The sequence below is a fragment of the Marmota monax genome, unplaced genomic scaffold, assembly GCF_021218885.2.
Source record: "Marmota monax isolate L192 unplaced genomic scaffold, Marmota_monax_Labrador192_F-V1.1 WCK01_AAM20220418_F8-fsc00035, whole genome shotgun sequence".
Taxonomy (NCBI): Eukaryota; Metazoa; Chordata; class Mammalia; order Rodentia; family Sciuridae; genus Marmota; species Marmota monax.
In genome coordinates this window covers 10,904,863-11,013,705 of record NW_026691961.1, presented here as the reverse complement: position 1 = coordinate 11,013,705, position 108,843 = coordinate 10,904,863, and the positions used below count along the sequence as shown (strand labels likewise).

General features: G+C 44.9%; 4 protein-coding genes, 1 long non-coding RNA gene, 1 other non-coding gene and 1 pseudogene across 19 annotated transcripts; 2 read left to right on the top strand and 5 right to left on the bottom strand.

The window, feature by feature from the left end:
- Nucleotides 1–1,363: 1,363 nt before the first annotated feature.
- On the bottom strand, nucleotides 1,364–15,239 carry LOC131424196 (uncharacterized). The gene is made up of 3 exons (XR_009226860.1): nucleotides 15,122–15,239; nucleotides 6,958–7,113; nucleotides 1,364–5,735 (listed from the first exon to the last, which is right to left on the bottom strand). It is a non-coding gene; the product is annotated as an uncharacterized LOC131424196 (long non-coding RNA).
- LOC124093618 (palmitoyltransferase ZDHHC6-like) lies at nucleotides 7,975–15,066 on the bottom strand (annotated as a pseudogene).
- Nucleotides 15,069–35,396, top strand: Cdip1 (cell death inducing p53 target 1). Of its 4 annotated transcripts, none has more exons than XM_046444462.2 (7): nucleotides 15,411–15,501; nucleotides 22,742–22,818; nucleotides 31,455–31,527; nucleotides 32,027–32,128; nucleotides 32,268–32,423; nucleotides 33,136–33,409; nucleotides 33,512–35,396. In XM_046444462.2, exons 4-7 carry the CDS (start codon nucleotides 32,044–32,046, stop codon nucleotides 33,621–33,623), a joined length of 627 nt encoding a protein of 208 aa, XP_046300418.1. In that variant the 5' UTR covers nucleotides 15,411–15,501; nucleotides 22,742–22,818; nucleotides 31,455–31,527; nucleotides 32,027–32,043; the 3' UTR covers nucleotides 33,624–35,396. The 4 variants fall into 4 exon arrangements, with proteins under 4 accessions (XP_046300398.1, XP_046300392.1, XP_046300418.1 ...); XM_046444466.2 differs by lacking the exon at nucleotides 22,742–22,818 and adding an exon at nucleotides 31,163–31,222 and having other exon boundaries at nucleotides 15,427–15,501; XM_046444442.2 differs by lacking the exons at nucleotides 15,411–15,501; nucleotides 22,742–22,818 and adding an exon at nucleotides 15,069–15,209.
- Nucleotides 35,397–35,703: 307 nt separating this feature from the next.
- Hmox2 (heme oxygenase 2) lies at nucleotides 35,704–60,212 on the bottom strand. 7 transcript variants are annotated; one of them, XM_058579473.1, is made up of 8 exons: nucleotides 60,096–60,189; nucleotides 58,580–58,723; nucleotides 42,238–42,357; nucleotides 40,731–40,852; nucleotides 38,424–38,541; nucleotides 37,566–38,057; nucleotides 36,505–36,631; nucleotides 35,704–36,417 (listed from the first exon to the last, which is right to left on the bottom strand). In XM_058579473.1, the coding sequence occupies exons 4-8, from the start codon at nucleotides 40,814–40,816 to the stop codon at nucleotides 36,290–36,292; spliced, it is 951 nt and encodes a 316-aa protein (XP_058435456.1). In that variant the 5' UTR covers nucleotides 40,817–40,852; nucleotides 42,238–42,357; nucleotides 58,580–58,723; nucleotides 60,096–60,189; the 3' UTR covers nucleotides 35,704–36,289. The 7 variants fall into 7 exon arrangements, with proteins under 7 accessions (XP_058435456.1, XP_058435453.1, XP_058435461.1 ...); XM_058579470.1 differs by having other exon boundaries at nucleotides 60,077–60,184; XM_058579478.1 differs by lacking the exon at nucleotides 42,238–42,357 and having other exon boundaries at nucleotides 60,077–60,184.
- LOC124093671 (U6 spliceosomal RNA) lies at nucleotides 47,154–47,260 on the bottom strand. The gene has a single exon (XR_006852024.1). It is a non-coding gene; the product is annotated as a U6 spliceosomal RNA (small nuclear RNA).
- A 7,833-nt stretch (nucleotides 60,213–68,045) lies between the features above and the next one.
- Nmral1 (NmrA like redox sensor 1) lies at nucleotides 68,046–75,933 on the top strand. 4 transcript variants are annotated; one of them, XM_046444349.2, is made up of 6 exons: nucleotides 68,077–68,167; nucleotides 68,384–68,444; nucleotides 71,440–71,678; nucleotides 72,866–73,115; nucleotides 73,992–74,182; nucleotides 75,653–75,933. In XM_046444349.2, exons 2-6 carry the CDS (start codon nucleotides 68,405–68,407, stop codon nucleotides 75,830–75,832), a joined length of 900 nt encoding a protein of 299 aa, XP_046300305.1. In that variant the 5' UTR covers nucleotides 68,077–68,167; nucleotides 68,384–68,404; the 3' UTR covers nucleotides 75,833–75,933. The 4 variants fall into 4 exon arrangements, with proteins under 4 accessions (XP_046300313.1, XP_046300305.1, XP_058435450.1 ...); XM_058579467.1 differs by lacking the exon at nucleotides 68,384–68,444 and adding an exon at nucleotides 70,387–70,471 and having other exon boundaries at nucleotides 68,152–68,167; XM_058579465.1 differs by lacking the exon at nucleotides 68,077–68,167 and adding an exon at nucleotides 70,387–70,471 and having other exon boundaries at nucleotides 68,337–68,444.
- Nucleotides 75,934–79,205: 3,272 nt separating this feature from the next.
- Nucleotides 79,206–108,628, bottom strand: Dnaja3 (DnaJ heat shock protein family (Hsp40) member A3). 2 transcript variants are annotated; one of them, XM_046444327.2, is made up of 12 exons: nucleotides 108,403–108,628; nucleotides 104,770–104,903; nucleotides 103,359–103,442; nucleotides 101,906–102,106; nucleotides 99,799–99,951; nucleotides 96,306–96,453; nucleotides 95,882–95,946; nucleotides 92,441–92,569; nucleotides 91,377–91,492; nucleotides 90,667–90,764; nucleotides 80,959–81,072; nucleotides 79,206–80,328 (listed from the first exon to the last, which is right to left on the bottom strand). In XM_046444327.2, the coding sequence occupies exons 1-11, from the start codon at nucleotides 108,611–108,613 to the stop codon at nucleotides 80,972–80,974; spliced, it is 1,440 nt and encodes a 479-aa protein (XP_046300283.1). In that variant the 5' UTR covers nucleotides 108,614–108,628; the 3' UTR covers nucleotides 79,206–80,328; nucleotides 80,959–80,971. The 2 variants fall into 2 exon arrangements, with proteins under 2 accessions (XP_046300283.1, XP_046300292.1); XM_046444336.2 differs by lacking the exon at nucleotides 80,959–81,072.
- Between the last annotated feature and the right edge of the window lie 215 nt (nucleotides 108,629–108,843).

The following is a 108,843-nucleotide window of genomic DNA, read 5'->3' as shown; positions in this document are numbered from 1 at the left end:
GGGGAATCTCTGTTTCCTGGTCGCCATGTCACCCTTCCACCACCATGCTCTGCCTCACCCAGGCCCAGAACAACGAAGGTGGCCTTCTACAGAATGACACCTCTGAAACCATGAGCTCGAATAAGCTTTTCCTCCTCTATGTTGTCCTTGTCAGGTCCTTTGGTCACAGTGTTGAAAAAGCTGACTAAAACAAGCGGTCACAGAGGAGACTGAAGGGTGGGGGGTGGGGGGTCTGACTTGGTGCGGGGGCACCAGTGAGTGGGCTTGTGAAACTCACCAGACCTAACACTTGTGTGCACTTTTCCTTGTGGAGTCCCAGCATAACACTCAGGCTTAATTTTAACTTTAGACTAAAGAAGTAAATTAAGAGGGTACCTATCACCCCTGGGACTATTGGGCCAGGAAAGGCAAGGGGAGCCTTGCAGCCAGCAGAGGGCGCTAGTGTCAGGAAGACACAGGGCCTTACTTCCCCACTCCTGGGCCGCTTCTGCACAACCTAGGAGCAGACAGGCAAAGGTGTCTGGGATAGGGGAGGCCAGCCCTGCTGAGGGCAAGGGGCATTTGTCCAGTGGCACCAGGATGAGCTTCAGGTGGCAGGCTACTGAGTGCCAAGGCACCTGTCACTAAAGGTGTGCTGGGCCCTGGCATAATGCTGCCCCAGTTTTAGTACAATCTGGACTAAAAATAAAAGGCAGTTGGCTTTGCAGCACATGCCTGAGGATAGGGGCGAGGCTCCGGTGCCAGGGGAGAAGGCTGATGACGTAAAATAAGCTGTGTTCCGATGTTCTCCAGGAAAAGGTGAGACAAACAGATACATTTTGAGGCTGAAATGATCCCTCAGGGACAGTCATGGGCTCCTGATCTCAGGTACGCACAGGGAGGATTCCAGAGCAAGTGACACAAATACGTGGCCCTATCTTTGTAAGGATATGCTAGCCCTTCCTTTGTTATTTCATTGTGACTGAATTCTTCCTGAATTGTTTTTAGTATGGCTTCATCCCCCTCTTTCTGTTAACAGCTATATTACAACATAATTCACATTTCAGTTCACCTGTTTAGAATGTAGAATGAGATGGCTTTCAGGGTGTGCAGATATATGCACCACCATGACGATCAATTTAAAAAGTTTTTACCAATCTAAAAAGAAAGCCTGCACCTCTTAGACTTACCCCATTTCCCCTGAAGTTCCTGGCCCTAGGTAGCCACTGATCTTTTTGTCTCTATTCTGGACATATGATACAAATGGAATCCAATGACACGTGGCCTTTCTGACCAGCTCCTTGTGTTACCGCTGTTTACTGATGACAAGTCCCTGCTTCCCCGAATGTTGAAGTATAACACCAGAGAAGCATGCCAAGGCAAGTTTAAAGTGGAAAGTAAAAGCTTTATTAAAGCACAGCAGGAAGGGAAGTAGCTAAGGTCTACTTTCAGCTTTCCCACATTCCTGTGGCATTCCTGTCTTTGTTATGTTATCTTGCAGTGGTGGAATGAAGATGGGAAGGCCCAAAGAGTGGGGGACAGGTGGGCTGAAAGAGCATTCTGGGAAGGAAGGGCTTTTGGATTAGCATCTCCATGTTTGCTGGGAGCTGCTTCATTAACATTTCCTTGGGATGGACTCTGGGCCTTGGGGACATTTCAATTTCCCCAAGAGCTGCTCTGGTTTCCTGGACTCCATTTTCTATAATGGCCTCCATTCTTGATTTTACTTGATATTAGACCTGATTTACCTAACTACACTAACTACCTATCTGTAAATCTGGCTTCATTCCCCCCTCTAATTTTGGGAACTCCTTACTGCTGTAAGGAAAGGGGGCGATGACCGTTCTGGCTTCTTCAAGCTGAAAGCGGGCGGTGTTGAGCAGACAGTTTTGGAGGCCCCCTTTTTTAAAAATCGGGTCTATTGAGTGGTCCATGATAGAAGTCTGATTGAGAATAACAGGCTGGAGGGCCATTTGAGTGATGGGTGGTCTATAAGAGGAACAAGAAGTTATTAGTACTGGAACTAGATTAATGCAACAATAAATGCCACAGCATAGAAATATGCCAATGAATATAATGACAACGACAGAGACTAACAATGTTTTCCACCAGGAAATACCAGAAAACCAGGAGCTAAGATATTGTTCCCATGACAAGGTTGGCGAGGACATGGCTTCTATCTGAGCATGTAAATTTTTAAGGATATTTGTCACATTGCCAGAATTGTCAGGGATGTAAACACAACATTCAGATTTAATAATGGCACAAGTACCACCTTGAGCTGCAGTGAGGCCATCTACATCTTTTTTTTTTTTTAATATTTATTTATTTATTTTAATTATCGGCGGGCACAACATCTTTGTTTGTATGTGGTTCTGAGGATCGAACCCGGGCCGCACGCATGCCAGGCGAGCGCGCTACCGCTTGAGCCACATCCCCAGCCCCAGCAGTGAGGCCATCTAAAGCCATCCAGTTTTGTAAGATGGCCTTCCTCATAAGTGTTATTTCAGTGTTAAGGAGAGAGATACTTTCCTCAATATCATGGAGGGAAGTTTGAGTATAATTGTTTAAAGTCTCTACATGCCACATTACATCTTCTAAACCAATTTGTGGGATAAACAGTGAAGCTATATGATCATGCCAATGAAACACAGATCATCCCTATCTATGTTTAAGATTGGGGAGGTTTGCTGGCTGTTGAGCTGGTCCCTTCTTTTGTGTGACCACTCCCAGGGCTATTCCTCCTCTCTCAGTGACAAATAGGTTGAATTTTTGTTCAGTAGGTAAACTGAGGGCAGGGGCTTGGCATAAGGCCCCTTTCAATGCCTTAAAAAATTTAATGTGTTCTGGTTCCCATATCAGGGAAGTTGTTCCTTGGCGTAGTATCTCTCTGAGGAGGCTATCAAGAGGCTTAGCTAATTCCCCATATCCAGGGATCCAATGCCTACAGTATCCAGTTATCCCTAGGAAGCCTCTAAGTTGTCTTATGGTTTGAGGTAGAGGATACTGTCCTATAGGGGTTATTCTTTCTGGCCCTAGTTTGCGGGTTCCTTGAGACAGCTGTAATCCTAAATATTGAACTTGTTTTTGGCACAATTGAGCTTTTTTCTTTGAGACTTTATAACCCTTATCAGCTAAGAAGTTTAAAAGTTCTTTAGTGGCTTCCTGACATTCCTTTTGAGTAGAGGTACACAAAAGTATGTCATCTGCATATTGTAGGACAGTCAGAGATGTTTTATCTCTGAACTCTGTTAAATCCTTAGCTAGGGTTTGGCCAAACAAATGAGGGCTATCTCTGAACCCTTGGGACAATACTGTCCAAGTTAATTGAGATCTGCTTATCTGGTTCCTCAAAGGCAAACAGATATTGTGATTGGGAGTCTAAGGGTATACAGAAAAAGGCATCCTTTAAAAAAACAGTAAACCAAGCAGCAGCTGCTGGAATCTCAGATAACAGAGTGTATGGGTTAGGAACTATAGGGTGGAGAGGAACAACTGCTTTGTTAATTATTCTCAGGTCCTGAACTAGTCTCCATTCCTCATTTGGTTTTTGAATTCCTAAAAGGGATATGTTACATGGGCTTTGGCAGGGCACTAAAAGTTTCTGTCTTTTGAGGTTCTGAATGATCTTCAATAAGCCCTTTTTTGCCTCTGGGCGTAGGGGATATTGTCTCTGATGTGGAAAGACAGAAGGATCTTTTAAGACTATTTAGGTTGGAACTGCACTTTTTGCCCATCCAATTTTGCCTTCAGTAGCCCACACTACAGGGTTTATATTGCATTCTAATAAAGGCAAACATAATGATCCTCGCAGTCCCAAATTCATTGTAATAGATGTCTGAAGTTTTGAAAGTAAGTCTCTTCCTAATAAAGGGGTAGGACATTCTGGGACCATTGGAAATGCATGAGAAAACATCATCCAGTCCCACTCACAACTCAGTGTGTGGGGGGGTAAACTTTCTGGTAATAGGCCATCCAGACACTCCTTGTACCGTTACAGTATTAGAGGAAAGAGGTCCGGGGTAAGAGGTGAGCACTGAATAACTAGCGCCAGTGTCTAAGAGGAAATTGACCTCTGGCCTCCCTACAGAGAAGCGTACCCGGGGCTCACCTGCAGTGATAGGAGTTACGGGAGCCAGAATTGAGGCTGGGCCCCATCAGGCCTGTGTGAAGGAGTCTGGCTTCAAGGACCTACGCCCCTGAGGACAGTCACTCTTCCAGTGATTGCCTTGACATTTAGGGCAGGGCTTTTGGGGTGGCTGCTTGGCTATTGGGCAATCCCGTTTGAAATGTCCTTCCTCTCTGCAATGGAAACAAGTTCCTTTTGTGGATGAGGAGCATTTCATCTTCCTCCTTTTTCACTCTGGGAGCTTACTCCTCTAAGAGCGAACACCAGCGCTTCAGTCCTTTTTCTGTCTCTGCACTCTTTCTCCTTTTCCTCTTGGTCTCTATTATAAAAAATGGAAGTAGCAAGTCAGAGGATGTTATCTAAAGATTGATCAGGGCCATATGCCAATTTTTGTAACTTCCTCCTAATGTCTGGGGCTGACTGATAAATTTGTCCTTTAAAAGTAGTTGGCCCCAGGGCTGGGGATGTGGCTCAAGTGGTAGCGTGTTCAGCTAGTATGCATGAGGCACTGGGTTCGATTCTCAGCACCACATAAAAAATAAAATAAAGATATTATGTCCGCCTTAAAAAAAAAACTAAAAAATAAAACTATTTGGCCCTCTGTGGATTCAGGATCCATGGTGGTGTGTTTTCTCATTGCCTCCCTGAGTTTCTCCATGAAAATAGCAGGGCTTTCCTGGGGTCCCTGAATACTTTCTGAAACTTTAAAATAGTTAATGGGCTTTTTGCTTGATTCTCCTGAGGGCCTCAAGGGCCAACATTTGGAAATGTCTAATTTTCCAAGCATCCTGTTCAGCATTTGGGTCCCAGTCAGGATCATTTCTGGGAACTGCCTGTGCTCCGGATGGATAATTGGGTTTGCTCTTAGTCTTTTCTGCTGGGGCAAGAGCAAGGTGTACGTCATCCCTAAATTCTTCAGCTGCTCTTAGGGCTGCTTCCTTCTCATTGAAAGTCAAAATATGGTTGAGTAATAGCATAATATCTTTCCAGGTGAGGTCAAACACCTGGCATAAGATTTGAAATACCTCAATATATTTATCTGGGTCCTCCGAAAATCTCCCTAAGTCTGTTTTTATTTGCCTTAGGTCTTGAAGGGAGAAGGGGGTATGTACTATGATTAGTCCAAATTCTCCTCCTGGCATCTCCTAGAGAGGTAATATATTTGATCTGTCTATTGGGGCAGATGCAGAGAGGCCAGGATATGGAGGACAGGAGGGCCGCTGTTGCACACCAATATCTGATGGACATTTTGTGGGTCCTCTTGATTCTTTCTCCTCAGTAGGTGATTCTTTAAGATTTTCTCTCTTCATGGCAGATATCATAGCTAAGTCTACTTTACATTGTTGGCATAATTTGGGGTTTTCCCTTAGGGCAAAGAAACCTGGACATATGGCACCTCACACCATTTCCATTCCCTTTTGCAAATTTTTATCAAGCTGTAAAATTGTACTAAAATTGATACTTCCCTCTGGTGGCCAGGATTCTCCATCAGGGAGTTTGTATTGAGGCCAGGCCTGGCAGCAGAAGAAAATGAGGTGCTTTTTCTCGAGTGTCTGTGGGTCAAACTTATCACAATTTTTCAATATGTAGGTGGTGTACCTAGTATATTGGAGAGAGAAGCTCCCACCTGAGTGAGAAGAGAAAAAAAAACAGGACTCAGGTACATGCGCCGGAGAAAACTGTTCTCATTAGGGATGTCTCCCTAAGCTTGAGCTTCCTTATGGTCCAGAAAACCCTCTCTCACCTTGCTTTGCCAAGGGTGTTTCTGGGCCTCTTTGGCAAAGTGCTAGGGTCCCAGTTTGCCCTGTGCCAGAGACCCTGGGAGGATTCAGACTTAAGGGGCTTACTGCTTTCCTCCCTGCCACTAAAAACCCACAGCAAAAGAGAATTGCGCACTCTTCTTGTTGCCTTTTTGCTCTATAGACTAAAGGAATCTCCTGAGGTTAAGGGATATTTACTGGTTGTAAGGCATATAGTGCTTTCTATCGGAGAGACTATAGGAAGAGTTGATTCTAAAAATGCCTCCCTCTAGCAGCTTAAAGAGAACACAGCACATTCTAAACATCAGAGCAGAAATGGGAAATTTTAAAACAGACTAGTGAAAGTTACCTATGTGCATGAGGGGAACCTGGGCACCTTTTACTAATTATCTCATATCTTTCTCAGTCCTACAGTCTGAATTGCTAGCGTTTCTGACCAGGGAAGGAAGGGGAGCATCCAGGAGGGAATGGATGTGGGGTTGGGAGTACTGTGTAGCCCATGTGGAGGCAAACGTAATTGGGGCTTTCCCTCAGTGCCATTCATCTCCCGATCACCCTAGATACCCCTTAGAGCTGTCAGGAGCGGGTTCAAGAGAAAGGAACCCTAGGAATAAGTCTGCGTGTAGCCCAGACAAGAATTCTGCAGTTGTTCCAAACTCCTTCCTCCACCTCCACGCATCCAAGGCAGATGGGATTAGGGACAATTGTTCTCCGGGCCCAGACAGAAAAGTGGGAAGCGGCTTCGGCAGAAACCACCATGCCTGCTCTGTTTGGAACAGGTGATTGAGAGCTGCCTACGCCAGGAAACCTCTCACCTGAGTCTTGAAGAGTGGCGGCTGCACTAATTGTGTTTAAGTAGCCATCGGGTGCCCACATCACTCTCCAGAAAGAAAGAGAGAGGGGCTGAGGCTGTGGCTCAGTGGTAGAGCATTTGCCTAGCATGTGTGAAGCACTGGGTTCAATCCTCAGCACCACATATAAATGAATAAAATAAAGGTCCATATATATAAAAAATATTTTTAAAAAAAGAAAGAGAGAGAGAGAAAGATGCACCTCAGACAGAAGTGGGGAGCATGGAGAGGCACTTACCTTGGTAATAGATCTCGGTGGGATCTCCAATCTGTTACCGCTGTTTACCGGTGATGAGTCCTTGCTTCCCCGAATGTTGAAGTATAACACCAGAGAAGCAAGCCAAGGCAAGTGGAAAGTAGAAGCTTTATTAAAGGACAGCAGAGAAGACTTCTCCTGGAGGAAGAAGGGGACCCAAGAGGTGGAATCCGTGGAAGGGGGAAGTCTTCCCTCTTTTATAGCTAAGGTCTACTTTCGGCTTTCCCGCATTCCTGTCGCACTCTTGCCCTTTTTTCTGTTATCTTGCAGCGATGGAATGAAGATAGGAAGGCCAAAAGGGTAGGGGACAGGTGGGCCAAAGGAGTAATCTGGGCAGGAAGGGCTTTTGGATTAGCATCTCCATGTTTGCTGGGAGCTGCTTCATTAACATTTCCTTGGGATGGGCTCTGGGCCTTGGGGACATTTCAATTTCCCCAAGAGCTGCTCTGGTTTCCTGGACTCCATTTTCTATAATGGCCTCCATTCTTGATTTTACTCAATATTAGACCCGATTTACCTAACTACACTAACTACCTATCTGTAAATCTGGCTTCACTTGCACCTAGCATGATGTTCTCAAGGTCCATTTACAGTGTTGTACTTGTACTGGTGTTTTGTTCCTTCTTATGGCTTAACAACATTCCCTTGTATGGATGGAATACATTTTGTTTATCCATTCATCAAAGAAAACCAGAGCTGCACAATAGTTAAAATGTAAAAACAGATTCTATTCAGGAACTATTACAACAGGGAAAGAGGGAAATAGGTGAACTCTGAATACAACAAGGAAAAGTGGCGATTTATAGCCAAGCAATGGAAAGGGTGCTATTGGAGGACTTGGCTGAGGGAACACTGTTTAGAGGGTAGGTGACTCTCAGCTAACCTAACCTCACAGGAATCTTCTGGAGACAGGCCAGGGTGCTCAGACATCAGCTGGGGAGGGGAGGGTGAGGAGTTTGGCCAGATGGTGAGGGTCCGGGTGGGGGGTGGGGGGTGGGGGGGTGGGATTTACTCAGCAGGATTCTTGCTAAATCTAAAGGTCAAGATCTAGTTGGGAAGAGGATTCAGAGGAGACTGACCAAAGTTGGTCAAGGACACAGTCTGTCATTTGCTTCCACCTTTTTCTTAACAGGGCTGGGGTTGGGTACCAGGGTTTGAACTCAGGGGCACTCAACCACTGAGCCACATCCCCAGTCCTATTTTTTATTTTATTTAGAGATAGGGACTCACTGAGTTGCTTATCGCCTCGCTGTTGCTGAGGCTGGCTTTGAACTCATGATCCTCATGTCTTAACTTCCTGAGCTGCTGGGATTACAAGCATGCAGCCCTGTGCCTGGCTGCTTCCACCTTCTGGCCACTATGATCATGATCATTTGTGCTGTGGTCTCTGTGCACAGGTTTTGTGTGGATGCACGCTCTCGACTCTCACGGGCACGTTCCCAGGAATAGAACTGCTTGGCTGTGTGGTGCCCATGTAGCCTGTGGAGGAACACTGGCCTTTACTTCTGCATACACACTTCAATCATCTCATGTGCTCTTGAAGTTCTGTTAATGTCAGGTTGGAGGCCACAATTCTGCTTTAGGGGTGAAGGACCTGGGGCCCAAACTACTCACAGGATAACAAATAACAACTACCATTTGTACTGAGTGCCAGCTATGTGCCAGGTATCATGGAAAGTGACTTCCTTGCCATTCCTTGCTCAGAGTAGCCCTATGAAACAGGTGTTGTCTGTGCTCAACATACAGTTAGGAATACAGTTAGTGGGGGCTGTGGCTGTGGCTCAGTGGTAGCACACTTGCCTGGCATGTGTGAGGCAATGGATTAGATTCTCAGTACCACCTACAAATAAAGTAAATAAAGATTTATTAACAACTAAAAGAAAAAAAAAAAGAAATACAACTTAGCAAGACCCTGTGTCAAAAAAGGGGCAGGGCTGCAGACATAGCTCAGTAGTACAGCACCCACAAGCACATTAAAAAAAAAAAAATTAAACATCTTGAACAGTGCCATCCAGTGGCATGGACCAGCTCCATCTGACTAAATTTTGGGCTCTCTCTGGTTCTTCTACTTCTTTTTATATAGAACATTCATTGATCTGCAATGATAAAATCTACATTATTAAAAGATAGGTGAGGGCTGGGGCTGGGGCTGTAGCTCATTGGCAGAGTGCTTGCCTCACACGTGTGAGGCACTGGGCTCAATCCTCAGCACCATGTAAAAGTAAACAAATAAAGGCATGCTGTCCATCTACAACTACAAAAAAAAATAAATAATAAAAAGGTGATAAAATTTGAGCTTATATTGAATTTGACAAATTAAATTCTAAAGTATCTAGAATATCACCTAATACCCTACATCAACTGAGAGGGAAAATTATCACATGCTCTTGGCAAAACTATATCTGCAGATGAGGTACAGAGTGTGCAGCACATAGGGAAAAAACCATAGAGAAAATGCAGTTGACTCTCTTGGACGAAACGCTGCTCCTTTCAGTGGAAGAGGTGGTCAAAATCAGGGACTTCTATGCACGTGCAGAATGGCTTCTCCATTTCAAGATGGTGATAAAATACCTAAATCACAGCACCAGCACACCTTTGAGGAAAAGGACACCTTAACCAGAGTAGGTTTGTTGCTTAATCTTTTAGTAATATGTACAATTTTTTTAAGTAATAAAGCAGACTTAAAAGAATAATTTCACTCAAACAATGGCTGTTGTTTTTCTTCTCATCCTCTGGGGCTGGATCTGTTTCAGCATCATAGGGAGCCTTTTCTTTCCTTTTTTTTTTTTTTAATACCTTTATTTATTTATTTTTATGTGGTGCTGAGGATCGTACTCAGGGCCTCACACACGCTAGGCAAGCACTCTACCGCTGAGCCACAACCCCAGCCCCATAGGGACCTTTTCTGACACCATCCTTATTCTTTAAAAAACACACACACACACACACATACACACACACATTTAGTTGTAATTGGACACAATACCTTTATTTTATTTCTTTAGTTTTATGTGGTGCTGAGGATGGAACCCAGCGCCTTGTATGTGCTAAGAGAATGCTCTACTGCTGAGCCCCAGCCCCAGTCCTCCATCCTCTTATTCTTAAAACACCGTCTACAATCATCCAGAATTCTGTCTCCATACAATCAGCACCAGAACTCTTTTGTGGCTAAAATGAATCCCCCTTTTTATAGTCTCTCAGCACAAGGACTTGTGAAGAAGGCTTTGATTCATTTTGTTGAAGGACAGCAGGCACCGGTATAATCTTGTATGACTTTACAACCAACACTTCTGACTCTCACTTTTCATTTCAACTGCTCTATTGTTAAGTTGTACTGGTGACAGCATTCTCTTATTGGCCACTCCAATCCATCTCTTTCAGGGACCCTTAACAATGTAAATATCTATTTAAAGTTCTTTCATTTACTTCCCATATCATAAGGAAAAACAAAAATTTCATCTAGTTGGTAATATTGAATTCAATCTTTAGCCTTCTCTTCAATGATGATTCAATAGAAGTTTTGTTTCTAAGAATTATTTTTATCTGGATAGAAAACAACATCCTAGCAGTTATGGTTATTCCTAAACCTAATCCCAAGGCAGACAAGGTGGCAGCAAATGCAGCTAATCCAAAGGACACAAATGGAAGAAGACCTCTCTGGGCTGCATTCATGTCACTGTTCACGGTGTTCCACCCAAAGGAGTGACTGCACAGCTTTATATACAGTCACGATAAAAATGAGAGCAGCAAGAACACAGGCCAGGGGTGCTGAAAGGACAAAGAGTGTGAATGAAGCATAGATTACCCATTTTGGTGCAGAAGAATGTCTTCCTCCTTCTGAAGTCATGAATTTCCTTTGTCTGTGCACTTTCCATGTGCCATTCTCAGGCCTCCAAGTTTGGGGATGTCAGGGCAAATGATGCCATCTCCACTATGAAGCACTCAGTACATGCTGCTCAGCCACAGCATTTCTAAGACGGCCTGGGCTCACCCTGACAGACTTCCTCCTTCTTGGATACCTCACCACAGGCAACTGTGTCCAGAGCAAGCAGTAAGCAAGTCATGATCACCAGAGCTGGAATGTGGGACCTGCTCCAGCCTGTGTGTCCTTGACCCTACTTGCCAACTCTCACTGGTTTTTGAATCCCCAATACTCAGTGGACTTTGAAGGGTCAGTAAATTTTAATATAGCATCCAGTACAGTAAGTTAGGCGTGTCCCATTCTACTTGACCTCTACTACATGGGATGCTCTTGCCACCTGCTGGTCTACATACTCCCTTCCTTCCTCTGACCCTCTTCTTAGTCTCCATGGATCTTTTCTCTGGCTCTGTTTTAAGTCCTCCCCCCCCCCCAAGAGGTCTTTCTGCCTCAAATTTCTACTCCCTCCACACTGCCTGAATGGCCTGTCAAAAACACAAATCTTGCCACATCACTCTGCCCAAAATTGTCAACATTCCCCATTACCTATTGAATTGGATCAATTCTAAATTCCATAGACTAGTCTACAAGACCCTCATCTTTCCTCACCCTCTTCCCTTCCATTTCACACCCTCCCATCCAGCCAAACAGAGCAGCTTGCCCTTTGCCAGGAACACTGCATTGCATTTCTCTATGACTCTGCATAACAGCTGTCACTGCCCTGAGTGCCCTTCACCACTTCTTACACCTGGGGAACTTCTACCTGTCCTTAAATTCCCAGCTTAAATGTCCACTTCCTCTACAAAGCCTTGTCTGGGTACTCCTTCCCCTAAGCTCTCAAGCACTTCAATGTCTTCAACATAAGCTACTATATCAGTTTTCCTAGCTGGACTGTGTGCACTTTGGGAAGAAATTGGGCTTCATTCCATTTTGTATATTTCCAGGCCAAAAACAAGACCTTGCTTAGTCAAATAAATAAATGAACATTCTAGGTTTGTGCTGTCCAGCACAGTAGCACACATCATATATTGCCACTGAGCTCTTCAACGAGGCTGGCCTACATTAAGAAATGTTGTAAATATAAAACACACAAAGGGTTTCAAAGTCAGTGTGGGGGAAAAGTAAAATATATCATTGGTATATTTATATAATGATTTAATATTGAAACAGTATTTTGCATATATTTGATTACATTAAACAGTACTGCTCAAATTAATTTCACTTCTCTTTTTTATGCTTTCTAACATGGTTAGTAGCAAAATTTAAAACTACATACATGCTGGCCTCTCAGCTTCCTAATTGCCACTCATAGTTACAGTCGTCAGAATGATCCTTTAAAACGTCACTCAACTCATACATGGAGCCTTACTGAGGTAGTTACATTCTTTAAAGCTGCCACAAGCACTGAAATCAGTGAATACTGAATCACTGTTTCTACAGCAAATACATGGTCAGGCTCCTGAGAGTTCCCTATTCACAACATTTTTGTCAACCAATCAACATGTAACTTTGTATTACGAGTGTCTTTGTTTAAAGACACCTTACTTAATATATATTGTTGAATCAGTGCAGTTGAACACAAGGCCAAGGCTGAACAAAGCTCATGTAACATACATTTTTCTCAGGCACAGCACAACTGTTATGATTGGGATGTGAGGTGTCCCCCAAAAGCTCCTGTGTTAATGCAAGACTGTCTACAGGGAAAGTGGATTTTGAGAGCTGTAACATAATCAGTCCATCCTCGTTTGAATGGACTCAGTGGTTAACTGTGGGCAGGTGGGGCATGGCTGGAGGAGGACCGTCATTCGGGGTCCACCCTAGAAAGGTACATCTTCTCGAAGCTCTTTCGCTCTTCTTTCTGCTTCCTTGCTGCTAGGAGGGGAGCAGATTCCCTCTGACACGCCCTTTCCCTATGATGTGTTGGGCAATGGAGTTGGCTGGCCATGGACTGAAACTTCTGATACATGACCCAAATCTACTTTTCCTTCTCTAAGCTGTTTTAGTTGGGTGTTTTGATCACAGCAACACAAAGCTGACTAAAACAACTACCTTCTTGTACATAGGGATACTAGATAGCATTTCAGCCCTACACTCGGGGGCATTTAAGCAGCAAAATCACCAACAAAAGGCACAAAAATAAGAAAAACATGGCATTAAATATACCTCCAAAAGAACATTTTTAGACGGTGTACCCTTATTTTTTTAAAGAGAGAGAGAGATTTTAATATTTATTTTTCAGTTTTTGACGGACACAACATCTTTCTTTGTATGTGGTGTTGAGGATCAAATCCGGGCCACACGCATGCCAGGCCAGCATGCTACCGCTTGAGCCATATCCCCAGCCCCCTTATTTTTTATAAAAAAAAAATTTATTTGCTCTTTTTAGTTGTACATGACAGTACAATGTATTTTGACATATTATATATACCTTGAGTATAGCTTCCCATTCTTGTGATTATACACTATGTGCAGTTATATTGGTCATGTATTCATAAATGAACATAGGAAAGTATGTCTGATTCATAACTTATACCTGGGGAACTTCTACCTGTCCTTAAACCCCCAGCTTAAATATCCACTGCCTATCCTATTTCCATCCCCTTTCTGGAGTATGTACCCTTACTTGACTTCAGCTGAGAATAAATGAGAAAGCACCACAAGTATTGATTTTGGGGTGTGCAGGGGAATTTGCAAATATGAAATCTGTGAATAATGAAGCATGACTAATTCTACTGCTTACAGCTCTTCAAGGGCTTTAGATTCCATTTATAAAATCCAAACTCCTGGGGTTGGGGATGTGGCTCAAGGGGTAGCGCACTGGCCTGGCATGCTCGCGGCCAGGGTATGTTGTGTCTGCGGAAAACTAAAAAATAAATACTAAAAAATTCTCTCTCTCTTCTCTCTCTCAAAAAAAAAAAATCCAAACTCCTTACAATGGCCTACAAGGCTGTTTTGTCCACAGCCCAGCAGTGCCGGGGTGGTGGGATAGATTTTGGAAAGGTCAAAGAAAGTGCCCAGACACAACATGGGAGACAGACGATTTATTAAGGAAAATTTATAAGAGCTCCATGACTGCCCCAGAAGAGCTCAGTGGCCAGGCTGACAGCATGCCAGTCCCTCATAGTATTTCCTCTCCTTCAGTGTTTTGTCCAACGGCAATTGGCTAGAGAAGTCACACATATCCTTTATATAGTACCCTGGGTCCTACCCACCCACTCAGAAAGGGGTTTTATAAAAGGCTGCAGAATCAATGACATCTTTATTATTTTTTATTGTTATTTTAAAATATTTATTTTAATTGTCAGTGGACCTTTATTTACTTTTTATTTATATGTGGTGCTGAAAATTGGACCCAGTGCCTCATACATGGTAAGCAAGCGCTCTACCACTAAGCTATAACACCAGCCCAGCAGTGACATCTTTAGCATTAGTTTGTTTAGTCTGCTTACATCCCAAGGAGCAGCTGCCCTGGTGTACATGTAAGAAAGTGGCTTTCTAATGATAACACTAACTTGCCCTAGTTCCCTGTATGCATGAGGGAAAGCCAGTGTCCTTCAAGATAATGTGTATCTGGACACGGTGGCCCAGTCTTGTTCTCACTGTTCCCTTAAGTTGGTGGTTTTGGGGAACAGAAAGGCATTCAGGGACACAGTGTTTTCTATCCCCCTTTGCTTTAGGGACGACGGAAAGGCCCAACAGGGTGCGGGTGCAGTTTACCTTCCTACATCCTCACACCGCGGACAACAGTGGCTTCCTGCCTTCCCATTCCAGCCTGTCCCCACCCCGCAATGGCCCTGCCCTTTCACTTCTGCCTCCTCCTCACCATCACCTCCTTTTCTGAGCTCCCCTCCAGAGGACCACCCATAATCCTGCGGGGGCCGCCCACTGGGCTTTCCTTCGCGGCCTTGGGGTTGGGGTTGACTTCTGTCACAGTGTTTCACGGCGCCTAACCGGACAAGAGTGCGCGGAACCAGGGCTCCACCACGCCGGGGTGCGAGGGCGGCGCGCACTCTTTCCCGCCGCGGGCGGGGCAGCAGCGAGCGCCAACTGCGAGGTCCCGCGACTCTCCCGCCTCCTGAGCGGCTGACAAACAGGCCCGAGGTCCTCCCACGAGTCCAGTCCCACGCCGTGCTGCGCTCCGCCCTCTGACGTCACCAAGGCGCGTCACGTGCCTCGCGAGGCCCCGAGCCGCGACGCTTCGGGCCCTGGGCCCATCTCCAAACCTACCTGCCTCCTCTGACGGGGCGCGTCAGGCAGCTGTTGAGGCGGCCATTCCTGCTGCTGCGCTCGCCGCCGCTGTGGGGCCGCGGGGACGGTGAGTCGCCTCTGCGCATCCGGGGACGGCTTCCGGCGGGAATCCCTCTCCGCCAGAGCGGGGGCTGGCCTCCCGCCCCGGTTTGTGGTATGAGCTCGCCGCGGAGCCCCGCCCCGCCGCGGTGCCTGCCGGGTGCTGTAGGCCCCGCTTCAGGACTACAGGTCCCACAGGTCCCAGGGCGCACGGGGGCGGTGTGCGCGCAGAGCCCGCGGGCCGAGGGGCTCCTCCGAGCGCCAGGCCGGACCCGGGCCCTTCTTCGCGTCCCGCCGGCCTCGGGCGCCAGGTGTCGGAGGTAAAGGTGGCGGGGTGGGGGCGGCGGCCAGACTGGGGCTGTTCTCCTTGGGGCGCTGTCGAGACCCAAGGCGTTTTGGTGTCGTTACGGCCGCGGAGCTGCGGCGACAGCTTCCCGGGGCCGAGAGCCCGGGGTTACCGGCCCTGCGGCCGCTCGCGTGAGCCCTCGTCACGCCTCCCCTTTTTCTGTAAGAGAGGGTTGTGCCATTTTTCTGCGGGAGACCGGGAAGAGAGGGCAGGGGAGAGGAGGGGAGGGCAGCCTCACTGGAGGCCTCAAGGAACGGGGGTCGGGAGGGTCCCCGCGCGTGACCTTGGCGGTCCCGCGGGAGCCCGCCGCGTTTGCCCTCCCCCGCCGGGCAGGCGCCTGCGGGTCGGGACCTGGCTCTGCGCCGCGCTCCCGCAGGCGGATTGGGGAGGCGGCAGGTGGCCTGGCCTTGGGCCGTTCAGCACCTTGGTGGAGGTGGGTTCCCAGGGGCCTTTCCACAGGTGTCAAGGAAGAGAGCGGCTGAAAATCCTGCGTCAGCAGGACCGGTGGCCGTTGTTAAAAGGACGGGGTCCTGGGGCTTGTCCCAGCCCCAGATTCTCGTTCTGTAGTTATGGGGTGTATCCCAGGGAATCTGTAAATAATGTGCTCCCAGATAATTCTCAGGCACATGGGACTGAGAATCTCTGTCCCAGAGTGGGGATCGAGGACCTTCGGGGGGGGGGGGCGATTCATAGCGTTTTTATCACTTTTGTATGCATTCTGGGGATGTGGGCTGGGGAGTGCCTAGGAAATTAGGACGGCTATCCTTGGTACTTTGCTTCTTACTTTGTTTGGGGCTGACACAAGTTGAGTGGGGAAAGGCCTGCCAGCTCTTATTGTCCTGCTCTTAACAGGAAAGAGCCATTCAGAAGACCACCTCAACCTCCCCTGCATTAGGAAAAAATTAGAACGCAGAAAAGTCGAAGGAATTTTACAGAGTATGCTAATGAACTCCATGTAGAATGTACAGTTAACATTTTCTACTTTTTCATCAATCTATCCACCCAGCAGTCCCATCTTTTGTTTATGCATATCGAAGTAAGTTGTAGATCACCAGTGTGTTTTCTTTTCAAATAGTTAAGCATGCATATCATTAACTAGACTCTTAGGATTCTTGCTTATTGATTTTTAACCAACAGAACCTCTCAATCCTGAGGACCCGAAGGAGTGTGTAGGTTTGTTCTTCACATGAGGAAAGACCTTTACATATTGCTCTTACAGAATTTAAGAACAGCTAGCCATGGTTCTAGACTCATCCTAAGAGCAGAAACATGAAATATATGAAGAATACTTAAGGGAACAAAATTGTTTTGAGAAGAAGAGAATAGAATGTGTCCCAAAGGACAGTGCCCCAGCAGTTCATTCTGGCAATAACTGAAGTGAGTTGTCAGCTTGTGTGTTTTTTTGGCTCTTTCTGTACACTATAAGCTTGCTGTTTAAAGCTGCAGGTGTGTGTTTTTTAAACTGTAGGGGAACAGGGCTGGGTAACACATTTGGCAGGCACATGGTGCTGATGAATTAGAGGTCATGACTTTGACTCCCTTAGGCCCAGATACTTGGTTCCATAGCCACAACTACCAATCCCTCACCCTATTCCTTTAAGGGGGAGAGAAAAGTCAAGCCTCATGAAAATTCGTTTCTGCTTTCAGAAACACAATACTAAGCATGATGACATATTTTAACTCAGAGAGGACGCAGTTCAGGATGTGTAGCAGTTAAAGTCATGTCATTTTATGTTAAGGTCCTGTCCTGTATGTGGAAGATATGCTGATAAGAAGGTAGCATGCAGGGAGAACTTGGGCCCTTAGTGGGGAGAAGAGCTATTTTGGCAGTGATGATGGGGGGTTTCTTGTCCCACAAAGGGACTTGGAAATAGATTGCATAAAATGGAAGCATATCCATTTTTAGGACCCCATAAAAGCCTTCTGTGTTTACCTCCACCCTGTCAAGATTTCCCAAATCCTATCTCTTAGAGGCAGTAGAGGCTGCATTGTAATAGAGTGCTACAGAGGGGAGTCGGAGTCAGGCCAGGGGCCTGCTAAAGAGCTCCCACAGAGGGCCAGAGAGACACTGGTCTGACTGGCTCCTTAGCCTATGGGTCCACTAGGTCTGCTCACCACCTCTTCTGTACTATGAGTCATCAGGCAGTGCTCTGGTGATAATGATGGATTCTGGGACCAGTACTGCCTAGACTCAGTTAGCAAACCACATTGGAGGCCCCTATATGTGACTTTGAAGCTTTGTGACAAGCTAGTTGTCTTCCCAGAGCCTCGTTCATTACACCTGTGGTAGGTGAAGAGACCTTGATCTGGTCAGAAGACCTATATCCACAGTAAGCACTGAAAAGATTAGGGTTTCCTAATGTTGACAAAGTATAAACAATTCAAAGCCATGCAGTAAAGGGTAAAGAGGTCCAACAACACTGGGTGCAGGGGTGCACACCTAATCCCAGTGGCTCAGGAGGCTGAGGCAGGAGGATTGCAAGTTCAAAGCCTGTCTCAACAACTTAGTGAGGTCCTAAGCAACATGATGAGACCTTGTCTCAAAATTTTTAAAAAAGGCTGGGGATGTGGGTCAGTGGTTAAGCACCCTTGGGTTAATCTCTGGGACCAAAAATGGGGGAGAGTTTCCAACATTCTGGTACTTTCCATGAAAGCAACTGTGTGCATTTTTGCTAATATTGGATCATTTTTCCAGAAAACATTTCTTGTCAACTTTCTAGTGTTCCTGATTTTGTGGGTGCTGTGAGCCCCTGCTTGGTCTGTCCATTGGGTGATCCAACACCATCAGTTCGTACTGCAAAGAAGTGTCTCATGGTTCAGTAAAACCTCTGTGTGTGATATATATCGTGTACAATAAATTTAATTTGGCCTGAATTCAGATCTAGTTACAGTGTCCGAGTTTTTCCTTCAAGAAGAAAAGGGTATGGTGGCGCACACCTGTAATCCCAGTGGTTTGAGAGGCTGAAGCAGGAGGATCAAAGCCAGCCTCAGTAATTTAGCGAGGCCCTAAGAAATTCAGTTAGACCCTGTCTCTAATAAAACACAAAAAGGGCTGGGGATGTGGCTTAGTGGTTAAGTGCCCCTGGGTTCAATCCCTGGTACCAAAAAGAAAAAAAAGGAAGAAAAGGAGTCCACAGCAGGTGGGAGTAGGTAGGGAAGGGTACAGGAGTTGCTTTGGGTGCATTTAAGGAGAATTTAACCCTATTCAAGAAAACATGAACAGTTGTCACAGTTTCAACTGACATTAAGTAGGAATATAGGGCATGCGATTTCTGTGCAAGGTGGGCCCTTTCTAAGTGTGTTGTTCCTACTTGGCAGGTTCTCACCTCTTATCCAGGGAAATAGTTACACAAGCATGCCTCAGCTAAGGAAGCAGCCAGACTAAGTGACTTGCACATGGTTGCCAAATAATGGCAGAGCAGGGCTACACACACAGCTCTCTTGAAACAATGGCATGAAGGGGGTGGCGGGAACACGGGCTTCCCCAGCCCTGCTATGATTACTGCTTCATGGAGTTGATTGTCATTCAAAAAAATGGCATTTTTTCCTGTTTTGATTTTGACCATAAACAAAGGCATTTTTATGAGGAAGCATGTGGAATCCATCTGAGCTGTGGCTGTGCTCTGGTCCTAGGGCACGGGTAGTGGGCATTAGGATTAGGAAAAGTACAGAAGTCCACTATGGTTAACCCCACACTCATAGGCTCATTTATTTAGCAAACATTCCAATGGTTTAGAGAAGTCCAAAGTACAGTGGAGTAGAGCTGGAGTAGATTACTGTAGGTCTGGGACATGGGCTAAGCCCAGACTTTTCCCTTTCAACCTTGACCATCTGATGAGATAATGTGGGTCTGAGTGCTGTTTGAACTATGGAATCCGTAGGATTTGCCAGCTGGTCAAGGTTTCAGAGAAATAGTTTAGAACTCCTTTAAGCCTGTCCAGTTTTCCAGTGAACTGAAATAGGACTTGAGGCTGAGGAGCCCCATCCCAGCAGTGGTCAGCCTGGATGTGCTCTCCACCTGCTCAACGCATATTTCACGTGTTTCTGGTACTGTAGAGAAGTGGCCCCAAGTTCCATCTTCACCCCCAGGAGCTGTGGGTCTGATGGACAAACTGGACCCTTGAGCACAACTTTCAGGTTCTCCTGATGTGAGTGACTAATGCCCCATGCCTGGGATTGCTTGAGTTCTTTCCACAAGGACCGGAAGCCTCCCCAGTCTCAGCCCTTCTCACAAAATCTCATCTGCTGATTTTGCTGAGTATCTTTTGTAAATTCTTCTTGAAGGTGACTTAGCTTCCTAGGTAGATCTGTGGCTCCTTGAGGGCAGGAACCATAAAGTAAGTACTATCTAGCAAGGATCCAGTGACTTGTTGACTCAATTTAGAAGTCAAAAGTCTTAACTCTGAGGGATGGGGTTGTGGCTCAGCGGTAGAGCGCTTGCCTAGCATGTGCGAGGCCCTGGGTTCAATCCTCAGCACCATATAAAAACAAATAAATAAAAATAAAGGTATTGGGCTGGGGATGTGGCTCAAGCGGTAGCGCGCTCGCCTGGCATGCGTGCGGCCCGGGTTCGATCCTCAGCACCACATACAAAGATGTTGTGTCTGCCGAAAACCAAAAAATAAAACATTAAAATTCTCTCTCTCTCTCTTTCTCTCTCTCTCTCAAAAAAATAAAAATAAAAGTATTGTGTCCAACTACAACTAAAAAAAAAAAAAAAGTCAACTCTCAATAAGTAGTGATTTAGAAAAACAGGGCTAGAATGTAGCTCAATGGTAGAGTGCTTGCCTAACCTGTGGGAAGCCCTGGCACTGACCCCCAGTGCAACAAAAAAACAAAAAAGAAAACTTGGGTGGTGATTTCTTTGCTGAATAAAACTGCTTTTGCTTAAACCTACCCTGCTCAGGGGAGAAGGCCTCAAGTGGCCACTTCTCAGCCCTTGGAGTCCCCAGGCATTCTCCATCCCTGAAGGCTCAGGCTCCACATATGTGTGTTTACCAGCTTTGCTGGAGAGTAGCCACACTGTGACCCGTTACTCTGTGATCCCGAACAGGCCAGAAAGTAACTGTACCAGTTGGAGGTGGTGGCCAAGTGCTCTAGGGTTCTCCACCTCTAGCACTTACCAGTTTGATAGCAGGGCTTTGAAGGACTCATATTAATGTATCAGGCAGTGTGTAGGAAGTGGAGACTCATGGGATAGCCTGATTTTTTAAGCTCTACAAAAGCCTCGCAGCTTACTTAAAAAGTGGGGTCCTGCAGTAAGTAGCCAGAGGACCTAGCCCAGCTCCTCCCCCCACCACCTCCCTACTTCACCTTCCCTGCTCTCAGTACCTGCTGTACTCAGCTGCTACTCCTGGGTCATTGCCTGTGCCTCCTTCCTACACTGCATACATGGCTCACCTCATCTTCAACCTGGGCTGGAATATTCCCTGCACAGTGAAGCTTTCCCTGTTTAGGACACAGCTCTGAAGCATTCCATTCCCAAGTTTTTATTCCTCTATACAACTCACTATATAACAAGCTTTACATTCTGTGTCTCACAGTCCCTAGTCCCCACTCTGCAACATAAAAGTAAGTTCTATTAAGACAGGTACTCCTTCATCTTCACTGCCTAGGAAAGTGTTGACACCTACTGAATGGTCACAGTTTATTAGTTGGATAAAGTCATATACCATTCCTGCATTTCAGTTGTGTTCCTAATAGCTGTTCATCTTGCAATGTCCATGTGCTGTGTCCTTCCCTGTGGAGTCCTGGGCATACACTTTGTTTGTTTGTTACCAGGGATTGAACCCAGTGGTGCTTAACCAGTGAGCCACATTCCCAGCCCTTTTTGATATTTTATTTAGAAATCGGGTCTCACTGACTTGCTTTAGGGCCTTGCTAAATTGTGAGGCTGGCTTTGAACTCCTAATCCTCCTGCCTCAATCTCCTGAGCTGCTGGGATTACAGGTGTGTGCCTGGCAAGGGCATCTCATTTTGAATGCAGAATTGAGTTCTCACATACATGGTTATTGGGTTAGATTCTGAAGTTGCTGGTAGAGCAAAAACCTCATTTGGTCACACTGTCCTTTAAAATCCTTGAATGGCCTCTAAGCTGTGAGCATATGGAAGGACTGTGGCCCTGAGGAGATAGCATGAGCCATGTTTCATTTCCCTCCCAGCCCTATTCTCACCAATGGGTAAGGCTGGGGGGCCCAGCAGCATTACTTCAGCTTTTTGTTTGGGTGCCATGAAGTCCACATAAACTAAATGAGTGGGATGGAATTCCACTGCATGAAGCAATTTGGTCCCTAAGACCCCACATTTGAGAATGTGGGACAAGAGACAAGGCTGATGGTACTATAGAAAAGAGTGTTGGGCATGATCAGGACAGTAGAGGTCCTGTCTCAGATCATTGTCTCTGAGCAACTGGGATAGCCACAGCCACCCTTAGAGCCCGCTCCCCGTTCATTGGCACTGCTTATTGTTCCTTTTGCCCACTGTAGTCTCCAGCACTTCACACATACCTGCCTTTGGTGGGGGCTTGATTAATATATAACACTTATACGAATGTCAGCTGAAACTTCAGATGTAGTCATCTCAGGTGGCTTTTCCAGCCCTGAAAGGTGGTCTCTAGATATCTTTTTTCTTTTTCTTTTTCTTTTTTTTAAGAGAGAGAGAGAGAGAGAATTTTAATATTCACCTTTCAGCCTTCGGTGGACACAACATCTTTGTTTGTATGTGGTGCTGAGGATCGAACCCGGGCGGCACGCATGCCAGGCGAGCACGCCACCGCTTGAGCCACATCCCCAGCCCTAGATATCTTTTTTAAAAAAATATATTTTTAGTTGTAGTTGGACACAATATCTTTATTTATTTTTATGTGGTGCTGAGGATCAAAACTCAGCGTCTCACACATGCTAGATGAGCGCTCTACCGCTGAGCCACAACCCCAGCCCCTTTCTAGATGTCTTGAGTCATAGAGAAATACACATGGGCAAACATAGCAGCCCCAACATGACACACACTCTCACTTCTGCAAGGAAAAAAATCCCAGTTTTGTCTGAGCCTGTGTTAGTTTCAGGTTACAGGAATTTAGTGAAGCTTGCATATACTACATATAACATGAAACTGTGTTCTTTTGCTTCCCACTCACAGTTCCCCAAGAACTGCCATTCCTACTCCTCCTGTGCAACTCCACTGACCTCTATGTCCCTGTTTCTGTGACCCCACAGAGCAGGTGCAAGTAGTCTTGAGTGCCACAAGAGCAGGATGGCTCTGCTGTGCCCCAGAACTGATTACATTCTCTCAGGTATTCTTTTTTCTTGTTGTTGGGGACTGGGAATTGAACTCTGGGGCACTTGACCACTGAGCCACATCCCCAGCCCTTTTTGCATTTTATTTAGAGACAGGGTCTCTCTGAATTGCTTAGCACCTCGCTTTTGCTGAGTCTGGCTTTGAATTCATGATCCTCACACGCTGCTGGGATTACAGGTGTGCACCTCTGTGCCTGGCTCTCAGGCATTCTTTTTTTTTTTTTTTTTTTTTTAGTTGTAGATGGACATGATGCCTTTATTTTATTTATTTATTTTTATGTAGTGCTGAGGGTCAAACCCCAGTGCCTCACATGTGCTAGGCAGGTGCTCTACCACTAAGCCACAACCCCAGCCCCCCTCAGGTATTCTTATCAGCCCTGCAGCATAGCTGTTTCCTGCCTGTTTAAAGGCACTCTTGAAAAAGCTGTTTATAGCAACATTGAACAAGTGTCATTTTGAGGCCTGGCCCAGGAACAGTTACAGATCTCCATGTCTGCAGTGTTTTGTGTTTATTTACCAATTCCACCTACAACTTGAGTGTCTCACTAGTGCTGACAGGTCACTGCAGTTCATGTTCTTCCCCCAGCAGAGTTTTCTTCAAAATGATTGAAGGAATACTGTCATATGAGAGATCTGAGTGTTGCAAAGCCACCTCTGTTCTGAGGGAAAGCTGAGGGGTGGGAGTACGCTATAGTTTTCAGGTATATTTGATGACTGAAGTATATGGAGAAAGAAAGGGGATCCCAGGGATTGCTTCTTCCTGCAGCATGGGGAGACTTGGGTGAGGCCTAACTAGAGGCTCGGAGCCCCTCCCCTGTGCTCAAAGGCGTTTCTGTCCCAATTAAGACTCTTCCATCTGGTGGCTGTGACTGTTGTGACCACATGGCTTGATGGCATGAATAAACCTTGTGCTTTCTGGAAGGTCAGGATGTTATGTCTTGATGTCACCCAGCTGACAGCTGGTTCAAATAGTCAACCCAAAGATGATTTTGTGTCAGCTCAGTGCAGGCAGAGGTAGGAACTTCTTCAGAGCTGCATTTTGATTGCTCAAGTGATGGCTCTTTAGGCTTATGTTTCTAAAATTAGTTGACTCTTAGTTACCACCTCCTGCCTGTGGGCAGGTGCCATTGACTTTTTTATTTGCTAGTTGTGGTTCCACTTGTAGCTGTTTTCCATCCTTTGCTCATTTCCCCTGCCATCTGTTCTTCCTTCCTTTTCTGTATAAAGCAGCAGGACATAGAAACAAGCTTTCTGGAACAGCATAGGAGGCAGTGCAGAGGCTGCGCTGTGTTCAGTGCAGCTCTAGCCTGGCCTTTGACAGGCCAGGAAACTCACTGCATTCAGTTTTATCAGGGACCTTGTGGGGATTTGCTTGCTGTCCTCTGTTAGGTGGCCTGCCAACTCCCCAGGCCAGCCTTGAGACTACTGACTTAACAGGTCCAGTAGGACCCTCAGTTTGCCTGGAGCACTGGGAGGTGGCCTGGTAGAGAATAGACTCGTACTACCAAACTGAAGTAAGACCTCCATGCAGACCAAGCACCAACTTCTGAGAGAGGACTGACAGCCTTGGGCTCACTCCATGAGCATTTTCTCCTCTAGGTAAAACTAGATTGTAGTCTGAGGCACCTTTCTGGATTGAGGAGAAATAACATGAATCTAGCACAATTATGAGTATTTTGGAGAAAGAAGCATTTAGAGAAGCTGCTCATCACACATAAAGAAAAGCTTCTGTATTTGTATTTAGGTATAAACAAATCACCCCGAATCTCAATACCCAGAGAAAGCAGCTAATGTAGAATCACAGGCTACTTTACATCCTTCCTTCACTCAGCATTGTCAGGACCATCTTTCCATGTCACTGCAGGTAGCTCAGAGAGTCATTCAGAGGGTGAATACAGTAACACTGTAAGGTAGACTAAGTGGGTCTGACAGTCCCTTTGGTGGGATGTCAACACAGTGATGCAGTGAACACCTTTGCAGGTGATCGCTGCACCAGGTCCATCTTACCTCTAGGGTAGCACTCCTGTAGAAGTCATCAAGAAGAATGCAGGCACACAGCTCTTGTCCAGGAAACCAGAGCTGCTAGGTACAGGGAATGCAAAAGTAGCTTGCCAGAGCTTCACAGGAAGCTCAGCCTGCTGCAAAGTGTAGTAACTGTTGTTGTCATAGTTCCTGTAAGTCTTACTACTTCTAAGTTTAGAACCATTAGTTTAGAACCATTAGCTCCTGTGTGTGGTGGCTCATGCTGGTAATCCCAACAACCTGGGAGGCTGAGTCAGGAGGATCACAAGTTTGAGGACAGCCTCAGCAATTTAGTGGGACCCTGTCTCAAAAAATAAAAAGGGAGGCTGAGATTGTGGCTTAGTGGTAAAGCTCTTGCCTAGCATGTGTGAGGCACTGGGTTCAATTCTCAGCACAACATATAAATAAATTAAATAAAGGTCTATTGACAACTAAAAAAGCATTTTTAAAAAATAAATAAAAAGGGCTGGGGAATGTAACTCAATGATAGTGTCCCTAGGTTCAATCCCAGTACCCCTCCCCCCAAAAAGTCATCCCTAATAAACAATAGCAGGTTCTCTTTATTTAGCATCCCTTGTGCCAGGCCCTGTGCTCTGAAGTGGGTATTTTGCACCTTTTTTTTTTTTTTTTTTTTTTTTTAAGCGAGAGAGAGAGAGACAGAGAGAATTTTAATATTTATTTTTTAGTTATTGGCGGACATAACATCTTTGTTTTTGTATGTGGTGGTGAGGATCGAACCCTGGCCGCACGCATGCCAGGCGAGTTCGCTACCACTTGAGCCACATCCTCAGCCCTATTTTGCACTCTTGTAAGCTTTGTTCCTATCCCAACATATAAGCAGATGAGAGAAACAGGTCACAGCTAGGAAGTGGGAGGGGGGCTGGATCTGTTCTGGTTGATGCAGAAACACATCTTGACTCCTTGCCTCATCTGCAGCCATGCTGCAGCGGGCACCTCTCTGGGGTGCAGCTTCCTCAGGAGGCATCTCTCTGGGGTGCAGCCTCCTCCGGAGGCATCCCTCTGGGCTCCTCTGATAGCGAAGCCCTGGCCCTCTGTCCAGGCCCTTAATGTTGCACTCACATTCTGGGGTTCCTTCAGCACTTTGTTCTCTATATGAACTGAACCCCAGGAGCTGCCTGAGACTTCTCAGGGTGGAGGTTGAAACTGTTTTAATGATAATACAAAAATACATTCTGTAATGTGCTGGCTGACCTTCCCATAGATGGTGCAGAATTAGTGGGAAAGAAACTGCCAAAGCCAGTGCTGGCCATTGTTTTTGTGTCACACAACATACACACACAAGCCAGTATCAGTAAAAGGCAGTAAATGTTATTAGCCAGGTGGGTGGTGCATGTCTATAATCTCAGCAACTTGGGAGACTGAGGAAGATTGCAAGTTCAAGGCCAGCCTAGCAATTTAACGAGACCCTGTATCAAAATTTTAAAAAGGATTGGGGATATAGTTCATATAGCCCTGGGTTTAATGCCCAGTATCTCCCTCCCCCCAACAAAAAAGGAAAAACAAAAACTGACCAGCTGTGGGTGTAGCTCCATGGTAGAGTATTTGCCTGAGAGGTCCTGGGTTCCATCCCCAGCACCACACAGAAAAAAAGTTATTCAGTGGCACTTCTTTGGACATGAACAAAGTAAGCCTGCTCCTTCAAAAAGACAGTGGATTTGGTTTTGTATATGTTTTTTTTTTTTTAATATTTATTTTTTGGTGTAAATGGACACAACACAATGCATTTTATTTTTATGTGGTGCTGAGGATTGAACCTGGGTCCCGCCTGTGCTAGGCAAGCACTCTACCACTGAGCCACAATCCCAGCCCCAAGTTTTTGTATATGTTGCCAGTAATAAGTTTATTATTATTTCCAGTAATAAAATTTGAGATATCAAATGAAAATCAGATTTTGGCAACATATCTAACACTGTGAACTTGATAGTTTCTTGATATTTATTTTATTATTACTTTTTGGTGCTGGGAATCATGCAGGGCCTTGCACATGCAAGTCAAGCACTCTACCACTAAACTACATCCCAGCCTACTTCATGATATTTAAAGACTTTTCTGATAATATTGGTGGTGATGCTAATAGTATGATTGATTGGTTGATTATTTCTGGTTCCTCATTTTGTATTTCTAATATAGTATTCATAGATAATAGCTCAAAAAAACCAAAATCTATTTGTGGTCCTCAGTAATCAAATGTAAAGGAGTCCCAAGACCAGAAAATCTGAGAAACACTGCTTTGGCAGACTCCGTGGAACTGGAATTTCAGAACATCCCTTTGGGCCCTGTCTTTTCTGTCATCTCTCTGCCTCATCCCCTGTTGCCTATCCTCAGGCTCTAGGAGAGCACACATACATGGAGAGCCAGCCAGGTTGACTATCACAATGGGGCAGGAGCATCAGAGTACCTGCCCCACTCCTGGACTTTGCCTCCATAATGGCTTGGCAGTAAATCTGCTGGTGGTATTCTGCAAGGGGACAGATCACAGGTGCATGGCTGGTACCCATGGTTGCAATGTATAGGACATTTTCAAGTGAGAATAGTTTTCCCTCAGATTCTATTGTAGTTGCTGTAGCTAGCAGGTCTATATCCTGCTGCCACCCTCTCAGGATCCTGCCATGGCGGGCAGGCTGTTGCACATTGGCCTAGCTTTGGCCTTGGATTCATTGCACTGCTCTCTGCAGTGAATGGAGGAGGATGCCAGAGTCAGTGCCCAGTGCCCTGAGGTCTTGTACTTGGCTCCTATCTGGGAAGCAGGAGACCCAGAGGAGAGCAGCTGAGCTCAGCACATCATGAGGTGTCCCCTCCCTCCTCTGCCTGTCTCCAGAGTCAGAACTGCCCTTTACTGACCTGTCTGGAACCATACTCTATTCAAAGTATAGTTATGTGCTACCTAACAAACAAATGTGTGGTCAACAATGGACTGCATGCATATATGAGGCGGGTCCCCTCAGATTATATTGTCTGGTGGTGTCATTGCCATCTTAGCTTGTGTAAGCACTGTTTCTCAGAATGCAACTTCATTATTAAGTACAGTTCAGTGCTTTTAATATGTTCACATTGTGCATCCATCCCCATGATCTAATTTTATGTTTTTATCCACCCAACAACAGCCCCCTTTCTGTATGGAATGGTCCACTAGGACCAAGAGGCAGGTGTCCTAGTTTCAGTTCACAGGAAGTTGGAGGCTCTGACCTGCCCAAGGTCTTGGATTTGAAGTCAGGTTTATCTGGTTCCAGCATGCCATTTCTTTCTGTCCTCACCATTTTCCCATTAATAGGGCCTGGCATAGGGTCCATCCTTTACCCTGTGGGAGTTGGAGAGGGAGGTAAGGTTTCAGGTTTTGGTGCCATGCTGACCCCATTTTAGAAGACTGACAATGTACTCTTTTTTTTTTAATTTTTAATTTTTATTTTAATTTTTTAGTTGTTGATCAACCTTTACTTTTATTATTTATATGTGGTGCTGAGAATGGAACCCAGTGCCTCACACTTGCTAGGCAAGTACACTATCACTTAGCCACAGCCACAGCCCCTGTACTATATCTTCTTTTAAATATCTTTTTTTGTGAATGGAACAGTACCTTTATTCATTCACTCGTTTGCTTGTTTGTTTTTATGTGGTATAGTGCTGAGGATCAATGGAACCCAGTGCCTCAAATGTGCTAGGCAAGCCCTCTACCACTGAGCCACAACCGCAGCCCTCAGACTGTGCACTTTCCTTGAAGCTAAGTCACATTCCATGTGGCCTGGGATGGGAGTGCAGTAGAGCAGTTTTTATTGGTTTCATGGCCCCATCATGTACCCTAAAATCTACTGCAGGCATCTCAAAATATCTTTTCCATCCTCACTCTGGGAAAATCTCCAACTGGCTGCTCCCTGGAGAAGCAGCAGGAACCTCTGTGAGTCCATAAGACCAGGTGCCAGGCTGAGTGAAGGTGAAGTGTGCTGCATTCCCTGGCAGAACTGCATGAAGGGGCAAGGGAAGTGAGGCCTGGGCTCCAGTGCTGCAGTACAGAGCAGGTTTTCATTATGAGATGGACCCTGCACTGAGCAGGCCCCAAGGCCCCCTGTGCTGCTTAACCAGCCTCACAGGCAGATGGCATTTAGAATCCAGATGTCCTCAGTATACTGGGGTTGTGGGATGTGAGGGTGGCTTTGCAGAATAGTGCTTGACCCTGTCTGTGTCTGGGAGCAGTGGGTAGGGTGAGAATTGTGTCTTGCCCCTGGGAAGTTCCCAGCCCCATCAGGTCACACACCTTTGGGAGGATGGATTGCAGCTGCAGTGGGATAAAGACAGGTACCCTTTTTTTCAGGTGTCTTTAATAACTTCCTATAGAACGGCATGGTGGGTGCCAGGCTGTTGGTCATCAGCACAGGGGCCAATGGGTCCCTGGTGACCGGTTCTATCCCCCAGTGGACTAGGGGCATGAGTGGGTCCAACCTCCCTCTCTTGGACACATCACCCCCTCTTTCCCCTGAGGGCTCCCCTAAGTTTGTCCCACTTCCCCCATACTTCACTAAATTCCCATTCTAAGGGACTTACTTATTAATGCCAGTGATAGGGATTCTAATGAACAGCTCAGAGAAGACAGGCTCATGCATGTCTTGGAGTTCCCACAGTGCCTGCTCTTGTGCCTAAGACACTCTCCCTTCTTGAGTCTGGAGCCTTCTGACTCAACAGCTGCTTTTCTGCTCTGGCAAAGGCCAGGACCATTCCTTTTGGGATGGGCTTCTTAATAAAAATGCCATCAAGGAGACAATGAGCTCCATGGTCAGTTTGATCTATGAGGCCCCCATAGCCAGTAACCCAGGCCTCCCCCTACACTTTATGGATATTACCCATACGTCTTTAGCGTCTGGGAAGCACCTCTGCCCCCTTGAACCACCCCTCAGGGCTGAGCAGTGGTACTCCCAGCATCCTCAACACTGTGTCTGAAAATGGGTAGGAGCAGGAATTTAAGGCTCAGAAGAAATCCTTGAGGGCATCTGACACTGATTGGGAGGCTGTGTGACCCTGGAGACTGAGCTTTGTTGGATTTCTTGATAAAATGCAGATGCTGAAGGGCTGGCCTGTGGGCTGCTCTGAGGGTTAATACTTGTGCAGGGAATGTCACCTGATTGAAGACATCAGAATTGTTCCTTCTCCATGGCCTTACTTAAGACCACCTCTTGGGCTTCTGCAGCCCCAAGAGTCTGGGAAAAGATAAATGCTCATGGAGCATGTGCCCTTGCAGGGCTCTCAGGACGCCTGTCTCATCCTACACTGGGTGTGTGAAGCTACACCTCACTGGACCCTTTAATAGGTGAGCCAGCATTGCTACTTGAGTTCAGTAAAGAATGTTCCTTGTTTCCTGTGCTTTAGCTGAGACTATATCATCTGCCTGAAGTCTGTGGGGAGTCCAGATGCCAGATGAGCTCATGAGCCCTGGGGTCTGAGTTTTAATATGGTTTTATATTGGAAGGCACTTGGGGCATTGGTATTTGATTTTGAGAGTTCATGCCACTGTCCAGATACTTCTCTCCTTGTGAGGGATCTGCTCCATGTTCTCTGCTGCAGTTTGGGAAGGTAGCTGAATGGATATGGGTGTGAAGGGCTGGGCAGCAGTGTACAGCAGGCAGGGCTATGGAGAGGAGACATTGAATAGTATCAGAGCCCTGCAGCTACGTGGGTGTAGGGTCCAACTTCTCTGCTTACCATGTTTCTAAATTTTAGCCACCTTGTGGATATAAAATCATATTTCAGTGTGGTTTTGATGTATGTATGTGTGAGATGCTGGCAGTGGAAGCCAGGACCTTGCATGTGCTAGGCAAGTGTTCTACCACACCACTAAGCTACAACCACAGCCTGAAGGAGCATTTTCATTCTTCAAAGTTTGTTTTTAAACGGAGGTCTCAGTGTTGCCGAGGCTGTCCTCCCAACTCCAAGGCTCCAGTATCCTCTTTGCTCAGTCTCCCTAGAAGCTGGGACTTTAGGTGCACCATGCTGGGCTTTGGTTTTGATTTTTATTTCCATTGTGAAAAAATATTGAGCCTGCCATTTGCACTGTGTATGCTGTTGTAGCATACGATGAATTTTTTTCCTTGTTTGTACTATTACTCTCATTTGCAAAAAGAAAGTCTCATTTCAGAATGCTATTAATGGTTTGTCGTTTATAATGCTAAGTAAGAGTGAAGGCAAGGAGACCTGGCTTCCCTGCTTTTCTCCTAATACCTAAGCAGTAGGTGCTCAGGGAAGTTGGTGAAAGAAATTAGGCAAAGTGTTTAACTTGACTGATTCTGTTTTTCCTTCCTGGCTCCAAAAAAGTCCGGAGACTAGGCAGACCCATATCCCATCATCCTGACTCTTTTCACAGTCATTGCATGGGTAATGTATTTGTCAAGACTGGTGGGAAAAAAAAAAAAAAGACTGGTGGGAGGGGGTGGTATGCAGAGGACCCAGCAGCCACAGGACTTGGGGACAGAAATCAGACCTGTGAGGTCGGGCAGGGCAAGAGTGTGTAGTGATTAGGCTTATGGGTGGCACAATGAGTGGGGATGTGCCCAAGCCTGGCCCAGCAGCTCTCACAGGCTAAGTGTGCTGCTTCTTCCTTGAACAGCTCTCCAGAGCCCTGTCCATCCTGGCCAGCCACTGAGGACCCACTTCCTTTCTCTGAGTACCAGGGGTTTGAGGTAAGAAATCTCCTGGAATTCTTTCCCTTGGATCTGGCAGCCTCTGGTGGTGATCAGCCCCTCCATGGATGCCTGTAGGTAAGGGGAGGACTAGGTGACTGCTCTTCTGTGGAGCCCTGGGTCAGCTTCCCAGGACTGCTGTCCTTGCCTGAGTGACTAGAAAGATACAGAGAATGGCAGCTCTAAGCTACTGGTCCCCAGGGTAAGGTGGGACCTCCCCTATGATGAGCAGTCCAGTGATTTGAGTTCTCCAAGGCACCAGCCCCAGCCTACTAACCCTGCCTCCAGAGCTGGGAGCTATGCATGAAGGGAATGTGACAGCTTGGGCACCTGAGCCAAAAGCAAGAGACCCTGTGAAAAGAGGGCCTGTGTGCTAGTGCTCAACTAGACACCTCTGAGGACAGTGACACATCTTGTGCAATGGCCCTCAACACAGTCCTGAACCTGAGTGGAAAGCAGGTTGACTGGGAGCTGATTTTGTGTCTGGTTTTCCCTCCAGGTCCAGAAGCAGCAAAGATGTCTAATGAGCCACCCCCTCCTTATCCTGGGGGACCTACAGCCCCACTTCTGGAGGAGAAGAGTGGAGCCCCACCCACCCCAGGTAAGAATCCCCCCTCCCCAGATGCAATTGGCACCTCTACACCATTTGTTCTCCAGGATCACCCTGTGTCCCAAAGCAGTGATATCTGGCATGGCCCATGTGCTGACCACCTGAGCCTCCACTTTCTGCTTCTGTCTAGGCCGTACCTCCCCAGCTGTGATGCAGCCCCCACCAGGCATGCCACTGCCCCCTGCAGACATTGGCCCCCCACCGTACGAGCCACCAGGTCATCCAATACCTCAACCTGGCTTTGTCCCCCCCCACATGAGTGCGGATGGCACCTACATGCCTCCAGGTGAGTTTGGAAGGAGTGTTGGGATCATTAGAGCAACCACTGTCCATCCTTCACTGTAGGCAGTTGGTGATGGGCCAGACTGTGGATGTGAGACAGGGTAGCAGGGCCTCTTGCTGGGTTTGTCAGGTTAGAAGACAGGCACTCAGGGAAGGCCCCTCAGTTACAGTGGCTCCTAATGACTGAGTGCTGTAGGACTTCTTCCTACCAGGGACTTGGCTCCTAGTAGATGTCTGGATCTCTGCCTATCTGCAGCTCTCCACAGGGCCAAGGAAGGGCCTATGGCTCTTGTACAGGTTGCCAGGTAAGGTGGGATGACCCTCAACACACCAGGGAAAGCCATGTATGCAGGAGAGGGGTAGGAGAGAGGTGAGGCTTTTCCTACTGTGGTAGGGCCCTCATCCCTGCTGATTCTGGCTGCCTAGTCCCTTCATGCTAGAGGTGGGAGAGCAAAGGGAAGTCAGGTCCATGTTCCTGGCTCTCTATCACATTTATCCTGGTCCCATAGTGTGGGGACTAGAAAGGACTAGGAGAATATGGTTGCTTGAAACAGAGCCCCAACCACAAGTCTTCACTGGTACTCTGTGGCCCCAGGGTACAGGAAGCTTTAGGCTGCACTTGGTTGCTGGGTCCCAGGTTTTGTGCTCATGCCACTAGGGCAGGTGGCCAGCCAATGAATGACATAACCTCTCTGTTGTCTTCTGTGCTACTCCAGGTTTCTACCCGCCTCCAGGCCCTCACCCACCCATGGGCTACTACCCACCTGGACCCTACCCACCAGGGCCCTACCCTGGCCCTGGAGGCCACACAGCCACCGTCCTGGTTCCTTCAGGGGCTGCCACCACAGTGACAGTGCTGCAGGGAGAGATCTTTGAAGGCGCACCAGTGCAGACTGTGTGTCCCCACTGCCAGCAGGCCATCACCACCAAAATCTCTTATGAGATTGGCCTGATGAACTTCGTGCTGGGTTTCTTCTGCTGCTTCATGGGGTAGGTGTGGGGTGTTCGCAGGGTTGGACCTCCAGGGCTCTGCAGACTGCCTCTGCCTCTTCTCTTCAGGCATCAGCCTTTTTCTCCCTGTCTCTGATTCAGGTGTGATCTGGGCTGCTGCTTGATCCCCTGCCTCATCAATGACTTCAAGGATGTGACACACACGTGCCCCAGCTGCAAAGCCTACATCTACACGTATAAGCGCTTGTGCTAACAGAGCTGAACTCGGACTCCCCAGCCTGTCAGTGGCCCCCTCCCCATGCTTCGCTCCCTGTGCTCGGTGGTTGCTTCTCCTCCACTTGGGGTTGGAAGCTAGGCCACCCTCCCCTGGAAGTCCTGTCCTCTTCTCCTTGCCCTACTCTGAGCATCTGACTCTTCCAGCAAAAATTCTGTTGGCTTTAAGGCCAAGGGCCAGTGGATGGCAGGGGAGTAGCACTGAGCTTGTGTTTTGCTGGTTTGCTTGGTGTTTTTGATCCGGAAGATAAGCTGGAAAGGGGTCCTTATGTTTCCATTTCCGTCCAAGGTCCAGGCTCGGTCCTGACTCTCCATGGGGCCATAAGCTGCCAAAGTAGGTCCCAGCCTGAGGTCCTGCAGTAGAGGCTGTACCTGGAGCCACAGTTGTTCCTGCTAGGCTGACAGTAGGGCATCATCTGGACCCAAGCAGAACAGGGTCATAAGGCCTGGGTTTGGTGTAGGGTACACTGCACCTCTAGGGTGCCAGAGGTGGGGCATGCCAGAGTTAATGATCGCCAACTCTGGCCCTCAGCACTCAGGTATGGAAACCCAGGACATCTCTCTGTCCAAGTGCCCAAGAACCCCTGGTACAAGGTAGGGAGGATGCTGGGTAAGTCATGGCCCTGGTAACCAAGAGTGACTCATCCCCACTGTACCCCCTTTGAGTTGATGTGCAGAGACCCCCTTTCTGGCCACACCTCTGTGAACCCCTATATTTTCTGGGGCCAGAAGGAATGCCCATGAACCTAGCCCGTCCTGTCTACCCTGTGTCCTCACTGTGTGTGGGTGCAACCTTGTCCAATAGCTGCTATGTCCCAGCTGAAACAGATGGCAGATAAAAGGGCCCCCCCCCCCTTAGACGCACTGGGATTTACAACACCTTCACCCTTGGTTCTCTTCCTGGAAAGCACTAGGCCCTTTGCCTCACCTGACTTGCTGTTGCTGTACCTACTCCCTCTCTTTGGGACACGTCAACAGAAAGAGCTGTGGCGCTGGGATGAGGAAGGAGTGATGGCCTAGTGGATAACTGTCTTGCTTGCCCAGGGCATAGACCCAGAGCTGTCTTTATTTCCTAAATGGTTTGTCTGTAAACTTGCCCACATGGACACTGTATTCCTGCTACTGTCCCGCTCTTGGTCGCGCACTGCCACTGCATGGCCTCCTGTCACTGTGAATCGTGGCCTGGTCTCAGTTTGTAGTTTCTCATTAAATTGGCCCTTTCACTCCCCTGCCCTGGACCTCTCTGCTCTTGCCTGGTTTCCTTCTTTTCTGAGGGAGGGGGGCGGAGGCTACAGGTAGTGAGGAGGCAGGTAGGGGGTTGAGCCCAACTGCTTTGGGGAAACATTATGTAGACCTGCCCTGGGAACCCAGCTGTGACTAGGCCAGGGCAGAAACTGCCTTTGACAGTTTGAAAGTCACCTTTCTTTCTGATGCTGGCACCTTGGCATTCACCCTTGGGACCTGCAAATTGGAGTCTACCCATCCCAAGCTTGGGCTTGATGTCATCCTGCTCTGTAGCTCTTTTTCACTTGAGATAGAGCCACTGGGTTGAGACTAATGGTCTATAGGTTAGTAGGGTACAGCCTGAGCATCCAAATTCTGGAATAGCTCTGGCCTTGGCCTGTTAAATGTGAAGGTGGTAAGTTTCAGTCCGTAGTTTAAAAAGACTTTCACCACCATATAATCCTTTTTTAAATAAAACTTTTTACAAGTGGTAGATTCCTACTAATAAAAATATTTAACCTCACACTTATATTTAAGAGACAATGAATTGTTTTTATGTTTTTTTAAAGTAGGAAACCTTCAAAGTGTTTGAGTTAAAAAATTACAGGTCCAGATAACCATTAGGATTATCTGTGATAAAAGTGGTCAAGAGAGAATGTCTTGGGGAATGGGTGCTAGGAGATGACCAACAGTGTCAGAGAAGTACATGAGGTCAGGAGAAGAATATAGTAGGTTTTCAGGACAAGAATGTCCACGTCCCCATATGGATACAATACCTATTTCCCAGTGGGTTATTAGGGTCTAGGAAATAGTTTTAGTGACCCCGTGCCAAGAAGGAAGAAACATACAGAGTGCATTTTATTGAATGCTATAGCATTTACACAGACCAGGGGAGGGAACAGCCCAGGCTTGCAAATCTTTGAGAGCTCTTGACTGAGAAGGAGCTCCCAGGGCCTCTGAGGTGGATAGGATCCTGGTTTCAGCCCACCCTCACCCCCAAGTCCCCAAGAGAAGCCAAGAAGTTGAGCAACACTGTTTAACCCCTCAACCCCACAGAACTCAGGCATACTGACTACTAGGGCTTACTCCCAACAGGGCAAGGACATATTTTCCCAAGTACTGTGAAGATAGAGAATGAAGGGAACACACCTAGGGCTCAGGGTGCAGAAGCCATGAAGCAGAGGTGGTTCTGGGTTTGCCCTACTGTGCCAGCTGCTGCCAGGGTGATATCCTGTATACTTGGTGTGCATCTGGCCTACAGAGAAGACGCTGTCAGGCAGAGCTAGCATCTAGCTTTTATTGGTTGCTTATTTTCTCAAACCCAGCATTTAAAAAAAGTCACCTGAGGCGGTAGTTTAGTGGGGTAGAATGGGGTAGGACAGAGGTCACTTGGGAGGACTCCAGCATGGCATGATGGGTCCTTCACATGTAGTACCAGGCCAAGAGTCCAGCAGCCAGGGCCACACCAGCAGCCAGAATGAACTGGAGACTGGGCTTCCTCAGCACAGTCATGGCTGTCCGGAAGGGGCAGCTGCTGCCCTCCAGGGCACCTGCATGTAGTGCAACAGGAGACAGGGCATCAGTGGGGGCCACTGACATGCCTGTCCCAGGAGGGAAGCATGGAATCCACAACCTACCTTTGTCTTGCTGAGCAGCATAGAAGGGGCATTTACGTACATCTCCCTTTCCGTCGTGCCCAGGGAGCCCATCCTCCAGGGTCTCTCTGGCCAAAGCAGAGCCAGCCTGGTCCAGTTCATTGAATATCTGAGGAGCACAGATAAACTGAGCCATCTTGGACTGTGCAGACTTTGCTTTTGGAGCTGATTTCCTCCCCACCTACCCCATCCCAAATGGAGGTGGAGCAGGTGCACTTACTCAGCAGTGCCAACTAGATAATCTAGCAGCCCCGGTAGGTGGCAATACTACTGTACTTCTCCCTAATGGGAATCTGGGAAGTGTGGCCACATTTGCTGGTGGCACCCCAAGGCCGCCAATCATGATGGGTCTTCCCTGGGCACTGATCAAAACATACCCCATGCCACCTGCCCCTGAGGACACTGAACAGCGAAACTACCAGGCCACCAGTACTTCCCCATTTCTAGCTGCTAGTCATTTTTTAGCAAGGAACAGCAAAATGGAAATGAGAAAAGCCCACAGTAGGACAGACCCATCCTGGGAGTCCACAGTAGAGGGCTTCTGGGGACTGTTCAGCCTGGCTGATACTGAGGAATGACCACCTGTGGCTGGGGGCAGAATTAATCCTCAAGAGCTCAGCCCTAACCAAAGGCTACTTGTAAATAGTTATTCCCCTTCTTGATCCTTGGTGATAATCTGTCTCGAGCTGAATTTATCAAGCAAGACTTTTCATAGCAGTCCTTGCTAAAAAAGAAGGAAATTATCTATTCCTCAATTCTGGCATTGGCATCCTATGGTGAGATGGAAGAAGACAGCCCTACTGTTTCAACACCCTCTTCATGCTGGGGCCTTGCCCTTCCCAACACTTACCCACAAACCTCTACCAAGCCAGGTCTCCATGCCAGAAGCTATCCACTGGGCCCATGCCCTTTGGTGACCAGTTTGGTTCCATTGCCTCTCTCCAGGGAAGATACTACAGTCTATCCTCTTGCCACTGATGCCCTCCCAGGAAGCACTGAATTTGCCCCCACTATCTAAGTGTAACCTATGCACCCAGTAGTACCTGCATGTTGTACTCAAAGGCCTTGTTGGCCTCCTCCACAATCCTCTCTTTGGTCTTCAAATTCAGGTCCAGGGCATTCATCCTGGACCGGTAGAACTGTTTGAACTGCTGGGCATTGTCCACATGCTCAAACAGGTAGAACTGGGTCCCTTCCCCTGTGCTGGGGAGTTTCAGTGCCCGCTGGGCCACCTTCTTCAGCACCTGGCCTCCTGAGAGGTCCCCCATGTAGCGGGTGTATGCATGGGCCACCAACAGCTCTGGCTCATTCTGCCCTATATAGTGGATCCGCTCTACATACTTCTGGGCAGCCTCAGAGCATTTCACCAGCTCCTCCCAGTTTTCACCAAAGAAGTACTCCATGTCCTTGGTCAGTGCCTCCTTCCGGTGCAGCTCCGTGGGGAAGTACAAGGGGGCAAAGGCTGGGTGGTCCTTATTGCGGTCCATTTCCTCCTCAAGGGCTGAGTATGTGAAGTAAAGTGCAGTTGTAGCCAGCTGTGGGGGTGACAGGAGACCACAGGAAAAAACTGCAGGCCAAACTGGCAACTCCCAAAGCAACACCCCTTTCTAGTCCCAACACCCAAATGTGACCTATTTTTATACAGTGAATTAGTTAATACACCCAGGAAGCTTTTGTGTTTCTAAAAGGAAAAATATGGTGAAGTCTTTGAAACACATACTTTTTGCTTCCTTTACATTACTATGTTATTCCATTTAAGCCAGGAAAACCACAGCTTAACACTAAGAAAGACTGAACATGGAAAAAGACCCAGGTATTCCCTCACACTAGTTCTGAGGGCACTCAAACCCATCCCCATAGGAAAGTCTGGAACCCAATCTTATTTGACTGAGGGCACAAACCTTAAACAGCTCCTTCTTAATGTTGCCTTTCAAGAAATCCTTGACAAACTGGGTGTTTTCTGCCCGGTCATGTGCTTCCTTGGTCCCTTCCTTGAGAAGCTCAGAGAGGTCAGCCATTCTGCAGAGATCAGATGTGTGTGTGAGAGCCCTTCCTAATTCCCCAGAAAAGATCACAGAAAAAAGTCCAGATCCCAGGGCAACTACTTGCTGAACTGTAGGCAGAGGCTGCTCCAACACTTCTGCATAAACAGCAGGGGTCACAGGGCAAGCAGACAGTCTGCTCAGGAAACATATAGGTAGACTGTGGCCTCCACAAGACTCTAGGTCTAAGTGTCTTATGCTAGGAACCACCCAAATGAATGACGTTTTGATTCTGTGGCCACCTAGTGTCCAAAGAAATTCACACCTCTTATCCCACCAGTTTGCTGGCTTCTCCAAGAACATGCTCCCCTGTGGAAATATGGATCTTCTGAGGCAGCCCTGCTGCCTTCCTACCACCATGTGTCCAGTCTCTTTAGGACTATATGTGGCTCCATGCATAGGAGGATGAGATGGAAACAACTGAGAGGCTGGGGCCAAGTGCTTGGATTTGTGTTTCTTAACAAAATCACACAGGAAAACCAGACACAGTGGCACATGCCTATAAGTCCAGCTCCTTGGGAGGCTAAGGCAGGAGAATCAAGTTTGAGGCAGCCCAGGCAACTTCGAAAAACCTTGTCTCAAAATAAAAAAGGGGACTGGGGATATAACTCAGTTGGTAAAGTGCTTGCCTAGCATGTGCAAGACGACCATGGGTTTAATCCCCAGCACCACAAAAAAAAAAAAAAAAAGATAGATAGATAGCAGCAGAGGACAAGGGATATAGTCCAGTGGTAAATACTTGTCTAGTAATTGAGAGGCTCTGGGTTCAATCCGGAGCACCACATACACATACATACAAATCACATAGTAGAAATTGTGCTGATAGATGACAAGGTAGAAAATATGACCATAAAGATGATGGCATCTGGGCAGGGCTCACATATTCATGTATTAGAGTGAGAAAAACTTGGCCTGGGGGCTGGGATTGTGGCTCAGTGGTAGAGCGCTTGCCTACCACTTGTGAGGCACTGGGTTTGATTCTCAGCACCACATTAAAGGTCCATCAACATCTTAAAAACAAAAAACAAACAAAAAGAAAAACTTGGCCTTACAATTTCAAAGCCAGCCCCAGCAACTTAGCAACTTAGCAACTAAAGCAACTTAGACTCGTTCTCTAAATAAAATACAAAAAAGGGCTGGGGATGTGACTAAATGGTTAAGCACCCCTGGGTTAAATTCCTGGATCCAAAAAGGGTGGGGATGGGCTGGGGATGTAGTTCAGTAGTAGGGTGCTTTCCTAACCTGTGAGGCCCTGGGTTCAATGCCTAATACTGGAGGGTTGGGGGAGCCAATGACAAGGCTCATCAGGGCTCTAACAAAGGGCTAAGAACAGTAAAGAGCAGAGCCCAGTAATTTAAGGCTCAGAAAGAACTTGTCCTAACAATAAGAAAAACCCTGCCTTAAAGAACAGTTAAGAGGTTCAAGTCCTAGGAGAGGAATACAAGTTCAGTAGAGTAGGCAAAGGGGACTGGAAACAGAAATGAATGTAACATAACTTTCCTAGGTACACACATGAATACTCACCACAGTGAATCTCACCATTATGTATATCCATAATTAATTAATTAAAAAAAACTATGGGTAAATGACAGAAAAATCAATAGAGGAAAAAAGTAAAGGGTGGGGAGAAACGAGAAGGAGAGGTACTGGGGTCAGAATTAGAACAAGCTATATTCCATGCTTGTAGAACTATAGTCAAAATGGATTCTAATGTCATGTATAACTAAAAAGAACCAATGGAGGCAGGGGTTGTGGCTCAATGGTACAGTGCTCACCTAGCACATGAAACACCAGGTTTGATCCTCAGCACCACATTAAAAAATGAAATAAAGATATTGCATGTCCACCTACAAACTAAAAAATAAATATTAAAAAAAAAAAAAAAGAACCAACGGAAAAAAGAAAGGAAAAACAGAGTCTGAATCCTAAATTTTAAGGAATGGAAGACACTGTAAAGGAGCCAGTTCTGCCTAATTACCCTTTCTCAGCCCAGATGAAGTGGCCAGGGACTTGGAGTCCTTCAATGCCAACCAGGCATCCCAGGATCCATAGCTCAGGACCCAATACCCCTCCCCAGTGCCTCCAGCAGACAGACAAATCCAGGTGTGTTGAACATGGAAGGTGGTGGGACCACCTGATCTGATGCTGCCAACCCCCAGTACTCACCTGGTATGGTTTTCCTTTTCTGGGGCCACAGAGTTCTTTTTCTCAGATTCATCTACTCCCTCAGAGGTCTCCACTTCTGCTGACATTGTTGCTGAGCGGTTCTTGATGCCCTGACAATGGTTCTGTAGAGACACAAGGAGTCAATTATTTAACATCCTTGGCAATCACTTCCCCAAATACCTGCCTTTTCTGCTCTTCTCTGAGGGAATGTAACTGAGAAAACACCCCTGTACCTCAGGGTTGTTTTCTTTACAATAAATCTGTGCTATTACTGAGACCATATATAAATATGGACAAATCTGAACATGGAAAGTAGATTAGGTAACAGCACTGTGTTGATATTGAATTTGTTCTGAGGAAATGCACAGAAGCATACCATCTACAAATTACTGTCAGAAGTTCCAGAAGAGGGTATAGCCATGCATCTATGTGGGGCAGGGAATTCAGGTCATTCCCAAGCAAGACAGCATATTAGGCAAAATGCAGACAGAGAATCTGAGTATACAAGAGTTCTTTGTGCTATTTTTATAATTTTTTGGTAAGAAATTAGATCAAAATAAAAAGCTACCAAAAAGCATAAAAGAAATACAACATCATTGATTTTTAAAAAATAAATTAAAAAGCTATAGCACAGGGCTGGGGATGTGGCTCAAGCGGTAGCGCGCTCGCCTGGCATGTGTGCGGCCCGGGTTCGATCCTCAGCACCACATACAAACAAAGATGTTGTGTCTGCCAAAAAAATAAATAAATAAATATTAAAAAAATAAAAAAAAAAAAAAAAAAAAAAAGCTATAGCACAGTGGCTCTCAGCTTGGCAAGCAACATAAGGCTTCCATGTCATCACAATACATCCTACATGAAGGTAGCTAGGTGGCCTTGTTCAGAGAATAGTAGGAGCAGGGTGTTAGACAGAATTTAGTTAAGTCAGGCTGTGCCCAACAGCCATACTGTATAGCAGAGCAGTTCACAAGGCACCCAATAAGCCCATATCCATTGCATTTGAGTCACCTAGTATGTAGATTTTCCCAGCCTACTCAGAACTCTGATTGGCTGAAAGAGATATTAGCCAATCGATTCCTTCACTGCTGCAGAGGCTGAACATTCATCAGTAAGGATATATATAGTCCCAGAACACGAAAAGCTCATCCTCAATCCCTGGAGGCTTCAACTCTAGCAGTGTGAAGGGCAGCCCACTCAGGAAACTTTACAGATGAACAACAGACCAACAACAGTAGCACCAACAATAACGTCACTCAAAGACAAAACGACCAACATTGGGGCCACCATGTCAGGCCTCCTCAGGCCACAATGGGCCAAGCAAAGAAAAAAAAAAATAACTTAGTTTTCTACTTCAACCAGTTATTTACTGAACATTTTCTACATGATCTACCCAGAAAGAGTGTCAAGAGGGACAAAGAAGTGTAAGAAATGGTCTTTTAAAATGGCCAAAGGCATAAAGAAGAGGAAAAAACCAAGCTGTCTTACCCCACAAGTTACTGGTACATACCCTCCCTGAGTTTCCTCCAGACACCTAATTACATTTTCTTTGTTATCTTTTGGGACATTACAATGCGTAATTTGCTCAGCACAATCTTTCAGAATTTTCTCTTGACTTCAGATTCAGCATCTATACAATGGAATTAATTAAAGAAAATTAAATGAGAACAATAGAAGCACAATGCCTGCTATATGGTAAGCACTCAGTGAATGTTACTGCTGATACCTGTGATTTTCTTTAGTTCTATTTATTCATTCACTTATTTTGTGGTGCTGAGAATCAAACCCAGGGTCTCATACATGTGAAGCAAGTAAGCTACATCTACAGCCCTACACTGAATTTTGACTGAAATTTAGTGATAGCCAAAAATGCTCAAAAAATAAATAGCAAAAAAGAAAATGGAACCGTCTCTTGAATCCAAAGTAGACACATCTTTCTGCATAATACTGATGAACTATATGGTGCACAGAATTGTCTAGAAAAATGAAAAGGGAGGCAGTTATCAAGTAAGGGGAATGATATGTGGAGAGGCCTCCTGGAGAAGGACCCCCAACAACAGAGTCTGCAGATCAAGGAATACTATGACAAACGCAGAAATGGGAAGGTTCACAGATGGAATGAGGCTATCCAGCTGTGTGTCCTTTTATGAAGGGACTGAGGCAGGCTTTTACCAGCTGCAGAACTTATTCTTCAGCCCCACACAAGTGCTTCTAAGAACTTTTCCACAATTTATCTTCTTGTATAGACTTCTTTTCCCCCCTAGTACTGGAGATGATGGAGTACTAGGGATTGAATCCAGAAGCCCTCTATTGCTGTGTCACACTCCCAGACCTTTTTGTTTTTAGCCAGGGTCTCCCTAAGTTGCTCAGGGTCTCACTAAATTGCCCAGGCTGGTCGCAAACTTGTGATCCTTCTGCCTCAGCCTCCCTGCCCCTCCTCAGTTGCAGGGATTACAGGCTTGTGTCGAACTCAGCTTACAGTACTAGGGGTTGAACCCACTGAACTACATTCCCAGCCCTTTTATTTAATTTTTTTTTTTTTTTTTTTTTGAGAGACGGGGTCACTAACTTGCCCAGGCTGGCCATGATCTCGGGATCCTCCTCCCTTAGCTTCCTGAGTAGCCAGGATTACAGGTGTGACTTAGACTTTTAAAAAAGAACAGCACACCCCTGGAGACTCTGAGAGCCAAGATGTGCCTCCAGCCACAGAGTACTCAGACAGCAGAGAGGCGAAGGGGGTGCTAGGATGGGAATGGTGGGCTGCCTAGAAGAGGGAGGGGCACAAAGGGTCCCAGGGCCTCTAAACAGCACTACCCTACTGAGAAAACAGCCAGGCACCAAGTACTGCAGATCCCAAGCTGCTTACAGTTGAAGCAAAGACAATAGCAAGTGCACAGATTACCAACTGTGGTAACTTAGGTAAGCTTCCTGCTATGTGTACCTAATTATGCCACACAACAGTGACTGTGTACATGATTAAATCTGATCATTAACTGTGTTTTATTCTCTGGGAGAATGTAGTCTCCTTGAACAACAAGGTCTTACTTAAAAATACAAAAGGGGAATGGTGGTGAATGCCTGCGGACTTAGCTCTTCAGGCTAAAGCAGGAGGATCACAAATTCAGGTTACTCTGGGCAACTTAGCAAAACCCTGCCTCAAAAAAATACAAGGGGCTAGGGGCTGGTGTTGTGGCCCAGCAGTAGTGTGCTCGTCTAGCATGTGTGAGGCCCTGGGTTCGATCCTCAGCACCACATAAAAATAAAAAACAAAATAAAGGTATTGTGTTCAACTACTTCTTAAAAAAAAAAAAAAAAATGTTTAAAAAAAATACAAGGGACTGGGATGTAGTTCAGTTGGTAGAACATTTGCCTTGCATGTGAGAGGCCCTGAGTTCAATCCTTAGTACCCCCCAAAAAAGGGAGAGGAGCTGGCTTCCATTGGTGCCCATTTTGGCATTTTCTTTTTCTGAGAAGCACTTTATTTGTGCCATTTACCCTCTTCAACCTCATGTCTACTTGCCAGCCCCAAATTCTGTCTACCCAGCCCACAAGAGTCTAAACTTTGGCCCCAGGGGCCAGACCACAGCTATCTTTTCCACTGCTGTAGCTCCAAAACCTGAAAAATGCTAGGTTCTAATAAATACTTGAGTAAAAAGAAAAAAATCCAAGTTAAAAAAAAAAGAAAAAGTCTCATGCATATCATCAATACAGGTTTAAAACATCAGCAATGGGCCAGGGGTATAGTACAGTGGTAGAGCACTTGCCTAGCATGCAGGAGGCCCTGGTTTTGATTCTCAGCACCACAAACAAAAAAACAATAACAAAAAGTAATCTGCTCTCCACTACTGGTTAGCATATTCAACCCTGGGTGGTACCACCAGGGCAGGCAGCCTGTGACCATGGCCCTGTGGCTGTTCACTCTTTCTCAAGGGAGTGGCCATGTCGTGTGTCACTAAGAGGCTACCTCGCAACATTGGAAACAGAATTATCTTCAATCTCTGAAAAGATACATGTCCAAACTCAGTCTGGCCCAGTTCTTCACTTGAATCCTTTTTTCTTTGCAAGAACCACTGGAATTCGTAGAAAATTGGGAGCCAAATTATAAATGTAGGGCTTTTTTTTTTTTTTTTGCATTGGTGGGGGTGGCACACAATGGGGATTAACCTAGGGGTAATTTACCACTGTGCTTTGTTCCCAGCCCTTATTATTTTTTGAGTCAGAGTCTTACTAAGTTGCATAAATCCTCACTAAGTTGCTGAGACTGGCCTTGAACTTGCAATTCTCCTGTCTTAGCCTCCAGAGCTGCTGAGATTACAGGTGTGTGCTATGGCCCAGCTATACTTCAATCTCTCTTATCAACAAGAAGTTACCCAAAAACACACTTCAAAAACAAAAGAATAAATTCCACTCTGGAAAATACACCTTGAGAAATATTCATATAATCTGTATCAAAATAGTAACAGCCACACTCTTATGTTAGAAAACAAATCATATGGTCTAATGGCAAAGGCTTGGATGCTCAAAGGGCAATAAGTAAGCAAGGGAATGCTAGCACAGCCCTGACCAGTTGACAAGTCAGGAACTAGTTGCATTCACCCAGGGAAAAGCATATATAAACTTATTTTTTAAAAATCCAAAACAATGACTAAAATTGTGTACAAAAGTACAATATATAAACCAGTATAGTGGCAGGAAGCTGCCAGCCCCAGCAACTTAGAGAGGCCTTAGGCAACTTAGTGAAACCCTATGTTAAGATAAAAAACAAAAAGAACTGGGGATGTAGCTCAGTGGTAGAGTACCCTTGAGTTCAATTCCCAGGGCCACTAGGAAAAAAATATATATATTAGGTAAGTATGGAATTAGGAAAGCTATAAGATCTTTTTTCTTTTTGTTGGGCTTCTTAGCCAACTGGCTGCTGCTTTTATATAAAGTAACCCGATTTTTTTTGAAAGAATAGGGGAAATAGGGAGGAAAGGGAACAAAACTATAGGGAATGAAAGGGAAGTGAGCCCAGAAAAGAACTGTCCAAGCAAACCAGCTAAGGTCTGTCCTGCACTAACTAATCAACAGGAAGTCAACCCTGAACCCCCCTTTGATATTACAAATGGCAGAAAGGTCACTCTGCCCTCTTTCCCATTTCAGAAAATCATGATCCTCTGTAAAATTTACCTCCTCTACTCCATATTTATCTATATAATCCTAGCTATTTGCTTGGACAGCTAATTCTCATTCTAACACCTATTCTGACCAAAGCGGCAAGTTCCTATCATGGTGAGTTCCTGTTAGACCAGCCCAGCAGATGCAGAATACTCATATCAAAGCCTTTACTCCTGGTAAATTCCAATCTCAGGGCACTAGGGCTTCTGAAGCCACACATACATTGTTTGAAGAATCCTCCTTCCTGGAGTTGCAAGTCCAGCAAATTTCACAAGGTCAAGTAGCTCAAGGCACAGCAGCCAGGCAGAAATAATCTAAGGAGCATGTTATGATTCATTTCCCATCTAGAGATCCAAGAAGCACAATAAACACTTCTTTTTCTTTGCCCTGGAGAAACTGCAACTGAAGGGAACAGGTTCTGAGCTCAGCCAGAACAGAAGGAAAGGGATGGCAGGGTGACCTGCTCCCTGGAGTTCTAGAACAATGCTGGCAAGCCTCTGACTCACAGGATACTGACAACAATGACCAGCTGATGCTCATGACATGCACAAAGGGAGGCTAAGTGGCTGCTCAGAGACTTCTGCTACTGGTTCCCTTCTTGTGGAATGGCTTACAGCAAAACGTCAGGATTCATACCATCGCACTGGTGGGAGTCCCTTGTCTGCTTCCTAGAAGGGTGTCTACAGCTCAGAGTTCCTATACAAAATTGGCACCATATCACTACATGATATGAATATCATCCTGTTTCCTCAGTTAAACTAGAAACTTCCTAAAAAACAGATCAAGATTTTCCTCAGGGGTTGGGGATGTGGCTCAAGCGGTAGCGCGCTCGCCTGGCGTGCGTGCGGCCTGGGTTCGATCCTCAGCACCACATACAAAGATGTTGTGTCCACCGAAAACTAGAAAATAAATATTAAAAAAATTCTCTCTCTCTTTAAAAAAAAAAAAAAAAAGATTTTTCTCAGACTCAAATTTGTCCAGCACCACAGGGAGCCTCCAACTTGAGTTATCTGTTGCAATGCACAAACAGAATGTCTAAAGAGACTAGCTAAATGAAAGTTTTATGTTGTAACAACCAATAACTCTTTTTGGTTTTGGTAGTGCTAGGGATTGAACCCAGGTATCCTGCATGCTAGGCAAGCACTCTAATCACTAAATTGCACCTCCAGGTTTTTTGTTTGTTTGCATGGGTTTTTTTTGGGTAGTTTTATTTAAGCACACACACACACAAAAATGCACATGAATTGTCTATTCATTTTCTTCACTGTGCAAAATATAAAATGGTTCATGAATGTGTGTCATCCTTGTGCAGGGGCCATGCTAATCTTCTCTGTATTTCTCTAATTTTTTAGTATATGTCCTGCTGAAGCAAGCACCTTCCAGTCTTTCTTATTTCATTTTGAGGTAGGGTCTCCCTAAGTTGTGAAGCTGGCCTCTAACTTTTTGATTCTACTGAGTAGCAGCTGTGTGCCACTGCACCCAGCTTATATTATTTCTTTACGGTAAAAACAAAAACTCTACTTTTAATTTTTTAATAATTTTGAAATACACATTAAACTATAGTCACCTTGTTGTGCAATAGATTCCCAGACTTAATCTTCCTAACCAAAATTTCTACTCTTTGACCAACATTTTGTCATTCTTCTTTTTTGCGGGGGTGGGGTGGGGGGTAGGGTTACCAGGGATTGAATTCAGGGGCACATGCCCACTGAACCACATCCATAGCCCTATTTTGTATTTTATTTAGAGACAGGATCTCACTGAGTTGCTTAGCACCTCACTTTTGCTGGGGCTGGCTTTGAACTCGTGATCCTCCTGCCTTGGCCTCCTGGGCCACTGGGATTACAGGCGTGCGCCACCTCATCCAGCAACGTTTTGTCTATCTTTTTCCATCTCCCCACCTGGTGACCACCTTTCTCCTCTTTACTTCTATGAGTCTGACTTTTTTTTTTTTTTTTTACAATTCAGGTGTAAGTGGGATCAGGAAGTTGTTTTGTGGCTTGCTAATTTCACTTAGCTTTATGTCCTCTATAGATTCATCCATGTTGCTGTAAATGACAAAATATTATTCTTTTTTAAAGCTGAATAGAACTGCCTGGTGCATGCACCTCCCATTTTATTTTTATCCATTTATCAGCTGAGAGAGAGAGAGAGAGAGAGAGAAAGCGCGAGCCTTCTTACTACAAATGAAATAAAATAAATACAAGATTCACCCCTGTGTGCAAGGAATGGTTCTTGGAACTAAAAAGACAAAGACATTTTAGTCTCATAAGAGGTATAAGGCTGAGAACAGTGGCACATGCCTGTGGTTCAAGCTACCCAGGAGGCTGAGATAAGAGGATTGTAACTTTGAGGCCAGCCTGGGCAACTTCGCAAGACCCTGTATCAAAATATCAAAATTATAAACAAATAAACAAGTGAAAAGGAAATAAAAATAATCAAAATGAAAATATAAAAAGGACTGGGGATATAGCTCAGTGACGGAGTGTCCCCACTTGCAATACCCAGACCTGCAAGGGGGGAAAATGCTTCTGCTGAATTTTCTTTTTTTTTTTTTTTTTAGAGAGAGAGAGAGAGAGAGAGAAAATTTTTTAATATTTATTTTTTAGTTTTCGGCGGACACAACATGTTTATTTGTATGTGGTGCTGAGGATCACACCTAGGCTGCTTGAGCCACATCCCCAGCCCTTCTGCTGAATTCTCATTGTGCAGAACCTAGATGGGCAGTCAGCTCCCAGGTACTTTTCTCTCTACAACCAATTTTAAGCATTAGAAGCTATTCCTTCTGGGCAGAAGGCAAAAGGGGTTGAGGCAGAAGATAGCACCGACTACTAGTGCGATAGACCTGGGTACTATTAAGAACTAAGATCAAGGGTTGGGGTTGTGGCTCAGTGATACAGTGCTTGCCAAGCACGTGTGAGGCACTTGGTTTGATTCTCAGCACTATAGATATTGCATCCATCTAAACTAAAAAAAAAAAAAGAGAGAGAGAGAGAGAGAGAGAAAACACTAAGACCAAGAAAATTAACAGAGCTAAAGTCTCTCAGAAGTGAAAAGTCAAGTTGGCATTAAACCTGAGTCATTTTAAATGCAAGGTGATTCCTCCTGTCTCCAACAAATTCTTACTGGTTCATGCACTGAAATTAGTGGGGTGTCACCACAGAATACTAGCCACATGGAAACTACAGGCTTTGGAAGCTCCCTCACCACACTGCATTTATTCTCACAGTGTAGGAATTTAACCAGGGCATGTGATTTATTGTTTTAGTATGAAAAGTAAGAATAGTCCTGTCATTTCTAAGAAATAAGTGCTTAGGCTCCATTTAAAGAATCATAGCTGGTCTGGAGCTCAGTGGTAGGGTGCTTGCCTAGCATGTGCAAGGCCCTGGGTTCAATACCCAGCATGCAAAATTAATTTATTAATTAAGATTCAGAGCAAATTCTTCCTGTCCTCAAAAGACTTACCTTGGCTCACTCAGATTACACTGAGAAGATTGTTCTCTGGTGAGGTTTACTTTTATTAACTGATAGGGCAGCCCAAGACTGATCCCAAGGGGGAAGATGCAACAAGCCAGCACTCAGTGCTAGAAAGAGGCAGTTAAGCCTCCCAGACCTTGATGGACAATGAAGCCAGGGGCTCTGGGACAGGGCACCAACAGGGAGTCACAATAGGGTCTGCATATCTCTATAGCACCCATCACCAGAGTAACTACAGAGAAATAGAAGATCTGGCTTTAAGAATGTGGAATTATATCATTCCTGTGTCTTTCTGCCTCTGAAAATGTATGTTGCCCTGGAAATAGTTGTGATAGAAATATGTTAATAGAAACTTCCTTTAAGATTAGCAATACAGGACAAAGTTTTGGTCAACTAAATGAGGTGGCTCCAATTTCTCGCTTTGGCGCTGTAAGGGATCTTTTACATGTTTCCACAGACCTACAGAGTTAGGTATTATTCCCATGTTTCTTCACAGTAATTGTTCAGAATCTGGTGATGAGGAGTAGGTACAAGGATTCCTAGACCAAGGACCAATAACTTCAAATAATTGGCATGTCCAACATAGACCTGTGTCTGTGTTGGCAGGGGACCGAGATATCAGCTACTGGACTTTCCCAGTTCAAGACAGAGTAGTCCTTTCCCAGCACTACTAGCAGGCACTGCCCATACCTGAAGAGCACTGAGGGAAATACAGCAGTCAGTTTGCTCCCATTTTACCTTCTGATTCCTTATCTTAATAAACAGGTATCCACAATTCCTAGGAATGGGGGATCCCCAACTGTTTTCCTCCCTCAGAAGATAGGCCCTGATTTATACATGAATGACAACGTCCCATAGAAACAGCCAGGTCCTGGAGCATAGAAAAAAATGTTCTATAGGAGACCTGGAATTACCAACAGTTAGCTATAACAGCAGTCCTTTCTTCTACTCTAAAAAGCCTCTCAGAGTGAGAGTAGGCACACAAGGATAATTGCTAAGCCAATTAGAGTTCTTTTTAAAGAGAAAGCATTTATAAACTTCACTGTTAATAACAAATTACATGTGACACATCTCATAATTATACTTAAAAGGCAGAAAATCAAAGTGACACAGTGATTACTTAGCAAAAAGACTTTCCACTAACTTTCTAAGAAAGCTTTCTAGATGCTCCAGCTCCTTTCTGAAGTCCTCTAGGAGAAGAGGTACTGTTTCATTCACATGAGAAACTTCCACACACATAGACTTGTGTCTGTGTTGGCAGGGGACCAAGATATCAGCTACTGGACTTTCCCAGTGCAAGACAGAGTAGTTCTTTACTTCCTCACCAATAGGAGAAAAAAAAAGGAAATTCCCACGACATGGCTTCCCCATCCCAATGGTCACTTAGCACTAACTGTATGAATGCCACATGTGGCTATTAATTTAGATACATATTTAAATATTTGTATTATACATCCTACATCATGAGACTGAATCCCTCCATCTGAAAGCTTCTAGAAGATGGGTTCAACAAGTCTAATAGCAGGCATTTGTACAGAAATTCTTTCTGTACAGCACAATACTAACATGTTATTATAACACACAAGAACTGAATCATGTATTGAGTTGTGATATCTTTAGAGCCTGACAAGTGGTGGGCACCAAACCAAAGTTAACTGAGCTGAGCCAGCCAAGAGAACTCTTCCAATCACACCGAGACCAAGAGGCAGCACACAGACATGGTTAAGGCACAGGTTCCTGACATGTGCAACTGAGAGCAAACCATGTACCAGGGTGGCCTTGGACCTCTTACTTAATTTCTCAGATTTCTTTTCTTTGTAATAACAATTCTGAACGTAGTTATGAAAATTAAATAAATGCATAGTTCCTGGCTTTACATATTTCTTTCTTTTCTTTTTTTTTTTTTGGGGGGGGGATACTGGGGATTAAATTCAGGGGCGCTTAAACGCTAAGTCACATCCCCCTTTTTATATTTTATTTAGAGACAGGATCTTACTAAGTTACTTAGGGCCTCACTAAGTTTCTGAAACTGGCTTTGAACTCATGATCATACTGCCTCAGCCTCCTGAGCCACTGGGATTACAGGTGTGTGCCTCCACACAGGGCCTGATTTCTAAGAATGTTAGTAGGTGGGGCAACATGGCACTGCCCACAGGGACAATGAAAAGGGTCACAGTGCCTTCCAGGGGATAGTCCTCATTTGTGTTGGGATCACTAGAAGTTAAACCTATGATTACTGATTTATTGATGAGATAGAACTTAAAACTGGAGAAACCAATCATTTATCAGTCTGGTGTCTGACTGAAAGTAAGCCAAGAATTATAAGATTTAGTTCTGCTTCTCAGGTCTTAGTTCTTGCTGCTACATAGCTGTAGGCCTTCCTGGAACTCCAATGAGTTCATTCTCAGCCAGCAGGAGGGAGAGCAGAAAAGTTCTGACTCTCCCTTATTTCAGTTAGAGTAACTCCTATATTCCTTGCTGTATTTTCTCAAAAGAAAGAAAGGGGAAAAAAAAAAAAAAAGCTTGTGTTGATACTAAAAATAAATTCTAGAAAACAATATCAGGGATAATCTTGGTGGTTTGATATTATATTGAGAGCTACCAAAGTAAGCCTTTCATGACCTATTGTAGCACTTATATCCTGTTATACTTCTTTGTTTACATGTTTGTTTTCCAGATTACAGCTCATTCATCTGAGTCTCCTATCACCCACACAGAGCACATAGCTAGTCAGAGTTTCCTAAGTGAATAAGTGAGTTCGAGAATGCTAAGTATTATCAAAAATGAGGCACTCTCACAGAGCTGATGACAGCAAACAATTAAAGATGAATCCCAGAAATAAAGAAAACAGCTGGCTAGCGAGCAAGCATTTCCCTGAGCAGCATTTATGGCAAAAATTTCTACAGAAGAAACGTGAATGGATGGTGGGGGATAAAAATGGCTTTGTAGCCAAGCATGGTGGTGCTTGCCTGTAATCCCAGGGGCTCAAGAGGCTAAAGCAGGAGAATCACAAATTCAAAGCTAGCATAGCAATTTAGTGAGGATCTAAGCAATTTAGTGAGACCTTAACTCTTAAATAATATTAAAATAGGGCTGGGGTATGGCTCAGTAATTAAGTGCCCCTGGGTTCAATCCTGGGGGAAACACACACACACACACATACACACAAAATCAAAAACAAACAAAAAAGAATGAGCTTGTAGGGCCAGAAGTGAAACATGCCTATAATCTCAAGCTGCTCAGAAGTTTGAAGGAGAAGGATCACAAATTCAAGGTCAGCCTAGTCAATTTAGCAACATTTGAAAAGGAAGCAGCTCAGTGGTAGAGTACTTGCCTAGTATGTACCAGGTCCTGCATTTAATCCCCAGTTCTGCAATAAACAATAAATACATGGTCTTATGGGTGAATCAAACATGTGGTTCTCTGTGCTTGAATTCATTGTTTCATATTTGAAGGAGAAATATTCCATTAATTGATTTTAAACCAGATTCCACACATAAGGCAGAGCACGTTTCAGATTTTGTTTTAAGGTCTCTGAAAGCCGATTAGTAGGAGGACACTATACTACCTTTTTTGTTTGTACTAGGCAGTGAACCTAAGAGCACTCTATCATTAAACTATATTCCTAGCCCCCATCTTTTTTTTTTTTTTTTTGCAGTGGGGGTGGGAGCAGTATCAGAAATTGGATTTAATTCCCAAGAGTATAATGTTTTATAACTATAATTAATTATAATTTTTATAATTCCCAAGAATTCAATTCCTAAAAATTACCCCAAATTGGGGTAATTAAATTGGGAATTAAATGTAACTTAATGTGCTTGTTGGGACTGGGGATGTGGCTCAAGCGGTAGCGCGCTCGCCTGGCATGCGTGCGGCCCGGGTTCGATCCTCAGCACCACATACAAATAAAGATGTTGTGTTCGCCGAAAACTAAAAAATAAATATTAAAAATTTTCTCTATCTTTCTATCTCTCTCGCTCTCTCTTTAAAAAAAAAAAAAAAAAAAAAGATGGGGAGGGCAACTATCCAATAGCTCATACACCAGGAAAAGTAGAGAAGCAGGCTCTCCAGGGTGGTAAGAGGTATTACTCAAGCCTTTTATCAGACAAAATGCTAGGGCTGGGGATGTGGCTCAAGCGGTAGCGCGCTCGCCTGGCATGCCTGCGGCCCGGGTTCGATCCTCAGCACCACGTACAAACAAAGATGTTGTGTCTGCCGAAAAACTAAAAATAAATAAATAAATTTAAAAAAAAAAAATGCTATACAGAAGGCCAATACATAAAGCAAATAAAGGGAAGCTTACAACACAGCAAAGGAAACAATTAGGAATGTGACAAGAGAATCCACAGAATAGGAGAAAATCTTTGCTAGCTGCTCTTTTGACAGAAGATTAATATCTACACTACATAAAGAACTCAAAAAAATTTACACCAGCCAGGCATGGTGGCACACACCTGTAATCCCAGCAGCTTGGGAGGCTGAGACTAGAGGATTGTGAGTTCAAAACCAGTCACAGCAATGGCGAGGCACTAAGCAACTCAGTGTGGCCCTGTCTCTAAATATAACACAAAACTGGGCTGGGGATGTGGCTCTGAGTGCCCCTGATTCAATACCTAGTATCCCCACAAAGAGTACACCAAAAAAATCAAATAAACCAATTAATAAATGAGCAAATGAATTCAAAGACACTTCTAAAAAAAAGAAGAAATGCAAATGGTTAATACATGAAAAAATGTTCAACATCTTTAGCAATTAAGGAAATGCAAATCAAAACTCCTGAGATTTCATCTTATACTAGTCAGAATGGCAGTCATCAAGAATATAAATAAGGGCTTGGGATGTGGCTCAAACGGTAGCGCGCTCGCCTGGCATGCGTGCGGTCCGGGTTCGATCCTCAGCACCACATACAAACAAAGATGTTGTGTCCGCCGAAAACTAAAAAATAAATATTAAAAAAAATTCTCTCTCTCTCTCTCTAAAAAAAAAAAGAATATAAATAATAAGATGGGGTTGGGGCTGTAGAACACTCGCCTAGCACATGTGAGGCCCTGGGTTCCATCCTCAGCACCACATAAAAATAAATAAAGGTATAAAAAAAAAGAATATAAATAATAGCAAATGCTAGAAAAGATGTAGAGAAAAAGGAATACTTTTACACTGTTGGTGGGACTGTAAATTAGTATAACCACTATGGAAATCAATACGGAAGCTCCTCAAAAGACTAGGCATGGAGTGGGGCTGGGGATATGGCTCAGTGGTAGGGCACTTGCCTAACATGCTCAAAGTCCTGGGTTCAGTCCCCAGCACTACCAAAAAAAAAAAAAAAAAAAAAGACTAGGCATGGATATATCAGATATACCACTCCTCAGTTTTATCATAAAGAATTTTTTTTTAAATATCATTTTTAGTTGTAGATAGGCACAATACTTTTATTTTATTTATTTTTATGTGGTGCTGAGGATTGAACCTAGTACCTCACACGTGCTAGGCAAATGCTCTACCACTGAGCTACAACCCCAGCCCCAAGAATTTTTTTTTAATATTTGTTTTTTAGGTGTAGATGAACACAACACAATGCCTATATTTTTATGTGGTGCTAAGGATCGAACCCAGGTCCCGCCTGTGCTAGGTGAGCGCTATACCGCTCAGCCACAATCCCAGCCCCTACCATACAGAATAAAAGTCATCATATACTACAGTAATACATGATACCCATGTTTATAGCAGCAAAATTCACAACAGTCAATTCACAACCAGACTAAGTGTCCATCAATGGACGAATGGATAAAGAGAATGTGATATATATATATATATAAAAATACATACACTGGAGTTTTAATCGGCCATGAAGAAAAATGAAATTATATTAATAAGTCAAACTCAGAGGGTCAAGAGTTGTATGTTTTTTCTTATATGGGAAGCTGGAGAGGAAAAAGAAAAACAAAGGGGGGGGGGAATATCCTAAAACTCAAAGGGAGATAAGTAGAGGAAAGGGACCAAGTGGTAAAAGGCAAAGAGGGAGGGGGAAAATCCTGCGGAGTGATATGAGTGATATCGGCCAAATTATATTGTTATATTCTGTGCATGTATAAATATGTAACAACAAATCCCATTAATATGTACAACTATAATAATGTATCAATTTTAAAAAATAAGGGGAAAAAAAGTGGCGTTTCCACTGTTAGAAAAGGGAGGCTTAGCAGCTCAGCTCCTCCAGGCCGCTCAGGACCACTGAGTTTGGCCTACCTTTGCTTAGTTATGGTATAGGGGAGACGGTTACCCTTTGCCATTTCATATGCCAAGTGACCAGCACCTCTAGGCAGGGCCTCTTAGCCCAATATGTCCTAAAAAAAAAAAGTAGCCGTGGGAAGCTGAATAGCCACTATTCCCAGGCCTGGGCTCAGGGTACTCCCTACTCTTTCACACCTCATTTCCAATAACCCAACAGTTCCTTCAAATCTTCATGCCCTTCCAGAAAGCAGGTGGTCTGTCTTCAACTCACTTGTACTTACTTCTAACCCTGAGTTTTGATTCTAATCAGCTGCAATGGATTATATAAGATCCCTGAGGGGCTGGGAATGTGGCTCAAGCAGTAGTGTGCTCGTCTAGCATGTGCGGGGCGCTGGGTTCGATCCTCAGCACCACATAAAAATAAAAATAAAGATGTTGTGTCCACCAAAAACTAAAAAATGAATATTAAAAAAAAAAAAAAAAGATCCCTGAGGTCAGACCATGAGCCTTAAACATCTCTGCCTCACTCACACTAGCCAAGGAGGGTGCTGTAGCCTCAGACTGTGCCTCATTTCCTGGGAACCAGATTAGACCACTAGGAATATGCGGGAACATGCTGTCCCTTGGACAAGTACTCATGTACATCCCATAATAGCTGGTGTTCTGCGAAAGGCTGTTTATTTACAAAGGAATGTCCTTGAGTCTGTCTCTAGTCTTCCACCTAAATAACTGCTCATCTGAAGATACACAGTTGCACACTCCTGAAGATGAGGCCAAAGGTATTTGCCAGAATAATCCTTAAGACATTTTTGGTTGCATAATTCTTTGAGAATCAGATGAAGGCATGAGATCCTCATTCCAGGATAATCACATTTAAAAATTGTTGGCTGTCCCATTCACGAGCAACTGTAGGACCCCAAGGTTCATCTGTGGACCCCAAATTTCAGATTAATAATCCCTATTCTAGACAGGAACGGTGGCACATGCTTGTAATCCCAGCAACTCAGGAGACTAAAGCAGGAGGATCACAAACTTGAGGTCAGCCTCAGCAACTTAGCAAGACCTGCCTCAAAATTTAAAAATTTAGAAAAAAAGGTGGAGATACAGCTCAGTGGTAAAGCACCTCTGGATTCATTCCCCAATATTATTATAATCACCATTATCATCAACATTTGTAAATAGATGAAATGTTGGTAAACCAATACTGTTTTCCAGTACAATGTGAAATTTATTAGAAATGTAAAAAGAAATTTTCAAAGAAACTCAGCTGCATTCACTAATTGACTATAAAATGTATAGTACAGGAATCAACATTTGGGGACTGGGGTTGTAGCTCAGTGGTACAGCACTTGCCTAGCACATGTGAGGCACTGGGTTCGATCCTCAGCACCACATAAAAATAAATAAAGATACTGTGTCCATCTACAACTAAAAAACATTTTTTTTAAATCAACAACTTGTGTAAAATAAATAAAGGCAATACTGTAAAGATAATGCTAAAGAGGAACAGAGTAGAGCAGTCAAACAAGTGAAATTTCTTTCAGTATATAATACTGCCATACAAGCAATTTTATATTAAGGGTTCTAATTAACAATCTCTCTCTCTTTGTTGCTGCAAAGAGTTGGCACTGTTTCTAGAAGTTCAAAATGTATTCATATACAGAAACAGTGCCTACTCTTGGCAGGGCATGGTGGCGCACATCTGTAATCTCAATGACTCTGGAGGGTGAAACAGGAGGATTCCAAGTTCAAGGCCAGCCTCAGCAATTAATAGAGGTCCTAAGCACTAAGTAAGACGCTGTCTGAAAATAAAAAATAAAAAAGGATGGTGATGTGGCTCAGTGCCCCTGGGTTCATCCCCAGTACTTAAAAAAAAAAAAAAAAAAAATGGTTTCATCTTTTTCATCTTGTTTTTACAAACACAAGTCAACTAGACATAATAATTAAAAAGCAGGTAATTGGGGGCTGTGGCTGTGGCTAGGTGGTAGCGCACTTGCCTGGCATGTGTGAGGCACTGGGTTTGATCCTCAGCACCACATATAAACAAATAAATAAAGATCTAACAACAATTAATTTTTTTTTTAAAAAAAAGAAGGTAATTGGTGGCAGCACACACCAGTAATCTCAGAGGCTTTGGAGGCTGAAACAGGAAGATCACCAGGGATCACCAGTTCAAGGCCAGCCTCAGCAATTTAGCAAGGCACTAAGCAATTCACCAAGACCCTGTCTCTAAATAAAATATTTTAAAAGGACTGGGGATATGGGTCAGTGGTTAAGTTCCCTTGGGTCCAATCCTCGGTACCAAAAAACCCAAGAAATTTAAAAATCAATGTAGACCCAGCACAGCTGTACGGTATTGCGATTTTCAATAGACTTGAGTGAGCTAAAGTAATGAATACTGTGCTTTCTGTAACTCATCTCATTGTCATTTCTAGAGTAGCTCATATCCTGACTCTGGTGCCAATACACCTCAAAAAAAGGAAATCAGGTCAGACAATGAAGGAATCACAGGATTTCCCTCTTCACATCCCCAGTTGGATTAGGTCATACAATGAACATGAATTTCCAAAACCTACAAATTCCCACACCCTCACCAGGGTTTTGGCTTAGAAACTGTATTTGAAAACTTCCAATTTCACCAAAAAAACATGTAAATGCCCTATTGAACTGTGAATTTCTGGTAATTGAAGATTATGTCTTGTGATGTTTCTTGGGAAAAAAAAAAAACTAGTTAGTAGACTTCTCCCCCTTCCCAAAGAAAGTAAATATTTTAATAAGAAAAACTGTAATCAAAGCACACTGGTTAGGGCTGGGGTTGTTGGTCAGTGGTAGAGCGCCTGCCTAGCATGTATGAGGCATTGGGTTCAATCCTCAGCACCACATAAAAACAAATAAATAAAATAAAGGTATTGTGTCCAACTACAAGTAAAAAAACATTACACACACACACACACACACACGTGACAGCTGGGTGCGGTGGCACACACCTGTAATCCCAGTTGACCTTGGAGGCTGAGGAAAGACGGCAAGTTTGAGGTCAGCCTGGGCAATTTAGTGAAACCTTGTCTCAAAAATAAAAGAGGTGGAGATGTAGCTCAGTGGTAGAACTCCCCTGGGTTATATCCCCAGTACTGCAAAAACAAACAAAACACACACACTGGTTAAGGCTGAGGGTTTAGCTTTGTGGTAGAGTGCATGCTTAGCATGCACAAAGCCCTGAGTTCAATCCCCTTTATTAAAATATATATATATATATTTTTTTTTTTTTTTTTTTTTTTTACACTGGTTAACTAACACCATACCAGAAACTCAAAAGCACAAAGCCAGTAAGCTCGGGAGACTGAATACAGGAGGATCAAAAATTTGAGGCCAGCCCCAGCAATTTAATGAAGACCTAAGCACTTATTGAGAGCCTCTTTCAAAAAATAAAAGGGCTGGGAATGTAGCGCCCTTCTGTTCAATCCCCTATACCAAAAAGGAAAAAAATAACAACAATGGAAAAACCCAGTAAGCTCATTTCCTTCTACTTGACAGGACAGTTTAAGGGAAGACCGCTTAAAATAATCCATTCCTAGTCTCGAAAACTTCACTTAATAGAGTACACAATATCTGGAGGCCAACTACCAGGTTCAAGATCATCTGTCCTTGTCTTCCTCGAGTGGGATGCAGGTCAAGTTACTTCACTGCGAATCTCTCCTTGAACCCATTTTGCAAGATGAAAACTATTATTTCACAAGGTTTTGGAAGGGGCTGACAGCAAGGGAACTTGCTCACCTGGAGAGCATCACACAGTGTTTCTTTGCATCACACTCTGCCTGTTGTGGTTTACAGCGCCATCAGATAATACAGCAAGGATGAAGAGCCAAGGGCCACAACGACCGGCCCAGCAGAACTCATTTAAATTTAAATGCATGACACAGACAGGCCTTGTGCAAAGAAGGTGCAAGGCACTGCTGGCAGTTTTTACTGGGCAATTAAGACACCCAGAGTGCCGTGCTTAGGAGGTGACAGGTGAATTGCCCGTCCAGACCAACCGGCTGCTCCTCCCAGTCCTGCACTCCGCACCGAGGCTGCCCGGGTCGCAGAGAAGCCCAGACAGCGGTCCACTGGGCACCTCCCGCCCAGGCAAGGCGCGAGAAGGCAGGACAGCGCCAGCGCCACGGTCGACCTCCAGCGAGGCCGCCGGCCGCGACCCCGAGGTCACCTCGCCAAGCACGCCCGTGATACCAACAGGGGCTGGGCGCCGCCCACACGTCGTCCAGATTCAGCGTCCAGGGCTTCGGCGTCCCTTACCACGGCCCACGGCCCGCCTCGGCCGCCTGCGCCCCGCTCCTAGCCGTCCCCCGCGCGGTGTAGCCCCAGGCCGGCACTGGGACGGAGCCCCTGACCGCACTCATGACGGCCCGGGCGAACTCCGGTCTCGCCGAGGGGGCGGCGCGGCCCGAGGGGTGGGAGGAAGACCGGGGACGGCGCGGGCCACTCACCTGCTGCGGGTCTACTCACCCCGAGCGTCCGCTCGTCAGCTCGCCTGCCAGCTACTCCCTCAGGCTACGCCGCCGCCGCCGCCGCCGCCGCAGCCAAGCGGGCGGGCGCGAGGACGGCGCGACGTGTGCACGTCGCGCGGGGGCGGGCCCTGCGGGGGATACGCCCCCTGCGCGGAACAGGCAGCACGTGGCTGCGCTTTCGCCTCCGCTGGGCCTAAGCTAATGGTAGAGTCCACCGGAGCGAATGTGTTAACAAGGGCGGATGCACTGGGCCACGTGTTTGTCTTTCCTGTTGTCATCTAATCCTTTTATGTCCGCTCCGTGTGAAAAACTGATGTGACTCCATTTTTGAAAAACCTGCCTGTATCTCAGACCAGGGCCTGTCCAAAGTGTGTGTGGGCGGGGTGACCCTTGTCCTTGGAAACCCATTCCAAGGCACAGAAGCTACCCTGCTGAGTCATTTGTCTGTACCAGATGTCCTGGACTCAGCAAATTCAAGTTCCTGAAAAGACCAAAAGAATGCTTGAGGCCTAATTCAGACAATAGCAAAACCAATCAGAGTGAGACAGGGAAGATACCTGAAATACCAAGCTATCCTCCCAGTTGTTTGGGTGATGACCTGATTAGGCCACCCTGCAAGTTTAGCATATACACTCTAGCAACACCTCGCGGCCTAAACCAGTCAGTTCAAAGATATCCACCATTTGTACTAACCAATCACCCTTACCCAACTTGTTCCCACCAATGAATGTGCTAATCAATGTTAAGAGTTGTTTGATTTTCTTGCAGTGTGAAATGATTTGCTGTATATGTTGTGACGCATAGAGTATCTCCCAAAAAACCTATAAATTCTCACTGAGCTAAGGGTCAGAACTCACTCCTCTGGACCACTGTGTCGGAAATGGTTGTGAGTCCAGGCTCAAACTTGCAATAAAGACTCTTGTGTGATTGCATCGGACTCGGCTCTTGGAGTCGAGTGTTGGGGTCCCATGAATCTGGCATTACAAGTGACATAAGGAGTCTATTCAGTGATGTAAGGAACTGAGTTGTCAACCTTCACGTCTCCTTCTGGGTCACTGGCTAGTTCAATATGTTAGCTATTCCTGTGCAGACCCACAGCAAAACATGTATGTGGATTCCGCCCACCTCTGCTACCAGTCTTGTATCTGGTTTCCCTGCATTGGCCTTTCTCTGTTCTTCAAACAGCAAAACCAAATGGGATCCTCTCCTGAAAACTCTTTAATGGCTCCCCAGTACCCGCCTCCATCCTTGCCTTACTCTGCAAATCCACCCCCAGCCATCAGTCTACATGCTGTCACCATCTCTTAAGGCTCATCCGGAGCTGGACTCTACCTGCCTGCCTTCTCTGCTCCAGCCACATTGGTTTCCAGTACAGAACTGACGACAAATCACATGACAGCATTGGCAAAAATGTGGCAAATACCCAGTGTTCCTGGGAATTTACTGAGGAAGGGGGAACAATTTAACAAAATTCTATTAAAATTTAATATCCAATAATTCCACTTGGGGAATGGAATTACTTTTTGAGGGGCGTAGCTATTCTAGAGGCACACTTTGTGACACCAAAGAGGCATAAGCAAGAAGGTCACTGCCATACATAAAATGATACTCCTGTTAAATAAAAATTAAAGGAGGCCATTGTTTTGGACTAAGCTCCTGTACTAGGCCCCAGCAGACCAAACTAAAAATCAAAATGTCCCCTTTGGCTACAGTTTCACTTTACTAAACTTATAAAAAACCTGTTTATGTAAACTTCCAAGAAATTCAGCATAGGGATGCAGTGGCTCATGCCCGTAATCCCAGCGGTTTGGGAGGCTGAGGCAGGAGGATAGTGAGTTCAAAGCCAGCCTCAACAATTTACTGAAGCCTTAAGCAACTCAGTAAGACCCTGTCTCTAAATGAAATTTTAAAAAGGATTGGGGTTGCAATTCAGTGATTAATGAAAACATTAATTTAGGGAGATAACCAAATTTCCCTAACAGACCAGTTTCAATGGACAAGATAATGAAGTTCCCTCTGCCCTGATCCTTACCTAAAATGAAAATTCCCTCTGCCTTAATCCTTACCCAAAATGTAGCCTGAGGTGACCTAATGTTAACCAGTTATTTTTCTATTGTTCTGTCTCCCTGTTACCACTTTACAAGGAAAGTGACTTTGAACTGATCAGTCTTTTTTTTTTCTCCCTGCTTTCTTTAGTCCTTTACTGCTGAGCTCTTCAGAACACTTATTCTATTTTATGAGATCAAGTTCTGCAAAATTCTAGAACTGAAAAGCCAAAAAGCCAATTAAGATCTTTAAACTAGGGGCTGGGGATGTGGCTCAAGCGGTAGCGCGCTCGCCTGGCATGCGTGCGGCCCGGGTTTGATCCTCAGCACCACATACAAACAAAGATGTTGTGTCCGCCGAAAACTAAAAAAAAATAAATATTAAAAAAAAAAGAAAATTCTCTCTCTCTCTCTCTCTCTCTTTAAAAAAAAAAAAATCTCTAAACTAGGACTGGGGCTGGGGTTGTGACTTAGCAGTAGAGTGCTTCCCTAGCATGCATGAGGCACTGGGTTCGATCCCCAGCACCACATAAACAAAAAACAAACAAACAAAAATCTGTAAACTAAATCATTATAATTCAGTCTGTAACTGTGGTCTATTTTATACTTCAAATAGAGCCCTTGCTGTTCTGCCACTGCAACTTTTTTTTTAACTTTTTATAGTCATTTTTTGTTGTTGTAGTAGATGAACACAATACCTTTCTTTATTTATTTTTATGTGGTGCTTCGGATCGAACCTAGTGCTTCATCCCAGTCCCATGCAACTTAGTTTAAAAAGGACTGAAGGTTATGGAAATGACAACTCCCCAAACAGTATGGCCTGACAAGAGGGAGGGTGGAAAAGACAACACACTGATAACATTGATCCTTTCCCAGTAACAGGACAATCCCTGGGAAGGAGATGTCCATCAAGTCTAAAAATGACAATCTCTGGGAAGGAGCTAGAACATCAATCCTTCCCCAAATAAATCTTTTTTCAGTGACAGTACTAGACGTTCATCCTTGCCCAGTAAAAACAAATGTCAAATTCTCACGACCTGTTCTCTGAATGTCCAAACTGATATTCTGTTAACATCTGTCTTCAATGGTTAAGTCAGCTCCCACTGTGTATCCCATGTAAACCTGTACCTCCCCAGTAACCGTGGCCATTTTCTATCCAGAAATGCCTCAGTGCCTGATTGATTGACTCCACTGTGGAATAGAGGGAAAGGAAAGCTTGCTGATCGTTTTGAGGAGTCCCAATGTGGTCATAATGGTGCCAAAACTGTGTTGGTAATTTTTTTAACCTTTTTTTTAGTTGTAAATGGACACAATTTCTCTATTTATTTATTTTTATGTGGTGCTGAGGATCGAACCCAGCGCCTCACATATATGAGGTAAGTGCCCCACCACTGAGCCGCATCCCCAGCCCCCGTGTTGGTAATTTTTGTTACAAGGACAGGTTTCTCTTCTTCCTGCTCCTCCCTAATCTCTCCTGCTCTGTAATCTCAGGGGAAACAGGATCACCTTTCTTTCCCATCCTAGGCAGATTTAACTATCCTACAGCACACACCCACCACAGGAAAGAAGTAATTCAAACTTGGGGATGGCACCAGAAGATCTCAGAATTGACTATGTGCCCAATTAATAAGTGAATTATAACTCTGTCAAAGAATTCGTGGAATGTAGCCTTTGAACCACCTTAAAAAAAAAAAGCCCTTTGCTCCCCTAGATGGGCAGAATCACAGCCTCTGGGACTAGAGTCCCCTGTGCTTCTCCTTTGCTAGTAAAGCAAGAAAACTTTTTCCTTTTTCTCAAAATCATGTTCTCATTATCGAATTGGTATTTAGGATGAGGACCAAGCTTTTGGTAATAGGTCCTACTGTCACCAGAAGAGGTCTGAGGAGTTCCCAGAGAGGGGGACCTCAACTCAGGACCACTAGGGTTCTTGACTAAAGAAATGAATTTAAGGACACATTGGTTTGAGACACAAACAAAAATTTGTTTAGGAAAGCAGAAACATTCAAGGAAGAATGCTGGTCATCTTGAGAGAGGCATTTTGGAGTTCTCAGCTCTTCCTTTAAAGGAGAGTTGGTGAGGGGTGTGTGTTGGGGTTTGACACTGGTCAGTGCCTAAAAGGCTTACTATTCCTGAAGGTGAGATAAAAAGGACTTCAAAGAATTGTGTTATGCTGGGGAAAGGGGAGGGAAACTGGCCACTGCCTCATCTCCAGTTTATATTTTATTTTTGTACGGGAGATTTAACTCAGGGGCACTTAACCAGTGAGCCACATCCCCAACCCTTTATTTAGAAATAGTGTCTTGCTAAGTTGCTTAAGGCCTCGCTAAATGCAGAGGCTGACTTTGAACTTGCAAACCTCCTGCCTTAGCTTCTGGAGCCCCTGGGATTACAGGATGAGCCACTGTGCCTAGCTCATTTCCCATCTTGAGATAGGGATCAAAACAGAAAGGATGCTGGGCTTGGTGGCATACACCTGTAATCCCAGCAGGTTAGCGCAGAAGGCTGGGGCAGGAGTTCAAAGCTAGCCTCAGGAAAAACAAGGCGCTAAGCAACTCAGTGAGACCCTGTCTCTAAATAAAATACAAAATAGGGCTGGGGATGTGGCTCAGTGGTCTCGTTCAATCTCTGGTTACCGCCCCCACAAAAAAAAAAAAAAAGAAAAGAAAGAAAAGAAAAAGAAAAAACCAGAACCTTGGTTATTCTGAAATAAAGGTATGTACTCAGAGTATCTGAAGAAATCCATCTGCCCACTATGCACACAACCTCTCCTGGAGGCACAGTGTGGTTCTCCATGCTATTCCATGGCCTGCCACTGCCCAGGACTATGTGAACAATAAAATATCCGAGCCCCTCTACTGAGTCCTCCAAGTCTCTTCTTTGGGATCAGTGAACAGTATGCTGCAGCTCTTGCAGCACCGAGGTTGAACAGTGGGTATGGGAAGATGTGTGGGATGACATCAGTCTGACCATTTCAAGACAGTTTGTGCTGGCCTGGTTGTTCTCAGGGTCCTCAGGCTTGAGGTAGGATAGGTACAAAGGAGACAAACAGGAAAGTAACGAGAGACTGCAGTTTAAGTCTAAAAGCTCCACAAACACCCTCACCTTCACCTCCAAGGCTGTTCTGTTCTCTGCTGTTAGCAAGAACTTGACACAAGCAAGGCCATTTTGAAATGTATCCTCTGTCTTAGAACAAGAATCACCACAAAGTCACTCTGACTCAGCCTAACCTAAACACCACCAACACCATGCAAAGAAACCCTGAGGTCTAGCAGCACAGAGAAAGGAAACTGCTACCTGGGACTGAAATCCTGAAGACACAGTAGGTCACCCCTGGAGGACCCTTCCCTAATAATGCCCCTAGTAAATAGCCTAAGTGCAAAAATCCCCCCAATCTCTCACTCCCCTCTAGTCCAGATTGTAAGTGGAAGATGGATCTCCATCTCCTGCCCATGCCCACAGATTTGCCCCAAATAAACCTGTTACTAAGGAGCCTCCTCTCCTGTTTTCTTCATTCAGTTCTTTCTTTACATCCTCCAGGCCTGAATTCTTAAAAAGTCCAATAAATCTTAGAGTACTATAAATCCAGTTGAGTGGTTCCTATATAATTTTGTTAGTTTACAGAATGTATTTTTAGATTAATTAAAACAAGCCTAGGAAGAAGTATGGTTAAAGCCCCGTAGTATGGGTATAGTCCAAGTGCTACACTAAGTAATAGGCACCTGAGGATTTGGAGACCCAGATCCCCATGAGCTCCACAGTCAAAGAAATGGAGCTCATTAGCCTGACACCACCCCTTATGTGTGTCAGGTTCACCATTTACCAGAGTTCCTTTAAAAGTATCCTGAGGCCCCCAAAAGCATCTCCCCCTCAAGTGCCTGCTCTCCCTTTCCCTGTGAGTGTGTATCCTGCTGTACCGTTAACTTTTCCAAATAAATCTCACTTTTCTAAATAAGTCTCTACACGTGCCTCTTTTGACACACCCTGAAATTCATTTCTGTGGTGTAAGTCAAGAATCTCTGCCAGGGCTGAGAAGAGCTTCAGACCTCATCCGGTGACAGGCTGACATGGTTTACATTATCTGATCTATAGATAATGTTGGAAAGTCCCTAAATTATGTTTCTTTTTTTTTTTTTTGTATTGGGGATTGAACTCAGGGGCCCTTTACCATTGAACTACATCCCCAGTCCTTTTTATTTTTTACTTGGATATAAGGTCTCACTAAGTTGCTTAATAACCTCACTAAATTGCTGAGACTGGCCTCAAACTATCCATCCTCCTGTCTCAGTCTCCTGAGTTGCTTGGATTACAGGTATGAGCCAACTGAATTTGGCTTCAAAATGTTATCTTTCTACTTGTTCATGTTGAGTTGTTTAATGCATTCAAAAGCAGGAAAGGACCAGGCACGGTGGTGCACTTCTGTAAACCCAGTGGCTCAGGAGGCTGAGGCAGGAGGATGGTGAGTTCAAAGCCAGCCTCAGCAAAAGTGAGGCGTTATGCAACTTAGTGAGACCGTGTCTCTAAATAAAATATAAAATAGGGATGGGGATGTGGCTTAGTGGCCGAGTGCCCCTGAGTTCAATCCCCGGTACCCATTAAAAAAAAAAAAGGCAGAAAAGGTTTACACACTAGAATGACAGAGGGGGACGGTTTCTTGACTATTATGCACCACTCCTCACCTAGCACGTGTGAGGCCCTGGGATTGGTCCTCAGCACCACATAAAAATAAAGGCATTGTGTCCACCTACAACTAAAAAAATATTAAAAAACAAAAAACAAACAAACAAAAAAACAGGGGCCTAATGTTTTCTCTGATAAGTGGATGCTAATCCATAAGGGGGGGCATGGGATGAGTGGAGGAAATTTGGATGGAACAAAGGCAGGGAGGAGGAAAAGGAGTAGAAAAGGCGGTGGAATGAGAGGGACTTTATTACCCTAGGTATGTGTATAATTGAACGAATGGTGGAATGGTGAGACTCTACTTCATACACAACCAGAGAACGGAAAAATTCTGCTCCGTTTGTGTACAATGAATGGAAGAACTTTCTACTGTCATGTATAACTGATTAAATTTTTTAAAAAAACTTCTGGGTTATGTTAAATGCTAGATCACAATAGATCACAAGGAAAATAGCCTCAGTTTTAGTTTGATTTCCACTGTAAGTGCACGACCAGTAGGCTGCAGCATCCAGTAGGTGTGTTTAAGTCAATCAGCAAATGTTTGAAGCCTCTACCTTGTCTCACAAATCATTTCCGGTGCTAGGAATAAAGGGTGAAGGACAGACCTCCAGACTTGATCTGGAGGCACACACTTGTAATCCCAGCGGGTTAGAGGTTCATTCCACACTTTGGAACGAGCGAATGGATGAATGAATGAATGAATGAATGGGAAAATGAGTACTTTGAGCCACTCATCAATAACTTCACACATGCAGAATGACAGGGTGAACACAAAGAAATCGCACATTTCTGTTAAAAAAAAAAAAAAATCCCGTGCAAGCGGTGACATCTTCAAAAGTGAGTCAGGCCTGAGACAATGGTTTTAAACGTTTCTATGATGATTTTAAAATCGTATTCAAATATTGTTAAGATTTACTGCTGTTTTGGAAAATTTTGAAGTGGAAAGTGCTCAGGTTTTGACAGTCCATGTACTAAATCCTTAAAGTAATTGACATTAAAATGAAAAAGAAAAAAAAAAAAAAGTAAATCAGGCAAGTCCGGCAGACAAAATAGGGACTCAGGGCGGGCTAGAGTCATGAACCTAGATTTAAATTATCTTTAGGTGACAGCCAGGATTTGAAAATGCACAAGTTCACGCAAGATAAAGAGGCAAATTATCATTATTATTATTATTTTCTTTTCTTGCTTTACCGGGCTGGAATCCAGCGCAGCGCCCTCCCGCCACGTGCGCCGGGGTCACAGCAGATCTGCACCCCGCGGCGCACGCTCCGCGCGGGCTAGGGGAAGCTCCGGGGCGGGGGCCTGCTGGAGCGGCTGGAGCTGCGGGCGGCGCTGCTCGCCCCCTCAGGTGCGCGCGATTGCAGGGCTCAGCCCGGGTGGGAGAGGGGACCCGCCGGCTGCTGCTGGTGGGCGGGCCGGGGGAGGGTCTCCGCGCCGGAAAGCGCCCGGTGCTGGGGGCGGGCCTGGGCCTGGCCTACCTTGTCCCCGCGCTGCGTTCGGAGCCGAGACCCTGCCCCCCCCCCCCCAATCCGGCGCCACCACTAACCCGGGCCTCTCGTGGCAGCTTCACTCCCGCTAGCGCCTCATGGCCGCCAAGAAACTGGTGGTCGTTTTTGGAGCCACAGGTGAGCGAGGCACGAAGCGGGCCCTGAGCGCGCAGGGCGCGGAGGCCTAAGCGCGGCGCGGACGCGGGAGCCGGCTCTGGGGCAGGGGGCGGGGGAGGGTTCCGCGCAGGGGGAGGATTGCCTTGGAGTTACCTTTTAAAATATTAGCATCGCGATCCCGGCAACTCGGGAGCCCGAGGTAGAGGACTGCAAGGTGGAGACCAGCCTGGGCACCTTAGCAAGACCCTGACTCAAAATAGAAGGGTCTGGGGGTGTAGTTCAGTGGTCCAGCACCTTAGAGCAAAGTAACAGTGATGAGGGCGATGTTCCAGGCGGGACTGTTGGCACACCCCTGTAATCCCAGTGACTCAGGAGGCTAGGGAAGAAGGATCGCCAAGTTTGAGATTTAGTGAGATTACTTTCAAAATAAAATTAAAAATTCAGTGGCAAAGTACCCCTGGGTTCGATCCCCAGTACTTGAAAAAAAAAATTGCTCTGGATACCAAAATTAAATTTTCCCTCCCTACTGTTCCATCAGTTACCAAGTTTCTTGAGCTTTCTAACGGTATAGACTCGTGCAAGTAGGTATCACTTTTTCAGCTGGAAGCATTGTATTTTGCTCGTACCTGTTTTTGTTTTTTTTTTTTTAAATTTCATATATATTTATTTATCAAATCCTTTTGTACTTTTTTTTTTCCTTTTTCGGTGCTGGGGATGGATGCCAGAACCTGGTGCATGGTAGACTAGCTTAGATCACTAAGCTACATCCCCCAACCTGAGGGATGGTTTTTATTTTCTACCTTTTGGTTGTTTTAATTTAATCAATTATTATCATTGTTTTACTGAGAATTGAATTCAGGGCACCCCCAGTTTTTTTTTTTTATTTTTTTTTTATTTTTAGGTACCAGTGATTTAAACCAGGAATGCTTTACCATATAGCCACATCCCCAGCCCTTTTTTTGTATTTTATTTAGAGATAAGGTCTTGCTGAGTTGCTTAGGGCCTCCCTAAATTGATGAGGCTGACTGTGAACTGGCAATCCTCCTGCCTCAGCCTCCCCAGCCACTGGGATTACAGGCATGCACCACCACACCCAACTCTGTATTTTATTTATTTATTTATTTAAAGAGAGAAAGAGAATTTTTCAATATTTATTTTTCAGTTTTCGGTAGACACAACGTCTTTATTTTATTTTTTTATGTGGTGCTGAAGATCGAACCCAGCGCCCCACGCATGCCAGGCCAGCGCGTTACTGCTTGAGCCACACCCCCAGCCCCTCTTTTTATTATTTATTTATTTTATTTATTTATTTTATTTTATTCTTTTGGATTTCTACATTTTATTCCCACAAGGTAGCCAAGGTGGGGCGCCGAGCTAAGCCCGCAGAGCCGCAGGACCTTCCTCTGGCAGGTGCACGCCAGGTTCTCAGGCCCGCCCCACCAGCAAGGCTGGTTTGCAGGCGGGCCGTCATAGTTGCCAGGTAGAAGGCTCTGGGGGCGTGGGCAGAGGCTCGGCAGGGGCACAGCTTGTGAGGCTAGAGATAGCAGGGCAGGTCCTTCTCTATCACCAGGGGCTCCTCCATGGGACCATACCGCTTCACCACGCAGCCGTTCTTGTCTATGAGGAACTTGATGAAGTTCCACTTGATGGCGTTTCCCAGCATGCCCCTCCCCTTGGGCTGGACTTTCATCCACTTCCACAGCGGGTGGGCATCCTCCCCGTTCACGCAGATCTTGCTGTACATGTCGAATTTGACATTATAGCTAGCGGCAAACTCCTTGATCTCCTTGTTGGTCCCTGGCTCCTGCCTCCCAAACTGGTTGCAGGGAAAAGCCAGGATCCGTAAACCGCACTCAGCATATAGGGCGTGCAGGTCGACTAGCTGAGTATAGTTTACGTAGGTTTTGCCTCACTGGGTGGCCACATTGGTGACGATGCACACAAAGCCCTTGTACTTGTCCAGGCAAACCATATGCCCGTCGATGTCCTTGGCTGAGAAGTCATGCATGGAGCGACAGCAGCGCCAGTCATCGTGGGAGGCACACATGGTACCGGCCAAGCCGGGAGCAGCCAGGGCACCGCACAGCAGCGCTGGCTTCAGCAGGCGGCTAAAGCGGCTCAGGCGGCCCAGGATCATCGCGGCGGCGGCCAGAGCCAGAGGCTCCCTCTTTTTATTTTTGATACAGGGTTTGCTAAGTTCTCCAGGCTGGCCTCCAATTTGTAACCCTCTGCCACAGCCTTCTGAATAGCTATTGGGATTACAGCAGTGCACCACTATGCTAGGCAGTGATGTTTTATTTTTTAAACCAAAGGGTAGCTCATGACTATTGATGCATCATTTTATACAAGTGAAATATTCCATAGTTCAATTTTATCAAACTTCAGTATTTATTTATTTATTGGTGCTGGGGATTGAACCCGAGACTTTGAGCTTGCTCGGCAAGTGCTCAAAATCCATAGAGACAAGTAAATTAGTAACTGGCCAAGGCTGGGGACAGAGGAATGGGGAATGATTGTTAATAAGCATGAGCTTATTTTGGGGGTGAAAAAAATGTTCTAGAATCAGATGGTGGTGATGGCTGTACAGCTCAGTGAATATACTAAACACCACTTGATAGAGGTGAATATTATAGTATTATATCTCTGTAAAGCTGTTATTTTTAATCTTTTAATGAACATCATGCATAAAAAGATTTCCTGGGTGTTTCTTGCTGTGGTAACCATTCCCTTCTGGGCTCCAATGGCAGCTCCAATGCTGTTTTGAGAACCTCCTCTCCTACTTTTTGCTCCAGAAAGCCCAGGTGGGAAGAGCTATCTACTGGGGCAGGTGTGATGCTGGAGGTCTTTTTTTTTTTTTTTTAATATTTATTTTTTAGGTGTAGATGGACACAACACAATGCCTTTATTTTTATGTGGTGCTGAGGATCGAACCCAGGTCCCGCCCGTGCTAGGCGAGCGCTCTACCGCTGAGCCACAATCCCAGCCTGATGTGGAGGTCTTTATGAACTCTTCACAGGTGCCCAGGGGGGCTCAGTGGCCCGCACGCTTCTGGAAGATGGGATGTTCAGGGTTCGAGTGGTGACCCGGGATCCTGGGCAGAGGGCAGCAAAGGAGCTGAGGATGCAAGGTGCTGAAGTGGTAAAAGGAGATCAGAATGACGAGGCCAGCATGGAGCTGGCCCTGACTGGGGCTCATGCCACCTTCATTGTGACCAACTACTGGGAGAACTGCAGCCAGGAGAAGGAGGTCAAGCAGGTGAGGGCAGGCAGGAGGGAGGCCAGGGTCAGAGCCAGGAGCAGCTCATCTTGGGAGTGCTCTATCCTAGCTGGTCCTGGGAGGCAACTCTGACTTGCCTTTCCCTTCTTCTTCATGCTGCTGTTCAAGCTTTGATGGGGGACCAACCTTCTAGCACAGGAACCCTTGGGGACCAACCTCATCCAGCCACAGCACACAGTGGACAAAAACAAATTCCCTGGTTGGCATTTGTTCTCAGTCAGTAATCCTGAGAAACCTGTGTGAGTCACTGTAATAAGTGATTATAATCCAGGTGGTTTAAAACCACAGAAATCTAGCTCACAGTTCTAGAAGCTAGAAGTCCAAAATCAGGGTGTCCTGCAGGTAACACTCCCTCCAAGGGCTGCAGGGAGAATCCTTCCTCACCTCTCCCAGCTTCCGGTGACTCCAGGCCATCCTGGGCTTTGGGTACATCACTCCAGTCTCTGCCTCCATCTTCACTGGCCTTCTGTCTCCTCTCTTCTTGTCATTTAGGGACTATCTGCTTAATCAAGGATGATCTCATCTCATGATCCCTAACTGCAAAGATCTTTTCTCCAAATAAGGTCACATTCACAGTTTTCCAGGGGTGCAGACATGGGCATATCTCTTTGGAGGCCACCATTTAATCCTCTCACAACCTCATGTGGCAGGTGTCATGTTTTTCCAGTGGTTGGAATGTCTGCATCACTGGTCCTGGAGGTACAGCCAGTGTGTTGCAAGGCCTCAGTAGAGTTAGAACCTCAGCAGCTGTGCACTTAGCAGGAGCTGCAGTACCTCCGAGGTAGACCTCAGGTATCTCCAAGGAAGTGGGCTGAGTTCCATGGACAGGATGGTCAGGCCAGCAGAGATTTGATGTGGAAGTTGAGTGGGCCTCCTCATAGCCCAACCCACATTCCCTCCCTGAGCCTGGTGGGTTGCCATTGAGAACCACCTGAATGATGTGGAAAAGTGACTCCAGAGCCTGGTGGTTCAGGCCTTACAATTCTGTGTTCATGGGTGTGTGCTGGGGGTAAGCATCATTCTGGAAGAGGGGGCTTCCTCTGGTATAGATGAGCCTAGCTCTTAGCCTCACAGATGTGGCAACTCTGGGATTAGAGCTAGGGTAGAAGATTGTGGTCAGGGACATGCATCTTCCTTTTAGCTTTGTGATTTCTTCTGTCCACCAGGGAAAGCTGCTGGCTGATCTGGCCAAGCGCCTGGGCCTCTGCTACGTGGTCTACAGTGGCCTGGAGAACATCAGGAAGCTGACGGCTGGGAGGCTGGCAGCAGGCCACTTTGACGGCAAAGGGGAGGTGGAGGAGTACTTCCGAGACATTGGCGTTCCCATGACCAGTGTGCGGCTGCCCTGCTATTTTGAGAACCTCCTCTCCTACTTTTTGCCTCAGAAAGCCCCAGATGGGAAGAGCTATCTGCTGAGTAAGGGCCCCTCCCCAAGCACAGTGAAGCAAAGTTCTGACTGTGAAGCTACAGGTGTAGAGGAAAGCAGGCTTACTGTCAAGATTGTTCTGGGTCCAAGTCTTGGCTCCCTCACATTGGGCCTGTGACTGTTCCACAGGGACAGTGAGGAAACCAACCAGGTGGTACTGATGGGTGATTTCTCCATTGGGTGATTTCTCCAAGTAATAATAACTGCAGACAACAGCACTGTTATTATTACTTCTTCAAAGAAAGGAAAGGGGGTTGGGAGGATGGCCCAGTGGTATGTCCTGATCCCCAGCATTGCAAAAAAAAAAAAATTTAAAAGGAAGGTTTGGATGGTAGGGTTCAGTTGTAGATTTCAGTGGGAACATCTGGTCTTTTTTGTGCCTGTTGGCCGGTCTGTAAATAGGGGCTCTGGCTTGGAAGGAACCTCAGGCAACCTACGTTCTGCCAGTTGGTGGTCAGATTAGAGCAGGATGCACTGGAGGCCAGAGTGGGAGGGGCCAGGTTCAGCTAGCCCCTCTTCACACTGAGTGTTAATGCCACTACCCTCATGTGAGGACATAGGCACTGCCAGGGAGCCTAGCCCACCTGGTAAGCAGAGTCTGGTGCCCGTAGTGGCCTGCTGTACCACCCTTTAGAGTTTGCAGAATTGTTGTGAGAAGTTCACCTTATCAAGGATTCTGAGTTGGACTCATCCCCTCAGGCTCCTGGGTGATTTGAAAAGGCACCACTTTTGCTGGCTGATGAAGGACCCAAGGGCTCCTGGCATCACACCTGGACACTGACTAGTGCTGATATGTGTAGGTGCCCAGTAGACTAACTCTGGGCTCTGACCATGCCAGCATGTCTCTTTACCCACCACCCCCCCAGACTTGCCCATGGGTGACATCCCCATGGATGGTATGGCTGTGAGTGACCTGGGTCCTGTGGTGCTCAGCCTGCTGAAGATGCCAGAAGCATATATCGGGCAGAACATCGGACTCAGCACCTGCAGACACACCGCAGAGGAGTATGCCGCCCTGCTCACCAAGCACACGGGCAAGACTGTGTACCATGCCAAGGTGGGCTCCTCCCTTCTGGGGTGGGTGAGGTCCCAGGTCTTGCCAGGCAATTCCACAGCCTCAACAGGTCCTTCTAACTCTCAAAGGGGCCTTTTTGGGTCTAGGGAAGTAGTAATTAGGGCTCTCCCCACTCTGAGCGAGGCAAATCTAAATCCATTGTCATGGTTAACATGTCGTGCTGTTCCTGTGTGACCAGAATGAAATTTCTGGCTATGTGTTTTGACCAAGGATACAAATTTTCATAAAGAAAGGACAGTAGAAACCTAGGCAAGGCAGGCTAAAGACACAGGGCCCACTGGGCTTCTCTGTAGGACGTGTGTTGAAGGGGAGCAAGTGGGGAGGATAGAAAGGCCTAACCTTGTCCCTCTTGTCCTGCCTGGATGGGCAGGAGGCATTCCCATCTCCTCCTCTCCCCACTGACCCTCAGGCTTCCTGACCAGACCCTTGGGTGCCTTCTTTCTAATGTTTGTTGTTTGCATTACAGAAGACATTAAGAAAATATGGGAAACAATTTCTAGGACAAGTCACCCTCAGAACAGCAATGGGGAAGTTGGGGGCCAGGTTCCCAGACTGTTTCAACATGTGAGCTTGGGACCTGTCCTGACCCGTCTGCCTCCTTATTTATCAAATGGATATATTATAGTTTCCACCTTGTGCTGTTGTGAGGACTAAATGAAATAATTGATGTTAGGGCTTTCTTAGCAGAATGCCTAGTGCCTAGAAAATGTATATTAAGTGGCCATGTGTTATTTGTTCATTTAGACAGTGAGACTGAAGAGCTATATTCCCAGACCTTTTATTTTGAAACAAGATCTCACTAAGTTGCTGGCCTTAAACTTGTGATCCTCCTGCCTTAGCCTCCTGCATTGTTGGGATTACAGATGTGTGCCACTGCACCCAGCACCATGTATTATTTATTTATTTATTATTTTTTTTAAAAAATATTTTTTTAGTTGCCAATGGATTTTTAACTTTGTATATGTGGTGCTGAGAATCGAACCTAGGGCCTCTCACATGCTAGCCAAGCACTCTACCACTGAGCCACAACCCCATTCCCACCATGTATTATTTTTTTAAAAAAGAGAGCAACAAAGGCCTGGGTTGGACTGTTGGGTTGGCTGAGGAGGTAAGGTTCAGTTTGGGAGGGAAAGGAGAGTAGCTCTGGCTTTTAGGCATGGAAGTAATGTTGCAGGCTTCTCATTTGGAAGGAGCCCAAAAGCTTTCATGAGTCAAGATCTCATGATCTTGAACAGTCTTTAAACTGACTAATCAGGTAGCTTTTGAGGAACTGTGGTTTCTAAACTTCATCTCTGAAGTAGAATGTTTTCAAGTGACCATGTGTTGAGGACCCCAGTTGGTGACCAAGAGGCTAGTAGCAGCTCTGGGTGAAGCAGGTGGGAAGACCTTAGCCCACCTGTTTCCCTGGTGTGTTGGAGGAGGCCAGATATAGTAGCCTCCCTCTGTTTCCAGACAACTCCTGAAGACTACGAGAGGCTTGGCTTTCCTGGGGCCCGTGACCTGGCCAACATGTTCCGTTTCTACTCTCTAAAACCTGACCGAAACATTGAGCTGACCCTGCAGCTCAACCCCAAGGCCCAGACGCTGGATCAGTGGCTGGAGCAGCACAAAGGGGACTTCACCCAGCTGTAACCTACCCACTTTGCAGCCCCAAGTCACGAGATGGGAGGCCCAAAGGCACAATAATTTCTTGTGCACAAAATATTTTTTTCAATAAAACCACTGTTTTCACAGATGGCTTCCAAAAGAAAAAGGCTTTGTTTCTGGGATTTGGTTTTGGGTGGCAGCTGCTAGGACACAAACAGCATGAAAATTCTAACAGGAAGCATCAAATGCTTGAGTTTGGGGCCCAGTCTCTGTCCCTCTGCAATAAAGGTAACCACGTGGGGTCTGGCTGAAGGAATCGTGGGTAACTGAAGATGGAAATGTTAAAGTTAAGGCAAGCACCCAGCTAGGGGTGTAGCTCAGTGTTACAACGTTGCCTACCATGTCAAGATCCAGTGCTCAATCCCCAGTACCATGATAAAAACGTTTAGTTTAGTCAAAGCAGGTGTGATATGGGCTGTGATGGAGCACGCCCAATCCCAGTAGCTGAGGCAGGAAGATTGCGAGTTCAAAGCCAGTCTCAGCAACATAAGAGAGACCATAAGAAGTTTATCAAGACCCTATCTCAAAGTAAAACAATTTCTAAACATATGTATGAGGATGTGGTTTGCAGCAGGGGGTGGGGGTGGGGAGCCCCAATCCAGCGAGAGTGGCTGTGGATTCCCCAGGTTACCCCTTGGCTGTAGCTGAGAAACCACTGCCCTTTCACTCTTCACTCTCTAGGCATTAAGGCTGCAGGCCATGCCCTAGACCCTTCAATACTGTTGACTTTTGTGTGTGTGTGCTGGGAATGAATCCAGGAGTGCTTTACCATTAAATTACATCCTCAGCCCTTTTTATTTTTAGAGATAGGTTCTCACTAAATTGCTTAGGGCCTGGCTAAGTTGCTAAGGCTGGCCTTGAATTTGTGATGCTCCTGCCTCAGCTTCTAGAGTTGGCGGGATTATCTGTGTGCTCCATCATGCCTGGCCAGAACTGTGAACTTTTTAATGTAAAGTTCTATGCTTTTTATTTATTTTTCTTTTTTGCAGTGCTGGGAATGGAATTCAGGGCCTTGTGCCTGCTGGGCAAGTGCTCTACTGCCACCCCCAACCTGTGCGGGCAGCTGAACTTAAGATCGCTCGCGTGAATTTGCAGGGACACCAAGTAAAACACAAACACACTTTATCTTTACACAAGCTTCAGGACGGCTTCTCTGCTCTTGGCCTCAGGCTCTCCAAAAGCGAGAGAGCGAGCACATTCGGAAGTGAGCTTTTATTGAGGGGACTCTTTGTTCTTAGAAAGTTCTATCTAAGAAAGGCCAGAAGGGGCAGGGTTACAAGGGACACATGAGTGTAACTCAACCCTCGTGGGTAATGCCTACATCTGAAGATGCCTTTGCTCTCAGAGCTGGGACAACGCCCAAGTCACCACAAATGTAGATTGGTCAGAGCCCCTTGCTTCAGGACTGGAAGGCATGGGTCATTCAGAGTGGCTCCCCACACTCTACCACTGAGCTACATCCCCCAGCCCTATATAAAGTGTGTGAATGACCCCCTTATGGCCCTTAAAGAGTCACACTTAGAAGATAAGTACAGATTTGATAGTTTATTAATAAGCAGGAGTGATTGAAAATGCCTCTGTAAAGCTGTCCAGCTGCCATGGTCCATTTTCAGTGTGTTCACACTGCTGTTGGACAGGAAGGATCGTCAGTCTTGGCACAGATGGCTGGAAGATAGTTGTGCACATTCACTGAGGGGTTCCAATGATAGGGAAGGATGCAAAGGCCAGTGAGTGGAACCAACAGGGCTGACTGTGAGGAGGGCAGCTCAGGCTGGAGACCAGGGGCTTGAGTGGGAATGGGGCTGAGACCAACTGGCCTTGTCTACTCTGACTGCACCTTCCCTGTTCCTATTCTCAACCCCCAAAGGCTCAGTGACCTGGAGATAACTTTTTTTTGTGTGTTAAGGATAGAACCTGGGGTGCTTTATCACAGCCACACCCCCAGCCAGTTTTTATTTATTTTGAAACTGGGTCTTGCTAAATTGCTCAGGTTTGCTTTGAACTTCTGAATCTTCTGCCTCAGCCTCCCAAGCAGCCATTTTTGTATTTAAAATACATCTTTTTGCACCCCAGCCCAACTCAAAGGGAGCAAAGAAATCTCAAAACAAAACTAAGGAGCCACATAGAAATAAACCAACCCTAATCCTGGAAGCAGCACTTAATTCTGCAGTTGTTCCAGGGCCACTTTTCAACACCATGAGGGAAGGAGGCTTCAGCACAGCAACAATGGTGTCTCTAGCCAGAAATTCCACCTTCCTCTTTCAAAGACTCCAGACTTACGCTTTCCAAGGACAGGATGTGGATTACGCCCAGCTGACTTCTCCAGGAACAGACCTACACTTTCTTGACACTCTGTCCAACCTATCACTGCATCCCCAGGGCTTGTGTAGTAGTCCCTAGCCCAGTGGATGATCACAGCAGGAAGGCAAGAAACACTGTTGAATTAAATACTGGCAAGTATCCAAGTTCACCAAATGTCACTTTTTTTTTTGTTTTGTACTAGAGATTAAACTGAGGGGCACTTAATCACATCCTCAGCCTTTTTCTTTATTCTACTTAACAGACAAATCTCTGAGTTGCTTAGGGCCTCACTAAGTTGCTGAGGCTGGCTTTGAACTCTTGATTCTCCTGCGAGGAGGGCAGCTCAGGCTAGAGACAGAATCAGCAGGGGCTTGAGTGGGGGTGGGGCTGAGACCATCTGGCCTTGTCTACTCTGACTGCACCTTCCCTGGCCCACCCTCCCAATATTTTAGCAAACACTAACCACTTCTGAGCCTGCCTTATACATCAGCTCTTACCCCATCTCTACCCAGCTCAGGGAACAATCCCAACACCTTCCTGTTCAGCCTAGACCACTGGGGCGGGCATGAGCTGTGTGCCAGGACCTCCAGCTGTGCCAGGGACCAGGTGTCTGCTGAGTGCCAGACTAGTTAAATCATGATACACATTTCTCTTTTTCAGTACTAGGGTGAGCCCAAAAGGCACTCTACCACTGAGCTACCTCATAAGCACTTTTTATTTTGAGACAGGGTCTTGCTAAGTTGCTGGCCCTGAACTTGTGATTCTTTTGCAGTTACAGGTTTGAGCCACCTCTTCTGAGATAGGGTCTTGCTAAGTCATCAAGGCTAGCCTTGCAATTTCAAGACTCTTGCCTTAGCCACCTGAGTAAGCCTAAGCAGAAATTTTAGTGTTTGAAAAAACAAACAAAAACCCACCAAGACTCTTAAATCAGCCCTGTCAGTGCCCTTGATTCATTGTGTTCCGAAGGATTTGACCACACTGATGAAGCCAACTGACTCTAGTCACCCCTGCTGAGCCACATGCAGAAGGCTGTCCGAACTCAAAGAAATGACCACAATTTAGGTTTTAAATATCTTTTGCAGTAGATAATCTTATTTACATTAATACATAATCACTTTACATTCTTAAATCAGACCCTAACAAATGCTTTAATGTTGTAAATTATAAAGAGAAAAAAGGAAACTACTGAGAAGTGTTCTTCATTAACCTGCATTACGCTAGCTCTAGCTTGTGGCCCTTGAAATGAAGAAACCACAACATGCTACCAGCAGTGTCTAGGGACAGGGCGTTTGCTCTGACTGCACGGTGCAACCTTCTTGGCTGAGGTTGTGCTTTCTTCTTCAAACACATAGGAAAAGACAATGATTCTCAGCACTGAGTAATCTGAACATGCATGTAAGTGGGGAGAACCAGGCCCCTGGGCTGACATGGCCTTTTGAGGTAAGGCTTTTTGAGTTACCTCAGTGAGCCAGGTCTGCCCAGCAGAGCTACAGCTGCCATGGCTCAGGACGGCAGGAGGCCCTCCACTCCCATTGCCCAGACAGCGGGACAAATGACGAGTAGAACCTCCAGGATCCTTTGGCCTTTCAGTGTGGCTGCCCAGGCCCCCAGCACCCACTTTCCAGCGGCTTGGTACCTTGAGGAATTAAAAACCAACTCCAAGAGGAGTGACTGATGTCTCTGCAGAGGCTGTTAGCGGAGGACGGTTCCTGGGGAAGCCAACCTGTCAAGAAGGACTCATTCTGGGACCTCTGGAGGTTTGCTGTGAGAGAAATTAATCACTTCACAACTTGGTACAGTTTAAGGCTTCATTTTTAAGCTGTGAGCATGGCCTTTAATTCTTTTAACTAAGATTTCCACATTTGATTCCAGATTTGAGTTTTAGTACTGCAAGAAGAGTCCAACTGCCTTATCCTGCCTGAGCCAGAAGAGGCAAGTCACCTACCCATGGACAGGAAACTTCCACTAGTCCCTGGATGCTACATTTTACTGTCCAGGGGCTGTCCACCATGGCCTTTCCTGTAGAGGTGCTGTCACATGGTTTTGCTGTTGCCAGGCAGTCCTGAGGGCTCTGTAGGCCAGGTCTCAGGGCTGCTGTTCAGGAATCCTCCCATCTCTGAGGTGCCTTGGCCACCAGAAGAGGCTGCTGCTCCTGGCCTAGTTTCCAGTGGACCGTTTTCCTAAGCCAGGGAGACAAACAGTTACATGTCAGATGCCAGAACACATCCCTGTGGAAGAGCTTTCATTCACATTTGGGAAGTGGCTGTGCAGACAGGGTCAAAAGTCCTTAGCACCAGGGATGAGCATAAAAGTCTCTGTGTCCAGAGACACTGCAAGTGCTATGCCTACAGCAGCCCCCAGGTTTGCACAGTGCTGCACTGCCCAGGCAGGATGGGCAGCCATGAAGCAGGGGGGAAGTGGAGGAGATCTGAGTTCTAGGCCTGGCTCCACCACAAGTTGTCCTCTGTGACCATGGACAAGCTGGTCCTACCACTGTGGGACAGAGAACCCCTGGGAACTGGTGTAGGAGCATCATGAGGCAGCCTCCCCAAACACAAGCTCTCCAGTAGAGTCTGAACTGAGTTCAAACCCAAGAGGCCAGCTACTGCAGCCTGGCTCAGCCCTGTACTGAGTGGCTGCCACACTCTGCTTCCATGGGTGGAGAGGCTGTTAGATTTACCATGCCTCCAACTGGTATCTCTTCCAGCTCTTTTGATTGGGTATGGGGTATGATGTTGGTTAAAGTGAGAGAAAACAGTGATTAGTTCATAGAGGGAAACAAAGGGAAGGAACCTCACAAGTTTTCCTACCTCGGCTGGGATATCAGGAGGTAAACATTTTCTTAAGTTTGGAAAGGAATCCCTCGTCCTCCCCAGCCTCACTCCTAGCCTTGCTTCCTGTGGAGCTATCCATGGTCCTGCCACCTGGGCACAAACAGCAGAAAGAACCGGGGTCAAGGGGTCAAGGGCACACACCTCCAGGTGTCACATCCCAGACTCCCACCTACCCACACCTGGCTACCAGGGGCCTGGCACTTGAGAAACGTCCAAGCACCACCTCTAGAAGAGTGGGGACCACTCCCAAGCTGGCAAGGGCTGTCTCAACTGGTCAAGCTACAGTTTACACACATTGTAATCTTTAGGATAAGCTTATAGGTAAATTTAGATGGGCAAAAAAACAACAGGGATACAGAGAGGGTAGGTGGTCTACCCAAGGACACAGAGCCAGCTAACAGGAAGTAGAGCTCAGTTCAAACCCAAGCTGCCTATCTCCAAAGCTTAGGCTCTTAACCATCTATCCAACTGGCCAGAAGGCAAGTAATACCAAGAAAAGATCCTATTTCTAGGACTACTGAACCAGGTTCCATACTGTGCATGTATGCCAAAACACACCCCCTAGCAGTGAGGGGCCCACTGCCACACTGATCCCTCTGATGTGTACATTTCATTTCATCTATCACAACACCTGTGGGGAGTCTATGTCTCCCCAAGCAACCTCCTCACACCTAGTACCTATAATCCCTGCTGCTCTGGAGAAAGGGCAGTTGGGCTGATGTTTCTTTAGGGCCCAGGCCAGGACTCCCAAGGAGGTGCTGCAAAGATGTGTTACTTTAAGGATCTATAAGGTCTCAATAGCCCCAGTGTTCTAACTGCAGGGCATATTCTCACTGTGCCAACAGAGTGAAAATGGTCAGTCCCCAAGAGCTTAGTCTGAATCAAACAAGGCCTTGGAATGAGAAGCCCATAGCTCAGAGTGACAGTCCCCAAGCAGGGGTAGAGCAGGGTCCCTAGGGTACAGGAAAAACAGTGGGACCAAGGATCATTCCTCTGATCTAGCATGTTCTCAAAGCTCATGTGCGTCCTCAGAGAAGGAATGGGGACCCAAGCAACACACTGAGATGTAGGCAACTGTCCAAACTACTGGGGCCACGTCCAAGTTTAAGAGCTGCACATTGAGGACCTGGCTCTGTACAGCACACAGCATGCCTCAGAAGCTGCCTTGAGGTCAAGAAGCCAAGTGAGGCCTCTCTCAGTTCTTCCCATCCCCTTCTTACAAAATGGATTCTAACACAATGTATCCACAAACCACAAGTTTTACTCCTATGCCTCCCAAGACAAGGGCAAACAGGATTTTTTAATTTTGTTAATGTCCTTGGTAAGTGAAGAGCAATCCTGGTGTGCGATAAGAGTGTGGCAAATTATGAGCTGTTGCTGATGGAGCTTCTCATATGTGCTAGGTATTATGCCAGAGGCTTTACCCACATGACCTCATTCAAACACACACAGCAACCCTGAAGTAGCTCTTAACTACTATTATCTCCTGCTTACAGATGATGAAACTGAAGTTCAGAGAGGTAATGATTTACCTAAATCTTCACAGTTACTGACAACAGAGCTGGGATATGGATTATCTGATATCCGGACTCAAGCTCTTAACTAATCAAGTGGGGCACAAAAACACTCAGCAACTGCTGTCGCCCACTTTCCTTGTCCCCTGGGTGAAAAGGATAACAGTTAGGGGACTCTTTTCTTAAACCAAGGAGACAGTTACATTTCTGATGCCAAAATACATCCCTGTGGGAGAGCTTTCATTAATCCCTGGAAAATGGCTATGCAGAGAAGGTCAAGAGCCCCAGCACTAGGGATGAGCACAAACATCCCTGTGTTCAGAGACACTGCAGTGTTCCAGTGCTATGCCCATAGCAGCCCCCAGGTTTGCACAGTGCTGCACTGCCCAGGCAGGATGGGCAGTGGGACAAGAAATAGCTTGTGCTCCATGGTCACAGCTGTACTTGAGCCACAGTGCTCAAGGTCTGGGAGAGCTAGAACAAGCACCTGGTTAGCTGGTTAGTGGCACAAAGAGTGCACGCGTGCACGCGTGCACACACACACACATACACACAAGCCACACAACAAAAACCAAGCCAGGTATGGTGGCACATATGTGTAATCCACTGATTTAGACTGTGAGGTAGGAGGACTTCAAGTTCAAGGCCAGCCTTGGCAATTTAATGAGAACCTATAAAAAATAAAAAGGACTAGGGATATAGCTTAGTGGTAGACTGCTTGCCTGGCACTCAGGTGGCCGCAGGTTTAATTCCTCATAACAAAACAAAAAGACATGTACGCAAAGATTCTTCTCACCTTCTACTCCTGGAGTAGCACTCTCAGCTCTATTTTATTTTATTTTCTGCAGCACTTGGGGGTGAACCCAGTACATTACATATACCACTGGCCTGAACTACACCCCAGCCCCAATTCTATTTTATTTTATGTTTTTTATTTTTATTTTTTAAGAAGAGAGGGAGGAGGCAGTCACATTCGATTTAGAGCTTAAAGGTTGAGAAGGGTTTTCTTTCTTTCTTTTTTTTTTTTAAAGAGAGAGAGAGAAAGAGAATTTTTTAATATTTATTTTTCAGTTTTTGGTGGACACAACATCTTTGTTTGTACGTGGTGCTGAGGATCAAACCTGGGCCGCACGCATGGCAGGCGAGTGCACTACCACTTGAGCCACATCCCTAGCCCCCCAATTCTATTTTAAATAGGGCTCAAGGGGAAGAGGCTTCTTCAGGAATAGGATTTACTAGTGGAGAGATCAAAAGACATGAAGAACTGACTTTAGCATACAGATAATCAGGTCTGTAAATACACTACTTCCTCTCTCTCTCTGAGCCTGAGAACTAGCTGGGGTAGAAGAAGGAGTCCCTGCAGGATATCTGGGCCACTCAGGACACAAATGTGAGAGCTTTACTTCCAAAGCTTCTCTAAATAAGGTTGGTACACAATGCACTTAAAAAAATAAAACAAAAACAGGAACTGCACCACTGGAAGTTGGTTCTAGCTGAAAGGGCTGCACAGTGCTTCTGGCATACAACAGGATCCAGTGAAGGTCCAGGAGTCTTCCCAACACACCATTAGTGCCTCCTGGAGAAGGGTTTCTATGCTCATCTCTCCCTCAGACACTTCCCAGCCAATGGTTAGGAAAACAGATCCAGATAAACTCATCCAAAGTTATTGTGGAGTCAGGCTTGTGCCAAGCACTGGGCAAGGTGCCAGGGACACAAAGAGGAAATGAGCTGGATTAAGTGGCACACACCTGTAATCCCAGCAGCTTGGGAGGCTGAGGCAGGAGGATGGTTCAAAGCCAGCCTTAGCAATTTAGCAAGGCCCTAAATAAAAAATAAAAAGGGCTGAGGCTGTAGCTCAGTGGTTAAGTGCCTTGGGGTCCAATCCCTGGTACACACACACACAAAAAAAAAAAAAAAGAGAGAGAGAGAGAGAGAGACAAAGAGAGAGAGCTGGGGTTGAGGCTCAGCAGTAGAGGGCTCGCCTAGCATGTGTGAGGCCTTGGGTTTGATCCTCAGCACCATATAAAAATAAATAAAAGTATTGTGTCCAACTACACTAAAAAATAAATAGTAAAAAAGAGAGAGCGAGCGAGCGAGCGAGATAGATAAAGGTCTAACACTTATTTGTTGTAGGCAAAGTTTTTCAATGCTTGTTCTAAATTCCCCAGTTACAGAGTACACTTGATGAGGATAGGGGCCCCATCTCTTCATATATAATTTCTCAGACTGTAGTTAATGCTAAATGGACATTTTTGTGCAGGAACCAAGGCCAAAAGGACTCCAGGATCTGGTTTCTGAGAAAGGGGCCACCCCACAGTGGAGAGGGGCAACCCACCCTCACAGCCTGACTCAGCTCAGGACTGCCTCCCACTTTCTATATCTTCTCCCTCACCTTCCTCTTACTTTCACCTTGCGTAAAGGAGACATCCAGGAGCACTTTTGGCCTTGGTAGAGATAAAAAATGGTGTAGAAAATTCCAAAATCACTTGTATTGAGCTCCGGAACATGTTTCTAACTTATAGCTAAATAAATGTGTGTGTCCACAAGAATTAATTATACTCAAAACAATGAACCACATTGTGTCCCTAACTCAAAAAAATCACACAGTAACTGCAAACTACCCCACTGCCTGTGCTTTTTGCCAGATGTACCCACTGAGCACTGACAGTGCTGAGCTCCCAAATATTCTACAGTCTTCTGGCTTCATAGGCTGAAAGAGAGACTACAGTCTGATAGCATTAGGACACAAAAATAACCAAGAGATATTAAATTTGTTAAAATCTTTAGGCTGAAAGTGTGGCTCAGTGGCAGAACATGTGCTTGGCATACACAAGACCCTGGTTCCACCACTAGCACCAAAACAAAAACAACAAAACAACTTTAGGCTGTTTTATGTAGACCTAAAGCCTAGACACTTCCACCGGACTTCTATATACCCTTTTCCTGTGATGAAAGCAAGTCTTCAAAGACACTCAGGAATTGATCTGTATCTGCAAACATTGATCTGTACCTACAACATCTCTCACTAGGCTTTCTAATGATGCTCCAAATCACGAGTACATAGAAAGTTCTGTGTGTGTGTGTGTGTGTGTGTGTGTAGTGGGGATACATGCTCACATGTTAGGCTATACCCTCAAAGGGCTATTAAAAAGTGACATTAGGGGCTGGGGTTGTGGCTCAGTGGCAGAGTGCTTGCCAATATTTAAAAAAAAGTGACATGAAGACTGGAAATATGGCTCAGTGGTAGAGTGTTTATATAACATGTATGAGGCACTGGGTTCTATCAGTAGCACTCTAATACCTTTATCCCACAAACCATTACTAAGCGAATGCAAACTGCTTATGGTACAACTTTAGTTTTATTGAATGCTTGACCCAGTCTAATTAAATAAATAAAGCCTGTTATTAGTGCAGTTGCTCAGAAATGGGTATTATATGAACTATAATGTTTTCATACGTAGATTGCAGAAGTAACTTTTTTCATGATCTAACGAGAGGCCTACCCACAAACAGGTAGCAAACCGACAGCATATTCTCTCTCTCTTTTGAGTTGTAGATGGACAGAATGCCTTTATGTTATGTTCATTTCTATGTGGTGCTAAGGATTGAATCCAGTGCCTCATGCATGCTAGGCAAGCGCTCTACAACCCTGGTCCCCTCAGTCCCTTTTTATCTTCTTTTTGAGAGAGGGTCTTGCTACATCTCCTATGCTGGCTTCAAACCTGTGAACCTCCTTCCTCAGCCTTCCAAGCAGCTAGAATTATAAGTGTGCACCATCACACCCAGGTCCAACTCTGAATTCTTTTTGTTGGGGGTACCAGGGATTGAACTCAGGGGTACTTGACCACTGAGCTACATCCCCTATTTTGTATTTTATTTGGAGACAAGGTCTCACTGAGTTGCTTAGCACCTCACTTTTGATGAGGCTGGCTTTGAACTTTGTGATCCTCCTTCCTCAACCTTCCAAGCTGCTGGGATTATAGGAGTGTGGGAGTGTGCCACCACACCTGGCCCAACTCTAGATCCTTTTTTTTTTTTTAAACAAGAAATTAAACAATCGATCAATAAATATATGAAAAAAATGTTCAGCGGCTGGGCTTGTGGCTCAGTGGTAGCATGCTCGCCTAGCATGCATGAGGCACTGGGTTCAATCCTCAGCACCACATAAAAATAAAGACAATAAAGTCCATCAACAACTAAAAAAAATATAAAAAAAAAAAAGAAAGGAAAGAAAAAATGTTCAGCATCTATAGTGATTACAGAAATGCAAATCAAAACTAACCTAAGATTTCATCTCACCCTAGTCAGAATGGCAATTATCAAGAATACAAACAACAATAAACGTTGGCAAAGATGTGGGAAAAATTCATACATTGTTGGTGGGACTGCAAATTGGTACAACTATTCTGTCTGGAAAGCAGTATGGAGATTTCTTGGAAAACTTGGAATGGAACCACCATTTGACCCAGTTATCCCACTCCTCAGTCTATATCCAAAGGATTTAAAATCAGCAAACTACAGTGATGCTGCCACAATAATGTTTACAGCAGCTTGATTCACAGTAGCAAAACTGTGGAACCAACCTAGATGCCTTTCAATAGATGAAGGATAAAGAAACTGTAATGTATATACACAATGGAATATTACTCAGCATTAAAGAGAATAAAATTGGCATTTGCAGGTAAATGGATGGAGTTGGAGAATATCATGCTAATAAGTGAAGTAAGTCAATCCCAAAAAACCAAAGGCCAAATGTTTTCTCTGATGAGCTGATGCTGATCCATAATGGGGGGTGGGGGACATGGGAAGAATGGAGAAACTTTGGATAGGGCAAAGGGGAGTATGGGGAGGGGAGAGGGCATGGGGGTAGGAAAGATGGTAGAATGAGATGGACATCATTACCCTGGCATATGTACGATTGCACAAAATGGTATGACTCTATATCATGTACAACCAGAGAAATAAAAAGTTTTGCTCCATCTGTGTACAATGAATCGAAACACATTCTACTGTCATGTATAAAAAAACAAATAAAATAAAACCTAAAAAAAGGCCCAAAAATTATTTTTAGTTGTCAATGGACTTTTTTTATTTATATGCAGTGCTAAGAATTGAATCCAGCCTCACACATGCAAGTCAAGTGCTCTACCACTGAGCTACAAGCCCAGCCCCAATTCTAAATTCTTAAATGCCTTTTGCAAAATTATGGCTGGGAGCCAAAGTTTCCATTGGAATGCATCTCTGAAAATGACAATAGAAGTGAATAGAAAGAGTCTGTCATCCCAGCAGCTCAGGAGGCTGAGACAGAAGGATCATGAGTTCAAAGCCAGCCTCAGCAAAAGCAAGGTGCTAAGCAACTCAGTGAGACCTTGTCTCTAAATAAAATACAAAATAGGGCTACGGTTGTAGTTCATTGGGCAAGTGCTCCAATTTCAATCCCTGGTACTCTCCCCTAAAAAAAGAAGTGAGTAGAAATAAATATAATTTGGTATACCCATTTCACTTTTTTTTTTTTTTAAATATTTATTTTTCAGTTTTCGGCGGACACAACATCTTTGTTTGTATGTGGTGCTGAGGATCGAACCCGAGCCGCACGCATGCCAGGCAAGCACGCTACGGCTTGAGCCACATCCCCAGCCCCCCCATTTCACTTTATAAGCAACTTTTCAGAGGTTAAACAAAACTCAGCAAAATTAATGTCATCAAGAATCTCGAGGGCTGGGGTTGTAGCTCAGTGGTAGAGCGCTTGCCTTGCACGGTGAGACATTGGGTTTGATTCTTAGCACCACAAAAAAATAAATAAATAAAGGTATTGTGTCCATCTACAACTGGAAAAAAAAAAAAAAAGAATCTCAAAAAGAAGAGCTGACATCTGTCACACAGGAGGCTCCAAATAAATCCTGGTAGAATGAGGGAACTGGCCATCAGGGCTAGGAACCACAAAAATAACGAAGTTTCCAAGGACACTCACAAACAAACTACATAATCAACTCTCAAGCTATCAGGGGAGATTTAAAACAAGTGGGAGCCACTAAATTCCTAATAATTTTTTTCTTTTCTTTTTAGTCCTGGGGATTGAATCCAGGGTTATTTTATCACTGAGCTACATCCCCAGCCCTTGTTTTTTTTTTATTTTGAGACAGGGTTTTACTAAGCTGCTAAGGCTGGTCTTGAACTTGCAATTCTCCTACTTCACCTTCCTGAGTAGCTGGGATTACAAGGATGTGTCATTGCTCCTAGCTTAATACCCAACATTGTAACATGGTAAAACACCAATACCACCAAGGCCATACCTAGCCAACAGTGAGGCCTCTTGTTGGCAGGAGAGAAGGAGGACAACTGGGTACAGAACAAATGTCACATACCACACAACTACAGGAACATGTAGGTTTAAGGAAGAAGCCAGAGGTGCATACCAGAGTTTTGTAGAATAACCAGTCCCACTTTTTTATTAGTTCAGGAAATATAACAAGCCAGGCACAGTGGTACATGCTTATAATACCTGCTACTCAGTAGGCTGAAGCAATTTAGTGAAACCCTGTCTAAAAAAAAAGGGAAAAAAAAAAAAAAAAAGGCTGGGGACCTAGCTTAGTGCTTGCCTAGCCCAACCCTCCACTTCACTGGTAAATCTGCTCCCAGCTCTGAACATCTGCTCTAAGACCATTTGAGTTCTGGGAACTCCATCCAGGATCCAGACAAAAACTGATGCAATGAGGAAGAAACATGCATAGTCTGAGCCACTGACCTTATGGGCACGGCCTATCCTGACATGACCTGGGTCCCAATCAATCAAGGTCCCCAACCCCCATAAGAAGAGGGACAGCAGCTGTGGGTGCCATTGTTGAAGCTCTGACTGGCAAATATGCTCTCTCTCTTTTTTAATACTTTGTATAATGAACTATATTTAAACAATATAATGACATGGTTACATTACTCATACATACAGCCACATACGCAAAAGATTAAATAAACCAAATCTGCAAAGAAGTTTCAGTTTACTTGAACTAAGTTGGATTGAGATAATTTGTGACACTAATTTGAAACATTCCTGTTTGTACTGATTTCTAATCTCATTTCTATAAAAAATCTGAACTTTTTTTCTTTGAAATAGTATCAAATATGCTCTCTTAAACCACCAACATTCAACAAAACTGCCAATGGCAGGATCTCTACATTCAGTGTGACATATTTATTCCCTGCCAAATGAATTCAAAGTTACCCTGCTCTAAAAGAAAGACTGAACTCCGACTTCAGTTTTTCCTGCCCTGTGGTTACTGTTGTTTACAAGACATTCTGGAATCCGGGTGAAGTATTCTAGCCCAGAAAAGCACAAATCTGTTCCATTTGTCTTTTTATTTTACTTTTTTTTTTATAAGCACTCTACTGACTAAGCTATATTCTTAGCCCTGATCTGTAATCTTTTTTTTTTTTTTTTAATATTTTATTTACATTTTAGTTTTCGGCAGATACAACATCTTTGTTTGTATGTGGTGCTAAGGATCGAACCCGGGCCGCACGCATGCCAGGGAGCGCTACCGCTTGAGCCACATCCCCAGCCCCTTTATTTTACTTTTTGGGTGCTAGGGTTTGAACCCAGGGGCACTTTATCACTAAGTTGCATCCCATCCCCTTTAAAAAAATTTTAAAAATTTTACTGATGCTTTAACCCAAGAGTACTTTACCACTGAATTACATCTCCAGCCCTTTTCATTTTTATTTTTTATTTTGAGGCAGGGTCTTAGTTGCCCAGGCTGACCTGGAACTTTTGATCCTCATGCCTTAGCTTCCATAATGGCTGGAATGATAGGTGGTGTGCACCACCTTGCCTGGCTCATCTGTTCCTTAACACTGTTGTGAGAAACTTTCATGGAAGGATGTGCCCAAGGTCACAAGACAAGTGGCAGAACCAATCCTAGAACTCAGAATACCAGCTCTGAGACACACAGAGCTGCCTGGGACAGGAAACACTCCAGTGCTATCCTCAGCACACAAACACAGAGAAAGGAAGAGGCCACAAGTCCGCTCCAGCTATGTCTACCCACAGCTCCCCTTTTTCAACAGAGCTTTTTAGGGGCTTCATGAAGACCCAAGTGGAAACCCAAACATGCTGCCTATCCAACCGCTAAGGGATTCAGAGGACCCCTCATGTCTGCACCTCCAGACCCCTTACCAGTGCTTGTGTGGGTGACACCATTTACTGTCCCCTCCACATCTGTCTCGTCCTCAGCATAGCTCAAGATGAGGCTCTGCTGCCGGCTCGTCAACCTCCTGTGGACCAAGCACAGTAAACCTCTCTTAGGACACACATGCAGCCACATTCCCTCACAGCATATAAGAAACGTGGGACCCAGACCCAAACCGGACACCTGAGCTAGTGATGAGATCCTGGCTCCTATGAAGCTCAAAGCTCTTACAAAGAAGAGCTCCTAAAATACCCTAAGTTCTTTAAATAACTGTCACTGCAGCTATGACAGACACAATTTGCTAGGGGCAAAGAAGGGCTTATAAGTGTGTGTATGAAACAGGTAAGAAATTATCTAATTCATCTCAGAAAAAAAGAATGAGGGTCAGAAGAGCAGATGGGCACACCCTGCCCTGGATGCCCACAGCAATACAGCAAGTGCTAAGCATCTCTTATGTGTCATTCGACAAGGTGGACTCATTACATCCAATTTGCAGATGGGGAAAGTGGGGTTGGACACATCTGACTTCATGGAGACATGACCAATAAGCCAAAAGCATATGGGGCATCTGAGCTGCTGGGGCAGGACCTGGCAGGTGAAAGGCTCAGCAGGCACCTGCTTGGTAGATGAGTGATGGACAAGCGTGGGGCTGGTAGGTGGGGCTGGTAGGTGGCTATGGTCTATTTAGGGTGCTTACTTTGGAACTCGGATCTTGACATGAATGTAGTGGTCACCATAGCCATAGCTATTAATCCGGGGGATTCCTTTCCCAGTCATGCGAATCTTCTGGTCTGTCTGAATCCCAGGGGGAATCTACAGAGAAAAGAAAGTGGTGGTGCTCCCTGGTTCCTGCTGCCCCAAAGTAAACCTTTTCACTACACAAAGGCCATCTTGAAAGGACTCCTTGCACTTGGGTTACTGGAGCAAGCCTGTGATCACCCAAAAACTGGCTGAACTGGGTCCATGAGGCATAGCCTACAACCAGGACTTGGGGGCAGTTCTGGGTGGTAAGCAAGAGTGAGTGTTAGACCTGGGAAGAGAAAAAGCCAACACAGGATGCAAGGCTGGGTTTATACTCCCTGGCCCTCTATGAGCTGGATGCCAATGGACACTATCTCCATGGGCAAGTGACTCCAAAGTCCCCCACACCCAGAGATTAAAGAAGGTCCTAGGTAAATAAAGACAATAGTGGGACCTGGAGGAAAGGGTAAGGGGTGTGGGTGAGCATAGGAAGCTACCATTATATGTGTGACTGAAATCAGAAGTGGCCAAGGAGAAGAAATGTAGCCCAAGAGGCATTTGCTCTTGTTGCCAGATATTGAAGGAAACAGCAAAGAGCACCTACTGCAATGATACACTTCTTTTTCAATATTTTTTTGTCAATGGACCTTTTTTGTCAGTGGTGCTGAGAATCAAACCCAGTGCCTTATGCCACATGCTAGGCAAGCACTCTACTACTGAGCCTCAACCCCAGCCCACAATGATACACTTCTGCATCATAGGTGCACTCAGTTCCTGAGACCCACTGAACAACAGAGAAGGGGAAGCCAGCCAGAACCTGCTCTCCAGAGTTATCCAGTCACTGCCTGGCCTGTGACTCTCACTCAAGGAACAGCCCAAAGCTCCTAGTGCCCATCTCCAAACCAGAATCCACAATATGCCAGAGGATCACAGGTATCAGGATGCATATCAACCATTTCCCAATTCAGAATAAAGAGCAAAAAAATACCAGATGGCAAAGACATCTCTGTATCATCTTACCGTCACATTGATTGTCTCATATAGGCCCTGGGCTCTGGCAGTCCCCCCAAGAATAGCTTGAGCTATAGAAATAAAGAGGTCGGAGTGGATGTCTGCGCCGTCCCTCCGGAACACAGGGCTCTTCTGCACCTAAGGCCAAACACAAGATGAGGTGACCACTGAAGAAGTCCTGCCGGAGGCTAGACATCAGCACATGTCTCACAGACCCTGCACTTACAGCACAATATCAAGAGAAAGAACTGCACTCAACAAACGCTGCAGACCCCAACCTCCACAATCACACATGGTGGGGGAACATCTGAACTTCCTTAGTCCATTGTTTCATTGTGAAGGGAAATAAGAACATGAGGTTGGCTTTTTTTAAACTTCATTTTATACATTTATTAGTTTATTTATTTATTTAATGTGATGCTGAGGATTGAACCCAGGGCCTCACACATGCTAGACAAGTGCTCTACTACTGAGACACAACCCCAGCCCATGAGGTTGCTTTTTGAACATTTTTTAAAATGGTATGGAGAAACACAGACTAATACATCTGCAAAGGTGAAAATAACTTGATAAATGCTGCCTCCGAGACAGACTGGCAGCACTAGAGTTGATTCCATTTTATAAATACCATCTCGCATCTCAAAGACATCCTCTGCCATCAATAGTGTCTTTTTTTTTTTTTTTTAGCTTGCAGCACTGGGCATTGAACACCAGGTCGCTCTACCACTGACTACATCCCAGCCCTTTTTATTTTTTATTCTAAGATAGGTTTCCCTAAGTTGCTGGGCTGGCCTCAAAGTTGTGATCCTCCCACCTTTGCCTCCCAGGTATGTGCCTGGGATATCAGGTATGTGCCACCACACCTGGCAATGATTCCTTATTCTCTTCTTTCCCTCTATTATTAGATAGGAATACAAGCTGAATTCTATACCAAACTTTTTTTTTTTACACACTGGCTTCCAGCTTTCTGCCTTCATCTTTGATTTCATAGTCTAAAAGATTTACCCTTTACATTATTTTTACTTGTTTTTCTTTTCTGTGGTGCTGAAGATTAAACCTAGGGCTTTGCATATGCTAGTGTGCTTTTATTGTTGTTTTTTTGCGTGAGTACCGGGGATTGAACTCAGGGGCACTTGACCACCAAGCCACATCCTTAGACCTGTGTTCTCTATTTTATTTAGAGACAGGGTCTCATTGAATTGCTTTGTGCCTTGCTTTTGCAAAGGCTGGCTTTGAAATCGCAATCTTCCTGCCTCAGCCTCCCAAGCTGCTAGGATTACAGGCACGCATCACCAGGCCCAGCCTGTTTTTTTTTTGCTGCTGGGGATTGAACCCAGGGCCTTGTGCATGGAGGCAAACACTCTACCAACTGAGCTACATCCCCTGTCCTTTTTTATTTCACTTGTTTATTTTTATTTTTTTTTTAATGTGGTGCTGAGGATCGAACCCAGGGTCTCGCACGTTCGAAGCAGGCGCTCTACCGCTGAGCCACAATCCCAGCACCCCCAGTCCCTTTTTTTTGAGACAGAGTCTCACCATGTTGCCAGGCTGGCCCCAAACACTCAGCCTTAAGCAATCCTTCTGCCCTGTCCTACTTCAATAGCTGGCAATATAGGCATGCAGCACCATGCCTGACTGCCTTTGTTTTAAATTATGAAATACAACCAGAAAAAGGAAAAACAAATAATACAGCAAACACAGTGCACCCACAACCTGGCTCTGAGAACAAAACATGACAAATGAAATCAAATAGTCGCTGCTCCTCAGTAAACCAATAACCCAATTTGGAACTGCCATTCCAGCCAGCAGGCATTTACTTCTGCTGTGCATTTCCATGTCCTAAATAAATATAATCTGTCTTGTCTTGAAAACTCTGTATCCTGTGTTCCCCAGGCTATTGGGACCTGCTTCCCTGTCATGGGTAACGAGGCATCTTATGGTCACTTGTGACTCTCATTCTCTCCTCTGGAGGGCTCTATAGTATCTCTGTGACATAGCAGGGTGCAGTGTCCATTCTCTGACTTATTTGTTTTTATGTGGTTCCGGGGATTGAACCCAGTGCCTCATGCATGCCAGGCAACTGCTTTACCACTGAGCCATAATCCCGGCCCCCATTTGTATTTCTTCTTTTGAGAAGTGTCTGTTTAATTCATCGACAACTTAAAAAATTAAAAAAAAAAAAAAAAAGGGAGCGGGGGGCTGGAGTTGTGGCTCAGTGGTTGAGCGCTTGCTTCACATGCGTGAGGCACTGGGTTCAAACCTCAGCACCACACAAAATAAGTAAGTAAGTAAGTAAATAAATGGATGAATGAGAAAAGATTAAAAAAAAGAAAAGAAAGAAAAAACCATACCTTACTAAGGGCAATGGCGCATGCCTGTAATCCTAGCAACTAGGGAGGCTGAGGCACAGAATTGCAAGTACAGACTCAGCAACTTAGCAAGACCCTATGCAACTTAGAGAGAACCTGTCTCAAAATAAAAATTAAAAAGGGTTGGGAATTTACCTCAGTAAATAGTATCCTTGAGTTCAATATCTAGTACTAATAAATAAATAGATAGACACGATAGATGGCTTTTGCCATTCCTATCAACAATATGATATGTGAATAAAAACACATGGTGGGCTGGGGTTGTGGCTCAGTGGTAGAGTACTTGCCTAGCAAGTGAGAGGCACTGGGATAGATCCTCAACACAATATCTAAAGATATTGTGTTAAAAAAAAACAACACATGGAGGTGGTCTATTTTTTTTTTTGTTTTATGTTTCTAACTTTTAAACTCCATGAGGAAGTTTTATTCTCTTCACACTAAGCACAAAACCTGAAGAGCAAGACAGTTAATAACCATGTTGATGTGGCCCTTCTTCCCTTTAGAAATACAACAGCAAATGCCAGGTGCAGTGGCACACACCTGTAATTCCTGTGACTCGGGAGGCTGAGGCAGGAGGATCGTGAGTTCAAAGCCAGCCTCAGCAACTTCATGAGGCCCTAAGATACTCTGCAAGACCCTGTCTTTAGTAAAATATTAAAAAAGTGCTGGGGATGGAGCTTAGTGGCTAAGCATCCCTGGGTTCAATCTTTGGTATCAAAAAAAAAAAAGGAAAAAAGAAAAGAAAAGAAACACAACAGCAAGTCAAACACAGTGGCACACACCTATAATTCCAGCTACTCGGGAGGCTAAGGCAGGAGAAGCACACGTTTGAAGTTAACCTGGGCAACATAGCAAGACTGCCTCAAAATAAAAGGACTAGGGGTTGTAGCTCAGTGGTTGAGTACTTGCATACCATGTACAAGGCTGCAGGATTGAACCCAAGTACTATAAAAAGAAAAAAAAAAAAAATGCAACAGCAAGAGATATGCCACAAAGCTCCTACCTCATGCCAACAAGTAGCTTTTTACACCTGTAGCTACAGAGCAGAGTCCTAACAGAGGCTGTGCAGGCCAGCACCTACCCTGAATGTGACAAAAATTTCTCGTTTTCCCACAGGCATCCTCACAGTTTGGCCATCCTCGACTCCTAGAAGAACAAATTTCCAAAGAGAACAGTTATGGTGGAACACCCCATAGCACTTCCCAACCAAGACCCAATGATTAGCCATAGGCTTCCTTGCTCATTCCTGTTTCTTGTTAACGCTGGTCTCAACTAAAGACAGGGGACAGCAGAGAGAAAATGGTGAGATGGGAGTTGCTCTCCTACCAGGTGGGAACAGAACAAGCACATTTCAAGGATAAGTGAGTCAAGGGGAAATACTCTAGGAGATTCTAGTTCCTTCTCCAGCCTGGAGCCCTAAAGCCCTCCAGCTTCTGGCAATAGTCAAACACACAGGGCACAGTGGCTTTTGCCCTTTCCTGGGCATGGGGGGCCTGGGTACCTACCTGCAGGCACAGGGATCACTACTCGCTTTTTCTGCTTGGCTTGTCCTGCTCCTCTGCAGATCACACAGGGAGTTGTGATGATGGAGCCCCTGCCACCACATCTCCGACAGGTGGAACGCATCACAAAAGGGCCTGTATTGATGGTTTCCTGACAAAAAGGAGAGGGAAAATTGTATTTTTTTGGGGGGGCGGGGGAGATAATGGGGATTAAACTCAGGGTAACTCGACCATTGAACCAAATCCACAGACCTATTTTGTATTTTATTTAGAGACAGGGTGTCACTGAGTTGCTTAGTGCCTCACTTTCTGAGGCTGTCTTTGAACTTGTGATCCACCTGTCTCAGCCTCCTAAGCCACTGGGATTACAGGTATGTGCTATCACAACAAAAATGGTACCCTTAAATATGCAAGCAAACTGATGCATGAGAAAAACGTTTGACTAAAGGCTTCTTCTTTGTGTATTCATGTGCCCTAAAACACACTGCCTAAGAAAACAGACATGGGGGCTCACTGCCAGCCTGATTTTCTAGAACACTGACTTCTGGACTCTTGAATACTGATATGTTGATGTGATCTAAATAATGAGATACTTGCTTCTTTCTATCTGAACCCCTAAAGCTCAGCAACACATTTAAATATATTATTTCCCCACTAGTTACACTACCTTTGAGCTATATCCCCAGCTCCAGGAACTCTGTAAATATTGAATGTCTGTTAATAGGAATGCTTTCCACATGGTATGGGTTAACAATTCTAAAACTACTTTAGTGCTATAAAATTGAAGAATTTTTTTAAAAAATGAATATTTATAAAAATAAAATAAAATATAGTCCTAGGGAATAAATCCAGGGGCACTCCACCACTGAGCTATAACCCCCTGTTCTTTTTTTTTTCTTTGAGACAAAGTCTCACTGAGTTTCTCAAACTTTCATTCCTCTTGCATCAGCCTCCTGAGTTGCTGGGATTAAAGGGCTGCACCACCTTGCCCAACAAGGAAAACATATTGAGGATAATAGCAGCTAGATATCTGTTACAGAAAAAAAGGTGAAACTATCACTTGAACTCTTGGTTTTTGACAGATGTCAATGCATGCATGTGTGTACACATATATCTATACATGTGAACAGATGTATATACGTATCTACAAGTGACACACACATTGATTTCCTAGCTCAGTCAGCTGAGAAAGTTTAGAAGTAGTGTCACTCCAGGGGCCACGAGCATAAGGGGGATACAGACGTTGGTTTTCATGTCCCACTAGACACTAACAGGTACCACAGCTACAGGTAATACCTGACTCAAAGGGTGTAGCAGGGAGAGAACAAGTTCAGCCTGGAATACTCTGCCATGTGGAAGGTAAGGAAGTGCTGAAAGTATGGTTGGAACAAGTCAAAAGGACACAACAGTCAGATGGAAGGGACCTGGTATAGGCCAAGTTAGGGATAAGCTGAACAGCAAAGAAACTACTGATTATAACACAGTGAATAAAATAAGCATCCCTGACTTCATACTGATATAAACAAACAGGTAACTGGAAGAGAAGAAGTTCTTCCATCCAGTAGAATGCAGACAGGTTAACTGAATTAGAAAACTTGTCATTTAGCAACCATGATAGTCATGTGTGATTGAGAATGATCAAGGGATGCAAAAACCAATGGGTAAGTTTGATGAGGAATATGATACTTATAGTTTCAGGGTATTTCATCATAACATTTATTAATTTCAAAAGAAAGAATAGTAACTTTAAAGTAAAGAACCTGATAAACACTATTTTAACAAAGTAATCATGAACATGTGTAATGTCATTAGTATGAGACAAACTGACACCTAAAACTACTCATATGATCCACTGAAAAGGATAAATTGCCTCTGTGGGGTTTCTACCCAAAGCAATCTGAGTCTTTTTTTTTTTTCTTAAATATATTTTTTTAGGGGTTGGGGATGTGGCTCAAGTGGTAGCTTGCTCACCTGGCATGCCTGAGGCCCGGAGTTCGATCCTCAGCACCACATACAAACAAAGATGTTTGTCCACTGAAAACTAAAATAAATCTCTCTCTCTAAAAATAAATAAATAAAGAAAGAAAAAGCTGCTTTAAAAAAAAAAATATATATATTTTTTTAGGGCTGGAGATGTGGCTCAAGCGGTAGCGTGCTCGCCTGGCATGCGTGCTGCCCGGGTTCAATCCTCAGCACCACATATCAACAAAGATGTTGTGTCCGCCAAAAACTAACTAACTAAATAAATATTTAGGGCTGGGGATGTGGCTCAAGCGGTAGCACGCCCGCCTGGCGTGCGTGCGGCCCGGGTTCGATCCTCAGCACCACATACCAACAAAGATGTTGTGTCCACCGAGAACTAAAAAAATAAATATTAAAAAAAATTCTCTCTCTCTCTCTTAAATATTTAAAAAATACATATATATTTTTTTAGTTGTAGATGAACAGGATACCTTTATTTAATTTACTTATTTTTATGTGGTGCTGAGGATGGAATCCAGTGCCTCACACATGCTAGGCTCTACCACTGAGCCACAAACCCCAGCCCCACAATCTGAATCTTATCAAGAATCCAAATCAAAGGACATTCTATTAAACAACTGGCTTATAATCTTCAAAAAAGTCAAGGTCAAAGAAAAAAAAGAGCAGACTGAGAAATAGTTCCAGATTAGAGACTAAAGATATGATAATCAAATGCTACAGACATAAGGACACCTGCAAAAACTTGAAAACATACAGATAATGATATGGTATTAACATGAAGTTACCTGATTGAGAAAACTGTACTGTGGTTATGTAAGAGAACGTTTTTGTTAAGAACACACCATACATACTGAAATACTACACTTAAATACTTAGGAATCAAGAGATACAATGTCTTTCAGCCAGCCCAGTGAGTCAGCACAGGCCAGTAACCCCAGCATCTGAGGAGGCTGAGGCAGAAGGATCACAAACTGAAAGCCAGCCTCAGCAACTTAGTGAGAGCCTAAGCAACTTAGCAAGACTCTGTCTCAAAATAAAAAGGGGCTAGGGATGTGGCTCAGTAGTAAGGCCCCCAGGTTCAATCCCCAGGCCCCTCCCCCCAAAAGAGAGAAAAATACGCCTCATTTTCAAATAGTCTTCGGGTAGGGCAGTGACAGAGACACACCCAAAGAATGAAAAGGAACACATCAGAAGTGAAAAAGCAAATGTTTAACACAGGTGAGCCAGGCTAGGTGGTGCAGCCCCGTAATCCCAGTGACTCTGGAGGCTTAAGCAGGAGGATCACAAGTTCAAGGCCAGCCTCAGCAACTTAGTGAGGCCCTAAGCAACTTAGTGAGACCCTGTCTCAAAATAAAAAATTAAAAAAGGGCAGGATACAGCACAGTGTTAGAATAGTAGACCTGAGTTCAATCCCCAAAACAAAAACAACAACAAACAAACAAACAGGGTGAATGAGCAAAAGGTGGGAGACCATGGGGTCGGTGTGTGTGGGGGGTCCTCTCAGACATCTTACCATGCCAGAGCCGCCGCAGTAGTGACAATGCTGCACCTTGGTGCCGGGCTCATTCCCTTTTCCGTCGCAGCGCTCACAGGTGTCCATGATGTTCACAGTGAACTCCTTGTTGACACCCTTGGCAGCTTGATTGAAGGTTAACTCCATGATGTACTAAAGAAATCGAGGCATGACCTGTTAATGCTCTGCTTCCCAATGACCAAAGTGATGCTCTGCTATAGGAGGACACGAGGCCACTGGTCAGTACTTGTGTTACACTTTAACTGCTATGCTTACACTTGTATACTGCCAGGTAATAACAGGTAGGAATCACTCATCAGATCCTTCCCAAGGCCTTAGGATTTTTAAGTATGTCTTAATTTAAGTGAAAATACACTTTTCAACAAACTGAAAATGTTCACAGAAAATAATTACGACAGTTTGCATCTCGAATATTCCCCAAAGGCCCTTATGCTAAAGCCCTGGTCTCTAAGCTGGCACTACTGAGAGGTGGTATAACCTTTAAGAGGTATGGAGATTTTAGATCAGCGGGGCACGCCCTCAAAGGAAAGGCAGGCCACAGGTCTCTTCCTCTTTTTTTCCCCAGGAAACATGAGGTGAACAATTTTGCTCTACCATGCACTCCCTACCATAATATGCTGCCTCACCACAGCCCAAAAACAATAGGGCCAACTGTCCATAGGCTGAAATCTTTGAAAACATGAACCAAAACAAACCTTTCCTTTTTTTAAAATTTATTGTCTCAGGTATTTTGTAACAGTAATGGAGAGCTGACTAACAGCACTTAAAAAAAGATGAAATAATATATAATCATAACTTAGATCATGAAACATTTCTCTTACGTCTTCAATTGTAACAATTAAGACATAAATATGAAAAGGAGACACAGCAGTCTCCTTTGTGAACTGAGCTCCCTTAGAATAATGTGGCAGACTCCACATAAAACACACCCAAATGATGGCCCCTGATGGTCTTAGGTGCTGCCTAATTAAGCAATTGTTGAGAATATAGTAAAAATAATCAGGCATAGTGGTACATGCCTATAATTCCAGCCTCTCAGGAATGTTAGGCAGGAGGATTATAAACTCAAACCCAGCCTCAGGAATTTAGCATGACCCTATGTCAAGCTAGGCACAGTGGCATACGCCTGTAATCCCAACTACTAAGGAGGTTGACAGGAGGACTGCAAATTTGGGGTCAGCCTCAGCAACATGGCGAGGCCCTAAGCAACTTAGCCCCATCTTAAAATAAAAAATAAAAAGGTCCAGAGATGCAACTCAATGGAAGAGAGCCCCTGGGTTCAATTCCCAGTATAAAAAATATATTAATACAAGCCAGGGTTGTGGCTCAGCAGTAAGAGCGCTTGCCAAGCATGCGTGAGGCACTGGGTTGGATCCCAGGACCACATAAAAATAAACAAAATGAAGGTATTATGTCCATCTACAACAACAACAAAATATTAAAATACATACATACATACACTAAATAAATAGATAGCTGGGCATGGTGGCACACACTTGTATTCCCAGCTGCTAGGGAGGCTGAGGCAGGATGATCATGAGTTCAAAACCAGCTTAGCAACTTAGTGAGCCCCTGAGCAACTAAGTGAAACCCTATCTCAAAATAAAAAGTAAAAATGGGGATGTGGCTCAGTGGTACAGCACCCCTGTGCTCAGTTGCTGGAACCAAAAAAAAAAAAAAAAATTGATTAAATAATATATAAATTTTAAAAAAAAATTTAAAAAGGAGATGCAGCTCAGTGGTAGAGCACCCCTGTGTTCCATCCCCACTACCAAAAATTAAGTACACATATAAATAAAAAATAAATTTAAAAAGGCTAGAGGTGCTTAGTGATACAGCACCCCCACAAGGTTCCATCCCCAGCACCAGGAAAAAAAAAAAAAACAGAACCTAGTCAAAACCTGGTGGGTGCTATTCATTGCTACCTACAGGGTTTTTCAAATGCTGGAATTATTTTCTGTCAAATAGCTGCCTCAAGATCATTTCACTTAGGCTGCTTTGCCTTTATGAGAAATAATGTGATAAAAATTTATGTCACACTTTAAAAGCCTAAAACTGGAATAATCCTTCAAAGTAAGGAACTTACTTCCTGAGGCTGATCAAATACACTCTGGAAATCTCCAAAGGAAGATGATGAGAATTCCCCGAAGATCTTCCTGAACAGCTCCTCAGGGTCAACGGTGGGACCTCCCCTCCAGTAGCTCTGCCCAGAGCTGCTGGCCCCAGCATCAAAGCCAGCAGAGCCATAGGCATCATATTGCTTCCGCTTCACCTCATCACTCAACACCTACAAGGAGAGGCAGAGCAAGCAGCATTTCTGGGTCTGTGGAGGCATAGGAACACAGATAAAAGCTCCACCAAGGAAAGCAGTCACAAGGCTAAAGGGCTCCATGTGCCAAAATATTCTATGAAGTTCTCTGGATGGGGGGACAGACTGCAACTTCAGCTCCTAGAAGAGGAGAGAGATGACTGCATGGGACTCTACATGTGAAGCCTGAAGTACTTTCAAGTGTCTTATGAAAAGCCCCAGGGGTGGCCACACTGTTAAAATGCCTGTATTCATCTTCACAGAACCTCTTAGGCATCCTGAAGCTTCAGATTAATACTGCACCTCTCTTCTCAGGAGACACCCTGGTAGAGACCTTAAGCTTCCTACCCTTTATCCTACAGGACAAAAACAGGAGGAAGAGCGACAGGAGCAGAGAGTGCATCATTTAAGCATGCCTTCTGAGGACTATTCTGACCGCTATATTAGCACAAAGCTCTTTGGAGGGAAGCGCCACTATGGAGGGGTGGGGGAAAAATGGAGTATTCACTTTCTCTTTCTCTCTCTCCTCTGGCTTCTGGACTACCAGCTTCCTTGGCTAAAGATAGCCACTGTGTAGTTATTCAGGCCCTGATCATGTAAGCCAAACTAATAAATCCCCTCTTATAAACTTTACATACTCTATTGATTCTGTTTCTCTGGGAAATCCTGACTAACACACATTAAATGTAGTTGCCAGGAAATAAGACACTGGCTCAGTGACTACTCACTGAGCTGAGGCTGCTTTTATATAAGGATGTCTATTTCTGTGGATATATGAAACTACATATTCAGAACCCCTTTAGGATGGTCAAAGTCTGGGGAGAAGAGACACTATCCAGCAATTCTACTTGGGTGATGCCCGCCTCACATGTGTATGCTGTGCCCTCTGATTACATTTCTAGTTCTTCCATGGCAATAATGGTCTTCCACCAACCCTAAGAAGATGTCATGAGTAGGAGAGTCATCAAACAAGGGCTGAATTAATCCAACTGGGAGGTCCCAAATTCAGCTGCAAATATAAATTGCCTGGGAAGCTTTATTAATTCGGATTATTGAACCCCATTCTTTGTTTTGTCATTAATATACATTAACATACATGACAAAGTGATTTAGTGTAGGGACACAGCCTTCACACTGGACCATATGACACTACAGGCTGTCCTGTGTACCAAAGCAAACTCTGATTCACACAGCTGAACAACAGTGACCACATGCACATTAGTCACATTACCTCATAGGCTTCTGCCAGCTGGGAGAATTTCTCCTTGGCTTTGGGATCATCTTTATTTGTGTCTGGGTGGTACTTTTTCGCAAGCTAAGGGAAAAAAAAATGTAAATTAATACAAACATGAGATGGTTATTAAAACAGAACCCAAATATGAGACACAATTATGTCTTCTTTATAACAGTTAACTCTAAAGACTTATCAAGTGCTGGGCATGGTAGCACATGCCTGTAATCCCAGTGGCTCAGGAAGCACACTGGGGATGTAGCTCAGTGGTTAAGTGACCCTAGGTTTAATCCTTGTTACCATAAAAAAAAAAAAAATTATCAACTAACAGCAATTTTGAAAACAAGATTTAAAACTTTAAAACATTTTTTCAATGCTATAAATGTACACATTTTCAACCACAACAAATCTCTACCAAAAATAATAACTAGTTCTTTAGAACTTGGGCACCATTGTGAAAACAAAGTGCCAAACAGTGTATTTATGATAGACATAGTGGTGCATGCCTGTAATCCCAGCTACTTGGAAAGCTGAGGCAGAAGGATCACAAGTTTAAGGCCATCCTGGACAACTTAGTGAGACCCTGACTCAAAATAAAGCAAAAAAAGGGCTGGGGGTGTAGCTCAGTGGTAGAGTGCTTGCCTAACATGCATGAGGCCCTGGGTTTGGTCCTAGTACCACCAAAAAGAAAGAGATAAGATGTTAATCCCACATTGAACTCCTAGCTTTTATTTTATTGATAAGACCAAACCAAGAGTCTGGAACTCAACAATAGAATTTCACATTTTCTGTGTTAAGAAAGGAAATAATTCTTAAAACCCATAAACTGTTTTATCTGAATGTGAAAAATGTTTACCTAAAACTTAGATAAGTATACCTGCTAATTCAGAAAGCTCAGAATAAATTTAATTACAGAATTGGCCCTAAAAAATCTTTTTTATTTTAGGGCTGGGGTTGTACCTCAGTGGTAGAATGCTTGCCTACCATATGTGAGGCACTGGATTCAGTTCTCAGGGACTGCATATAAACAAATAAATTAAATTAAAGTCTATTAACAATTGAGAAAATATTTAAATTTTTTTATTTTAATTTTTTACTGGTACAATTTAATCATATATATATAGACACTCATTGTTACATGTTTATACATGTAAACGAGTTTTATATTTTAGTACTGGCAATTAAACCCAGAGCTTCAAGCATGCTAAGCACATTCTACCACTGAGCTACACTAATAGCCTCTGGAAAAGAACCTAATTTGGACTCTTTTTTCTAAAGCATTAATCACTACAGTACCATACACTGAAGAATGCATCCAGCAAAGTCCACTACATCACACCAACAGATTCACATAACCCATCCATATAGGCTAAGAACTGTACCAGCTGGGATAACAGACTGACATACAGACCTGGTAATAAGCTTTCTTGATCTCTTTCTGGCTGGCATTGCGGGGCACTCCTAGTATCTGGTAATAATCTTCTTTGGCCAAAGGGGTGTTTGTGTGGAAGTAGGCAGTACAAACAAAAGGGTAACTTTTTACTCCTGAAAAGGAAAAGAAAATCACTCTCAGAATGTGAGTCAGACAGCACACACCTGTGAAAGAACAAGACTGGAGATACCAGCTTGTCCCCCTCCAAGCCCACTAGAGAAAAAGGCAGTATATTCAAAAGTGGACAAAGCCACTGGGTTAAAATAAATTCATACAATATCAGAGTACTGAGTGTGGTTGATTCTGATGAATTATACCATTGGTGTAATCTCATAACACCATTAGAGAAATACTAAAGATCCCAGATAAAGAGCTGTCTCTGGGAGATGATTAAGAAGGGATTTAGAAGGCTGTGGATGTGGTTCAGTGGTAGAGCATTTGCCTACCATGCCTGAGGCCCTGGCTTCAATCACTAGAAGGGTGTGGGGGCTGGGAGTAAACGGTAAGGACCTCATGCATGTAGACTATAGGACCATGATGTAATTAAACCAGAGACTCTGGGTTGCAGTGAGTGATGATACACAGTGGTGGTTAGGAGATAATTAATGAGGTCCAGGAATAAGCAGAGGGCCTTAAAGATACTCTAAGTCTGGATTTTATCCTGAGGGCAATAGGGAGTCACTGCAAGTATTAACAAGAAATTAATGGGTTAGATTTTGAAGGAGATTTGGGAGACTACTTAAAATTAATAAGAGCCTAGAGAGGTAGCATACACCTGTAATCCTAGTGACACAGGTTGGGGCAGGAAGAGCACACATTAGAGGTCACTCTGGCACTTTATTTAGCAAGACCATGTCTCAAGATTTTTTAAAAAGGGCTGGGGTTGTGGCTCAGTAGTAGAGTGCTTGCTTAGCATGTATGAGGCACTGGGTTTAATTCTCAGCACCACATACAAATAAATAAATAAAGGTTCATCAACAACTAATAAAATATTTTTTAAAAAAGAAAGAAAAGAAAAAGAAAGAATAATAAAGGCTAGGGATGTAGCTCAGTAGTAGAGTGCCCGGGGTTCAATCCCCAATACTACAAAAATAAATAAATAAATAGATGGATAGATAGATAAATTAACAATAAAATTAATAGGAGTATGGGGATGTAGTTCACTGGTAGAGCATTTGCCTAGCATCATGGGCAAGGCCTTGGGTTCGATTTCCAGTACTGTTTAAAAAAAAAAAGAAAAGAAAAGAAAGAAAAAACACAATCAGAAAAGTTGAGAATATCCAGGAAAGTGTCAGGAGAAGGGATGATTAGACACAAGAATGAGCAGGAAGGGTCAGAATAAAATCAGGAACAGGAAGTAAAGCTGTTTTTGTTATACCCAATATTTCTAGAATGGGAAAAGCGGACAATAAAAGTAGTAGAGGTTAGGAGGCTGTTACTGTCTCTTCAGTCAGTCTTGAGGAGACATTAGAACTGGTTTCTCAGTGATCCTATAACCTCTTCCCTTTTCCTCAAGAGTAAGGGATTACCTTAACCATTTCCAGCTTCTCCTTCCAATGCCAAAGGCTGAGGCCAGAAGTGGCAAAGATTCTAAGCAGCTATGGATTCAACATCATCAGCAGAGTTAGAATGGGAGACATGCAAAACTGCATATGGATAAAGACAAATCACATCTCTCTATTACAAATTTGATAACACTGTTCAAAATGCATCAATGATCAGCAATAATTTAAAGAGTTTAGCCGGGTGCAGTGGCACATGCCTGTAATCCCAGGGGCTCGGAAGGCTGAGGAAGGGGGATTGGGATCGAGAGCCTCAGCAATGATGAAGCACTAAGCAACTCAGTGACACCCTGTCTCTAAATAAAATACAAAAAAAGGACTGGGGATGTGACCCTGTGATCGAGTGCCTCTGAGTTAAATCCCTGGTACCCAAAACAAGAAAAAGAAAACAACAACAAAAAAATCCTGACATTATAAATGTTATAAAACCCTAAAAATGACCATTTTGTTCATACTGAGAAAACAGACATTTTTTCAAATAATTCTCAAAAAACCTGAACAAACTACTGCTCCATCCAGGAATACGACAGGAAGAGAATTTTAAAATGTCTTCACTGGATTAAACTCACTCCCAATCTCTTGTTCTCTGCTACATTCCCAGTGCCTGAAATGGTAGCTGACATAGGGTAGCCTCAACAAATATCTGCCTATGAATTAATTTTCAGAGTTAAGACAGGATCAGAGAGATTAAATAATACACCCAGGTCACACACTTTGCAGGAGGAAAGTCTGTTCAAAACCCATGCTTTTTTTTTTTTTTTTTTTAAATGCTGCACAACACAATCACAATTACTGTTATTTTAATAACTACCTATTATGTAACTGGTACAAAATTGGCCCCCAATAGGAAATTATCTTATTAAATTTTCCAGTAAGAGCTTTTTTCCTCCTTCTTTTTCTGGGAACTGAACATCAAACCCAGGGGTATTTTAGCACTAAGCTACATGCCCAGCCCACTTTTTTTAACTTTTTAATTTTAAGACAGCGTCTTGCTAAATTGCTCAGGATAGGCTCAAACTTGCAATTCTCCTGCCTCAGGATCCAAAGTTGCTGGGATTGTAGGCATGCACTAAGTCCCAGTCAGCCAAGGCTCCTTAATCTTACTTATAACTTATAGATAACTTACAATTCCCAAATTCTAGAGGACACAAAACAACTATCATAATTCAAGAATATAAAAGGTTGCTCAATGCTTCCCTCCTTCCCTTTCACTAAAACTGAAGTCATCCAATGCACAGCATAAGAAAACATCATGGCTAAGCACTTTAAGTCTTAATACACATTAATTTGATGTAATCTCTGGCAATTAAGAAGATGCTAGGTTTAAATCAAAGTCTAATGCTTTTTAGCTTTGTGACTTTCTACAAGTTGTTTAGCATCTAAGCCTCAATTTTTCTATAAAATGGAATGGTAACAGTGCTTATCAATAAGGCAATATGATGGAAACATGGTAAAGTGCTCATATATGTCAGAATGTATTATTACAATCACTGTCTAAAGAACTTCTTAAGAACATAGTCTTAAAAAAGACTATTAACGTGTCCTTTAATTTACATCATGTGGTGGGAAGGGTATGAGCTATGGATATGACAACTCTGAGTTTGAGACAACTAACTTCACGACCTTGGTCAGGGTCAATTCCTGATAGTGCCTGTTTTTAAAATGGGGATGAAGATCTGCATATTGCAGGGCTGTTGAGTGACTAGCACTCATCAAATGGCAGTTGCCTCCTGCTTTCTCCTACAAGTAAAAGGTGCAGAGATACAGAAGGAATAGAGCAAGGGAGCCGCAGAGTCGAGAAATGTTGACAGAGGTGAAGGTTCATGGCCTTCGGGGCGGTTCATCACCCCGATCTCCGTGCAGTTCTTCCCCCTAGACGGCTATAGCGAGCCACCTGGGCCTCTCTGCCTCCCACTTGCCTTGCCTCCCCACCAATTCCGCACCCAAGTCGGAAGACACCTCCACCCTGCTCCCCTCGAGGCCGGAGCGAGGCGAGTCACTCATTGCTAGTTCCTGGAGCCACAATTCGAGCGCAGGAGCCTGTCCTCACCTGTGAGGCTGACACCGGGTCTCAATGTCAGCAGCGCCCGGGGGCCGCGAGCGCCCAAGGAAGGCGCGAAGGCGAGGACGCTCAGCTTGCGACCCAGAGACGCCCCCACCACACCCTCCCGCGGCGGTCGGGCCCCTCTCCCCGCTGCAGCCAGCAGCCGCGGGTTCCCCACAGCTACCAGAAACCAGCGTGTGGAACACCGCGCCGCCATCTTGGCCCGGGGACACTGCGCCTGCGCCGGCCGGCTCAAGGAGGCCTCGCAGGACGGCGCTTCCGGGGACGGGGCCTCCACGCGCACGCAGGGACGCACGCGTTGCGCACGCGCAGCCTCCCTGGCTCGCCTTGCTGATAGCCCGTGCCGGCTTGAGCTTTGCTTTGAAGATGCTGTCAGGCACACTTGCCCAGGAGAATCCAGTCATTTTGTGCTGGACGATCAAAGAC

Bases quoted from the DNA above. Each gene is read 5' to 3' on its own strand.
- Cdip1 (XM_046444442.2), top strand. From the start codon at position 32,044: ATGTCTAATGAGCCACCCCCTCCTTATCCTGGGGGACCTACAGCCCCA. The intron at 32,129-32,267 runs GTAAGAATCCCC...GCTTCTGTCTAG, and splicing joins TGGAGCCCCACCCACCCCAG to GCCGTACCTCCCCAGCTGTG. The intron at 33,410-33,511 runs GTAGGTGTGGGG...TCTCTGATTCAG, and splicing joins TTCTTCTGCTGCTTCATGGG to GTGTGATCTGGGCTGCTGCT.
- Dnaja3 (XM_046444327.2), bottom strand. From the start codon at position 108,613: ATGGCGGCGCGGTGTTCCACACGCTGGTTTCTGGTAGCTGTGGGGAAC. The intron at 104,904-108,402 runs GTGAGGACAGGC...TTTCCTTTTCAG, and splicing joins ACCCGGTGTCAGCCTCACAG to GAGTAAAAAGTTACCCTTTT. The intron at 92,570-95,881 runs GTAGGTGCTGGC...GTTTGGCCTTAG, and splicing joins AAATTTTTGTCACATTCAGG to GTGCAGAAGAGCCCTGTGTT.
- Nmral1 (XM_058579467.1), top strand. From the start codon at position 70,426: ATGCATGGAGCGACAGCAGCGCCAGTCATCGTGGGAGGCACACATG. The intron at 70,472-71,439 runs GTACCGGCCAAG...AACTCTTCACAG, and splicing joins CATCGTGGGAGGCACACATG to GTGCCCAGGGGGGCTCAGTG. The intron at 73,116-73,991 runs GTAAGGGCCCCT...CCACCCCCCCAG, and splicing joins TGGGAAGAGCTATCTGCTGA to ACTTGCCCATGGGTGACATC.
- Hmox2 (XM_046444418.2), bottom strand. From the start codon at position 40,816: ATGTCAGCAGAAGTGGAGACCTCTGAGGGAGTAGATGAATCTGAGAAA. The intron at 38,542-40,730 runs GTGAGTACTGGG...TGATCTCTGCAG, and splicing joins GAAAAGGAAAACCATACCAG to AATGGCTGACCTCTCTGAGC. The intron at 36,632-37,565 runs GTACTACTGGGT...TGTGCTCCTCAG, and splicing joins CCTTTGAGTACAACATGCAG to ATATTCAATGAACTGGACCA.